Source organism: Emydura macquarii, unplaced genomic scaffold (assembly GCF_026122565.2).
Source record: "Emydura macquarii macquarii isolate MOO-44397 ecotype Brisbane River unplaced genomic scaffold, CSIRO-AGI_Emac_v2 contig_719, whole genome shotgun sequence".
In the NCBI taxonomy this organism is placed as follows: Eukaryota; Metazoa; Chordata; order Testudines; family Chelidae; genus Emydura; species Emydura macquarii.
The window spans coordinates 17,722,086-17,861,707 of NW_027130856.1; the positions used below are offsets into that span (position 1 = coordinate 17,722,086).

At 41.6% G+C, this 139,622-nt stretch overlaps 1 protein-coding gene across 2 annotated transcripts; it reads right to left on the minus strand.

Annotated features, from left to right (window-relative positions):
• Positions 1 to 8,432: 8,432 nt before the first annotated feature.
• On the minus strand, positions 8,433 to 115,560 carry LOC137149320 (sodium channel protein type 5 subunit alpha-like). Of its 2 annotated transcripts, XM_067542806.1 has the most exons (28): positions 115,318 to 115,560; positions 113,569 to 113,687; positions 111,214 to 111,318; positions 103,546 to 103,674; positions 101,424 to 101,515; positions 100,449 to 100,670; positions 93,770 to 93,833; positions 91,981 to 92,122; positions 84,598 to 84,795; positions 83,415 to 83,597; positions 82,484 to 82,885; positions 80,888 to 81,017; positions 76,974 to 77,212; positions 76,450 to 76,638; positions 74,932 to 75,285; positions 68,126 to 68,569; positions 68,036 to 68,044; positions 65,738 to 65,860; positions 64,166 to 64,286; positions 48,915 to 49,069; positions 44,356 to 44,529; positions 43,715 to 43,837; positions 26,567 to 26,845; positions 25,802 to 25,859; positions 18,459 to 18,596; positions 17,694 to 17,794; positions 15,988 to 16,258; positions 8,433 to 9,785 (listed from the first exon to the last, which is right to left on the minus strand). In XM_067542806.1, exons 1-28 carry the CDS (start codon positions 115,558 to 115,560, stop codon positions 8,554 to 8,556), a joined length of 6,039 nt encoding a protein of 2,012 aa, XP_067398907.1. In that variant the 3' UTR covers positions 8,433 to 8,553. The 2 variants fall into 2 exon arrangements, with proteins under 2 accessions (XP_067398907.1, XP_067398906.1); XM_067542805.1 differs by lacking the exon at positions 68,036 to 68,044 and having other exon boundaries at positions 65,738 to 65,881.
• Positions 115,561 to 139,622: the final 24,062 nt, after the last annotated feature.

The following is a 139,622-nucleotide window of genomic DNA, read 5'->3' on the forward strand; positions in this document are numbered from 1 at the left end:
TCTTCCCTGCTATGATAGGCTTTAAGCCTCTTTACATATACCATCTGCGGGGCAGTTTTACTGTGAGGTATTTTAACATGGTATGTTTATTCATTCACCCTTTCTACCACTTCAAAAGGTGCCTCTCATGAGATTTGCATTTTGTATCTTTTCACAGGGATTAGCACTAACACCATGTCCCTTACTTCAAAAGAGTTTTTCACAAGTATGTTTATCATACCATGCTTTTTATTTGGTCATGCTGTTAGTGAGGTTGGTTTGAACCACAACCAGCATATCTCTTAACTCTTTTCTGAACCTTAGTACATACTGAGTCACCTTCTGTCTCAGTGTCCCTTTTCCAGGTGACTCTGATGAGGGCCAAAGGACCCCTCACTTTCCTTCTGAATAGAAGATCAAAAGGGGCAAACCCTGTAGAAGTTTGCAGCACTTCCCTATAAGCAAATAACAGATATGGTAACATTTCATTCCAGCCTGGGCCCTTTTGATTACATACATTGCCAACATATATTTCTTTGAACCTCTCAAGCAAACCATTTGTCTCTGGGTGACATGGGACAGCTTTTAGTTGTTCAAGTGCACACAACTTCCATAATTCACAGAATAGCTGGGACATAACATTTAACCCACAATATGATAAAATCTCTCCAAGAAAAACCCACTCTGCTGAAAACAGGGAACAAGGGATTTTTGCCATCCCATCAGCTTCCATGTTTGACAGAGCCATTGCCTCTGGCTAGCTAATGGCAAATTCTGCTATGACCAAGATATGCCTTCTTCCTTTGGGTAGGATGTGGCACAGGGTCCACAATGTTAAATGTTACCTTAAACTGCCTCTTTTATCACAGGCAAGAGGTATAAAGGAACTTTTGGGGGTCCTGCAGTTCTCTTTCTCTTCTGGCATAAGTCACAAGATCTGCAATAGTCTCTTACATTAGCCTATATCCCTGGCTAATGACAATTCTTTTTAACGTATCATAGGTCCTCTGTGCCCCTGAGTGACCAACAAAAGGCTGGGCTAGCAACATTGAACCCCCATAGTGCTGGGCAGGCCCAACTAGTTGCTTGGAAGGTTTCCCAGGGCTTTTATCTTTCTCCATGGGAGCTTTTCTGTACATCATTCCTTCAAAAAAATCTTTCCCTGTTCCCCCTCACTGGAGTGCCGTCTAGAATGTGTTCCCTTTTTCTTTCTAGCATAGGGTCTGCCCTGTGCTCATCTGCAAAATGCTGGCAGCTGACACCTGCTTCAGTTACAGAAGTTAATTCCTCCCAAGTCCCAAAGGCATGCTGCTTTCCTCTGCCACACAGGAGGTAGTATTGACCCCTCCCTCACCTGAAAGCACACTGCTTCCTTCTGCTGAACTGGAGCTGGGCATGTCCTCTTGATACCAAAGAAATTCCCCAGATTCCATTTTGTATCCCTGGCTTCCATTTTAAATAGTCAAGAGTCACCCCATCATTCGAAACTGCAAGCCACATAGCACTAAAAATAAAATTGGTGGGAAAACCAAAGTAGGGGAAAGGTCAGCAAATCATAAGGCTGAGGTAAACAAGGGTTGCAAGCTAAAAATAGAACTGACAGTTTGAACCGGTTGGAATCTTGGCAGTTGGCATGCATCCAAGAAAGATCTGACCAGACGATATTAGTGGATGGGTCTAGAAAGTTCTGACAGGCCAGTATGAATTTGTGTTAACTGTAAAAGGAATGTATATATGTAAGATTTAGGAAACATTTAAAAGCTGTCAGCGTCCTGTGGAAGATAGGCCATCTGAAGCAGGGCGCAGCCACTTAGAATCATCTCAACTGTGTGCGATTGCAGTTTGAGTGCTTTTTAACTTGCAAGGCATTTGTGATTTGGGTTGTTATTGTGTTTGGGATTGTTATTTGCACCAGTAAAAAGGTGCCTTGTTTTGGAAAGAATACTGTTTTGTGTCAATTATTTATTGGAAGGCTGTATCTGTGTCCTCCAGGTATTTCCTTAGCCACCTTAGGAGAACAGATTTGTTAATAAGTGGGCTGTTTTGAGGGAACCCTTGGTAAACCTGGGAGGGGACAATAGGTGAGCTAATCTGTGGGTAGTCTAAATCTGTTTGGGGGTAACACTTCCATCCCCTCCACAGAACTTTCTTTTTCTTTACCATTTCCTTCTGAGATTACAGAACAATATTCCTTTTTACTATGGGTTACAATATTAACTACTTTTGACATGTTCAAAGTATCATTTCCCACCACCGTTTCCATTGGAATACAATCCAACACCCTTACTTTTAAGGCACCTTCAAAATCTTCCTAATCCCAATGCACGTTAGCCAAAGGCAAAGTAATTTTATACATTCCCAGTGCCAGGATTTCTACACTTTCACCTAGCAGCACATCAGACTCCTTACCATATTTTCCCTGACCAGAGAAATCTGAGCACTAGCCATTTACCTTGGCAACTTTGATAAATTCTATGTCCACCTCCAATGGTCAGACCTCATAAAATTAATCAGGGATCCCTCAGCCTCCTCTGTGATAATGACAGCTGCATTAAAATGGGCTGGATGTGGTATGGGCTTAGTTTCTTTTAGCTTAGATCAGGTGTTTCTCTTGCTCAATTGAATCAAACAGGTAACACTTTCTTGGACCATTCGCTTGTACAGAGGGTCTGCGAGTGAGATTTCCCAAGAGGGGATCTATTTTGGGGAGATGGGTGCTTTTTGGGTAAAACAGGCTCCCCTATTTACACAGGGCTTCTGCCCTCCCTTTGTACTCACTGGATGCTCTAGCTTGCACATAGGCATCAGCAAGATCTGCTGCTTTTTGGACAGAATCCAGGGGTTTATCCCAAATATCTTGTCTTATATCTTCAGAGCATAAGTGCAGGAACTGTTCCTGTGTGAAATATCTGTCTGCTGGTCCTAATTCTCTGCCCCTTTCTCCTTGGCCCATTTTCTCATCAAATCACACAATTTATACACATTCATTTAATATTTTACCCATGAGCTTAGTAATCAAAGTTGGGACTTTCTTGTCCTCTGGAATTTGATAGTGATTGTGTCCACCCCACACAGGACTGGAGGGTTAAGGTGGCCAGATAGGCCCAATTAACTCCAAAGGTTGCACCTGGAGGAGGAGCTTGGGGGAGGGGAGGGAAGTGACTGGAAGCAGGCTCAGCTGGAGCCTGTATAAAGCCCAGGAGCTGAGATCAGAATGGGGGCTGTAGTCATGCCTTGGAAGGGAGGACAGGTCTGCGCCTCAGTTACTCCCTGAGAGGCTGGTGAACCCAGAAATGGGGAAACTATGAAGGTAGGAAAAGGTTCAGGTGGAAAGCAGCAAGGTAGGACAGTGCAGGCCTCAGCTGTTGATTAGAGGGCTCCTGAGATGGAACCTGGAGTAGAAGGTGGGCTTGGATTCCCCTACCAGCCACTGGAAGAGTGACATGGTTGGAGCAGAAAAAGGAAGATTGCCATTTTGTATGGAGGAAGTTTTGATACCCCACCCCCAGAAGGGGATTACATATGTGACCCCGCTAGAGGGCAGAGTCATGAAGAGGAGGCTGCAGTTCCTGGAGTGAGAGCAGTCCCAGGGTGAGACAGGATGTGTGAAGACACTGCCAGAGAAGGGAGCAATGCCTAGCAAAACTAATCACCAGGATGGCCAGAAGGAGGTATCACCTGCAGTAAGTGGACCCCACAACAATTGGTGGAGAATGTGAACATGCAGTTTCCTTAATACAAGGGCAGTTTAAAAGACTCTGGTGGACTGTAAAGGACTGCATAAAATGGCCACCTCGATACAAGGGGAGCGTGGAGCACCATAATAGAAAAGAGACAAGGGAGCTGCAGTATGCAGAAGCCTTTTTTTCATCCTCCCAGGCTGGACTCCAGAGTTGGCACCCTGGCAGAAGGGACTGACAAACAGCAGGGACAGCTCCATGCCCTGCTGTGGCAGGTGTTGGAGAACCAGCAGAGACAGTGGGAGGCACATTGGTACCTGAATTATTTGGCACAGCTGGCTGAACAACAGCTGACTCTAGTTGAGCTCCTGATGGAAGAAACTAGGAAAGGCTGCAGAGAGCGAGATAGGAGGTACCAGGGCTAGAGACCAGAGGCTAGGGTGGCCAGATGTTCTGATTTTATAGGGGCAGTTCCAATATTTGGAATTTTTTCTTATATAGGTGCCTATTACCTATCACTCCCATCCTGATATTTTATACTTGCTATCTGGTCATCCTACGGGATGCCCAGCCAAAGCAGTGTTATACCTATGAGTGATGGGGACACTTGAGAAAAGAATGCCCCAACTGGAATGGGGGAGACAGGATGGGTGAAGACCCTGCCAGAGGAGGGTGCAACGCAGAGCTAATCCCCAGAATTGCCAGGAGGAGGCACCAGTTGTGGTGAATGGACCCCATCACGTTTATGTACTTCAGAGCCTTTCAAAAGTGATAAAATACTCCTCAATACAGCCTGTTTCTTTATATGTAGGGCACAGCTTATCCCAGATGGGTGCTTCTTAGGGAGAGAGCATAAATGTTGGCTGCAGGATCTGTCCATGGTTTTCCATCATGTTCAGGTTATATAGCCTTTTTTTCTTGGGCTTCCTTCTCTTGCATCTATATGGGTCATTGGGAGACAACTGCTTCTTCCATCTCTTTCTGCCTCTCAGCTTCCAGGGCCTTTTTTCCCCTTTTTCCCCAATCTAACCAACTCTAACTTTGTGGTTGCTTCACTGTTGCTCATTTGCTGTTCTATTTCCTCATCCAAAATAAATAAACAAACAAAATAATAAAACTGTTACCTTTCTTTGACTGTTCCCTGGATGGTTGTGTAATAAAACAAGATTAAGGTTATTAACAAAAAACTGATATTTAAGCGATACCAAGTAGAAGGACTTGAGACAGAAATGGTTACAAACAATAAAAGTAAAAATACTCTTCTATGATTAAAATCTAATTTAACAAACTAGAGCCTTTTATTCAAAGTAGATTTCTCACCACAGTTGTTTTTCTGGCATGGCTGGCCGGATCTTAGCCAGGATCCAATACAGAGCTTAAAGCGTTTTTGTTTCTTTGTCCTTTCAGATGAAGGATGCCAAAATGTCTTTCTCTTTGCTCTAGCCTTAACATTTTATCTTTCTTTTCAAAGTCAGGCTGCCTTCCAGGCTCATGTTGTTAGGTTAATTTTGTTAATTTTTGCAATCTCCTCCCTAGTTGTGATAGTTAAGTGACTATCTCCCCCAACTGCTGGTTTGATGGCTTTGTTTACCTTTTATGTAAATGTACTTTTGATGTCTTTCTTTGTTCAATTTACACTGGAGACACATTCTGGCAGGTGGGAATACATTCTTTTCTCTAGGGTAGGGTGACTTAAGCTGTATCTGCCAAACACATTTTAACATTTCCAGCATATTTATATTTTTTCATATGTCACCCATACAGACACACACCACAAATTAATATTAATGACCAGTGTGTTACCAGCTCACAGATGATATCTCACATATCACCTTTTAGATTCAGATTATGACAACAGTGAATTGGGATAGACTGAGATGGTCAGGCCAGGTGAGACTCACTGCTACGTACCAGGGAGCCTCTTGCCTGCTGGCACTGGGATCCTATTAGGATCACAGCAACATTCTTAGCTGATATAAATCAACATAGTACCATGGAAGTCAATGCATATTTACACTACTAGCTGATGACTTGGCCTCTTATGTACAATCAGTATATAACTCAATAGCATAGATTGGTTAATATACATACAGATCCTAGTTTGAAAAGTTTTGAATAAAATTCATTGACAAAAAGATCTTTTCCAATCTGAGAAACATGTCTGGGGTAGTGTCTTTTAGCTGGAACCAAATCCCTATTAATTCAAAGAAACAGAAATAGCCTCACAATAGGTGGCAAACCACTACCAAATCAGAAGTGACTACTACTACTAAATGGACACAGAGTGCAGAAGGCTAACCTAGATGGATACTTGATTGTACTAGATATTAACTTTGTCAATTCTGCTCATGCCTAGAGCATTTTACTGAATAGAAAAAACTTAGGAAGAAAGGTCCCATGGTTTATGCCCTATGGACAAGACCAATGGGACAGGAAATACAAACCCCCATTTTGATGCCTGAAACTGTGCTCTCTCAATAAGGAGAATACATTAAATATACATAACTATGTAAAATTAAAATAGAACTAACTCAATTTTCTATACACAAATTAGTCATATGATGACTTCATTGTAAAAATGTCTTGTTGAATCTCTTTAGACATGATAATCTCATCAAAACACCCATATGGACCCAACATGGATTTAACTTTCCATTAACCACCCAAATGTCTTAAACTGTAATTGTGATCATTCAGTGATTTCTTTTCCATACAGTGCAATGGCTTTAACAGACTCCTCAAGCTAAATCATTTTTCAAGAACCACCAGAATCAACCTGTTATGCAGATCCAGTCTATGGGTTACAAATAGGATAAGCATTTTTAAATTCTGTAATAACAAAAACTACATAAAAAGGAAGTATTTTATTAAGTCATTTTTCCAGATCTTGAGCTGGTGTAAATAGAATATTAGAGTTGGAAGGGACCTCAGAAGGTCATCTAGTCCAACCTCCTGCTCAATGCAGGACTAACCTCACCTAATCATCCCAGCCAGGGCTTTGTCAAGCCGCAGCTTAAAATCAGCATAGCTCAATTGATTTCAATGGTACAGAGTCACTGAGTTCAATGAAACTATGCTGATTCACACTGACGAAGGATCTAGCCCATTGTGTCTAGCTTCAAACTATAGGAAGAAAATAAAAATATGGTCCTGAAATTCCATTGTGAGAGACCATGTAGACCAGGTGACGCAGGGGGAATACAATAGAGAGAAAGAAAGTTAAAAGGCATTACAAATACTATTTATTATTTCTTGTATTCCAGTAGTACCTAGAAGCTCCAGCTCAGATTGCAGGCCCATTGTGCAAGGCACTGTACTTATACATAGTCAGAGACAGCCTCTGCTCAGAGACTTCACTTTTTAAATAGAGAGACAGACAAAAGTGGAAGAGAGGGAGAAAAGAAGTATCATTATTATTTCCATTTTATAGGTGGGGCACTGACTGAAAGAGATATTAAGGGTATGTCTACACTGCAATCAGAGGTGACTTGCCTATGGTTACATGGGAAGTCTGTGACCAGCTAAGGAACTGAACCCAGATCAGAGTCCCAGTCCAATGCCTCAGCCATAAGACCAAGCTTCCTCTCAGTCCAAAATCACAGTGCCTCCCTTGGACCAGCTGCCCTTGATAGTCACATGAATCTTGCAACTTTAAAAAATCTTATCTTGAAAATTGACCTACATATAAAGCTGAGTGCTATTTAAATAAATGGAGTGGAAGTAAGGGGCTTGGCAACATCAATGCTGGAATAGGGGTGCTGCTGCACCCCCCTGGCTTGAAGTGAAACACACAAGGTTTACAGTTTGGTTCAATGGCTCTCAGCACCCCCACTATAAAAATTGTTTCATTGCTAGGCAATGTTGTGACTATGACTACCTGAAAATTTGATCCAAAGGAATACAAATCAGCCACTGAAAAATGAAATGATCCCTACAATCAGATATATATCCAGTAAGTATTTATGTGCATGGGAGAAAAGACTGAAACCAGGTCCAGGAGTAGGGGCTTTTGTGGGATTTTTGTGAAAGCATGGGCCACAAGAGTAGCAAAGACCTTTAGAAAGAAAACATCGTGAAGATAACAAGGTTAATGGCATAATTCCAAAGGAAAACATGTCAGTTATTTTTAAATCAAGTTTTTACTTAGTTCATTACTGTTTCTGGAATGTTAAATGTTACATTTATTGTTTCATTATACTGCAGTAACATGACTACAATAGTATATACACCATGGCTATTCTGTTAAATTAATTGTATTGGAGGATTTCCAGTATAGTCTGACATATCAATAAGTCATGCAATGGCTATGTCTGTGATAAATGGATCACAGGACTGAACAGATTGTGAGCCATTAATCTACCAGGTTTATAATCAAAATGTTAATTAGGTATGAATTAAGGCTACGTTTCAACCCCGTCCCTACTTCAAAAACCCCCAAACCTTAAACTTTCTACCAGCACATCCCTACCCCAGTGAGATATTTATTTCCAGACACCATGAAACTTATCTTCCACTCCTTGAACTTGCTCCCCAATAAAACAAACCTAACCTGACACCTGCTTCTTTAGATTGCAGAAGTAAATGGAGTACAGCTCAATCAATACTGCGTCTGGGTCATGGTAACCACATACTAAGGATTCTGCCTTACTATGGGACAGTCACTGATATAAGAGCTGTAACCCTGCACAGATTCTTCCTGTGAATATATAAATATGAACATTAAGCAAAGTTGAATTTAGCAGGGCCAAAGGTTAAACTTTATCAACTCCTGTAAGTTAAGGGTAAAATCACTACTGTTTCTTTTGCAAGTTTTTTTTAAGAAGGTTGCTTCAGTTGCTGTATATTACATCATTACATGCTGTGAACAATATTTTAAAGCATTCTTGACAAAAATTTAAACAATGGTTTCTTTTTCTCTCTCTGCAGATAGTGGACAATCTATAGTTTGATCACTTTGGGGAGAGTCTGCCTTCTTCACCTCGAGGTTGTCATTAGTGGCCCCAGTGACACTGTCATAGGACGGAGGAAAAGATGCTGAGGACACAGTTTCTGACTTGTCTAAATTTCTACCATAATTTTCATTCACCATATGTGCAATGAAGCCTTCTTTCTCTGGAGCATCTTCTTCAAGGATGTCACAATCACAGGTTCTATGATGGTATAAAAAAGAGGCTTGTCTCATGGAACGTTGAATCAAATGACTCCTGTAAACCTTCTGAATAATAATAGCAGAAACTTCCTCTTGTTTGTGTCTGATTGTGGTTGTGATTGGTTCATAAGAAAGTTTGGATGGATTGGCAGCCATAAACTTTTCCTCCATCTGTACTTTTAGTTTGTCCATCTCCCCAGATTCTCCTAGCACCCGTTTGGTGAAAGCAAACAAAATATCCAAGCAGTGGATCCTATCTCCACTGACCATGGGAAGATCCATTGCTATGAGCTCAATTTTGTTCGGTTTGGCTACACGTAAAGGTTCTGCCAAAGCATCTGCAAAGTCTGAAAGCGCAGAATACTCAATAAACTGACTTGCCTTAGGATCAAACTTCTCCCAGACTTCATAAAACATATCAAAGTCATCTTCACCTAGAGGATCTGTACTTTCCTCAGTGGCAACATTGAAGTTCTCTAAAATAACAGCTATATACATATTTACAACAATGAGAAATGATATAATGATATAACTTACAAAGAACACAATACCTATAACAGGTTTACCACATTCTCCCACAGTTCCTTGTATGTTTGGATCACAAAATGGAGGTCCAGTGTTTAAAATAGGACTGAGAAGACCATCCCAACCGGCGGATGTTGTGATTTGGAAGAGACAGAGCATGCTGTTAGCAAAGGTTTGGAAGTTGAACATGTCATCAATCCCACTCTCCCACTGAACATAAGCAAAGTTAGCCATGCCAAAAATGGCATAAATAAACATGACCAGAAAAAGTAAGAGGCCAATGTTGAACAGAGCAGGAAGGGACATCATTAAGGCAAAAAGAAGAGTTCTAATTCCTTTGGCAGCTCGGATGAGTCTTAGTATTCGTCCAATCCGAGCCAAGCGAATGACTCTGAAGAGTGTAGGTGAGAAATAATTTTCAAATGCTTTAGCAATGCCAGAGAGCACAGTGCCTAAAAACAAAAATGAATAATCAGTTAGAATTTCTAATTTTTGCTAATTAGTAACTCAAAGTATCAGTAAAAATGTGCTAGCACTGATGGATCTTGATTCTTAAAGGAAATGTTAAAGATTTCTTTAAAAGTTAAATGGCTTATCTATAAAAGTTTCTAAATTAAAATAACAGATCCCTAATAGACTATATTTTTCAAACATTGGAGTTGTATGTATGTTGTGTCCACAAACTCTGTATTTGTGCTATTGCACATGGAAAATATAAAGTAGGTATTTTCTATGCATGTGCATTTTTGTAGATGTAGGTTATGTGAGTGTATTTTAACATTTGGTCCTAAATGTTGAAAAAACAAAGCTCAAATAAAAGAACAAAACATGACACCAGAGTCATAGGCATTCAGACACTTAGATACTGTGGTTATGAGAGCCATTTAAACTAGACAGAAAAAGAGTGAATAAAAGTGTAATCCATGCTAACAGTGTGGTTTTTGGTCCCTTTTTAGTCTCTTGACCACACATATAGGTTTATTAGTCTCGTACTGCCTCTAAACTAATGGACAAGGTCTGTTTGCATTAGCCGTAGAGTCGATCCTTTTAGATCCAGGGGTCCAAGGTTCAGTAACTGCATATAGTCCAGAGGTGGTGGTAAATTCATTCATGACTTCCTAAAGTGTTCCAGGGCAGTCTAAATAAGACTGTCAAATAAAATGATACATTTATAGCAATGTATTACAAACATGAAGACAAAAATCAATGAGTTTGATGATGAGATGAAGGATTTCTCTATATAGAAGGACAGCATTAATGCTCTAACAAGAGAAATTATCAAAGATAATATGCTTGCTCACAAGAACTGTTGGAAAATTGCATGACATCTACAAATATTAGGATTTTGGGTATTCACAAATCTAATGTTATTCAGGATTTATCAGTTAAAGATGCTATATTTTAATTTCAATTTTTGCAACTGATTCTACTTTACAATGTGAATGTATTGTATGTACTTTAAAATATTTGGCAAAATATTTCTTCATGAACCAAATTTATTAGAGCCATGACATTATATGATAAAGATTGTATAATCACGGAGGTTTGAAAAAATAATCTGCAGTTTAGTAAAAATTAAAATGTTTCACATCACTAAAATAATCCCTAATTAATGCAGAAAATTATTAATTTTATCATCTGAACAGTAGACTCAAAAACTTTAAGGTCAGAAGGGACCAATATGATCATCTAGTCTGACCTCCTGCACAATGCAGGCCACAGAACCTTACCCATCCATTCCTGTAATAGACCCCCAACCTATGACTGAGTTATCGAAGTCCTCAAATCATGGTTTAAAGACTTCAAGGTACAGAGAATCCACCAGTAAGTGGCCCATGTCCCATGCTACAGTGGAAGGCAAAAAAATCCCAGGGCCTCTACCAATTTGCCCTGGGGGGGATTTCCTTACCAATGCCAAATACAGCGATCAGCTAAACCCTGAGCATGCCAGCAAGACTCACCAGCTAGACACCCAAGAAAAAATTATCTGTAGTAACTCAGAACCCACCGCATCAAACGTCCCATCACAGGCCATAGGCATGTTTACCACTAGTAGTCAAAGATCAGTTAATTGCCAAATGAGACTGGCCCATTATACCATCCCCTCCATAAATTTAGCAAACAGTTTTCAAGTCAATTAGGCTTTTTGCCCCCACTGCTCCCCTTGGAAGGCTATTCCAGAACTTCACTCCTCTGATGGTTAGAAACCTACATCTAATTTCAAGTCTAAACTTCCTGATGGCCAGTTTATATCCATTTGTTCTTGTGTCCACATTGGTGTTGAACTTAAATAATTCTTTTCCCTCCCTAGTGTTTATCCCTCTGATGTATTTATAAAGAGCAATCCTATCTCTTCTCAATCTTCTTTTGGTTACGCTAAACAAGGCAAGCTCTTTGAGTCTCCTCTTGTAAGTCAGGTTTTCCATTCCATGAATCATCCTGTTAGCCCTTCTCTGCACCTATTCCAGTTTGAATTGATCTTTCGTAAACATGGGAGACCAGAACTGCACACAATATTCCAGATGAGGTCTCACCAATGCCTTGCATAATGGTACTATCACCTCCTTATCGCTACTGGAAATATCTCATCTCATGCATCCTAGGACCGCATTAGCATTTTTCACAGCCACATTACATTGGTGGCTCATAGTCATCCTGTGATCAACCAATACACCCAGGTCCTTCTCCTCCTCTGTCACTTCCAACTGATGAGTCACTCAGCTTATAGCAAAAATTATTATTAGTCCTTAAATGCATCGCTTTGCACTTTCAACTATCAAATTTCATCCTATTTCTATTACTCCAGTTTACAAGGTCATCCAGATTTTCTTGTATGATATCCCATTCCTTCTCTATATTGGCAATACCGCCCAATTTTGTGTCATCCACAAACTTTATTAGAACATTCCCACTTTTTGTACAAAAGTCGGTAATAAAAAGGTTAAATAAGATCGGTCCTAAGACTGAACCCTGAGGAACTCCACTAGTAACCTCCCTCCAGCCTGACAGCTCATCTTTCAGTATGACCCATTGAAGTCTCCCCTTTAACCAGTTCCTTATCCGCCTTTCAATTTTCATATTAATCCCCATCTTTTCCAATTTAACTAATAATTCTCCATGTGGAACTTTATCAAATGCCTTACTGAAGTCTAAGTAAATTAGATCCAATGCATTTCCTTTGTTTAAAAAATATGTTAGCTTCTCAAAAACGGAGATCAGGTTGGTCTGTCACGATCTACCTTTTGTAAAACCAAGTTGTATTTTGTCCCAGTTACCGTTAACCTTGATGTCCTTAACTGCTTTCTCTTTCAAAAATATTTCCAATACCTTGCATGCTACTGAGGTCAAACTAACAGGCTTCTAATTACCCTGATTGTTTGTTTTTTTTCACCCTTTCTCAAAAATAGGAATTAATTAGCAATTCTTCAGACATATGGTACAACCCCATCCTCAGTGCTTAGCTGTCACACTTCTTTCTTTGTTTTCTTCCTATTTATATGACTATGAAACCTCTTACTATTACTTTTAATTCCCTTTGCAAGGTCCAACTCTACTTGGGTTTTGGCATTTCTCACTTTATCCCTACATGTTCTGACTTCCAAGAGGTAGCTTTCCTTGCTGATCCCTACCATCTTCCACTCCTTGTAGGGTTTCTGGTTTTTCTTAATCACCTATCTGAGATGCTTACTTATCCAGCTTGGTCTACAACTCTTGCCTATTAATTTTTTCCCCTTCCCAGGGACGTAGGCTTCATATAGTTTCGGCAACTATGACTTGAAGTAATTCCAAGCCTCCTCCGCCTTTAGATCCATGAGTTCTTCAATCCAGTCCATGTCCCCAACTAATTCCCTTAATTTGTTAAAGTTAGCCCTTTTGAAGCCAAAGACCCTAGTCACAGTTCTGTTTTTGTTTATCCTTCCATTTAGTTTGAACTGAATTAGTTCATGATCGCTCGAACCAAGGTTGTCCCCTACAACCTGTTCTTCTATGAGGTCCTCACTACTCACCAATACCAAATCTAAAATGGCATCCCCTCTTGTTGTTCAGTAACTATTTGGTGAAGAAATATGTCAGATATCACATCCAGGAAAATCAGGGCCCTATTATATTACTACTAGCGCTTGTCCTCCAGTCTATATCTTGGAAGTTAAAGTCTCCCATAATTACACAATTCCCAGTAGTATTTATTTCATTAAAAGCATTAAAGAGGTCTCTATCCATATCCAAATCAGATCCTGGTGGTCTGTGGCACACCCTAAGCACTATCCCAGGGAAGCCCTAGGAGCTTTCTTCCCCAATGTGATTTTTCCCCCAGACAGACTCTGTCTTATCCATTCCATCACTTCTAATTTCTTTACAGTCTATCTCATCATTGATATACAATGCTACTCCACCACCTTTGTCTTTATTTCTGTCTTTCCTAAAATTCACATACCCTTCAATACCTGTACTCCACTCATGACTATTCCACCATGTTTCTGTTATCCTATAATATCTGGTTTCCCTTTCTCCACCAGTAGCTCTAGTTCCTCCATTTTGTTATCCAGGCTCCTCACATTGGTGTACAAACATCTTAATTTTTTCTGCTTGGCTTCACTCACATTCCTTTCCAGATTTGGCACAATCATTCTATTGCCAGTATTGCCTATTATACTGCCCTTCCTCTTAATGTCCATTCTGCTCCCCACTTCTGTGTCCTTTCTTACTTCATTTCCCTCCCTCTCAATGTTAAAATCAGGCATGGCAATTACCCAGGCATCTACCAACCATCTCCCCCAAATCTCTAGTTTAAAGCTCTCTTAATCAGTTGTGCCAGCCTCCATCCTAGAAGTCCATTTCCCTCCCTTCTGAGGTGAAGTCCATCCCAGGAGAACAGTCCTCTGTCCAAGAATGCCTCCCAGTGACCATACATCCCAAAGCCCTCCTTATAGCACCACTGCCTGAGCCATCTGTTGATCATCAGAATCTTGTCACGCCTTTGTTGTCCTCCTCTAGGGACAGGCAGAATCCCACTGAAGATCACCTGGGCCTCAATTTCCTTAAGAGTCTTCCCTCAACCTGACATAGTCTCCTTTGATACGTTCCAGCAAGAATCTAGCTATATCATTTGTGCCCACATGAAGGACAATCAGTGGATACTTTCCCACTCCTATTAGGATCCTCTTCAGCCTCAGGTCTACATCCTGTATCTGATAACCCGGCAGACAGCATACTCTTCTGTTCTCTGGATCAGTTCTGGTTACAGGCCTGTCTGTCTCAGTAGGAAGTCCCCAATCATGCAGACGTGCCTTTTCCTGGTGACAGTGCGATTCTCCAGCCTATCCCCTGTTCTTTCTGGCTGCAAATCATTTTGTCTACTATTCTCCCTTGCAATCCTCTGCAGCCCTTCCTGTATCTTCTTGGGGCTCTTATTGGTGGTATCTCCATTGGTTCATTCACGCTTTGTATAGAACTAGCTGCTCTTCTCTTCTTCCTTGCCCTCCCACTTGCAGTTACCATCTGCTGTGCCCCTTCTTCATTTTCCAAGTCTGCAAACTTGTTCCTGAGCTCTATTTCTGCTTCACTAGCCCATCTTTTTGCTTTGCCTGGTTCTCACAGTCACATGCTTCCACTGGCCACTTTCCTCACCCTGCAGTCTCCCCTCAGAGTTTTTTGGTCCTGCTTCTATCTGCAGGTCTGGGTTTTTCCCTTTAGCCTCTTCATGCCTTTGCTCCATCATCTGCTCAAATCCCCTTCTAAATTCAACCAGAGTTTCCACCTGCATCTTCAAACCTTGAATCTTCTCTCCCATCAGCTCTATCAGGTGGCACTTCATACAAACAAAGCTCTTTTGTGGTACTCCCTTCAGGATCATGTACATCCTGCAGCGTTCACATCCAATCATCTGCATTGTCTCTTCCACTACTTGTGTCACTACCACTGCTGCCCCTGTATCTGTCATAGCCTTTCCCCTTTCATCTCACTGCCCCTAAGGACGAGGGGCTTGCCTCTTCCCTTCTCCTCCAACAGAACTCTCACTCAAACTCCCCTGTTTACAGCTCTGTTTGCTGGCTCCTGTGCCCCTGCAGCTGTGCTGCTGCCAGATTCAGTGGCTGCCTTTACAGGCCCCCTAATTAGGGAAGCCCCGCCCCCTAATCAGGTTCAGCTGCTCTCAGTACACCACCCTATATCAGCCCCTGCAAACTGGAAAAAACAAAACACAAAAAACAAAACTATACAAAAACACACAACTCCACAAAATTCACTCACTGCCCCTAAGGACCAGGGGCTTGCTTCCTCCCTTCTCCTCCAATAGAACTCCCATTCCAACTTCCCTGTTTACAGCTCTGTTTGCTGGCTCCTGTGCCACTGCAGGACAATAGGAAAAGTTTATAAATAGGAAATAGGACAAGAAGACAACAATAGGAAAAATTTATAAATTCCTGTTCTGTGCTATTTTGAATATATTTGTTGGTATTTATTCTTCTGACCTTTCTTTTCTCTCTCTCTTTTTTTAGTAAAAACTATTTTGACTACTTTCCCCAACACTTTGTTTCAAGCATGCTGGTTCCTGTTTCAGCAACAGTTTATGGCCAACCAGCCAATTGCAACTCACTTTCTTTTATGAAAACTAAATTTGCACCAGTGAAGAAATTGTTTGTGTATTTTACCTACCAACAATGGACATGATGACAACACTTAAATCAAATATGTTCCAGCCATTGATGAAATAGTAGTGTCTCAGGGCCAACAATTTCATGATACACTCTGCAGTAAAGATGGCAACAAAGAGCTTGTTGATATTGTTAAGAATTTTAGTCTTCCTTTTACTTTGATCATCAGTTTCTACCATCATAGTGATCATATTAAGGCAGATGAGAATCATGATGATTACATCAAAAGCTTGGCTCGTTACAATGTCAAAAAGAAAACCTTGGTATTTGTTCTGTTGAAAGAAAAAAAAAGTTTTTAGTATTCATTATGAGAATGTAGGCATGCATAGAACAATAGAAATGTAGGGCTGCAAGGGACCTCAAAAAGTCATCCAGTCCAGAATTTAATTAGCCTGATAGTTAGAGAGTTTTTCCTAATATCTCACCTAAATCTCCTTTGCCACAGATTAAGCTGATTATTTCTTTGTCTGGCTTTCTGTGGACATTGAGAACATTTGATCACAGTCCTCTTTATAACAGCATTTAACATTTGAAAACTGTTATCAGGTCCCACCTTCTCTTCTTTTCTCATGACTAAACATACCCAGTTTTTTAAATCTTTCTTCATAAGTCAGTTTTCTAAACCTTTTACCATTTTTGTTGCTCTAGTCTAGACTCCAATTTGTCTATATATTTCTTAAAGTATGGCATCCAAAACTGGATACTATACTCCTGTTAAGGCCTCCCCAGTGCCAAGTAAAGTAGAACAATTACAACCTGGATATGAGCCTTTTTCACAACAGCATCACACTGTTGATTCATATTCTATTTGTGATTCACTGTCATCTGCAGAGCCTTTTCTGCAGCTTTACTTCCTAGCCAGTTATTCCCAGTTTTGTATTTGTGCATTTCATTTTTCTTTCCTAATTGTAGTACTTTGAACTTTACTTACTGAATTTCATCTTGTTGACTTCAGACAAATTTACCAATTTATTAAGCCATTCTGAATTCTATTCCTGTCCTCCAAAGTACTTGCAATTCTGCCCAGATTGATATCATCCACAAATTTTATAAGTGCTCTCCACTCCATTATTCAAGTCATTGATGAAAATGTTGAATAGTACCAGACTCAGGACAGAACCTTCTGGGATCCCACTAGATACGTCCATCCAGATTGACAGCAAACCATTGATAATCACTCTCTCAGTATGGTTTTTCAATCGGTTTTGCACTCACTTTATAGTAATTTCATCTACACCATATTTCCCAAGTTTTCTTACGAGAATATATGAGGGACTGTGTCAAAAGCCTTACCAAAATCAAAATATCACATCTACTACTTCTCCCTGCCCCCAATCATCCCTAGACCAGTAACCCTGTAAAAAAATGTATATACTTACTAGTGGATAGCTACAATATTTATGTTACAATGTTATTTAATTCCATTATAGGTATATATTTATATCCAAGTATACTAATCCTGAAGGATAATCAATTTCAGGATAAATATATAAAAATATTTCTATATTGAACATCATAAACATTTAGTCTGTATAATCTTTATAATCAGTGACAATTTCTTGGTGCAGAGTTGACTATGAACACTGTACACTAATGGAAACATATACCATATAGGCAGTAATATTTATTTCAGTGGATTAAGTTAATTTTACTATGGATTTTCACTGATTAGAAATATTTTCGTTGGAAGAACTCAGGGCATCTCACCAATGGCCTTGGGATAGGTTTTTGTGGTTTCTTGGATCCCAGTTTTTTCATTGCATTATAATATTTTCTCTGTTCTTCTGTCATAAAGATGTCTTGTCCACCTAAGTATATGGAGATAGTGTTACTGTTATTGTGGATGAGAAAGAAACAGTGCAGGGTGTGAAACCCTGCAGTGCAAAAGTCTAAAATATTGGAATCCAACATTTCTTTTTTTTTCTGTCCTTTCATCTCTTGCTGAAACTAACCCTTCTCCGATACCTAATTAGACCCAAAACAATACAGCAAGTTAAAAAAGATCTCCTAGAGCAGCAGTTCTGTGGTGGCACTCCAGAGGTTCAGAAAGCAGGTTGCTAAGAACCCAGACATCTGAGGGAAGGAGCAACTTGCTTACTGCAACTCCAACCCTCTTGCTATTTCCACCATCTAAGGCCCACTGCCCAGTCCCAGAGCTTGCTCTCAAACCCTGTCCCACAGTGCTCAGCTCCAGGGCAGGGGGAGTAGCATTTATGGGACAGTGTAGCTGACTACATAGATTCTTCAGAATCAGTGCTGTCCCTGGAGCTAAGAGTTACATGGTTAGGATATAGGGGAATAAAATAGAGAAGAGGAAGCACTTCACTTGTAATGCTGCCTCTATTAATTTTAATGCTGATGCTGCTCCATGTAATAAATGTACATAGATGTTTCAGTGTACAGCTGACATCCTGTAGTCTGAAGACAACATGTAAGGGATATATCAGGGGCCTGGGAACATATCTAGTATACTTATCTTTTTCTTTTGTTGGTTAAAATTGTCAATAATGACACCGACAAAGAGATTCAGTGTGAAGAATGCTCCAAAGACGATGAAAATCACGAAATAGACATACATGTATAGATTTTTTTCCCTTTGTGGCTGATCTTCTTTCTGCAAAAATGAAAAGCAAGATGAAAAATGATTGAGAACAACATGGCTCTGGTCCTGGAATGAGCTTTGTATGAGTGCAGGAGTCCTTCCACACAGAGATCCTTGCAGGATATCTAAATTGAGACACCACTGGAAATGCAAAAAAACCTGTCTGCAATGCACAAGAATACAGGCTTATCTACCCAGTGAGTTAGTACGCAGCAAGCTAGGGTGGGAATCTACAGCCCACCAGCTTGCTGCAGCCAAGCCACACTCTGGGACTTTCAGTGTGCTGTAGTAGTGAACACATGATGAGCTAGTGCACAGTAAACTGATGCACTTTAGTTTTACTCCCTGGCTTGCTGTGCGCTAGCTCACTGTGTAAACAAGCCCTAAGTCTTACATTTCTGTGGTGGCGGGAAGAGAGGGAAGCAGAGACAAAATCTGTAGTGTGATTACTGGTTAAATTTAATCCAAGGACACCACAGACAATGTATTCTATAATCCATTTTGAAAGTGTATTAAATTCATCGTGAATCCAGTTAGAGAGGATTAATGTTTGTGTGCATATACCACTCATTCACACTAGCTTTGTAGCCTGCCAATTGCTGCTGCTTTGCACGACATCAAAACCAACCTTGCTGTTTATCTTTGTGCCCTCCACTGCTCTGGGCCCCCCCCCAGTGATGGCACACTAGATGCGGAGGGCTCTGAATTACTACAGCGTATTCTTTCACAGGTGTCTGGCTGCTGGGTCTTGCCTACATGCTCAGGGTTCAACTGATTGCCATATTTGGGATTGGGAAGACATTTTTCCCTGGTTAGATTGGCAGAAACCCTGTGGATGGAAGGTTCGCCTTCCTCTGCAACACTGGGCACAGGTCTCTTGCAGGTTTAAACTACTGTAAATGGCAGATTCTTTATAACTTGAAGTCTTTAAATCATAATTTGAAGACTTCAGTAACTCAGCCAGAGGTTATGGGTTTATTACAGAAGTGGATGGATGAGGCTTTGTGTCCTGCAATGTGCAGGAGCTCAGATTAGATGATCATGAGTCTATGAGTCCTCCAGTCTGAAGGGGAAGACTGAGACTGAAGAGCCTAGAGTAACAGCAGGTGACAGAATCAGAATCTTTTGAATTACAGTATTGAACTTTAATTTAATAGAATCATAGAAGGTTAGAGTTGGAAGGGACCTCAGGAGGTCATCTAGTCCAACCCCTTGCTCAGAGCAGGACTAACCTCAGCTAAATCATCCCAGCCAGGGCTTTCTCAAGCCACAGTGTAGGCCGGGGTCCTGTCCGGCCTGGTCGTCATGGCCCTTCCTCGGGCCCAGGCTCTGAGGAAGGCCACTGCACCTACCTAAAAGGGGAATGATAGCGTCTCCGTAGGAGTCGTAGTCCAGGCCCTCAGGCAGGGCGGACTGCCAAGTAGTCTATTGCCCAGCCCTCAGAGAGGGCGGGTGAGCAAGCAGTCTATCGCCCTGGCCCTTAGGCAAGGGAGGCGAGCAGTGGGTCCGCTGTCGGTAGCGGCAGGGGGGAACAGGTGCTCCCGGGGTGGCTAAGGAAGGGGGGAGGGGGACACAGGCCCACCCGTCTCCACTGTGTCCCAGCCCAGGGACCTATCAGTGGCAAAGACGTTTGCCACTGCATCAGCGGGGCTCCCGCCAAAACACGCTGACAGTGGGGTTTTGCCCCATCTCAGCCACTGGCTATGGCTGTCCCTGGGCCACTTCCTCCCCATATCCCCAGGTACCTGTATCGTTAGGGTCCTTGGGGTTGCTGGAGTACACGGCCCGTGGCAGGCTCACCAGTCCTTCCTCGTCGACTGGTAGCAAGGCGGGACGCTCCTCTGTGGAGGGCAGCTCCTCTAGGTCACAGGGTTCCTGGGGTTCCTCTGTAGAGGGCAACTCCTCCAGGTCACAGGGCTCCGGGGTGTCCGCGTCAGGCAGCTCCTCCAGGTCAGGGCTGGCCTCTGAGGATATCTCCCAGTCCTCTGTCTCAGGGGGCTCGGTCCAGTCGCTGGAGCCCAGAGGCCCTATCCAGTCCTTGGGGCCTGGAGGCCTGATCCAGTCTGTAGGGCCTGGTCACTTGGGCTGTTCCCAGTGCCTCTGCTCCAGGAGGCTCTTGCTCGGGGCAGCGGCCCAGCTGGGGTCAGGCCTATGCAGGAGCCAGCGGGACGGTACATCTGCCTCCGGCGGCAGTCTGTCCCACACTTAGCTGCGGGGCCTGTCTTTTATACCTCCTGCCCCGGCGGAAGCTCCGCCCCTCTGCTGCTGGATAGGCTGTTCAGGTAAACCTATCCCTGTCCGACTCCCTGGTTGCTGGGCAGACTGGTCTGCTGGCCCTTTCACTGTCCGACCTGGTCATTGCGGCCCTTCCTCGAGCCCAGGCTCTGAGGAAGGCCACTGCACCGCCCTACACGCAGCTTAAAAACCTCCACGGATGGAGATTCCACCACCTCCCTAGGTAACCCATTCCAGTGCTTCACCACCCTCCTAGTGAAAAACGTCTTCCTAATATCCAACCTAGACCTACTACCACTGCAACTTGAAACCATTGCTCCTTGTTCTGTCATCTACTACCATTAAGAACAGCCTAGCTCCATCCTCACTGGAACCCCCTTTCAGATAGTTAAAGGCTGCTATCAAATCCTCCCTCATTCTTCTCTTTTGCAGACTAAACAAGCCTAGTTCCCTCAGCCTCTCTACATAAGTCTTGTGCTCCAGACCCCTAATCATTTTTGTTGCCTTCCGCTGGACTCTGTCCAACTTGTCTACATCCTTTTTGTAGTGGGGGGCCCCCAAAACTGCACACAATACTCCAAATGCGGCCTAACCAATGTCAAATAGAGGGGAATAATCACTTCCCTCAATCTGCTGGCAATGCTCCTACTAATGCAGCCCAATATGTATTAGACTTCTTTGTAACCAGGGCACACTGCTGACTCATATGCAGCTTCTTATCCACTGTAATCCCCAGCTCCTTTTCTGCAGAACTGCTGCCTAGCTTGTCGGTCCCCAGTCTGTAGCTGTGCATGGGATTCTTCCATCCTAAGTGGAGGACTCTGCACTTGTCCTTGTTGAATCTCATCAGATTCCTTTTGGCCCAATCCTCCAGTTTGTCTAGTTCACTCTGTATCCTATCCTTACCTTCCAGGGTATCTACCACTCCCCCTAGCTTAGTGTCATCTGCAAACTTGCTGGGGGTGCAATCTACCCCATCCTCCAGATCATTAATGAAGGTGTTGAACAAAACTTGTCAGGACCAACCTTTAGGGCACTCTGCTTGTTACTGGCTGCCAGCTAGACATCAAGCCATTGATCACTACCCATTGAGCCTAATGATCAAGCCAGCTCTCTATCCATTTTATAGTCCATTCATCCAACCCATACTTCTTTAACTTGCTGATAAGAATACTGTGGGAGGCTGTATCAAAAGCTTTGCTAAAGTCAAGGTATATCACGTCCACCGCTTTCCCCACATCCACAGAGCCAGTCATCTCATCATAGAAGGCAATCAGAAGTGGTCAGAAGTGACTTGCCCTTGGTGAATTCATGTTGACTGTTCCTGATCACCTTCCTCTCTTCCAAGTGCCTTAAAATCGATTCCTTGAGGACTTGCTCCATGATTTTTCCGGGGATTGAGGTGAGGCTTACCAGTCTGTAGTTCCCTGGATCCTCTTTCTTCCCTTTCTTGAAGATGGGTACTATATTTGTCTTTTTCCAACCATCAGGGATCTCCCCCAATTGCCATGAGTTTTCAAAGATAATAGCCAAAGGCACACATCAATCACATCAGCCAACTCCCTCAGCACCCTTGGATGCATTGCATCTGGCCCCATGGACTTGTGAATGTCCAATCCTTCTAAATAGTCCTGAACCTGTTCCTTCACACTGAGGGATGTTCACCTCCTCCCCATTCTGTGCTGCCCAGTGCAGTAGTCTGGGAGCTTACCTTGTCTGTGAAGACAGAGGCAAAAAAGGCATTGAGTACCTCAGCTTTCTCCACATTCTCTGTCACTAGGTTGCCTACCCCATTCTGTAAGGGGCCCACACTTTCCCTAAACTTCCTCTTGTTGGTAACATACCTGTAGAAACTCTTCTTGTTCCCCTTCACGTCCCTTGCTAGCTGGAACTCCAATTGCGCTTTGGCCTTCCTGATTTCATTCCTGCATGTTCGAGCAATATTTTTATAATCCTCCCTAGTCATCTGACCAAGCCTCCACATCTTGTAAGCTTACTTTTTGTGTTTAAGCTCACCAAAGACTTCTTTGTTAAGCCAAGCTGGGCGCCTACCATATTTGCTATTCTTTCTGCATATCGGGATGGTTTGTTCCTGCACTCTCAATAAGGTTTCTTTAAAATAAAGCCAGTGCTCTTGAATTTCTTTCCCCCTCATATTAATCTCCCAGGGGATCCTGCCCATCAGCTCTCTGAGGGAATCAAAGTCTGCTTTTCTAAAGTCCATGGTACATATCCTGCTGTTCTCCTTTCTTCCTTTTGTCAGGATCCTGAACTCTACCATCTTATGATCACTGCTGCTTAGGTTACCACCCACTTCTACTTCCCCTACCAAATCTTCCCTGTTTGTGAGCAGCAGGTCAAGAGAAGCACAGCCCCTAGTTGGTTGCTCCAGCTCTTGCACCAGGAAGTTGTCTGCAACACTCTCCAAAAACTTCCTGGATTGTCTGTGTTCTGCTGTATTGCTCTTCCAGCAGATGTCAGGGTGATTGAATTCCCCAATGAGAACGAGGTCCTGTGAACTGGAAACTTTCCCTAGTTGACTGAAGTTGACCTCATCTACCTGTAATTTGATATGTCTATATTAATAAATTAACCTGTTGAATATTCCAATCTGTGTTGGAGAAGTGTTCTTGAGATGCCCTGAGAAAGGGAAACTGAGGGTGAGATACCTGCAGGACCACCCCATGCTGGAAGAGGGTGCTTCAAGATGATGACCCTATGACAATTGTAGTAGAGAGAGAGAGAGCCTGGAGTCTGGTGCAAGACCTGAAGCCTGAACCACAGTCAACAAAGCCATGACATGCTATGAACAAAAGTCATAAAGCAGATGCTTGCTTACAGGAACTTGGCAAAGATACAGCTAGCATTGCTCAAATATAGGTACTCCTAAGTAGTACTAGGTACCGAGCATTCATGTCAACACATTCCTAGAAAATGGTACAAGAACACACTGACCCAGAGTAAGATAAGGATAGGGTGACAGAATAATGAATGCAGATGTTCTGTCTGAGACATCAAGAGCAAGGTAGAAGGGGAGATAAAAGACAGTTGTCATGAAGCATGGAAGGTGATATGTAAGTAGTTTGTCTCAGTCTATAAATGTTGGAGTACCTTGCCTTAGCCCTTTGTGTGGCCGAGGGAAGAGGAGAAATTCCCACTGCTGACTGAGCTGCTCCTTACCACAGGGCACTCATATATTAGTGTACCTGTAGCTCTTATGAGATTCTAGTACTGTGTCTGTACAGCAATAAACCTGGCCAAGTGCTTTTATCATCAAAGCATGCCTGTGGGCTTTCTTTATGAGTAACATCTGCTGAATTAGCAGGCTGCACTATCTGCTAGTGCTGATAACACTGGAGCTCCAAGAATAGCAGCACTGAGCAGCTGTAACAGCTTAGCAGCCTGGACAGTGTTAACACGGTGATGACATTCCACCCTTCTACACTTAACAACAACAGTGATCAACCAAGACTAGTAACATTATGTTGAAATATCCCTTTCTGTTTATGAACTCCAAGGTGTGTTTCAGCAGGCAAAAAATAGGGACATGAGTACAATAAATTGCCTCAATACAGTTTGCAAACCCCAAACATTCAAACCCATCAATAACCTCCTAAGCATTGCTATGCTTTATGAGCCACAACATCAATACATTCTTGATAGCAGTGCACAACTCCACCATAACAGCCCCAACTGTGGATCTGCCTATGCCAAATTGGTTAGCTACTAACTAGTAGCAATCAGGGTTTGTGAGCTTGCAGATGGTGATGGCCACACACTTCTGAATGCTTAGGGGAGATCTCACGTATGCGTGCTGCCATACAAATCTTGAAAAAAGTGACTTTTGTCCTCTTGAAATTCTGGCAGCACAGTCAAAGCTTGTTTGTCAAGCCAAGGAACAGTGCTGCACTGAATGCAGATGCTCCAAGAAAAGCTAATCCACAAGCAGCTGCTCAAAAACCTCATCCTCCTCATCCTTCTGCTGGTTGTGCTACAGCTTCTGTTGCAGCTGCCAAAACTGCTGGGTGGCACAGGGGCTGATTTCCAAAGCCATCCTATAATGAGATCTCAAATAAATCTCCACTTCCCTCTGTGTATTGATAATTGTTAGCACCACAGCTCAGAACACTGTCCTGTCCATGACAGTAGACAGAAAATGCTGGCCATTTGAAAATGGTGTTGGCTCATCCACAAGGGATGAATCATGAGATGACAATAGAAGAATCATGGAATTGTTGAGTTTGACCCCAAGTATCAGAATTCCAGTCACATCTGACTGACTTATGTTATGTATCCCAAAATGCACAGAAAGAAATGTCCCAGAATGCATAGAGCCCAGCAGTGAAGCAAAGCCCCCTGGGATACCCACCCAGAATGCCGCCTGCTTACTCCACACAAAGTCCCAACTATTTGCACGCATATACATATTGAATCAGAAAAAAATTGACAGTCTGTATGCCATCAATGTGTACTATCTAATATGCACCACGTAATGCTCAAAAATTCAATGTGAATTAATTGCCTTTCCATTTCTTATGTAGACAAGACTTCTGTGTTCATACAGTACCTAACATAATAGAGTCTTGATTCTGATTTGGGTCTCTAGATGTCACAATAATATAAATATGAAATAAAATAATAATGTTTGACTATTTTAAATGGTTGTTCATCCACTTTAACTCAACCCTGAATTGCCCCTACTTATGATTTTGTAGGCTTTGAATTGGACAGTAAGCAGTTTCCCTCTAAAACATGCACTGTAGCAATTGACTATCATTACGATACTGCAAGTGAAATGTGCATATCAGATGCTGGAAATAAAGATCAGGGAGCTTTATCGTAAGTGGACAGCACTAATAAAACAATTAACAGAAAAGACATAACATTTTGTCACTTAACAATAACAAGTATGAAAATTACCAAACACAACTAAAAACTGGAGAGATGGTTGCCAGAGAGACTATTTAATTTTTGTAACCTACCCCTCGTGAATCTACTGCTGCATACATAATGTCCATCCAACCTTTAAATGTTGCCTAGAATAAAAGACAAAATATTAGAATCATATTCAACTTTCAGAGAGAGAGATACTTTAGCCTGTTTACAACATCTTTGTGCCACTGAGTTGGTGCAAAAGGGAAAGTAGTTTGTCCATAAATGACCAGCAGACATACTTCTGGTGAAGGGGCATGTCTGTGACACAGATGGGGCCCAAGGCCTCTGCACCCAGCCCATCTTCTTGTATGGGGGCTTATCAGTGGAGGGAGGAAGCATACTGCAGTGATATTCCACCAAAGTAGTCCTCTGCTTGTGTATGGCCCATTAAGGACCTTAATTCAGTGGTAGAATAAAACTGCCTGACAACAGGTTTAAATTGTGTTGGGGCAGGAGTTGATCCCAATAATCAAGGAATTGGAACTAACCCACTGATGCTGTCTCCCCCTTCCCATTTATGTCAGTGAGAGAATTTTGCCTTCAGTTTCATGACATTAAAATAAACATACGACCTTCCCGGGATATAGCTGCAAATCAGAGTAGCACATGTTCAAATGATTACATCACCAGTTTGTAGATCACCACTAGGCCCTACATGTCTGTACACTGCAGTAAGAGGCCCCACATGGGTTGGAGGGGGAAAGAAGTATTTGCAGGGTCACTACTCCGCACCCTGCATAGAGGTGGGTGAGAAATTAGCAGAACCCTGACACCAGTGTGCCAGCCAGCAAAAGAAAACAGAACTTACCACCTGAAGAAGAGCCAGATAACCAGAACCAACATTATCGAAGTTGACTTTAACATTTGTCCAATATATTTTGTGTGTCTCATTATAGATTAAACAATCACTTTTGTTCTTAATAAGTGAAGTCAATTCTGATTTTTCTTCGGTCAAGTTAACACATTTTCCAAATTTTCCTGCAAATAGGTTCACGCCCATGATACTAAAAATGAGCCAGAAAATGAGGCAGACAAGCAGAACGTTCATGATGGAAGGTATGGCACCTAACAAGGCATTTATGACCACCTGAAGTGAAATGAAAGAAAAGCATAGTTACTATAGACATTCACATGAGCATGGCCCTAAATAGCTATTAATTACATTAAACTGTTTGGAAAATCTAAGCAATCCTTTGAATGCAGTCTTGTTTTCTTGTCAATCCCAGAATATTAGAGACTAGAACTCATAAAAACCATCCTCAAACCACATACCACCCAAACGGCCAGCTTCCTCCAAGACACAACAAACTTCCTTCGCAAACTTCACAACACTAACAACCTCCTTCAGAACACCTTACTCACCATGATGGATAGCACTTTCCTGTACACCAACATTCTTCACAATGACGGAATATTTACAAGACAATGGACAACCGTCAGATATCCACCCAATCACATGTCAAACTCCTCTATTTCATCCTCACTAATAACAATTTTACATTCAACAGCAAATATTTTGCCCAAAATATGGGAACAGCCATGGGAACTAGGATGGCTACACAATATGCCAACCTGTTCATGGGCTACCTTGAAGAAGAATTTATGGACAAATGCACTATGAAACCAATTATATACCCAAGGTATATCAATGATATTTTCATCCTCTGAAGAGACGACTTAATCTCTTTCATAGATTTCCACCACAACTTCAACAACCAGTACCTGTCCATTAAACTTTCTCTGGAAAACTCCTACACTAGCACCAACTTCTTGGACACCACAATCATCTTCAACAGTGGAATCCTACAGATAACTATATACAAGAAACTCAGAAATCACCACACCTACCTTCATAAATCCAGTAACCACCCCAAACACACCAAAAAATAGGTTTATCTACAGCCAGGCACTCAGATATCACAAAATATGCTCTGAGGAGAAAGTCTGAGATATACACTTTAACACACTCAAAACCTCCATCACCCAACAAGGACATTCTGACAAAGAAGCAGACTGCATCATGGAACGGTCCACACAAGAACCTGAGAGAACCTGCTTCAATACAGAAATAAACCCCCCTTCAGCCACATACCACTAGTTGTTACCTACCATCCCTTCCTGGAACCCACAGGGGGTATCATCAGATAACTACAGGCCAGGCTTGATGAGGACTCCATCCTGAAAGTAATCTTTCATGAACCCCCTCTTCTGGCCTTCAAACAATTACCCAAACTCTCCAAGCTCATCATCAGAAGCAAGCCCCCCACAGACCAGCACACAACAATTCAAAGTGGCACCAGACTCTGCCAGAACAACAGATGCAAAACCTGCAGATAAATCTTCACTGCTACAATGATCAACACTCCTCGCAACACACATTTCAAGATTCATAGGTCCTACCCATGCCCAACACAACATGCAGTGTACCTCATGAATGTCCAAATATCAACTATGTGGGTGAACAGACAATCACTACACTCTTGAATGAACTCACACTGGAAAATGATAAAATATAAAAATACCTTATTACCTGTGGATGAACACTTTTCACAAAGTGATCATTCTGTATCTGACCTATTAGTCCTCATCTTCAAAGGAAACCTGCACAACACTTTCAAACATGAACCTGGGAGCTTAAATTCATAACTTTGCTAGACACTAAAAATCATGTGTGAGTAACTTTACTCACATAAATACTCTCACTGAGCTCCCTCCTGTTGGCACAGAGCAGCAACACGTGTTATCTAGTAGCTCTGTGTTCTTGGGGAACCAGGGTGCAAAACCCCTACTCTCTCTCTGGCTCACCTAAATCCCCCCCACAGCCCCTGCTTGAACCAGAAACCAAAGGCTGCTTGAACCAGAAACCAAAGGCATCTCAATATGAAAAGGCAGTAGACACAACTAAAACCCTCCCATCAAGGGTGATACAACTCCCCATGCCTCATCTACATCAAAGATGTAAAACGGAGGCATCTCAATTAGCACATCACTGGAGAACAGAAGCCTCATCTACATCGAAGATGGAACACGCACTGAACTCTGGGATTGGTAAAGCAGGGACCGCACTGAACTCTGGGATTGCCAAAGCAGGGACGCACTGCATGTTGGGAGCTCATTGCTCTTGATGTAAATAAACTCACATCTGTACACATCGAGCTCCACAATTATCAGACCATTCTAGTTATTGATATGTAAAACACTGTATCTTGGTTGCATTGTGAGCTCTCTCTCAAGGAAAACTGCCCATAGCCAGGAATGATCAGCTCCTTTTGTCCAGACATTGTTTATCCATAAACAAACCTGGTGTCTACAAAAACCCCTATCAAAGTTCAAACCCCTGTTCTGATGCTTGGATCCAAAATGCTACATCAGTTCCACTGGAACTTCCCCTCTTCCTGACTGATCGTGCTGGGGACTCTGCCTGACTAAAGCGCTCCAGACCCTAAGCTGACCAGCCTGTGTCCTAAGAACCTCTGAGCTGCACAGAGTGGTGAGACCCCCCCATTTCCCCTCCCCCCAACATTCTCTCTCTCTCTCTCTCTTAGTCCAGGTATAACTTTCTACTTTTGTAATCAAACCTGGAATAGCTTTGTCCAGTACCCCAAGTGTAATTGTGTAGTATTATAAGCATTTGATTGTTTTTCTCTCCTTGTATGGTATTACTATTACTATCATAAGTTTTATATACCTAGCAATAAAATAACTATTATAATCAAGCTGGTTGCCACTCTCTCTCTCTCTCCAAACTTTATTTTACTCCTTTGTGTTCTTGGTCCCTATCTTGCTCTGCAGTAACGCTTCTTTTACCTAAGCCAAAGATTCTGGAGTGCCCAAAAATCCTATGGGGTTTGCTCATCAAGGGGGTTACTGCTAGAACAATTGTGGTGTAAAAGGGCATATGAAGGGGACAGCTGAGAAGTGCTGCTCTGCCTAGCCTACGGAGTCCAGGGGCAAATAAGGGTGGCAGCCAAAAAGTGCTGTTTGGACCCAGCCTCTCAAGAAGTGTGCTCTATTCTGGTGTGTTGCAAAGGGGCATATAAGGGTGGCCACTGAAAGTGTGGTGTCACCCAGCCTGCTGAATTCAGGGACATATAAGAGATCAGCTGAGAGTGCTGATAGCCCGGTCCACTCAGACGCACTCGGTTAATCTGGAATGTGTGTGTGTGTGTGTATCTGTGGGGGGTTTATTTGAATCTGGTGCTGGAGGAACCCAGCCCTGAAAACCTTAGGTCCTGCAGGATAGCTCTATTGGGAGGGGACTTGTAGCCATACGAACGCAAGTAACACAAGCAGTACATTAATAGAATCACACCCTGTAAGGAGCGGAAGAATATTGTGACGCGAGGGTAGCATGAGTGATAAGACTAGGCCTGAGTTAGCATAAGTAACAATAGCTAGGCCCAAAATGACCTAGACATAACCTCGGGATGAAAGCAGAAGTAGGCTGATCGCAGAACCAGTTTAAACCAGCTAAGGGCTAGCTACAGCAGTAAACAAATGACCACAGCTTATAGTGGATTGGTCCCCAAGAAATCACCAATAGTAAAAAGAATAACAAGTGTTAAGAACCAATCCCCAAGTGGATTGAAATGTAGCCAATAAGCTTATTGATAGGATTGGGGGTATTTTAGGACCCCCAGGCGCGCCCTGCCCTGAGGCTCTCCGTGGATCCATTGAAGCGCTAGCGGATGCCCCGGGTGGATTGGTTCCCTGGTTGCAACTCGCTTCATAGGGTGGAGAATGGGCCTCCCCATCCTCTTTGTGGTAAGTGCCTGACTCCCAACTGTAAACAGCTTGCAATAGTTTAAAATTTGTAATTTTCATAGCTTAAAGTGCCGCTTGAATAAACTGGTTGTGTGGGCACTTTCTCATCCGGCTGCTCTTTTCTCATCACCGAGATCTCAAATTACGAACCCTCCACCTTGGCGGAGCACACACCCCTTGAATCACAACCCCTTCCAGGAAGGTAACCCTAATCACACCCCTAGAATCACACCCCCTTTCCAGGAAGGAAACCCTAATAAATGAGCATACCCCAAGGTGATGGGTAAATCTGGTAACACACAGGAGACCTTACAGCGATGCAGCTGCAGTGATACTGCTGTGCCACTGTAAGGTCTGTACTGTAGGCATAGTCTTAGTACATCAGATATCCAATAAGACTGCATCATCTTTGCTAGGAACATGATAGAAATTGTGATCAATTTACACAATTTACATGTTCTGACTCATACTTGATGAAGATTTTAACTTCCATTGCGATCTTATTGTATCTGGCTGGGTGATTCAAGGAGTAATCTCTATAATGATCTAGAGACAACAGATGCAAAGCTGCAGTTACTGATTAGGACAGAGAACTTCTACTCATTGCTGGTCCCAGTTTTGATCTCCATTAAAGGGCAGGGAGGAACTGCAGCAGCAGGTCCAGGTGGTTGAAACCACCATGTTACTGTTTACCTGATCCAGAAGAGGAGAAGGAGGAGGAGGAGGGTCAGAAGAAACTGAACAGCCAACTTATTCCATGGTCAGAGTTAGAAAATCTGGTGGTCTGAGATGCAGAGTGGAGATTAGTCCTGGAGCCTCCAGCAATGATACTGAACCATCTTCTCAATTCCACAGCTGGGGGGCTGTGACACACTGCACCCCCATATACACCCTTATGGTGTAATTGTGCATCAACAATGTTCACACTTATAGTGTTATTGTGTATTGTTTAATGCAAAGTATGTCATGTAAGATGTTTTTCGAATGCTCATGGCATACTGAACATTATTGTTATAGTAACATTCAATGTCATGTGTATGGTTAAGAGGCTTCACTATGTAATATTCCCAGATATGTGTCTCATGGCTTGAGACAGATCTAGGCTAAACTCTACAGAGCTGAAGGGCAGTTCACACCTCATTAGGACTTGTATGACGCCCCCAGCTCAGCATTCCAGGGAAAAAAGGCTAGCCCAGATGTCGACAAACAAACCCACAAAGAATCACAATGACTCAGAGCATCGAGGGAACCAGGGATGGATACTGTTTGTCACCTGACCCTGAAAGGGAGGGCGAGGCCCCAGAAGGGGCGAAGGAACATGTTAAAAAGGAGAGACATTTTGCACTCTCTCTCTTCCCCCTCCATCTACAAACACCACCAAGCAACTGAAATGTTGACCTGGAGGGATCCTGGCTGGGAAGGAGACCCGCCAGCCTGTGGTGAGAATCATCTGAATATGTAAAGTTGCTGAAAGTTTAGAATGCATTTGGCTTTTGTTTCATCTTGATCAAATCTTACTTATTTTCTTCGGACTTATAATCACTTAAAATCTTTCTGTACTTAATAAATTTGTTTGTTTTATCTAAAGCAGTACATTTAATTTAAAGTGTGTTAGGGATCCTATTTGAAGTGACAAGGATGGTTCATATACATTTTTTTGATACATTGATGAACATATGAGCTTTGTAAAATAGCAATTCCTATGGTTGCATCTGGACTATGGGTGTTGACTGGTGTCATACCAGTGCATAATCCCAAGGGTGGCTGGCTAGAAGCACTCACTCACTTAGTTGGGATCACCTTGCTTGCAGTAGGCTGTGCATAGGCTGACCCAGGAGTGAGGGTTCACACAGCAGAGCAGAGTAAGACGTACTCCAAGAGTGAGGGATTGGGGTGACAAAGCAATACACCAGTCCAGGTTGCAGAGGGGAACATCACAGGGGCATTAACTAATTAGTAATGAGTGAGGAGAGAAGACCTCAATCATTACTAATTACTGATGCAAACTGCTTAGCTGGTCTGCACAAGTATTCAGAAGGCCTGGTAAATGAACTGCTTTCTGGGACACCTGATGTATACACCATTCCCAAAGAAGAAAAGTTATTCACCTAGTGCAGTAATTGATGTTCTTCAAGATGTGTGTCCCTGTTGGTGCTACACTTTAGGTGTTATTGCGTCCTGAATTCTTGATCAGAGATTTTCTCAGCAGTATTCACCAGTGTTGCGCGTGCACAGCTCCCATCTTGCAGTGCCGTTGGTGCGTCTTCTAGCGCACACACAACCTGACCCCCTCAGTTCCTTCTCTACCATAGAGTCCACAGATAGAACTCTGAAGTAGAGGGGAGGAGGGTGGGTAGTGGAGCACCCACAGGGGGACACATCTCGAAGAATGTCAGTTACTGCACTAGGTGAGTAACCTTTTCTTCTTCTTCTTCGAGTGATGTCCCCATGGGTGCTCAGCTTTAGGTGACTATAGAGAAGTGCCCTGTATTGGAGGAGGGACTTCAGTGTTAATGTTTTGTATGGATGACAGTACAGTTAGGCCTAGTGAATAGTCAATAGCATAATGTTTTACAAAAATATGTGCTGATGCCCATGTTGTGGCTTTGCATATGTCCATTACAGGAACATTGTTCAGGAACACTATGGAAGTGGATATTTCTCTTAGAATGAGCTCTGGTTCCTGAGGGAGCTTGTAAACCTTTCTGTTCATAACATATGTGAATACATGTTGATATCCATTTGGATAGTCTTTGCCTGGAGATGGCTTTGCCTCTCGTGCATTCTATTACTGATATGAAAAGTTTTATCTGATTTTCTAAATGTTTTTGTTCTTTTACGTAAAAGGCTATGGCCTGTCTGATGTCCAGAGCGTGGAGTGCTGCTTTCTGTGGATTTGTATGTGATTTTGGGTAAAAGGTAGGTAAATGGATAGGTTGATTAATATGGAAGTCCGACACTACCTTTGGTAAGAACTTAGGGTGTGGCCTAAGGGTTATTTTATCTTTGTGAAAAATCATGTAAGGAGGATAGGCCATGAATGCACAAATCTCTCCTATCCTCCAGGCTGATGTAATGGCAACCAAAATGATACTTTCATAAACATGTGGAGGAGTGAACATGTTCCTAAAGGCTCGAATGGTGCTTTAGTAATGGGTCTGAGTACTACATTTAGATCCCATGATGGTGTGGGGGCACGTACAGTTGGAAATACTCTCTGTAAACCCGCTAAGAATCTTCTTACTATCAGGTGAGAGTATATGGTTATATCATTTATTTTGTCATGGAAGACAATGATAGGTGTACTTTTAAGGAACTAATTGATAAACCTGATTTCTTTAATTCCAATATGTACTCAAGGATTATCAGGATAGAAGAAGATGTTGCCTCAATTTGTCTGTCTTTGCACCAAGATTCGAATCTGTGCCACTTCTGCAGGTAAGTGTTGGTTTTTATTGTTGGTTTTCTGCTGTTTAGTAATGTTTGTCTAACCTGTTCTGAGCATTCTAACTCATCGGGACAGAAACAATTAATAAACCACGCTGTGAGATGGAGTTTTTGTATTTCTTGGTGATAAAATTGACCAGAATCCTGGTAAAGAAGATAGTGTCTCAGGGAAAGTGGAATATTATTAATGAATTGTAACAATTTTTTGTAAATGTTATGGTCATAATTAGACAGTGGTGCTGCATAGTTAGATACCCTCATTAGTAAAGTGGATAATGAGTAGATTTTCCTGCCTAATAAATCAAGTCTTTTCCAATCCTCATCGTGTGGTGTAGTTTAATAATTTGTCTGTTTTCCTCTTTGGTTGGCAGCATCCACGACTAGCGAATTTGGAGGTGGATGAGTAAATAAGAATCCCATCCCTTTGGGATATAATATTTCCTATCATTCCTCTTGTTGGTAGGAGGAATGGTAGCTGGTGTCAGTCATATGTTATTGGTGGGTTCCATTACAGCCTCACCCATCGGGAGTGTGATTTTTGATGATGTTGCTGTATGCAATATTTTCAGCAACTTGTGGTGTGATTCTGTCACTTCCTCTAGAGGGATCTCTAAATCTTGAGCTACCCTCTTAAAGAGATCATTAAACTGTTTAGGGTCATCTACACAGTAGGTGCAGGGGGGAATCACAGCTTCATCTGGTGAAGAAGTTGATTCATTTGTGGGAGGAGATGTATCCTGCTCCATTGTGGAGTCTTCTGTTTTAATTTCCTTCCCCACTTCAACCAATGTATTCAAAGTTGATGGTCTCACCAATTTCATCCTACTAATATGGGAACTGATAGGCCTGTCACATGCCCTAGAATGAGAGGACCATGCATCCCAGTTATGCCATTGCATGTGGTATGGCATAAGAGGAGCAAACTATGGTGGGCCATAATATGGATATGGTTTGTGTCCTCTATGATGGTCATATTCAATCAGTTCTAGTGAAGGTCTGGTGGGTGAGGAGCACTCAGATGAAAATTGAGCTTCTTCTGCATCATTATCATCAGCACTGAGGAATCATACTGGTGAAAACGTCTCATCATGTGCAAAATGTACCGGGGACTCCGCGGTCCCTTCTGATTGTAGTGATGAAGTCTGGATGGGCTGTGTATGATGTTGTTTGCACCTTCTTTTGCCTGATGGTGCCAAAGTTGGTGCCGTGCTTCCTATTGGATCCATAATGGTGGTCGGTGCCGAGTATAGGAAGCTGGTGCCGCAGGTGGTGTGTCACTAGCAATCGGTGCCGCTGTCGGCACCTTATCAGTCATTGGTGCCATGATCGACCTTTTTTCAATTGTCAGTGCTGCAATAGGTTTCGGTCTCAGCGTGGGTGCCCTGGTTTCTCTTGGCACTGTACTTTTCTTCGGTGCCGCTGAGTCTAGCAATGCCGTAGTTGCCGTTGACCATTGGTCAGGTGGTTTCTGCACTGTATTTTTATGCTGTGCCATGCTGGAAGAGAACGTTTTTTGTAAGTCACTCGACTCCTCACCTGGACGTTTCAGGTCTTTTGGTGGCACTGACCGTGTTGTACCTGAGGATCCTTTTGCCTCTTAGGTGAACACTTTCTCTTTGTCGCAGTACTAGGAGTAGGAGATAAGGCTCTTTTATTTGGTGTGTGTTCTGAGTCAGGCTTGTCTGGTCCCAGGTCAGATGAAGGTCTGAGGGATCTTTCCATTAAAATTAGCTTCAACCTCACATCTCTGTCCTTCCTAGCCCTTGCCTTGAAATTTTTACAGTGTTCACTTTTGTGGTACATAAGTTTCAACCAAGCACCGTACACAGAGGGAGTGTCTGTCCGACACTGGCATAGCCTCTCTACAAGAGGTACATGTCTTAAAACCAGGAGAGCCTGGCATGTCTTATGCCTATGAACTCCACTATTTGGAGAAAATAATTTTTTTTTGAACACGTAAGTATCTAACTGACTAAAAGAGACTTAACTATGACTAAACTAAACTAATAACTAACTCAAAAACTGCTAAATACGAGTGAAGTTTAACTGCTGGTAATACTCCGTCTTAGACCATGGACGGTTAAGAAGGAACTGAGGGGGTTGGGTCGCATGTGCACTAGAAGATGTGCCAATGGTGCCGCGAGACAGGAGCTGCGCATGCATGACCTGAGTGAATATTGCTGAGAAGATCTCTGATCACGAATGCAGTACACAACAACACCTAAAGTGGAGCCCACAGGGACATCACTCAAAGAAGTTGTACTTTTTGACATAAGGGTTTTGATCTTGTTCCCCTGATTTGTTTATGTAAAACATGGTGAAGATATCATCCATCATAACTTGAACAACCTTGCCCTGGATCAGATCAAGGCAGGATATACAGGCCAGATGAATTGCTAAAAATTCCAACATTTATATGTAGAAGAGACACCTACTGAGACCATAATGCATGAATCTGTTGATTTTGGAGGTACACATCTCAACCCAGTTTGGAGGCATTAGAGTTGGTTGAAGAGACACAAATGGAAGGCCCTTGCAAACTTCAGAAGGGTTTAACCACCAATGAAGGGGCATTAGAACTCATTGGGGAACTCCGACAGTCATATATATGCCTTAAATAAAGATCCATGAGTCTAGAAGAAAAGGTTATTCACACTGTGCAATAACTGTAGTTCTTCAAGATGTGTGTCCCTATAGGTGCTCCACTTCAGGTGCACAAGTGCCCCAGGCACCTTCAAGTAGAGATTTTCATTAGCAGTCTCCATTTAACCTGCTCCTATGCCCAACACATCCTTGTGGCCCATGCTGAGGCTATATAGAGCTGTGCATGTGAACGCCCTTCCTTCTCTACCACAAAGTCCCACCAAGAAAACTCCAAAGCAGAGGGGAAGGAGGGTGGATAGTGGAGCACCCAATATGGATACACATCTTGAAGAACTACAGCTACTGCACAGGGAGGGTTCCTTCTTCTTTGAGTAGTGTCCCTATGTTCGTGCCACTTCAGGTGACTTCTGAGCAGTCTGCCCAGGAAAAGGCAGATTTGGAACAGAATCTAGTACAGAAGAAAGCACTATACTGCCCACTTCCACATCAGATTTAGAGGCATGACATAGTGTTTGGAAAACGTATGCATTGAAGACCATGTAGCGGCCCTGCACATTTCAAGTACTGGAACATCCTTAAGAAAGGCCACAGATGTTGATTGTGACCCAGTACAGTGGGCTAGAACCCAAGCAGGAAGCTGGGCATTGGCAACTTCATAGCAAGCAATAATACATCCCAAAAATCTACCTTTATAGTATCTGTGTAAAAATAGTGGAACCATTAGATGTGTCTGCAATGGAGAAAAATAGTCTAGGAGACTTCTTAAATGGCTTGATCCCATCAAGATAGAAAGCCAGTACTCTTTTGATATCTGAGGTATGAAAAGAAGCTTCCTAACCCGAGTTATGTGGTTTTAGGGAAAAAATGGTAAATGCATGGTCTGATACAGATGAAACTCAGATGACACTTCCGGAAGGAATTTGGGATGTGGACATAAGGAAACTATCCTTGAAGAATACTGTAAAGGGAGCATCTGCCATTAAGGCCATGATTTCCCCGACTCTTTGAGCCAATGCAATGGCTATCAAAAAGGCCATCTTCATGGAAGGTATAGTAATGAGCAGGTCACCATAGATTCAAAAGGAGGCCCTATGAGACCTCTGAGAACTAGATTAAGATCCCAGACTGGAGCAGGGAGTTTAACTTGAGGGAAGAGGTTCTCCAGTCTTTAATGAACCTTACAGCTGTGGAGTGAGAGAATACCGAGAACCATTCCATTAGTGAATAGAAGACTGATAGTGCATCTAGAATACAGGCATAGACTGGAACTTGCTAAAAGGTCCAAAAGGAGTGGACTAGGCCTCAAGATTACTACACGAATTAGCCATGGAACTGAGAAGCTCCTGAAGTGGGTGTTGGAAAGCCAGTACCAACAGGCGGCACAAGTGCAGCAACAGCGAGCCCAGCTAGTGTAGCAGATTACCAGCCAACACCAGCTCCAAATGATGCAGCAGCAGGAGTGGCAGCAGCAGCTGATGTAGGAATGGGCCGCCCAGCACCACACCGAATAAGAACGCCTGATCAAACAGATAGCGACGGTCTTACAGCCAGCAGGGCCACCCAGACTAGCCCTCAAAGGGGGCAGGCCGGGGGACGTCCTGGGTGGACTACCAGTGACCCTTACCAAGATGGGGCTCATAGATGAACCCGAGGCATTCCTTGCCACCTTTGAACAGGTCACCATGGGGGCCCGCTGGCCCCCAGAACGTTGGGCCACCTTACTAGCACCCTATTTGACTGGCCTCGCTCAGACTGCCTACCATAACCTGGACCTTTGTGAAGCACTGGACTACGCCCGAGTGAAAGTCAATATATTAGACTAGACAGGCATCATCCTGGAGACCTATCAACAGCAGTTCCAGAAAGAATGGCACCCACCAGAGCCTGGCAAATGGGCCATGGCCCAATGCTTGTGGGACTACTGTTGGAGATGGTTAGCCCTACCAGGACTTAACAGGCCCCCAGATGGCAGAGGCTGTGGTCCTTGAACAATTCACACAGATACTTTCCGCTGGGGGGAAAGAATGTGTGCAGCGCCACCGCCCCTCAACCTTGTCTGAGGTGGTCTCACTGATGGAAGACTACAAGGCTGTGGTGGACCCAGAGCAGCCCAATCCCAGACTTGGGAGTACGGCAGGGCGGAGCCAGAATCCCAATCGCAGGATTTTGAAGCTGAAGTAGAGAGATTCCGGAACCCCCCCAACACCAATGGGTTCCCACCAGCCGCACGGGAGCAGAACGACACAGCCAACCCTCCAAGCGGGCGGGGTTCTACTGCCCACAACTGGTACCCCCATATCCAGCCGATGGATGAGAGCACCAAAGGGCTGCTGCTGTGACTGTGGGAAAGAGGGGCACTTTTGGACAGACTGCCCCTTAATGGATTGCGCCTATGGGCAAGTGTGGATGGCGGACCATCAAGCACAAAGAGAGGATCCAGCTAAGCTACTAGTATCGGTACAGGTAGATGGTGCCTCACAGACCATCCTCTTCGACTCCAGGTACAGCCAGATGTTGGTCCAGGCCAACCTGGTAGGCTCACCAGATCCCGCAGGGAAACCCATCTATTTGCAATGCATCCACGAGGAGGTACACCCGTATCCCACAGCCAGAGTCCGGTCAAGAGCCATGAGGAGGAGTGTCGGATGGGTCTAGCTCTGGCCTTAGCATACCCTGTGATATCAGGATGGGACTGGTCCTGGTTCCAGGAAATTTTGCAGGACTGGAGCCATCCACATAGAGAAGGGGAGACCCCAGGACCGGTACAGAGGGAACTCCTGGGCTATGAGCAACTAGACGACCCAGGTGAGGCTCTCTCCAGGCAAGCCGACAGCCCTTCAAAACCTTGGGCGGGGGTTGGCCCCAAGGAAAATGATGACCAAGAAGGGATGTCAGTAGATGGGGACATCCTCTGAGAGCAGAGAGAAGACCTGTACTTTAGCAGAGCACGGGATCAGATTCAGAGAGAGGAATCACCAGGCAACCCCGGAACAAGATGCTTCCAGGGGCCTTATTTCGAGGTCCACCATGACTGCCTTTACCGGATGACCCAGCTTCCCCAGACAAGAGAGGAGCTCTACCTGCTTTTGGTTCCCCGCCACTTCCGATGGGATCTGTTGTGACTAGCCCAGTCCATACCTTGGGCATATGGGACATGAGAAGACAATGCAACGAGTGGCATTGAGGTTCTTCTGGCTGGGCATACACCAAGAAGTGCGAGACTTTTGCTCCACTTGCTCCAAATGGGTCAGCTCGAAGACGATACAGAAGGCACCTCTCATCCCACTCCCAGTAGTCAGGGGTCCATTTGAAAGGATTAGCCTAGACCTGATAGGACCCTTGAAGAAGAGTGAGACAGGGTTCCAGTACATCCTGGTGGTTGTCAACTATGTGACTCACTACCCAGAAGCAGTTCTGCTACGAAACACCATGGCAGCCACCATAGCTGCAGAGCTTCTCAAGATTTTCACCAGGGTAGGCATACCCAGAGAAATCTTGACTGACCAAGGGACATCTCATCCAAAATGATGGACAAATTATGCCGGCTATTAGACAGCTGGGCCCTCAGGGACTCGGTTTATCACCCACAGACCAATGGGCTAATTGAAAGGTTCAACAGCACCCTGAAGACCATGCTCCGGAAGTTCGTGGAGGATGGCCCCGCCATTGGCACAAGCTACTACCAGCACTACTGCTTATAATATGTGAAGTGCCCCAAGCCTCCATGGGGTTCTTCCCTTTTGAGATCTTTTATGGGAGACAACCTAGAGGACTCCTGGACCTGCTCCTCAAAACCTGGGAGGAACAGGAGTCCAGGGTCATGGGATCTGTCCCCTACATTCTACAACTGTGGGAACGTCTCCAGAAACTGGGGGAGTTCACACAAGAAAATCAGAGGCACATACAATGCAAGAAAGCTGTGGACATTTGAACCCGGTGATCACGTCTCACTCTTATTACCATCTTCGGAGTCAAAGCTGCTTGCTTAGTGGCAGGGGCAGTTTGAAATTGTGCAACATGTGGGGCCCATGGACTACAAAATACATCTCCCTGGCCAGCGAAAAGACCTCCGGCTCCACCATGTAAACCTCTTAAAAGTGTGGAAGGCACGGGAGAGTCTGCTGATCGCCCCCTACCCTCCAGAACCCAAATTGGGACCCATTGGCCAGGGACCCCCGACTGGACACTGGTTAAGGATGGAGCAGGACTTGGGCTCCTAACAGCAAGCCAGGTTGCAGCAGTTGGTCCAAGACTTCCCCTCTTTTTTTCAGCCCACCCTGGAAGGATGAATGTTACGAGTCATCATATAGAAACTATTCCCGGGCAAAGGGTCCACAACCAACACTGTCCCCCTTCCTGGAAGATGTGGGACATGGTCCAGAAACAACTTGAGGCGATGTGGGTCCTGGGGTGGTGGAAGAATCCAAGAGTGACTGGCAAAGTCCCATCATCCTGGTCCCAAAGCTTGATGAATCATGAGGTTCTGTATAGACTTTAGGGGCATCAGTGCCATCTCCTGCTTTGATGCCTACACAAGCCCATGCATCAACAAACTGCTGGAACAGCTGGGGAGTATCAAATTCCTGTCAGCCCTCGACCTGACAAAGGGATATTGGCAAATACCTCTTACCCTGTCATCCAGGGAGGAGACAGCCTTTCCTATGCCGTTCAGCCTATATTAGTTCATCACTATGCCCTTCGGGCTACATGGGGCCATGGCTACGTTTCAGTGGTTGATGGATCAACTACTGCAACCGCACTGACAATATGTGGCCACATATATTGACAATATATTGGTCTATAGTGTAACTTGGGAGGGATACCTACACACCTCACTGAAATACTGCGAGCCCTGAAGGAAGCGGAACTTACCTCCAACCCTACCAAATGCCACCTCAGGCATCAGGAGGTGACTTATTTGGAGTACACTGTGGGGACAGAATGACTCCGCCCCCTGGTAGATAAGGTACAGGCCCTGAGAGACTATCTTGCTCCAACGACAAAAAGGAAGGTGAGGCAGTTCCTTGACTTAGCTGGATACTATTGGCGATTCATGCCAAACTTCACCAAGATCGCTGCCCCTTAACCAACTTCATGAAGAACTTGCAACCATTGAAAGTTTAGTGGTTGGCAGAGTGTGAACAGGCCTTCCAGACTCTGAAAGAACGACTGTCCCAGGAACCATCCTAATTCAACCTGACTTCTTAAAGGAATTTATTTTACAGACAGATGCCTCAGAAGTGGGGCTGGAGACTGTGCTGTTGCAAGAATGGGAAAGGGAGGCGCACCCAGTGCTTTATCTCAGTCAGAAGTTATTTCCCATGAGGTCAAGTACTCCATGATCAAGAAGAGAAACTAGCCAGTTAAATGGGCAATAGAGGCCCTCAGATACTACCTATTAGGGAGCCCTTTTGAGCTCATTACAGACTATGCACCCCTACGATAGATCCACACAATGAAGGAGTCCATTGCCCGGATCATGCGATGGTACCTTTCACTCAAACCATACGAGTTTAGCATGTTGCATCATCCTGGGACAGTTCATGCTAGTGCAGACTTCTTCTAGCAATCATGGGAGGAGGAAGGTAAGGAAGAACCCATGCGAGGTCCTATCTTGAGGGGTAGGGTGTGTGACGTGGTGTACCAGTCCCACTCTGGCCTACAAAGGGTTAAGGACACATTGTGGGCAGAAGAGGACATGCCCCCTCATCTCTGCTGGGCATGCTCAGCCTGGAAGGCAGATATAAAAGGGACCAACATAGCTCAGTCAGAGTGGGCTGCTGAAGGGGAAGGTTGTAGACATTGTCTCTCTCCAGGGAGTTGCTTCAGACTCCGATTCTAGAGCCAAGCCACATTGAGCTCCGAGCGGATTCTAGGCCGCCAGACAAACCCCGAGAAGGGACCGAGCTGCCAGAGGCCATGCTGGCTGGGGACCCCAGAAGCCCTAGGAAATCGTGGAATATTGCCACCCAAGACAGAGTAGGAAGTAGCCCAGGGGACTTGAAGGGTGATACGGTGGGTGAATCGGGGTACCATTCAGCATATTTCAGGAGGACCCCCATTGATTTGTGAAGTGTACCCTCCTCCACCAACAGGGCCCTGGGCTACGGCTTGGAGGAACAGGAAGGGCCTGAGCCCCCGACCCTGGGTGCTGCACCCACCTAGACAGTGTCCCACTGCCCCAAAGTGCAATTAGGCCATGCTGTGCTAACTGGAGGGCTACTTTACTAACTCTGGCTATTAGGCCACACTGCCCCAACTAATGGACTGCTTTACTGACTCTGGCTACTAGGCCACGCTGCCCAGATGGGAGTGCCGCTCTGTTGACCCTGACTCGATGGCCTTCCCCGCCTTCCCAGCCCAAGTGACCCAACGCATGTCATGTGACATACCAGCCCATGAGAATGCCACTTATCTAAACAGTAAAGACACTTTTCATGAGTGTGTATTGCTGGTATAGCAACATTACATGAGAGGCATGTTTTGAAACTGGGAGATCTAGGTGCCAGCATAGCTGCTTATCACCCAGTACCAATACCTAACTAAATGTTAAAACTAACACTAAACTATTAACAAAATAATGACTCTAAAGCTAACTGACAAAAAAACTATTTACAAAAGACTAAAACTACCCAAGTTTAAAACAGAGATAAGTGTGCTTAAATTTGCCACTGTGGCTAAAAAGTTATTAAATACTCCATTAACAAACACTCCTGATGTATTTTAATGGTCAGCACATGAGGAGCAACAATGTGGGCAAAGGAAAGATCCCAGAGTGTTGTAGATTTCTTGCTAAAAGGAGTTCAAAGAAAAGTGAGAGAATCTGGTGAAAAATTGCCAAAAGGGATGTTTTAAAAACTCTTATTATTCTCTGTGTATCAATTCATTTTTCATCAATCCACCACAAAAAATTCAAATTCTGCTCATAGTTTATATTCTATATTTCATTGTTCCATTTCAATGAGACTTTTACAAAATAGGTATTTAAAGCTCCTGTTAAAACTGAACTCTTAAATGTAACCTTAACTATGGTGCTGCTACTTGTGCAACATAATGAAAACAAAACCATATAAAATATTGTCACTTTATATGCTTGATATTCACAGTAATGGGCTTCAGTGGTTGCTTTATTTACTCTTACCCTCATCCCTTCAAACCGTGCCAATGCTCTTAATGGTCTCAAAGCTCGGAGAGTCCTAAGGGATTTCATGGGTCCCATTTCGGAGCATTCAAGTGAGTTAGCTATGAGGCTTACTACAGAGACCTGAATGAAGACACAAAGTAAAAGTCCAAAATATTAGCAAATCCTACCATCTGTTCCTCCTCTTTTTTTAAAAATTTTTTTACTCTTTCTTAAAATATCTTACCAATGGAAGTGTGAATCAGCAGCCTGTATAGCACTAGTAAAAATGCATCTTAAAGGGACACTGACAAGTAAAAAATAATGGGTGAAATCCTGATCCCACTGAAGTTAATAGTAAAATACCCATTGTGTTTATTTGGTGTCAAAGATCTCACCCAATATATTTTAAAAAAACAAATGTACTTACCTGTGTTACCAAATGCTACCTAAGATTATTAAAGTTGAAGGAGTCCAAAATTTTAACAGACTAATGATTTTCATTGCCCAAATTGAGACAACTTGAAGGGTCCTGATTTTCAGATGATGGGTTCTCAACATTTTTTTAAAATTCAGTCCCCCTTCAAAGTACATCCAAAAAAAGAAGAATGAACATTTTGTTGCTGTATCCAGCCCACAGAACTATTCAAATGAATACTTACACCCACAATTAGGAAGTCAAGCCAACACCAGGCATTGGTGAAATACTTCTTGAAGCCATAAGCCACCCATTTCAGAAACATTTCCAGGATAAAGATGTAAGTGAAGATTTTATCAAGAAATTCTAACATGCTTTTAATGTTTTTTCTTTCTTCAAGATGAATATCTTCAAATGCCTGGAATAATAAATCTTAAATATAATCCCATTCTACAGAGTTTCAGTGGAATATTTTGATGTGCTGAAATTAGAGATGCATTCACCTTTCATTATGAAACTTCAAACCACATGAAATTTGGACTCTCATTCTGCAAACAGTTACATGTCAGCTGAACTTTACAAATGTGAATAGTCCCAATGAAGGTGATAATTAGAACTGGCTGAAAAAACAGAATTCATTTTCCCAGGATTTTGGATAAGTTTTCATCATGTTTCACAGAATGGAATCAAGAAAAAAATTCATTTGGGAAAATGCCAAAATGCTTTGTTTAGACTTTTTTTGATCCAGAACAGCAAATGTCCTATTTGGTCATGTTTATTCAAATTTTCACTGCATCATTCACGGAAGGCAGGGGAAAATCTCTGTCTTTGTCAAAAGAAGCCCAAAACCTTAATAAAATCAATAATGGGGGATGGAGTGGAGGAGGGTAAGATGGGGAGGGTGAGTGGAAGAGAGAAGGATCTCCTCAGCATTCTCAAAGGTGCTGCCAACCCTCTGTCATACTGGAGCACTTCATTGTGATGGCAAGGCAACTGGATGTGACTGCCTATCACCACTGTGACAGTGACTCCCTAGGAGGGAGGGAGGGAAAAAGGGACCATCTCTGTGGTCCCACCTGAAGTGGCAGCACCCAGAGTTTCTGCCCATCCCAACATCAGGCCAGCTCCATAGCACTCACTCTCACACAAGTGCAGCCTACACCACCTTAACCTGCTCCTACTTTGGAAGATGGTACCAAACATAGTATTCCTGTGAGCAGTAGCTCCGAAGAAACAGCAGTTTAGGCTGCGGTTAGGGTGCTTAGGGACTGGGACCATGCACTTGCAGCCAGGAGCCACCAATGGAGGCCTGGGAGCACCTCCATGCTCTGCTGAGGAGCAGAGGGAGAAATTCCTTTGAGGGCAAGCTGAGTCCACAACCCTGATTCTGGGTAAAATGTTATAAACATTTTTGGGTTCCCTAAAACATCGCAAACAAATTTCGACCAGCTCTAGTGATAATAATGAAAAGAACATATTAGATACTGTGGAAGAACTACAAAATATTCCTATATGCAAGGAACAATCTTTTGCCCCACATATAGTCAACCTTCATTAAAGTTGTATTTTATGGCACAACAATCTATTTATGGCAGTCAAACTGGTGATAAGTGGTGAGATGAAGGATGAAAAGATGTAAAGATGTATGGTGGAAATGCCAATTCTGGTATCTGTTATGCTTCCCCAAATCGTGCATCAACATCAGTGACTCCTCCAGGTACCAAAGCCAAAAGGACATGGTGTGTGGTCATTGTTTTAATGAAGAAATAATCTTATAAACAATTATTTGCTTGTTTCAGGAAGTGAACAGCAGGTTCTTAATGAGACTTGTGTGATCACTTCAGCTCTAGGAACACCCCTGGAGAGCTGACATGGTACTTCACATAGGGAAGAACATCAAAGAAATCAAGATCTTGGAAGCAGAATTTTGAGAGGGATCAGCAGCATATGTGAAGTTCCTCAGCTGCTGTACATGTTACACATGGAAGTTTGGGAGTTGCATCACCTGTCTCTGTGAAAATCCTAATACAAGTGTAAACGGGTGTCCCTATTACAAATATAGACTTAATCAAATACAGTCCTAAATGACTATCACAAAGTCTCATTACAGGCCTAGAAATTTCCTAGACACAATCTGTGAAACAAACAGCAAAATTCAGAGGTGAGTCTAAGAAAATGTTAATCCTAGAGTGAAACTAAGTTAATTAAACCTAGTTAAGGTCCCTCAGTAAGTAAGTTACACAAATTTAGAATCCCACTAGACTCATTCAGACTCATATTTACCAACTTGTAGCTTACAGTTATACTTACACACACACACGCACACACACCAGTTCTGTCCTCAGGAATTTTATTTTTAGTGGATTCTAGCGGAAGAGTATATTTTCAGATATGCACAAAAATTGGCAGTGTTGTTGTAGCCATGTTCGCCTCAGGATATTAAAGAGACAAGGTGGATGAGGTAATATCGTTTATTGGACCAATGTCCGTTGATGAGAGACTGTCACAGAATCTGGTCTATCTCCTGGCATGTCACAGTCTCCTGAGAGTGACCCCTTTCGTGTGCCAGGACCCACACAGTTCCACAGTGGCAGGCCCATAGTCTCCAAGACTGGGCCTTTGGTACCAGTGTCTCCTGTCTTTCTCCATGGATCCCTGCAGAGAATCCAGCCAAATCAGAGTCCTGTGGGAGGCCTGTACTGTGCCCCTTCAGGAAACATTGCTCTCAGTGAGTATTTACAGGCACAGGCAGCCTTTTCAAAACAAGATAACCATTTATTATTCACTTGGTTATACAATCTGAAAATCCTTAGATGAGCACAGAGAGGTAGAAGTTAAGCCATAGTCTATCCTGGCCAAGCCAGTGCCCTGATGAGCCAGCCAAGCTGTGATGGACTCCATTTCTGGCTCTCTCCCCTCTTTGTCCTGCAGGCAGGGCCGTCCTTAGGGTAAGGTGGATTGGGGTGACCACCGCACTTTGGGGGGCCCCACTCCAGACCAGGCAGGTGGCTGTAGCGTGCCTCCTGGCTGCATGCCAGACTGGGTGGGAGAAGGGCAGTCACATACCGAGGGGGCCAGTACTTCATGATGTGCAGTGGGGGCAGGAGGGCACAGTCAGCTGTCCAGTGGAGCCTCCTGCGCCCCCCCTTCCCTGCTGTGCATTGTGAAGGGCCTGCCCAGCGGGCTGGGGACGAGGCTCCCCCATCTGAGCTGGCCCTGGGCTGTGGGGCTGGAGCAGGAGAGCCAAGCACCATGGGGGGAGGGGAGGTCGGTGGAGCCCAGCCAGAGCCGGGCACCATGTGGTGGGTAAGTGGGAGGGGGCAGATCCGGGCTCCACCAACCCACACAGGAAGAGGTAAACAGCATGTCCCACTCCCCCTCCCCCGCAGGTACAGATCCTCCCCTCCCTGGGGCAGCTGGGGGGCAGCACCGCCTTGTGGGAGCCAGGAACCCCTCCTGCCCTGCGTGGGGGGTGGTGCGTGAGGGTTGGGGGGACCCTGAATGCAGGCTTGGCCCCCGGGTGCCAGAGACCCAGGGTATGCCAGTGGAGCCGGGTGGGGGCCCACACAGTCTGGTTTGCCCTGGCCCCGCACCCCCACTAGGAACAGCCCTGCATGCAGGTACTCCTCCTGAGTCCCTCCAAAAACCCCCTTCTTCCAGTCACCTGACATCTTGTTTTACAGCTCAGCTCACAAGACCTATCTGCTGTGGTTTCTTTCTGTTAGGTGTTGATTATTCAGTTGTTGGGGCATCTCTTTATCTTGCTGGACCCTCTGTTGATTTGGGTCAGTTTGGTCTAGTTTTTAATGACTGTATTCATTCCTCCCTAAACAGAAAATGGACACACATACATACACCTCTTGCACCATTCCAGGAGCACCCACTTGTTAGCAATGGAACATACAGAGGGAAACTCAGGCATGCCTAGGATTCATAAAAATATTACAGAAAATTTCCACTTTGTCACAGCTCTTCCCCCTTTGAGACTGAACGAAGCAGGGACACTTTAACCAGTGACCTGGGGAAGTTCAAACTCAGAAATGTTATTCATAGATGCCACAGAATATTTCTCATCACCTTGGCAGCTGTCCAATCAGGCACTTTCAAATTCTTACAGCAGTTTCTGATCAATCAAACTTATATTTTTCCCATGCACAGTTCAAAACAGTTTCACATTTTCCCTTTGGTCTTGTCTTTTAGATGACACTAGCAAGGTGCACATGAGGAGTTTTCATGTGGCCTGTGCCCTTTTGCCATCTCAAACCCCTATGGTTTGAAACTGGGATGGGGTACTGCCACTGCCTCCTTCCATTGTCTTCCAGATAGTGAGGAGGGCAGTGAACCCACATTCCTCTGTGTCAGCTATCTTGGATGCAGACTGGGAGCTCTGTGTAAGCTTGAAAACTTGTTTCTCTCACCAACAGAAGTTGGTCCAATAAAAGATACTACATAATCTGCTTTGTCTCTTTATTTCAAGTAGTTTCGCTTCTTATTCCAAGACAATTAACACACCAGGTAAGAACATTTGATCTTAATGAAACACCTAAAAATGATAATCTATGTATGTGAAATAACTGCCAGAAAAAGTCATAGATAAAGCAATATACAAGCAGAATGGAAATCATCTGTCATGTGACTTACAGCACTTTACAGTTAAAGTTACCCCTACGCTAAGTAATTTTTCCCTCTTTTCCCAAGCACTTTGAAAATACACCCTTATGCCCTGTGCAAAAAAGTCACAGCTGTGTAACACCTCTACATACAATTATAATTCAACCTGAGACGAGATTAAGTAAAATTTACCAGGGCACCGCTGCTCAACAGAATCATGAATATGATAAAGCTTTCAAACCAGTTGTGTTCAACAACTTTGTAGCAGATTTTCCTCAGGTTCCACCATGTTTTGCCTGGAAACTTTGTGGTATTCACCACACAACAAGGGAAATGTCGAACACAACCTGAAAGAGGGACACATGTTACATGAATATGCAGGGCAGCCATGGAAATTTCTGGGTTCAGGGGAAAGTCCTTAGTCTCTTAAACTTGTCTGTCTCCTGTTTCCTCTTTCTCAGTCCTTCATTATTTGAAAGCAAACTACAAAATTATTTGTAAGCAATTAGAAATATCTTGCACCCATTAATGAGCTACCTTCCAGCTCACTGGAAATTGCTAAGAACACTGGTAATGGTCTCAGAATGCTGATGACCAGGTTTACAGAACAAAGGTAACACACAGAAGGCTGGACTTCATGGCATTGGAAATTTACCCAGCGTTCTAAACGTCATGGCTAGCACTGAGAGCTGGAAGAATAATACAACTGGCACAAGGAGTCAGTATATCTTGGAAATTAGAGATAAAGATAACCTGTAGGATCATATAGTCCATCCCCTTTGACTGCAGAATTGTTCCCTACCTTTTAATTTCTAGTCCTTTATCCATTCTAGATTCAAATTAACAAACTGACTGGATTTCCACTACACACCCTCTAAGAACACTCAACTGTCTAGTTGATCTTACTATTTAAGAAAACTGAGGTTGAAAATCAGGAAAAGTTTCCTTTCAATCTCAGCACATCATTCATATACTTTTTAGTACTTACTTTATTATAGATGGGGCAGGCAGAAGAGAAGGTTACTCACCTGTGCCGTAACTGAGGTTCTTCGAGATGTGTCCCCCTGTGGGTGCTCTGCTTCAGGTGTCTGGCGCGCCTATGCATCCAGATCAGAGATCTTCGTCAGTAGGGCCCAGTCAAGTCGCGCATGCACGGCCTGTCTCACAGCACCGTTGGCACCACATGCACACAACCTCAGTCCCTCCGTTCCTTCTCCACCGTGGAGCAATAATGGGTCAGGCTCTGAAGTAGAGGGGAGGGAGGGTAGTGGAGCACCCACAGGGACACACATCTTGAAGAACCTCAGTTATTGAACAGGTGAGTAACCTTCACTTCATCGAGTGGTCTGACCCTGGGGGCGCTCTACTTCAGGTGACTATGGAGCAGTATCCCTCATTTGGCAGAGGGAACTTCGGAGTTATTGTGGTCTACAGATGATAGAACATTTACACCTATAGTTGCATCTGACCTGGAAGCTTGGTCAAGGGCATAATGTTTGGTATGTAGCCGCTCTACATATGTCTGTTATAGGAACATTCTTAAGGAAGGCTGTGGATGCTGCCATTTCCCTTGTGGAGTGTGCTCTGATCCGTTGAAGGGGTTGCACATTCTTTAGGGTGTATCAGAAGTGGATACAGTCTTTTATCCACTTAGAGATTCTCTGTTTAGATATGGTTCCCCCTTTAGAGCATTCCGAAATGGACACAAAGAGACTTGATTTTTGCTTGAAGGATTTAGTCCTGTCCAAGTAGAAAGCTAACGTTCATCTGACATCTAACATGTGTAGCGAAGCATTCTGCACATTCTCATGTGGTTTCGGATAGAATGTAGGTAGGTGTATTTGTTGGTTAATGTGGAACGATGAATTGACCTTTGGCAGAAATTTTGGGTGGGGATGTAGTATGACTTTGTCTTTGTAGAAGATTGTGTAGGGTGGGTGTTCCATAAGTGTCCCGATTTCCCCTACACGTCGTGCAGATGATTTAGCCACAAAAAAAGATACTTTCATAGACATGTGTATGAGACAGCATTTCACTACCGGTTCAAAAGGATATTCAGTTAAAGTGTGTAATACTAAGTTCCGGTTCCATGGGATAGTGGACCTGCGGATCTCCGGGTATGTGTTTTGTATGCCACTAAGGAATCATTTGACTAAAGGGTAAGTAAAAATAGTCTTGTCTGCTGTTTTCAGGTGAAAGGCAGCTATAGCGGCCAAGTGGACTTTGAGAGAGCTGAGTGACAGGCCTGAGTTTTTGAGTTCGAGCATGTTCTCCAGTACATTTGGGATTGAAGTCGATACAGATAAATTATGTCTGTTTTTACACCATTCATTGAACCTGGTCCATTTTTGGAGATAAGCTTTGTGAGTTGTTGATTTTCTGCTGTTCAATAACACTTTTTTGACCTGTGTTGAACATTCTAACTCTTCTCCTTGAAACCATGTAGGAGCCATGCCATGCAAGGCTCCCATAAGGGGTGTGGGGGGAGGAAAGGGTACACTTTTCTGGGGCCCGTAGACCCTGGGGGGGCCGGCCCAGGCTGCAACTCTCATTACCATGAGGACAAAATTGAGCCTAATTGTCGATCATGGCTCAGGATATTATTAGAAATTTATTTCCTTGTATCTATGTATCTATTGTCCAGATATTGTGAGATTTGCTAGAGCCAATCAGAAGCAGTGTTTGAGCAGTCTCAAGCAACATTCTGAACAGTGAGTTGCTGGACCTACTGGCCCAGCCCAGGCCCTTCTGTAGAATAGAGAGTGTGTGCTTGTGCAGTTAAACTAGGACTTATAGTTTGACACTGAGACACAGAAAGTTTTGTGCTCCTCTCTGTGACATGGTCTATCATATCAAGGTCAAGAACTACCAGTCCCAGAGTTTCTTGTGCATAGGCAGAAGGGAGGGACAGCTGATGGGAGGGGCAAAGCAAAGCACCATAAGACAGTGGGAGCCAGTGCTGCTGCTTCTTCTGGTAGGATTTGCAGACCCACAATATATGTGAGTAAGTGTCTAATTCACTCACAGTCATACACACACCCCATACTGCCATGTCTGGTGGTGGCTATAAATACAAATCAAGCAGCCAGAAATGTAAGGAGGTAAAAGAAAGGGAACTAAAAGAAGCTATAGGACACTAATCTATCCTCCAATTTTTCAAATCAGACAAGGCCTTTCTGCAGTCAGGCAATATACTAACTAGGGAAGCAGATGACCAAAATCAAGATGAAAATGATTTCAGTACAGAGACAGTGTCTGTGGCACTGGCAATTGATGATAAAGAAAGCTAATGCTTGAAGATAGCCAGGTAGTATCACCATTAGCAAAACCACATTCAGGATGTTTACAAGAAGCAGGAGAGAGTAGTGCTACACTATCTGATTCTTGTCTTTTCAAAGATCCAGGCTTGTGGCGTGAAAACATAACAGATTCTATCTGGTGTCCTGACTTTTGAAGAAATGTGGAAGCTAGCAAAGTCAATGACAAAAGATGTTGATGGGCATAATTTTCCTGAATTTCTTCTCAAATGTAAGACTTCCAACAAGAGAGAAAAGATACCAAGAGACTGGCTTGTTTGGAGTGCTACAAACCAGCACTGTATTGTTTTCCATGTCGGCCGTTTCCTAAAGTGAGGCTTAAACAACGCGGTATGCTGCCAAAAAATGAAGGGTATTCACCAATTGTGAAGAAATGGCGTAAGCTATATACTAAACTTCCTGAACATGAAAGAGCATAGAACATAAAACTTGCTACTGCCAGTGGAAGCAATTACAGCAGTCACTGTCAGGTGGACATGGAGTGGACAGTGAGATTCAAAAACAAATATTAACAGAAGTTACAAGATGGAAAGAAATACTGGAAAGATTGTTGGATGTTACCTTATTTCTTATTTCACGAGGTTTAGCATTCCAAGGAGATAATAATCTGATGGGTGACCCACACAATGGTAACTTTCTTGGAACTCTTAAGATTATAGCTCATTATGACAGCATGACTTGTGACCATTTGGCTAAAGTCAAACAGAAGCAAACAGAGAGCAGAACAATGAAAGGACAGGCTCATTATCTCTCATGGGAGCATCAGAATGAGTTTATTGAATTATGTGGTAAGAGTGTGCAGAAGACCATCCTTGCAGAGAGAGAAAAGGCCATTTATTATTCCATCATATGTGATGCTACTCCTGATGCCTCTCACCATGAACAACATGTGTTGATATAGCAATTTGTAGTTCACAACAAAGACAGCGGTACGTTTAACATTAAAGAAAGGTTGCTTGAGTTTATCAACCTTGATTTTAAAAAAGGAGACAAGATAGCTGAAATGCTAATTGGCAGCTTGAAATGTTATAACATTCCTCTGGATGACTGTAGAGGTCAAGGATTTGATAATGGCTATAATATGTCAGGGAAAATAAAAGGTGTTCAGGCCTGCATTATGTCCAAAAATGAACTTGCTATGTATTCTCCTTGTGGTTCCCATTCACTAAATATTGTAGGGATTAATGCTGCTGCAGCCTGTACTGAAACATTAACATTTTTTGGTTGTGTTCAGCAACTTTTTGTGTTTTTCAGTGTTCGCCCAGTGAGGTGGAAGATTATAACAGATAGGATACACTGCTCACTCCACTCTCACTCAGCTACACACTGGAGTGTACGTGCTGATGCTGTCCATCCACTCACAAAGCATCTTCCAGGTATTCTGAAAGCACTGGAATGTGCTCTTGAATTAAACTTGACACATGAAGCTCAATCACAAGTAGGATGTGTAGGTACTTCAGCTCATTTTTAGGCCTTTTGATGGCTAGCTTCTGGTACAAAGTTCTTTCAAGTATTGAGGACAGAAACAAGATTTTACAAGCCAGAGGAATCTCTCTTGAATCAGAGGTAGCTCTCATTGCTGATATTATTGAAGAAATAAAACAACTTAGAGATCAGTGGCGCAAAATTCTACAGGAAGCATGTCTTGTAGCAGAAGGCATGGTAATTTTGGCACAATTGCCAAAGAAGAGAGGAATGAAATGGAAAAGATTTCATGATGAGATCTGAGCCTGAGGAATCATGTTCTACCATCTCTGAAAATGAATCAGTCTTTATTCAGAAGGAATGTTTTCGATGCAAATTTGGACAAAGTCATCTGCGAATTATAGGACAGATTCAAAGCAACCAATAACATTTGTTTGACATTCCGTTCAGTCCTAAAATATGTGACACTAGAGCCTGGGAACTAGAAGAAGCTTCTAAATGTCTACTTCACAAGTATCCTACAGATCTCTCTAAGAATTTTCCTTGCGAAACGTTGCACCTGAAAAAAATCTTCAAGTCTACTTTTGGAAAAGAATATGAACTACCCACGCTTATCTTACTAAATGAGATTTACAAAAAACAACTGCAACTAATTTTCAGTAAAGTGTGCATAGCCCTATGGATTTTTTGCACACTGCCAGTGACTGGCAGAAGCTGAAAGAAGTTTCAGCAAGCTAGCACTCATCAAAAACTGCAAGCGTTCTACAATGGGGGAAGAACTGTTAAGCCACCTAGCTATCTTGCAAAAGAAATTGACTTTGGGGGGCTAATCCACGATTTTGCAATGAAAAAGGCCAGAAAAATAAAGCTTTAAAGTTAATTGACCTAATTATAAAATGTTTGCAGTCACATTGGTCCATTAGAATAAAAAAATCAAGACATTGACCGGATATAATACCTTTATAAAGACCAAAAAGTTACAAAATAGTAAGCAAACTTGAAGGACTCTCAGGCTGGGTATTATGTTAAACAAAAATAACAAAGGGGGGCATTTTTCAGAAATGTAGAATATGTAACAGTAATTTCAAAATTCAAACTTTTTTCATGGCTCATGAGATTGTATGTATGGGATGAGGGATTGTGGTATGTGTGTGGGAGGAGGTCCATGTTACAAGTTTGTACTGGGCCTAAAAATATTATGCTTGGGCCCTGATGCCATGAGGTGGAGTTTGTCTAAGTGCAGATGCAGAGTTTGGCCATTGTCCTGATGTAGTAGGTCTCTGTGTGTTGGAAGGACTACTGGTGTGCATGTCAATATCTGGAGCAGGTAAGAATACCACATTTGTCTCGGCCATGCAGGAGCTATGAAGATCACTCTCGTTCTGTCCGAGCGTATTTTGTATAGGACTTTTAGAATCATTGGTATGGGGGGAAACTCGTAGAGTAGACCTCTGTTCCACCTGATAAGGTAGGTGCCACCCCTGGATCTGGCACCCAACCCTCCTCTGGAACAGAATAGTGGGCATTTCTGTTTCTGTGGGATTGCAAAGAGGTCAGTGGTTGGACAGCCCCATTGCCAAAAAATGTTTTGCAGCACTGTGTCGTTTAGTTCCCATTCGTGTTTCTGTGTGAAGTTTCTGCTGAGGGCATACCCCGTTATATTCTGGCGCCTCAGGAGACATGGAGCTGAGATACTGATGCCATGATGGACGCACCGTATCCATAGTTTCATTGTCTCTCTGCATAGCGAGTATGACGGGCTCCCCCTTTATGGTTTATATAGTACATGCATGCAGCGTTGTCCGTTGTGACTTTTATTGTTTTGTTCCTTATAAGAGGGAGAAAGTGTAAGCATGTGTTGCATATTGCCCGAAGTTCTAGCAGGTTTATGTGTAGGAATATTTCCAGTAGAAATCACCTGCCCTGTATAGTGTGGTGTAATAGATATGCTCCCCATCTGATAAGGGATGTGTCTGTTGTGAGTATAATCAAGGGCGGTTCCTGGTAAAATGGGAAGCTGGCCAGCATGTTTGAAGGGTAAATCCACCACAGTAGTGAGTCCTTGACGTAGTTGGGCATTATTAACACTTTGAGTAGGCAGTGTGTGCAAGGTTTGTACATGGTGGTTAGCCATGCTTGTAGGCAGTGCATCTGCAGACGCGCGTGCCTTACTACATACGTCGTGGCTTCCACGTGGCCTAGAAGTTGGAGGCATGTGTGGGCCGTGAGAGTAAGACTGTTTCTTATAAAAGAAATTAGATTCCTGATAACATCGGATCTCTTCTCTGGTAGTGATGCCTTTGCTGAAATTGAATTGAGTGTGCACCTATAAATTCTAGCTGTTGTACTGAACCAGTGTAGATTTTTGGTGATTTATCATGAGTCCCAGTGCTTAGAATAGCGGTTGTTTGCCGGGTGGCTGTTAACGCTCCTATTTGAGTACTTGTTTTTAATAGGCAATCGTTCAGGTATGGAAATATAATTATTCCCCCCCTGTGGAGGTATGCGGTCACCACAGCTAGTATCTTTGAGAATACCCTTGGCGTTGTGGAGAGGCCAAATGGAAGTACTCTGTACTTGTAGTATCTGTCTCCCAGGATGAACCTGAGAAATCGTCTGTATGCATGGAGTATGGTCATGCGAAAATAGGTGTCCTGAAGGTCAAGGGCTGAAAACCAGTCCCTTTGTTCCAGTGCTGGTATGATGGTTGATAGCGTGACCATTTTGAACCTTTGTACTCTTACAAACTTGTTTAGCCTTCTGAGGTCTAATATAGGTCTCCATCCTCCATTTTTCTTCTGGGTTAAAAAGTACCGAGAATAGAAACCCTTCCCCATGTACAGTTGTGCTACCTGTTCTATTGCACCGAGGGGTACTAGACAATTTACTTCTTGTTGAAGCAGTTGCTCATTTCCCTGAAGAGGGATGGGGAAGGGTATTGGGTGGTAGATATGTGGGTGAAGGGGATAGAGTACCCTGAGCGTATAATTTCTAGTACCCATTTGTCCGATGTTATGGATACCCAAATAGTTTGGAATGGACGGAGATGATGACTGAATATTGTGATGGGTAATCTTTGCACTGGAACTTGAGGGAGGTCGTTTAGGCCCTCGACCAAACTTTCAAAATTGTTGTTTCGATGAAGGCGGCTGAGATGTTGATTGCTTCTGTTGCTGGCTATTTTGCCATCTTCTCTGAGGTCTTTGCCTTGCTCAAATTGTGTCATATTGTCTCTGTTCATATGGATATTGAGGATATCTCCTTTGCTAAGGCTGATATCTGTTTTGTCTCCTTCTCATTGCAGGAGTGTATGTGCTGAAGGTCCGCAACCTCGCTTGTGAATCCTTCATTGTATGGAGGACTTCATCTTTTTTCTTGCTGAATAATTTGACTTTGTCAAATGGAGATCTTTGATGGTGGATTGTAGATCCCTGGTTAGGGCCGCCGAATGAAGCCAGGAAGCTCTCCGCATGGCCATGGTTCTTGCAGCTGTGTGTGCTGCGTCAAAAGCAGCCTGCAGGGCTGTTCTAGATATAAGCTGACCCTCTGTGACAAGAACTGGAATTGCTCTCTTCTTGCCTGTGGGATGACATCAATAAAATCCATGAATTTCAAATATGTGTCATGGTCACAGTTTGAAAGTAGCACGGCATAGTTGGCTACACATAAACTGTAGAGTGGCGGAGGAGTAGACTTTCCATCCGAATAGATTGACTTTCTTCCAGTTTTTGTCTTGGGGTGTGGATTTTTGCTGAGTCTGTTTGCCCCTTTGTTGAGCTGCTTCCACTACCAGAGAATTGGGAGGGTGTGGCAGAGTAGAGGGTGACAAGCCCATCCGTGCCTCTGCCACTCCCAACCCAGCTGCCTGGGCTCGGGTAAAGTTGGTCAGCAGGCCCCAGACTGCAAGCAAGGAAGCCAAGCTGAAGGTGCTGATGAGAGCATGCCAGAGCCATGCCTAATGAGGCTATGGGGAACAGCTGTTTCCCTAGCTGGAGGAGTATATAAGCCAGCGAGGGAGAAACCAACGGAGAGACATGGCCAAGCAGGGCAGGGAGGACTGTGAGTCAGTCTGCCTGCTGGTCAAGAGGGACAAGCAACCCTGAGCCTCTGAGCCCCTACAGTGCCTGGGGCAGGGACTGGGGAACTGACTGTGTGCACTGTAAATAAATGAACATGGGTGACTGTGACGCAGACAGCTGTGAGTCCTTCATACAATGGGGGAACCCCGAGGGCCAGGAGGGACCGGCCAAGTGGCATGGTACAGAGTGGGATGGGTGAACAGGAACTCAGCTCCCTTTGAGTGGACGTAATATTTGTTATCGGCTCTTTTGCACGTGGGTGTGATGGTGGCTGGAGTTTGCCACGTGGAATCTGTTGGTTCCATTAGTGCTTCATCCATTGGCAAATCTATCTTAGATGGTGCAGTGGTGTGCAAGATCTTCAAGAGCTTTTGATGTTTCTCTGATACCTCTTCCAGGGGTATCTCCAAACCCTGTGCCACTCTTTTGAACAGCTCTTGAAACTGTCTGAAGTCGTCCGCACTAGTATGTGGGGGCAGCATTATGGTATTGTCCAGTGAAGAGGAAGAGTTATGTGGTGTTGGTGATGCTTGTGGTTCTAATGCATCATCTACCTATGCAGTGGCTTCTGATGGAGGGATTATGGCCGACTGCATTGATTGCTGTGGGGACGTTTCTGTCCCTATGGGAAGTAGAGGGTCTGCTGTAGTCCCTGCATAGTGAGACCATGCTTCCCAGTTATGCCACTGCATGGGGTATGTCACTGGTGGGGCAAACCATGGAGGTGCATACCATGGTTGTCCTGGGTAACCTCCATATCTCCTATGACCAGGGGGAAAAGATGTGGGTCTACGTTGTGAGGAATGTTGATATTGTCATCTTCTCTGCTGGATGATAGTATTGGGGACATTGGTGGTGATGTGTTTGTGCCATATAATGGAGAATCCTCTTGTTCCTGGTGTTTTTTCTTAGATTTGTGTTTTCTACTCGGTACTGGACAAGTGCCATGGAGTTGGTCAGTGTCAACATCTGAGGCGGTGTCGATGGAGTGGCCAGTGTCGTTGTGTGCGTGGCTGTCTCTCTTGGTGCCATAGTTGCATGCAGTGCCAGGACTGCAGTCCACACCATTGTGCAAGTTGGTGCCAAGGTTATGGTTGGGTCCGCTTTAGCAGTCAGAGCCCTTTTTGGTGCTGTGGCTGCCGGTGCCCATAGGGATTTCGTCAGAGCTGGATCGGAGGAGATCTTTACTGTTTTGACTCTCAATTCCATGCCATTGCTATGACGCTCCTTCGGTGCCATTGAGGCTGCAGGCAGCAAAGGGGTCTGCGTGACTGTTATTTTAGTCGGTGCTGGCCTTTTTTTTGGCAGGCTTTTAGATGGCATTGAAGCCCTCTTTCTGCCTTGTCTGTCGGATGGTAGCGGTGAAGGGTCTCACCCAGTGTCTGAGGCAGGTCTCAGGGAATTCTCCATTAGAATTAATTTTAACCTGAGTTCTCTGTCCTTCTTGGCCCATGCCTTGAGGTTCTTACAGTGGGGGCATTTTTGCATGAGATGCCCCTCACCGAGGCATCTAATACATTGGGCATGTCCATCAGACGCTGCATGGCATCTCTGCACGAAGTGCATCTTTTGAAGCCTGGGGAACCAGGCATGGTAACTGAATAACTACTATCTACACAAAAGAATAGAGTAAAAGAGTTTAAAGAAAACAATTTTTCAATTTTTTTTTTGTTTTTTGAAAGGGGTAAGGAAAGGAAGTAAGTAACTAAACTAATTAACTTAACTTATTTTCTAATCAAACTTTTCTGTCAGAACAAGCAGTTGAAAGGAACTGCTGCAGCTCTGTCTTGGACCATGGATGGTTGAGAAGGAACTGCGGGATTCAGGTTGCACGTGCACGGCTCGCGGTGCCAACAGCACCACCAGAAAGGCCGCTCAGGCACGACTCGAGAAGATGATGCTGATGAAGATCTCCGATACGGACATGGGGGCATGCCAGATACCTGAAGTGGAGCACCCACAGGGACACCACTCAGTGTAGTGTTATTCACTCTGTTTTATGTTTTGAGGAGCCACCTAGACTAGACAGAGCAGGTGTATGTGTAGCTAGGCCTTGCGTGTTTATAAGTATTTAAGAAACATGGGTGTTTGGGACTGAATTGCACCAGTATAGGTACTTCATATTATTTTTGTTGTGTAAATAGCAAAAGAAAAAAAACACCACCTTATTTGGTGGTTTGATAAACACAGTTTAAAATCTTGCCTTATAAAGTCATCCCTGCAGACCCTTAACCATGTTCTTCTCCTCTGAATTCTGTCCAGTTTGTCAACAAGGAATGAAAGCAGTGTTCTAAGAACAGTTTCACCATAAAGAGAGGGACTATTACTTTCCCTGATCTACAGCAAGTTACATCTGTATATATAGTTCAAAAGTTCATTAGACATTCATTGTGCTTGATACAGGGTCTGAGCCAAATCCCACCAAAAGCAATTGGAATCTTTCCCTTGGCTTTGGATGGGCTTTGGATCACGCTTATGTTGCATTACAAGTTATACGTCATTTTTGTGCAATACCCTGCTTCATTCTCTTTTGAAATTACTGCTTCCAAAATTACTACTTATCTTTGTTTTGGATTATTTTTTCCCAAATAACTCAGTTTGTATTTTCTAAGCTGAATTTCATTGTATTATTTGCCTATGTGTTTTAGGTTTCCTTCTTATTATTACTTTGTCAGCATTTGTGTTTCCAACAGTCCAGTTTATTTTCATATGCAAATTTAATTGACATGATGTTTTCCCTCATTTCCAAATCATTAGTGAACGTGTTAAATAGCATCAGACCCAAAGCTAATCTCTGCAATATCGCCCAATTTATGAATTGTCCACAAGCAGCTTCCAGTTTTTGTAAATGTATTTGCTATTCAAAACCATTAGCTGAATCACTTAGAGCAGTGGTTCCCAACCTGTGGCCCACAGGCCAAAAGTGGCCTGCGGGCTCTTTCAAAGTGGCCTGCTGCTCTCCTCCTGCTGGCTGCAGAAGAGAGCCACTGCCTAAGGACCCAGGCAGAGCACGTTGCCGCGGGGCTACAAAATCAGTGCAGCTAAGGGGATGGGAGATCAGAACTCCCCTCCCGCTGGCTGTAGCAGGGAGCATGGCAAAACACTCCACCTGGTTCCATAGGCGCTGGGGTCAGAGGAAGGGGAGATCAGCATTCCCCACCACCAGCTCCAGCAGAGAGCAAAGTGGTCTGCCTGAGTCCCTAAGTACTGGGGTCCCTACTAGAGTCAGAACAACGGGATCACTGATTTCCCATCCCCCTGGTTGCAGAAGGGAGCCACTGCCAAGGGACCCAGGTGGGGCACACCAGGCTACAGAATGCGTGTGATTTCCCTGCTGCAGCCAAGGGGATGGGAGATCAGCGAAGAGGCAGCCTCCTCACTGAATACCTTCCATCAGGCTGCAGTTGCGGGGGAGCTGCTGGCAGAAAGTGGTGGCCCTTCAGGGATCTAAAAATGATATCTGTGGCCCTTGAGCCAAAAAGTTTGGGAACCATTGACTTAGAGGAATAATTTTTGGTCTACAGACTGTTTGTAAGCAGTTTGTTGTGAGTATTCATATTCACTATTCAAAACTCAAATTATATTGGCTTCATGAGGCACATAAATCCTTGGTTGAATGAATGCAAGTATTTGAAACATTTGCTATATCTGGTATAATTACTCCCATTTATGAATTCAATGTTTTATTTCTGCTAACATTTTCTATTTTTCACTTAAAGGTTCAACAAACCTTCCTGCCATTAAACTCATCCTCCAGGATATTTGTTACAAAATGAAACAATCGAATGGATGTCATATAAAATTAATAAATAAATTAGTTTTTAGTTTGACTCTATCCTTCTCTTTGACAACCTTTGTATGCTGCTTTGGCCCCGATCCTGCAAACACCTTCATACATGCTTAACAGCAAGCAGGTGAGTAAGCTTTAAGGGAGCTACTCCCCTGCTTCAAATTAAACTCATGCATAAGTGCTTAGGGCAGGGGTTCCCAAACTTTTTGTCATCATGACCCCATTTTAATGAAGTATCTCTTTCCAGGACCCCAGACAGCCTGGAGGACACTATTTTGCTTTTTGCACAGTGTGACCTCGCAAACCCCATACATGCAAGGTCATGCTGTGTGGAGCAAAATGGCATCCTCCACATACTAGGGATTGCTGCGACCCCATCTGCTGATGACACGACCCCATTCAGGGTCACAACCCACAGTTTGGGAACCGCTGGCTTAGGGTCCTAGAATGTAAACTTTGCAGTGCCTACATCTGCCTTTGTGTGTATAAAGTATCTAGCACATTGTTGGCATGACCAGAATACAAATCAATAATGAATAATCATAATATTCACTGGATTTTTTTGTGTGTGATCAGTGAATTTAGCTGTTATGGTGATCAGTGAACTTGTTTATGATTCTTCAGCAAGTTTTTAATCCATGTGATCTCATATCCTGCGGCATTTAAATTAATATTCCAAATAGGTTTTTCATGCGTACTATATCAATTCCTTAGGAATTCCTTGTAATAACATTATTGATGACAGATTGTTGTAGATTTATGTAATTCTTCTGGAATTTAGCATGCTATTTATAGCATGAACTAATTCAACAGAAGCTGTATCCCCCATATCTAAACAATTTCAGCTTGAAAACAGAAAACTATTACAAACTAGATCCTCAGGTCCAGCCAAATTACTCTCAGCATAGGACCTGAGATGAGGAAGAAAAGGTGACTATCCTGGTGGAAGCCAGGGGCCAGTTCTACCCTGACGTAAATTAGAACAGTCTCTAATTTGTTCTAATCTGTGAACTGTTCTAATCTATGCCAGCAGCAATGGCCTCCAAGGAGGTGTTCTGCTGTCTGGAGATTACTGGAGTGCAACACACTTCTCCCACTCCTGATACTTGCACCAAGTAATGAGGGCAGGATGCAGTGGTGCAGACCTGGCTATGTCACTTCTGCAGGAGATAGGGATGCCTCTTTTCTGGGGAAATCCCCAGTTTCCCTGCTAGAGATCTACACAAAGGGATCTGACCAGAGCTAAAGATCTGGCTGTACATTTGTAATTCATAGCCAAACAAGATGTATCAGTTCCCATTTAAAGCAGCATTGAAAGTAGAAATATTTCCAAATATATCAGACTAGCACATCAATCCATTTACTTTGTGTAAAGATTGTATTATCTTTCTTGTTTTCAGCTATTCCAGTGTAAATATTTCCTTTTAATAGCTTCAATGTTCATATATCATGGATTTTTCATGTACAATCTCATTTCCCTTGCCTATTCTGCAGCCAGTGTCTCCGCTACAGATATTTCATCTATATTACAATTAATATATTAATTTACAGCCTAAAGCATAAGCATGGCACCACAAGGGCATCAGCTTCACTTGTATCTACACCAGGGCTAGTTTATAGAGCCTTTGTTAAAAGCCACAGTAATTTAGTACTAGCAGATACAATGAATCTGCCTCATTCTGAATTTTTGGTCAAAATTCAGGAATAGAAGAGTGGGAGGAATCAGAAGCAATTGGCAAGGAAATAAAGGTGGGTTGCAGGGGAAGAGGGCTAGGTGGAATGATAGAAGGGGCCCTGAACAGTGAGAGTAAGAAAAAGTGTGGAGAAGTAGATGGCAAGAGAGATTATGGTAAAGAGGGGCTGTAGGTATCTAGAGGGTAGTTATAATGAGAGAGGTAGCAGGAATGGGGAGCAGGACAAAATCAGGAGCAGGGTAGCTGGGGCAGTGAGGAACAGTAAGGAAGAGGCAGCTGGACAAGGTTACTAAGTGAAGGAAGACTCTGGATGGCAGATGCAGAGCTGCAGCAGATAACTGAGGTCACAAGGTGGATGGCTACAACAGAGAAAGGGAACACTGAGAGGAAGCTCAGCCACTCAAACTGTAACTACTAATTGCTGGCGGAGGGGCAGAAGGGAGGAGCCTTTGTGTCTTGTGAGCCAGCTGGAAAGAGGAAAGAGCATGTCAGATGATGAGAGTGGCATTGTGGGAAGGGATCTGAGTAGTTGGTCTTTCTAAAATCAGTTAGTTCTCCAGGAATATTGGTCCTTTATAGTCAAAAGGAATCATAACTCAGGAGGAAATGAATCTAACTCGGAACTGACTTTCATGACATATTATACCCTGTTACATCTACTACAGACAGTTCAGGGAGACTACCATTTGCTTTGTGTAATAACTAATATAAAGTAGGGGTTTGGAGGAAATGTCAATAAATTTATATTTTTCTCTAGTGAAAACCTCAACATTCTTAGTTTTGGCTAGGAGCCAGCTGTGAAAATTTAAATGAACATTGAGCACAAATATTGGCATGAAGAAAACTTGTAAAGCCATAGAACAATTTAAAGTTGGCTTCTGGACTTACCATCCTACAGAAATTCAGCTGAATTCTAACAAGTTCTCTCTGCCTGTTTCACATCCGTTTTGGCTATTTCAGAGATTGATGGATGAAAAGTGCTATGGAACTACTCAGAAATTATATTATTATTAAATATTCTGCAAGTAGACAGAGTGCCTTTGTGTTGAGTGCCTGAGTGTCTCAACATTAACTGGAACAGACTATTTTGGATTGTTCTTCTCACTTCCTAGTCATAGTGAAATTAACAGATCCTTACTTTCTGAAAAACAGTTATCAGGTTCTTTTAAGTCTTCTGCCAGCTCAGAGATCTGTTTCAAAAGTTCTTCTGAATTTGTCAAATCCACTGTGCTGCCTTCAGAACAGCTGATGTCATCAAGCTGCTACATAAGAGAAGACAATGTATCAATTTTTGCTTAATGCAGTCACTGTGCTTAAAAATAAACTAAGTACCTACATTGGTGAATAGTTCTAATTTAGGAAAATATTCAAAAATTAAAGCTTAGTTGGGTACTGAAACTTATAAATAACATGGAAATTTTGCAATGTGGTTTCTGCTTTACAAGTATATCATACATATAAATTCACAAAGAAGCCAAAGCTACATTTAAAGGTACCATATTAATCACTCTAATAAAACTCGCAAATGGTAATGATTCCAATTTTTCTTGAATTAAGTGCACATAGTTCTTAAACATGGACCGGCTTTAAAACATTGCACTAGTTAGGGCTGAAAACACTTAAAACCAGAGCACCCCACTTTGGGAGAAAGAGAAAGAGAGAGAGATGAAAATATAGTTTCATCAGAGTCTCATTTGGAATGAAAGTACTGTAAAATGCCCTTGATAATTTGCATGAAGTAGAACATGTAATCTCATAAAATATAATGTATTCTCCACTGGCATAAACTTCTTTCTATTCCAACATATTTCACACTTCCCAGCACTAAAGGTGTGTGAATAATTCATAACAAATTATTTATTCAATTCTGCCTCTTTTCCTGTTTCCAAATTGCTGATGAGCAATTTGTGATTTTCTTGAATATGTTCCTTATTCAAAATTATTCTCCAAAGACTTCTGTAAATAATCATAGGATTTTAGTTTTTTTGTAGGCAATTCATTTAAAATATTCAGTATTTAAAATCTGAGCTGTTTTGATTGGACACACAGACAATATTGTATGTTTCCACTCCCTGATTGGAGAAGTATATAACCCTTAGACACAATATTTCAATATCCAACTTTACATATACAAAATTCACTTACTGGGTTCCAAACTGTATAGAAAAAAAACACTGGACATAACAGAATAGTCCCAGAAACCATTTTCTGGGAGAAAACATTTTTTGTTAATTCAGATGTCAAGAGATGTAAAATAGGCAATGTTAATTTTATAGGTAATCTTTCTGAATCAAAGGCAATTCAGAACCCAGTTTCTTTTCCTAATAACATTTTTAATCAATACTTACAAACACAGCATTGTGCCATTTCCATTCACAGACATCGACTACTCCACCCTTAAGCAATGAGACAGAATACTTCAAGCTAAATATAACTGATGTAACTAAATTTGTCAGTCGTTATGATGCAAGATTAATCAAAAATAGAACTATGATGAACACCTGTATGGCTAAGATATCTGAGGCCTCCCAAATACTTGATGAAAGAGCTCTTGTGCTTTAAACACAAAATAGATTAATAAAGATAACATTTAATGTATAACATTATATTTAGAGTCATTATCTTTATTAGATTCTAAAAAACTGAAACAGAAACATATAGAGATTGGCCAATGTTGGTGATTTTATGTTAGGGAAGAACACTGTGTTACCTCTTTTTGTCCTTGTGATGATTCAGCCTTCCATTGTTTACATATGTTAAACTCACTTAAGTCTTCAGAGAAAACATCAGATCCTTTACTCCAAACTCCTGGGCTTTTACATTGCTCTCCCCCCTGTCTCAAGTGGTTTTCCTGCTGAAGATAATCTTAGATGGTTTATTTTATTTTCTCTTTTCCTTTTTGTGTCAGAGGGATGGCACACTTAATTTTAAAGTAGAACACGCCAAATGGAACACAAAATACCTTGAACTGCTCACTTATAGTATTGATCTTTATGGAAAGAAACAAAGTGGGAAAAGTTTTCCTTTGTTACCTAAAATAAATTAAGGAGTTTATGGTTCAGCCAGCTGGTTAATGGCCTGATCCAAAGACAACTGAAGTCAATGGGAATCTTTGCATCAAGTGAAGAGCTCAGTATAACTATGTAGCAGCATTCATGACCAGCAGGGGAGATTTTAGAGTCACAGTCAGCCATGACTCCTGCAATACTTCCCACGGATACCCAGGATTCTGAGGCACTTTGCTACCACATGCCCTTAGCAAGGGGAAATCTTGTCAGTGCCTGCTGTGGGTCACCTCCCCAACCTCACCGGGCACAGGCAACACAAGCCATGTCCTCTACACCTACACAGGCACCATACTTTCTCTCTAGCTTAGAAATAGGCATCTGCCAAACCCCGCATCCTCTCGCTGTCTCCCTGGAATGTCCAGCCCCTGGTCCACTGGACACTCACTGTATTCATAGAAATTCACCAGTTATACCTCAGATCTCTGCTCCATTTAACACTCAGCACTTAGATACATTTATAGTGAAAACAGGTAAAAGTTTATTCAATAAACTATAGGGCTTCCAGTGATAGCAAGCTACAGTATTGGAAACAAATGGTTATATATCAAATAAAATTATTACCTGCATTCTAGAACCTAGACTTACTGTATTAGATACTTTCATGTTTTATAAAGCAATGCTCATCCAAAATCCTTCAAGCACTTTACTGCCAGACCTGGCTGTGATCTTCTGTTCATGAGACAAGTCATATTATCAGCTTGCCTCCTAGGTGAAAGATGCAGGGTACACCTCCAAATATACCCCACCATCCATTGTTTTTACTCATAAACAGGATTCCCTCCTACTGTTTATTTTTCCCCTGTAAATTCTGTTTTTGAAGATTTTGCAATCTTTTCATTAACATTTGACTCAATATACAAACAGGCACCCATTGTGAGACATACAATGCCTAATACACACATGATCAGACAGAGAAATAAACCCTAATACTTGCTGCTTGAAAGGAACATTCCTGAGGTATGTCACCTCTGGGTTACCTGCCTTGAGAATCTAATTTTCAGTATAGACACACATCTTTTTAAATATTATCAGTACACACATTTTACAGTGATTATGATGTCCAGAGACCTCACATGCCACCGTTTAGTGAATTATTATGCATATAATTGACCCAGGGGATCCCTGTAAAACTATATGAACCCTCACGTCATGTGCCGGTTGGCATCCAGAGGTCCCTATGGATCACAATTCCATAGTTAAAAGGGAGCTGCAAAATTCAGACAAACATAAAAATGTGATTCTCTGAACTATAATATAGGTTTGAAAGAGCCAGTCCATTCTTAACCCATCCATATTTTTGCTGAGGTGGCAGAACAGAAAGAGAGGTCTCCTTGTTAAGAATTCACAGCTTGAGCTGTTGACACTATTTCCACTCCACCAGGTTACTGATGCTAAACATAGGCTACGGCTACAAAAATTCGCCGCCATCAGATCAATTTATCTGGATCAATTGAGCAGTCAGTGCAGACCCTCTCAGCTGATCCAGAAATCGAGGTACTAAGACCACCAATACAAGTAGCATAGCACTGCGTCGACGGGAACAGTGCAGTGAAGATGGAGCGCAGAAGAAAAGCTCAGCAGTCGACGGGAGTTACATACGTTTTTTGCATACTTTTCGTAATTCCCATTGACTGCCACCAAATCTCGCAGGTAAGTGCAGACAGGGAGTTAGATTAATAGATTTCAAGGTCAGAAGGAACCACTGTGATCAGCTAGTATAAACTCATCCATAACTCAGGCCATTGAATTTCACCAAGTAATTCCTGTATCAAGCCCAACAACCTGTGATCTGTATTAGAGAAAAACATGCAATCTTGATTTAAAGTTTCCAAAGGATGGAGAATTTACCCAACCTCTTGGTAAGTTCTTCTAATGGTTAACCACCCTCACTTTTAAAAAATCTAAACCTTATTTTCAATTGGAACTTTTTAAACTTCAACTTTCTGCAGCTGGATCATCCTTTGCCTCTGTCTTCTAAAATAAAAAAAAACGTTAGTATCAAACATATTCTCCCTGTATAGGCTTCTTACCTGTTTACTGTACTCAGTGTCTGAGAATATGCTCGGCTTATTATCATCTTCATAATCCTCACTGTCAGAATCTGCTTCAGCAATAGGGACACAGACAAGTGTGGTAGGGTTGGTAATAATATCTTCAAGATTGCTAACTGGGCATTTGTCCCCATTTTCCTCAGTCCCATTGTTACCATGATTCGCTTTAAAATTCTTCCCTTCTTTCCCAGTCTCCACACAGATGCTCTTGGCAGCCAATTTCATTTTCTTTTTGGCGGCTTTTTTGGGATGCCTGAACTGTCCACAACAATAATCCCATGTTGCATGTTTCACCAGGTGAAGTCCCCTGTGGATCCGAGCAAACGCAATCCGAAGATTGTTCATCTCTCCATCATCTTCTGCCGCTTGAAGATTGTCAGCACTGAAGGAGTTCAGCAGTAGTGCAATGAACAGATTGAGAACCTGAAAATAATTTAAATTAAGAAAATCAATGGCAATATAATTTTGACATGTAAATAGTGTACTAGCAGATTACAGTGACTTTCTAAACCATTTGTTTTCAATGCACCAGTCTTAACAAGACAAAATGAAAGTATTGTTTAGCAAATTATTTTTCGTGCACCATATATGGCTCTCACAAAGGCATAAGTTTCCAAGATCCTCCAAAAAAAAAAAAAAGGTATGTTTTGTGTAGCATAAAATTATGACCTTTTCACCAATCCAGGGCTGTGTATAAAAGTCACACAATATCACTGAAACACAAACAAAATTATTTAAAAAAATTGGTGTATCACAGTATTCCATCAATCCCCACAAGGAGCAGACAAATACCTATTTCTATATTCATTTTAAGATAAAAGAGAATGAAATGGTTACTTACCTTACAGTAAATGTGGTTCTTTGAGATGTGTTGTCTATTTACATTCCACGAATGTGTGTATATACCCTGTGCACTCACATCTGGATTCTTCGGGCCAGCAGTGTCCACTGAGGACTTCAACTGTGCTCTGAGTGTTCTCATGCATCCAACTGAGGGCACAAAGTGTGAGGCGACCTCAACTGCCCCTCAATTACTTCACTGATACATAATCTGAATGCTATAAGACTTTGTTGTATCAAGGAAGATGGGTGGGCCATGGACTGTATACAGACAACACATCTCAAAGAAATAGTTACTGTAAAATAAGTAACCATCCCTCTTTGAGTGCTTGTCCATATACATTCCAGTTGCCATTCAGCAATCAGTAATTTAAATTCTTCTCTGCAGTTCTGCATGATTTTTTCAGTAAATTTTAACATTATCATAATCATAATTCAAATACTTGTATTTTGCCAATAAAAATTTGTAGTTGGTAATTCTCAAAAACCTTGCAGATGAGTAAATTTAACACCCAAACAGATCTAACTTTTTGGGCTCCTTGTCCTGTGGGGTTGATTTTGGAGGAGCCTGATGTTTTGATCTTTTGTGAACTGCAGATATTATGAGAGATACCAGAGTTGGATGTGTATAAAACTGCTCAAACCCAAAATACAGAACATGGTATTGACATTCTGCATGTTTACATTTAGGGGCTATCGTGCTGGTATCTTCAAGAGCAATATCTAGGAGGCCTTGATTAATAGCATCACTAGATGACCTGGCTTAGTGGTGTGCAAAATATCCAGGAGTTTGTGTGACCTCTCCTGGATCACTTCTATAATTCTCTCTAGCACGTCTTCCATCCTCCTGAGAAGTGCCTGAAAGGATTTGTAGTTATCTAGTTGGTAGGATAACACTGATGGGAAGACAAACTCACGCTGCAGAAAAGGACCTGGGAGTAACAGTGGATAAGAAGCTGGATATGAGTCAGCAGTGTGCCCTGGTTGCCAAGAAGGCTAATAGCATATTGGGCTGCATTAGTAGGAGCATTGCCAGCAGATCGCGGAAAGTGATCACTCCCCTCTATTCGGCATTGGTGAGGCCGCATTTGGAGTATTGTGTCCAGTTTTGGGCCCCCCACTACAAAAAGGATGTGGACAAGTTGGAGAGAGTCCAGCGGAGGGCAACAAAAATGATTAGGGGGCTGGAGCACAAGACTTATGAGGAGAGGCTGAGGGAACTAAGTTTGTTTAGTCTGCAGAAGAGAAGAATGAGGGGGGATTTGATAGCAGCCTTTAACTACCTGAAAGGGGGTTCCAGGGAGGATGGAGCTAGGCTGTTCTCAGTGGTGGCAGATGACAGAACAAGGAGCAATCGTCTCAAGTTGCAGTGGGGGAGGTCTAGATTGGACATTAGGAAAAAGTTTTTCACTAGGAGGGTGGTGAAGCACTGGAATGGGTTACCTAGGGAGGTGGTGGAATCTCCATCTTTAGAGGTTTTTAAGCTGTGGCTTGACAAAACGCTCACTTGGATTATTTAGCTGAGGTTAGTCCTGCTTTGAGCAGGGGGTTGGACTAGATGACCTCCTGAGGTCCCTTCCAACTCTATGATTCTATGATTCTATGATGAGAACATGGGAGCTGGAAAATTGTGATCCTCTGATTGTAGCTCTTCCTCAGAGTCTTGATACAGAAACTCATCAGTTGGGCAGATTCTCGAATAAATCTTGGTGCTACTCTGCATTTGTGGAGGTGGAGATTTACGTCTCAATCTTGTTGCAGAAGCTGATCTCCCTGCAGAGTGAACACTCCATGGAGTCAAGTAGGGCCAGCGGTGCTGATAATCATAAGAAGCTGCAGACCATGGAGGTGGATAGCACAGATTTAGGTCCCTGTGTCTTCTACCACTAGAGTAATGGTAGTGAATCCTAGAATCTGTTCCAGAGGTATATGCTATAGACCTTAGCCGAGGGAATGAGAGAGAAAAGGCTCTCTTCCTCCTCAGCATCTGATGATAGTAAAGGAGGACTGTTTCTTAAGAAGTGGAACTGATGAGGCAGAGGTGGGAAGCATATGTTTAGTGTTACTTACTGTCAGTGCTTGAGAGGGCACTTTAAGTGACAACTGGGAGTGGTGAGTCTGGTATCATTAAGACATATAGCTCTCCCAGTATCATATAACTCCTCGGTACTGAAAACTGACAACCATTAAGTAGGACGTGAGAATGGATGATCAAAGCAATTTACCATTAGGCCTCAAGTACCCAGCTTTTATCTACCTCCCCCATTGTTCTCTATGCACTGTATATGTATATGATGCCTCTATGTTACCTATTTGCTGTATCATTTATACCTACTGCATCTGAAGAAGTGAGCTGAGACTCACAAAAGCTTATGCCTGCTGAAATTAAATTTGTTAGTCTTTAAAGTGCCACAGAACTCTCATTGTTTTTGCTGTATACAGACTAACACGGCTACCCCCTTCAATTCAACAGGTGTCTTTCCATTGATTTCAGTGGGCTTTGGATCAGATTTTAAAGAAGTCTGAGCAAATCCAGAGAACAGAGAATTTAAATTCCTTTAAAGTCATTTGGTAAGCCCTGAACTGCAGCTCTGGCAGAATGTTTTGAGTTAAAATCCTGGTGCAGATCTGGTGCTGCCAATATTTTAAGAGGAAGCTCCCACAAACATTTTCTTCCTTGGTCTTGCATATACCTCATGTCCAGGCATATGTGTGCGGGGCTAAGAGAGAAGGGGTAATTGACTGGTCGATCTATTCATTTGGACAAATGTGTTTTTTTCATAACCAGGCATTCATCCTGTGGGCCAAAGGATGTTATTATCCTCATTTTACAGATGGGGAAATTGAGGTGCAGAGATGGAGTAACTTTGTCAAGTTCGCACAGTGAGAAAATGGGAGAGTTAAGAACAGAACCCAAAAGTCCTGTCTTCTAGTCCTATCTGCTCTAACCACATGTTCTTGTGAAACATCACTTCTAAAATGGTTAAGAAGACAGGAACAATTTGGAAAATCAGGAGACACTCAACCTGTGGGAGTGGGAGAGGACAATCACCTTCCCTCTGCTAGGTCTGGTGGTTACCTAGTGAAACTGTATGAGATTTTGACCTCAAAGTGAACTGTCCCCAACAGTGCCTCCCCAGTAAATATATTCAGCAATGGGAGGATGGAGACTTTAGAAGACCAGACTGAGAAACTTCCCCAAGGGCAGGACAGAGGCAGCAAGGAATAGAAGAGAATTCCTTGGGGAAACATGTCCACCAGATCCTGACATCTTTGGGGGGAACCTTTCCTGCAGTGTCAGACTGCAAAGATAAGAGGTTGTGGAAGGTGAGATGCTATTCACTAGGAAGGGACAAAGAGCGTGATTAGTTTATGATGTTAGTGAATTCCCAGGTGACCTTTTGTAAGTTAAAAGTGCTATGTATATAGGGACTGATTTTTTAAAATTCTGCACTATGAAGACCATGACAACTTAAAATTTCACAGCGGCTCCAGGGATCCTTTTACTCTACAGCAATGGTCCCCAAACTGTGGGGTGTGCCCCCCCACAGAGCCATGGAGAAATGTTCGGTGGCATGGGACAGGACCTGGGCCAGCCACCATGGGGGGCAGAGAGGGAGCGCCACTCAGCCCCGCTCTGCTCCCAGTTCTGACCCCAGCCTTGGCCCCCAGCTCCCAGCCCCATTCCTGGCTGTGGCTCCCTGCCTGTGGCTGGGGTAAGAGGAGGCGCACACCAAAAAACCACAACCACAGGTCCATGCCACTGAAGTTAAAGCAGAATCTCTGTGATCAGTAAGGGACCAATGATGCACAGATGAGCACTTCTTGATTTCATTCAGTAAATACACATCAGCCTGTTCATTATAGTAGTGCCCGTCTATAGCACCTTTCATCTAAGGATCTCAAAGCACTTGAAACACATTAATTCATCTTCCAACATCCCAGTGAGCTGTAGGGACAGTAAATATCATTCCCATTTTACCGTTAGGGAAACCAAGGGAGAAAGAGATTAGGTGACACTGGGCAAGATACAATGTGAATCAGTGATACGGCTAGAAATAGAATCCAAATTTCCGGTCTCCTTGGCTTCTATAACCATTAGATCACAATCACAGGATGCATTGGGTAGGGTGGTGGCAGTGGGATAGGGATTAGGAGTAGCAGGGTATGCTGGGGGACAGATTGGGGATACAATGGGAGGGTTCAGTGTTTTGTGCAGCAAGAAGGGAACACCCATAACTGGAACATCTGGGGATGCAGCAGGTCTAGTTTAGTTTAATATCACTAGCTTTCTCTATGTGAATATTCATTTCACATCAAGCTAGGGTGTAAATTTGTTCCACATTAGCCTGCTGCTCATTAAATGTGTGGACCATGTAACTGTCCACTAAATGTGTGGTCCTTGTGGACCATGTGACTGCGCACTAAAAGTTCCATAGTGAGCTTTGATCAATCTGGTTTGAAATGGACTAAATTTTCTTGTGGACAAGTCCATTGACTCTACTTCTGGGGCTTTCCTCAAACTCTCCCCTGACAAAATGCCCGTTCTGGGTGAAACTTTGATTCAGGAAACCCAGTGGCAGAAAAATAGCAACAAGACTCAGGGGAAAACCCTCTCTCAAAGTGGTTGGCAGGTTCAGGCCAGCTAGTCTCCAAGGGTGGTTGTCCCATTTTCCAGCTACCTCACTGTATGTGGACTGTTCAGCTCCTTTGTGATCAGATCAAGTTATTTGGCGTCTATGATCATTTTTGATACTTCTCACTGGAAGAGACAGTTATCCCTAGATGGTTACCTCGTCTCCTGCCACACAAAGTTTTTGACAGCTTTACATTTTTTTGTTTCATTGCTACAAGAGATCACTGCCAGCTCCAATCTACTATTTTCAAATAACATATATGATGAGAATCTTTGATCCTGAGCCTTCTATCATTTACACCAGTGTAACTCCAATTGAGGTACTCCTGATTTACACTGGTGTAAGCAAGAGAAGAATTGAGTCCTGTACCCTATGAGTCTTTGGCTGCATATATTTAATTTTGCATTGTGTTTTGAAATATGAGACTGCGTTGGAGAGGATGCCATGTGAACATCACAGGCTGATGTTTTTGATTAACTCTGAAAGTCCTGGGTTTGTAATGTTTGTTTTAGGAATAACTACAACATGCCCATAATGTTTGTTATTAACTTTAAGTTATTGTTATGTGCTTTCAACCTTAATTCCAAAATAACATAGTTTTTTGTGGGGGAATAATAAAAATATTCACATGTTAATATTTGTTTTTAAAAAACAAACGAGATTCCACTGATTCACAGAAAGCAACTTAAAGCCATTCAAAGCCACTTTGGAAATGAAAACATCATCTCAGAGTTAATGGGCCAGCATCTCCTTTTATGTACACTAGTTTAGAGGAGTGTAATTACATTGATTTCAGTGTAGTTGCTCCTGATTTAGGCTAGTGTGAAAGAGAGAAGCAGATCCAATGTCTTGCATCTATAGAAATCTGAACTATGAGCCTGCTTTGAGCTGTGTACTGGCAGAATCCTGATTTCAGTGGTGCTAAATGTTCGTCCAGGGGCTGGCTGCAAAGAACTCAGTGCAGAAACAAGTTTTGATATGCAAACACTTAGTGACAATTTACACCAAAGTCCTGACAAGAAAAAAAATTGTTGCCAGTATTTTTTTCTGTTGTAAAATTATTCTTCCCTGGAATGAACATTGTCATGTGAAAAGGTTCATTTATACATTTCTGAAAGTGTCTTATTCTAAATATTAACAGGAGTTCTAAAGGTCAAAGACAGACAGGGTATTTCCCAGAGCACAACAGACAACGGGTGGCCTCTTTACCATCATATCTAGGGGATTTACCATTTATTGATAAAAAGACAAGTAAGTATATTGTATACTATATATGAAATAAGAAGAGAAAAATATCTGGAAACTCACCACTAGGTTTCCTATCACCATAGCCAGCAAGAAGAAAATAAGGCATAATGGTTGTCCAGCTACTACCATACAATCCCACATGGTCTCAATCCATTCTCCACACAGAATTCGGAATATAATCAGGAATGAGTGGAAAAAATCCATCATATGCCAACGTGGCATGCAATCCTTACATTTTTTATTGTAATGCTCTCTGTAACATTTTCCAAAAAGTTGCATTCCTACTACAGCAAAAATAAAGATTATGATTGCCAGAACCAGGGTGAGGTTATTCAGGGCATCCAGTGCATTACCAATTATTTTAATGAGGGTATTTAAAGTTGGCCAAGACTTTGCCAGTTTGAAGATCCTCATCTGTGTAAAAAATAAAACATAACATTTGACAACAGAAGATTAGATATTCCTCATATTGCACTTTAAAGACATTATACAGACATTTTAAACTACTCAAACACTGTGAAATGTAGGGTATTTTTAAGTCAGTATATGATCAATGCACTATAGCCATATTGATTTGCATGTGTATTATATCCCTGTCCCCTGCGCTTTATCTGTTTGTATCTTTTCGCTCTCAGGCCCTCAAGGGCAATGACTGTTTCTTATCTATGTTTATACAGAGTCCAGCACAATAAGCCCCCAATCCTGGTTGCAGGCACACTTCCATAACATAAATGTTTACTACTACCCCTACTAGTAATTTATTACCAACTTGCATTTTGAATTTCTCAGGAGAAAATCTTGCACGATAGCACGTTGGCAGATTTCATTCCTCCTATATTTCTGTCTCTTAGAAACAGAACTTTAATAAACTTTCTGATTAGCCTAATTTGTACTTGATTTGCATTTACAAAATCAAACTTTTATATGCAAATTGTCTGAATTTTGGACCCACAACTTTCATTGATATAAGTAGGAGTTATGGGTGGTCAGCATTTTTTGTAATCAGGCCAAGTACCTATCTTGAGTTTTTATAGCATCCATCACCATAGTGTACAAGGCAATGAACCAGCAAAACACTTTGAGCACATACTTAATTTTGACAATTTAGTACTATTGACTCCAATGTTTCTAGATAAAAGAAGACTGTGATATATTATATGGATAGATAACCAACCACCTCCCTAAAACAGGCTCGCAGAAGTATCTGGTGATTATACAATGTAAATAATGCCTATTTTTATTAGAATTTTCCCCCATCTCCAGCTCTTCTTTCTCAGTCTCTCTGCTTTTGCTTTTCATTCTGTTCATTCTCAGATCCAGCTTTCACTATATCTTAACACTGGATTATTTTCCTACTTCTTTCACTCCATGTACTTTTATCCATCTCAAAATGAAATACAAATGCTGTATTCATTTCAGTCAAATCCAAATGGGTTTGAAATAAGGCAAAATGTTTTTCCCATTTCTAGTACTGAGAGTTTACAAATTTATTTTCCTTGCACTGAATGGGGCACTGAAATCCTCTCTAGTCTATTCATGCAAAAGGTTTTATGAGACTGAATCAGTATGAGACATTACCAGTCTGAAAGAACGTAAAACAGATAGGATTCCTCCACTTCTTATTTTACTTCTGGGCAAACTCAGTTCAATTATGCTAAGGGTGACGATTAAGCTGTCAAAAATATTCCAGCGCTGCTGAAAATAGTAATAGGGATCTAGAGCAATGATTTTCAAGATCATTTCTGCAGTAAAAATTCCAGTAAAGACCTGTGACAAAGAAACAGTAAATGATGTCAGCCAAAACAGTACCATAAGCACATCTTCTCTCTAGGCTACCTTCCCCTAAATTATAGTAGTATAGCTATAGATAGGTCAATAAAATCTGAACAGCAGACCTACTTTTATGCATTATCAATAAAAACTCTAAGTTTTTCTGCTGCCTTATAAAGGATATTTAAAATGTCTGCAAACCAAAAGTAACATCTGAGAATCCCATATCCTTGTAGTTCAAAGAAAGAAAGAAAGAAAGAAAGCTTTCTTTGTATTCCAGGTAGAAATATCCATAAATTCATTCTTGATATAGAATGTCAGAATTCACTTACCATGTTGCCTATGCGAAGCATGAATTTAAATTTGCCTGTCATGTTATTGTGCTCTAGTGCCATGAAGATAGTATTCATCACAATGCAAAGAGTGATAGTGAGGTCAGTAAATGGATCCATTACTAAAATTTTTACTTTGTTCTTGATTGTCACCCACAATGGACAACAGTCCCAAATAAGATACTTCAGGGCAAAATCTTTCAAGCAAGGAGGGCATTTCTGTTGTGATTCTTCAAGTTCTAAATGACAAAGAAAATAAAGCAATAACCAGGTAATCAGTGCTGAGCCATGTGGCTAGAGAAGAATTGTAACTAATGAAATCACAGGAAAAAAAAACCCCAAGCCCCATCACTTCACAAGCAATCAGGGAACTCTTCTTGATACTTTCTCAAATCATATCACTCATTTTTTACAGAAGGCACTCCCTCACTCAGCCATTCATTTTAAAGACATTTCCCAGATCAGTGAATTAGTATTTAAACTCATTCTCTTCAGATAAGGCCTGATTCAAAACCCACTGAACTTCAGTAGGCTTTGGATCAGGCTTTTGTTCATCTTAGACATATTGTCTACACCATTAGAAAATATGACTGTGGTAAAACCTTGATTCCAGATGCACCAACAAATATAAAACTTAAGACTATTTTTGTGCTTTCTCCCCCATTTGAATGTCATAAATCTTGTGTGCAGAATCACCAATAACTATGCTGCATGCAATAGCTCTGAGATTGATTAATGCCAGTGTGAAACACCTGAATTACAATTACATTTTGACTAGATCCACTTCTCATGATATCAAATCTGAATGTTATGAAAGTTTCAGGTTCACTTAAAGCCAAGATACTAGAGGCAAAACTCAGTACATATACATAGGTAACATTTATTAGGCTCCAAATTGTCAGTGGATCTGGACTGGGCTGGTTGAAACTGGAAGGTTAACAGCTATTTTTGAGCATCTGAGAGTGATGAAAAAAGGGGTGTCATTCTTCCATCTGGTGTATAGTATTCATTTGACTAAAAAGATGTAATTTACACTATTTTGAGGAAAGATGGACAGCAAGTGTATTACATCTGCAGCAAATGATCATTCTGGATTCTGGTATACTATTTACACTAATAGCTGACAGCCCGTGCTGTTGCATTGGTGTAATTTGTAAATTCATGTGTGTAAAAAAGACAAAAAGGCTGAGAACTTAAAAACTGGAAAGCAACAGACTGCAAATCCCCATGATGATTGAACATGGTGATATTCCAAACAAAAAGAACTCTCAACATACTTTTACCTGTTTGCATCGCTTCACACTGATTCCACAGGCATTGTAGATTTCAAAATGATGTTTAGGGTGATTGTGTATGCTGGTTGTTTTGTTGTGTGTTGTCTGTTGATTTGTGTGTGTTGTGATGTGCTGGGAGAGTTTTGTGGATTTGTGTGGGTGGCAGTCAGGCACACAGCTTTGGAGGTGGGCCAAGTAATCCACTATCTGTGCAGTCTCCCTCATAGCATCAATGAAATGGATCAATGCAAACTAATTGTAAAGTAAGGGTGGTGATTGGTTGATTTAGGTCTGATATCACAATGGTCTAGAACTACTGGAATGGCATAGATACATGCCTTACTGTAACCATATACCACATGGGTATAATTCATAAAGTGAAAATGGCTGAGAACAAACCCAGTGATGATTCAACCTGGTGATATTCTCACCAAAAATAGCACTCAGCCATGCTTGTTGCTGTTTGCATAGTTTCACACTGACTTTATAGACATTCTAAACTTCAGAGTGACATACTTTCCTGAAATTTTATTATAGAGATTACACACACCAGCTAAAACAAATAAAAAACAATCAAAACCCTATGTTAAAAGAACATTATTAAAGTTGCAATGTGAAGCACTCAAAAGATAGGAAATGTCAGAATTAAAGTCATCTGTGGAACTTTAATTTGGACTCTCTCTACATATGCACTGTAATAAAGTCTTTAATTCCATGATTACACACATTTTTTTCCATAGCACCCCTGCCTCATTCAGTGCACAGGATCGATGTTTCTCACTCAATAAGCAACTATTTAATATTTTGTTTTCTTCTCATTGACCAAAGAGTGGTCCCACGCCTTATTTACTGCACACAATCTAACCCTGCTCTGAAGACAAAATTATTACATTCCTTGTGGGCTTTTCTATGGCTCTCATCAATATAGTATCTGAGTGCTTCACAAACAATTGATTTTCACAAGATATGGGGATATTATTATCCACATTTTACAGGTGGGACAAAGACCAAAAAGCACATATGCTGTTGGGCATATGGAGACATAGAGGCTTGGACTTCTGGATGGAAGCTCCTTCCATTTGGAACTTTACGGGAGTTGAATTTGAAGGATGTTCAGTTGGCTCCTGAGGACAGAAGGAGCAGGATCACAGTGGAGGTCACAGAGTTAGAGTGTGTTCAGGAAATGAAGCACAGCCAATCTCCTATAAGATTAGGTTTTCCCTAGTGGAGTAAGAAGCAGAATGGTTCTGAAAGCTATTGTTATGTTTAGTCTGATGAAATAAAAATTTAGTGATTTTTCAAACCCAGAAGTTGAAGGTGTAGTCAACTGGAAGATTTTGAAAGGACCTACAGGTCGCCTGAAATAGAGTTAAGAGGAAATAACCAGTATTTACAGGCAAATGTCTGAGAGAGAGATTAGAGGAGTAAAAGGCTGTACTGGCAATCTAGAGACACTGGTGTTGAACAAGGTGTGTGCCCAGGATGGGGCAGTTGCTTTGCAGGTACTGCTTCAAATTTTCATTTCTCCCAATGCTTTTGTTAATGCTATTTATTTACTATTTCCATTACCCTATGAAAAAGTGATTTAGAAGACTGGCAGAACAATGGAGGTATCATAATGCCTCATGTATTTCAAGCTCTTACGAATGCTACAGCATGACAACTAACAAAGAACGGATACAAAATGTTTACAAACACAAACATGCATGCAACCCTGTCAGTTGATTTCAACCAGTTGTTAAAGTTACTTCTAAAATCCAAGCCACCTCTCTTATCCCCACACCTGTTCTTTTTTTTTCATATATAGCATATATATCCCTAACACAAAAGTCACTCTGCCAAATTCAAAATCTCTGTTCAAAGAATGGGGGCACTAGAGCTTTTCAAATAAAAGGTCACCAGAATTTTTTAACATGGGCAAAACAAAAGTTTTTTTCCCTAGCCTTTTTTCATAAATGGCTAAACTGTTTCAGCTGAAATTTTCCCAAAATGATCAGCCTGACCTAGACACCCAGCATATAAGATTTCAGACCAAAAGGTTAACACTTGGCAAAGTTTTAAGCAGATGAAAGAAAATCTTATAATGAGACATGTCAGATAACCTTAATAATAGGTGACGCTAGCAGCCCCATCTATAATTATGTATAAAAAACTACATTAAAATAATTTTTATATGGCAAAATCAAGCACTGAAAAGTCTGGAACTGACAGAATTAATTTTGCCAGTGCAATCTTTATTTGGCTCCCTTGTGCATATGCCTATGATAGTCTTTCCCAACATCACAAACTGTGACAAAATCAAGACTAGAACTCAGCTCTCCAGAGTCCAGATCCAGTGCCTTAAACACAAGACAACACCTGCTTCATTTACCATCCATCCTGTGCACTGAATGAGGAGAGGGGCCTACAGAATAAAAAGTGTGATCATGTAATTAAAGATTGTCTCATAACACATATTCACAAGGGTGCAAAATTAAGACTGCTTGGGCAACATTAATTCTGGAATTTCCCAACTATAACATCTACCAAGGTTCTATTAACCATTTTATATTTGTTATTGTTGACCTTTCAATGACATTTTGATCTTTCACATAAACATCTGCTTAGGTTTGAATTAAAAAATGATGAGAAGTGACTTACCCTCAAGGACACTGGTAATGATACTGACCGCACTTGTTGCTCTTTGTCTTTGAAGTGGCTCATTAAAATAGTCCACTGATAGACGAGGGGGCAAATACATCTTGTTCGCCTCATCACATGAAGGGCTCTGCTTAAAGAAGTAAACATGGTTAGTAAAATACCACATGACAAAGTCAAGTTTAACAGGCAGACAGGGAGATTAATATGAATGATGACATGCAGTGAAATAAATGGGCCTCTTCTGCAGGAAATAGCCATTTAGAATGAGATGTAAAATGAAGACCCTAATCCCGTGTAATAATTCAAGTTCCATTGGTATTTGCATTCCAGTGTTCTGCACAAATTTCTGTTTGATTAAAGAGATTCTGCCTATTTACAATTCCTTTATTATGGAGGTTTCTACATTCCTTATCCTGAATTTATCTTTATTGTTTCTGCACATCATTAAACACCTGGCATGTTGCACACATGTGCTGAAGCAGATAATCTATGCCATAATATTCTATTAATTTTGTTATCCTGAGCTCCTTCCCCTCTCTCCAGTTCAAGGATTTGAGTTGGAATCAAATACAAATGTAGGGAGTTTGTATGCTTTCAACTAGGGCTGAATAAATGTAATGACCACCCATAATTCCTACAATTTTGCACATCTTTCCCATTCCCTATATTCTCAACACTTATTTTAGAGCAAGATCAACAGGTTGCAGATCTCCCATTGTGCTTATGCAATTTTCCTTTTACAATGCCAGCTCTCCTTGGCTTCTTTTATTGCTTCTCCCTATGTCCTGCCTATTCACCTCAACCCCAGTGGGAAAATTTGCACACTCTCCAAAACTTCTGAAATCCCACATAAATCTTTTTCAAAAGATTCAAAATCTAACACACACACACGCAGCTCTTTCATTTAGTACACTGAGAGATTATTTAAAATGGTTATATTACAGGTAGAGTACAGTTTTCAAATCATTATAAATTGTCCAAACAAATCTGGATTTCACAGGGATACCAAAAATCACTTATCTTCATTAAGGAGTATTTTCATGCCAAACTGAATCTTTCTATTGCAAATCATTTTAGCACAAGAGTTGCTCAAAAAGAGTCACAATAATTATTTTTTCATTTTCAAAAACGGCTGACCTAATTTTGCTCAAATTTTCACCACTGGGTAGAGCCCAGACCTAGAATCTTATAGCTCACCAAAAAGTAAGTTTGATAGAGTTATAAACAGCTAAAAAAGGCAGTTTAGAATGGAAATACTTTGACAACTTTAACAACAGTTGTCAGTAGCATGTTAAAGTCATGTGCCCAGTTTCACTGCTGGTGTAAACAAATGCAATTCCATTGACATCAGTGAAGTTGTATCATCTTATTATTAAAGTGATTAATTTGTTCCACAATGCTCATGCTGGTCCAGGTTCAACTTCAATGGAGTTATTCCAGATTTAAAATAGTGTAGCAGAGAGTAGATTTTCCCCTACTATGTTTTAGTGGATATTTGATAGTATTAAAGAATGTAAAGAAACCATAGAAAACTTTATGCTTCTGGAGGAAAACATAATATGAAGTATATATTTTTTTAAATTTTACTTTTCTTACCAAATCACCTATTCTTGGGTTTTCCATAACTGGGGGTAGCGATAACCCTTCAGGAGAAGATGGTTCTAAATTGTATGCCCTTGTGCTTCCTCCTCCCATAAATGAAACCACGCCATTGTAACCATCTGTGCTGTTCCATTTGCCATTCTGCATGTAGTTTGGAGTAGCAGGGTAAGAACTATGGCTTATTTGACTTTGCACACTTGGTCGTCTTCCCGTCCGTGCAACCAACAGTGACCCATACTGGATTTCATTTTGCCTAGCACTGGTGATCTCATCATCACCAAAATCAGCTTTGGATCCAGTGTCTCTGCCAGATATGTGAAAATTGAATATGCTTCCGTGACTGAGCCTGCGCTTCATTTGGTTTGCATTGGCACCATAAGTAAGATTAAGAAGAGCCTAAAAGTCCCAAAAAAACGAAAAAGGAGGGAATGGTGCATCAAGCAATACATCTCTTGGGAATGATAAAGATTTTGAGTTCACCCATCAACCATGGAAGATCCATAAGTCCCACTTTATTTAAAGTTACTCAGAAAGAATTTATTTAGATTTTAAATGACAATTATTGAAATCCTACCAGCTGAAGCAGGTAATCCTTTGTACCATCTTTGGTAATCCTTGTATCTTCATTTCTCTAAATATTAATTTAATTTTTGAAGAAAAACTGTTTATGGAATGTTAATTAAATTCGAGTTCCAATGCAGTTTTGTTTCATTTCCCAATACTGCAGGAAATGCTTTTTTTTATTTATCTTTTTTAGATGTTCATGAAACTACTTCTCTTTCAGATAATTCCGCAGTGAAGGTTGATACCCTCACTTTCATTATACTCTCTCTTTCACATATAACTGTCAAAAGTTTAACTACTCTTTCTTAATGGGATTTTATTTCCGCTTTTGAGCAATTCCTGGATTTACACAATGAATTACCAGCTTTCGTTGATCATCACTGGACTGTGATTTGGGAACTTTTTGATCTTCTCCATAATCTTCTATCTCGAAGGACTTATTTTTCTTTCTCCTGTTGCTTCTATCTTTGACGTCTTTTGAGGGTAAAGGTGAGATTTCAAGAGAGCACAGTGACATTGTATCCTTTCCTTTAGCAGCCAATGCCTAAAATTAAACAAACAAAAACATAGCTGATATTCTAGTTGCACAATTAGGATTTCAGTAAGGGAAAAGATTGCTGTGTTCTATAATGCTTTCTTGTTAACAATTATTTCATTTAGATGTTTAAAATACTCCTGAAACACTCCTTACTTTTGGTGCAAGCTGATCACTGCAGGAATTAGGAAGGATTTCCCACTCCATATAGAACACTGAACAATTAGTTACATGCAATGTGTTTATGTGCAAAAGGTACTGGTCCCTATCAGAGACAAAATATAAAAGTATGGACCAGTCATACCCTTCAATTTCCATTTTTGTCTACCCATTATAGATTTGCTTACTGTAAAAATACTAAATTTCTAAACTGATTTTGTATAATCTATCCACTTCCCAATATGAGGGATTAAACACTGAAATTCACACCCTCTCTGTTGGTTATGCAGTCACACAACAGTCTGCTGTTATCCCTTCAATTTGTGAGTTTTCAGTGACAATTTTCTATACAAGAATCCTGTTCTGTAGGAGCCTTATCCACTGAAGTCATCTGGAGTCTTTTCATTGACTCCAATGGGCTTTGGAACAAACTCTAAAGCAGTGAAAGAACAGAATTATTGTATATTTCAAAACCCAGCCTACTCACAAGCATGGTCCAGCACAGCAGAGGAATACAAGAAATGTTCATGTGTCTCTGTAGAAACTATAGGTTGGTGGAATTTTAGACATACTTTACAATACCACTTTGCTTACAGTTCCATGGACTAATGTTATGTTCTGTCACTGCTCACAGCTACAATTTACCAACAAATAAGGAATCATTCCTATTGCTCTGGACAGCAACCTGATAACTTTGAATAAGATAGTAGCTGACACCTGTCCTCATCAGTGACTATAGTGTCATTGTTTATACACACCCAAAGAAAAGGCGTGACTTATAAAGTTCAGTACAATTTTACATATTGTAAGTGGAGATTGCCAGATTTTAACAAGGGAATAGTTCATGGACCTCTTGCTCTTTTTTTAACAGTTCCATGGCTTCCTGAAATTTCCTTTCCTTTGCCTCAGTTTCAGCAATAGTAGCTTTGTTCTGCTCTTCATATGCCATTGTTACTACAGCCAGGATCAAGTTGACCAGATAAAATGAGCCCAGAAAGATGACCAGCATAAAAAAGAGCATGTAGATCTTCCCAGAAGCTCTAAGAGTCTGTAAGCACAAAGTACACACTAAAGTTAGAAGTCTAACATTTGAAGTCTAATTAGATTAGTTAATATTGTAAAACACATTGAAGAGGTAAAGCATTATATGAAAGTAGTAAATATTATTCTAAAATGTTTTTAAAAGCTTGATCACATGTCCACATTCCTGAATACAATGCTTTGAAAGAATCCTAAAAGAACTCTGTCCTACGTGGGCATCCTGTCCCACTTCCGCTACCATCCCAAATGAACCCTAATGATCTTCCTGATGGTGGCCAGTAAAGATGTGTTTGGGTAAACAGAAAGGAAATCTGAGGGGAAGGCTCTATTGTGCGATTATCCCCTTCTGCTGCTCTGCACTCCCTGAGGCTGCAGGGCATTTGGGTTAGTTTCAAGGGCTATGACAGAATTTTGTTTCCCCCTTGCAGAACGTCAGGCAAACACAACAGTACAAAGAGTCTATGCTTTTGCCAAACAGCCATCAACTAGGGAGAGGTTTTAGTCAGACTCAGAGGTGCAAGACTGCTATGTGACCAATCTCGGTCCCTTGTGCTCACCCTTTTTGTGACTCTTTCCTCTAGGCTAGTAAAATCTTCTACTTTGTCATTATTAACCCTCAGACAACAATCTAGGAAGTGTTTTTCATAATCTGTTTAATTTCCCTGTCAAAATTCTTAACTGAAAGCTCAGTATAGTGAATGAGCTGTAGTTTTTCCACCATACTGATGTGCACAACACAGTCACTTATTCTGTGACTTGCCCTCATCATTTCATTTTAAAATGGTTTCTTATCTGTACAATAACTGTTGTTCTTTGAGATATGTTGTGAATATATACAGTCCACTCTAGGTATGAGTGTGCTAAAGTCGGAGACTTTTGCCAGCAGTACCACTAGGTGGTGCATGCGCCCCTGCTCTCAGGTGATGGCATAAAACTGCTGCCTCCCTTTCTGTTCCTTCACACCACCATAAGTAAAGTCCGAAGGCAAAAGGAAGGTGGGAGGGTTGTGGAAAGTATACCTGTGCAACACATCTCAAAGAACAACTACTGTAGTGATAAGTTACTATTTTTTCTCCTTTGGGTGATTGTGCACATATACTTTCAACTGTAGGCGACTGATCAGTCCCTTACAAGTGGAGGGACTTTGAATCATCTGAAGTGAGACTAGCACCGACTGGCCAAAGTTGGCATTGTCACAAGAGGCTTGAGTGATGGCATAATGAGTACAGAAGGTGTGCACAGAGACAAACACATTACATACATCAGCTATGGAAACATTGCTCATGAAAGCTGAAGTGGTGGAGAGAGCCGTTAGGGTGAGGGACTTCAGCAAGCTCATATCAGAGTTTGATACAGTCAGAAAACTAATGTGGGATTTGCTGAGATAACACCGATTAACCCTAATCTCTTTCAGCATAGGCCACAAAGAGTCTGGGGGAAGATCAGAGAGGCTTAGCGTGGTCAAAGTAAAATGCCAGGGCTCTACAAAACTCCATGTTATGGAGTGCTTCTTCAGCCACAGAGAAATGAGGTTTTCGGAAAAACACTGGAAGGTTAATTGTTTGGTTAAGATGGAAGGATGACACTACATTAGGCATAAACTTAGGATGTGGCCTAAGGGACACTTTGTCCTTATGAAAGACTGAAAGGAGATTTGGCTAGGAGAGCATGAAGTTCTGAAACCCTCCTTGAGAAAGTGATTGCAACCAAAAATGCCATCTTCATAGACAAGAAAGATAATGAAGTAATTGTCATAGATTCAAAAGGCACTCCCATGAGTTTAAATCCCATACAGATACAGGAGCAGGCACAGGAGAGTAAGTGTTGGGTCAGCTTTTCAAAACCAAGAAACGAGAGAGTAAGAAAAGATGAAAAAAATCTATTGTTGGAGGTAACGCCAAAATAGAGGCCAGGTGAACTCTGACAGATCTATTGAGAAGCCTGATGATTTCAGTTGCAGAACATAGTCCAGAACATGTATAACTTCTGTGTGATGGGGTGATAAACTGTGAGAATGAGCCCAAATGGAAAACCTCTTCCAGTTTGATGCATATGTAGCTCTCGTGGACTCCTTTGTGCTGCTCACCAAGATGGCCTGAACCTCTTGGAAGCACAATTTCTCATGAGTGTTCAACCAGAGATAATCCACAATATAAAGTGGAAATATTCAAGGTTTAGCTGTAGGGACTTGCCATGGTTTTGGGACAGAAGCTCCTTGAGTAGCGGTAAAGTTGTTGACAACCAGATGAACAGTCAATGTAGAAATGTGAACCAATATTGCCTCGTCCAAACTGGTGCAATAAAGATTAATAATGTTTTGTCTCATTTCAGCTTCTTCTCAAAATGAGAGGAATTTGAAGGGAATGAATACAGTATATGGCAGGATCAGGAAAGGAGACACACATCTGTGATGGAACCTGGGCTGCAGCCCATCCTGGAACAAAATCTTTTCCATTTGTTATTTGTCATTTTTGCATTCGTTATTTTGCATTTGTCACAAGAACATAAGAATGGACATACTGGTTCAGAACAATGCTTTATATAGACCAGTATCCTGTTTTCTGACAGTCGCTGGTGCCAGATTCATCAGAGGGAATGAACAGAACAGGGCAATTTATCGAGTGATTCATCCCCTGTCATCCAGTCCCAGCTTCTCGCAGTAAAAGGTTTAAGGACACTCAGAGCATGGGGTTGCATCCCTGACCATTTTGGCTAATAGCCATTGGTGGACCTATCTTCCAGGAACTTATCTAATTCTTTTTTGAACCCAATTATATTTTTGGCCTTTACAACATTCCATGACAACAAGTTCCACAGATTGACTGTGCACTGTTTGAAGAAGTACTTCCTTATGTTTATTTTGAACATGCTTCCTATTAATTTCATTGGATGACCCCAGGTTCTTCGGTTATGTGAAAGTGTAAATAACACTCATTCACTTTCTCAACACCACTCATGATTTTTTAGACCTCTATCATATACCCCCTTAGTCATCTCTTTTTATCAGTCCTAGTCTTTTTAATCTCTCCCCATATGGAAGCTGTTCCACACCCTTAATAATTTTTGTTCCCCTTCTCTATACTTTTTCCAAGTCTAATATATTTTTTTTGAGATGGGGTGACCAGAATTGCACACAGTATTCAAGGTTTTTAACAGGCGGTAGAAAGAGTGAGGGGTCAGTATGGGTTAACCGTCTCTGGAGGGAAAAAATGGAACCCATTTGTGGATGCCCAAAGGCCAAAACAACAATGTCCTGCTTAGGGACTTGCAGTGTTCTGAATCAAGAAACCATCCTCATCTGTGCAATCACACACACTTTAAAAAACTTTCTTGGTTGGGTACTGTAAATGTGCGCCATCTTCCCTAGGTAACCATGAGTGATATCAGCTGCTGAGAGTCACACAGGTGGAAAGGGAGGATTTGCTGCAAGCATCTGACTTATAGGCCTGGCCCTTATTCTGCTATGCTGTGTTCCACGATGATGCCTGCGATGATGTGGCGGGGGAAAGTATCTTATTACGGTGGAAGAAATAAGGCTGCCCTCCCAAGAAACCTTCTGCAAAGGATTACAGAGTACCTGCATGAAAGCTTCCGGGAGATATTCACGGAGGATTCTCAGAGCATCTCTGTGCACATAAATAATCTTTTCCAGGGTGAACCCAATGCTTAAGCACACCAAGTACAAGGAAGCACAGCCCCACTGCCACACACAACACTTTTTCCCGCTGGCACAAGATTCTGGACAGTGGATATAACCAAAGACATGCTATTTGCAGTGCATACTCATCAGATGTGCCTTCTCTGACATCCTGGTCAGCCATGATTTCCTGCATCTGGGCGGGCTGCTCCTGTGTTGCAAACAAGTCCTGGTTTTCAGGGAGAAGAGATACCACACTCATCTGCTCCCTGTTCACCTCATCATCATCCTCTTCCTCATCCATGGACTCGTCCTCATTCATCCTGGCCTCATATTCCCTCGAGGTATCAATCGCATGCAGGTCCTTGTAAAAGCAGCATGTTTTGGTTGAGGAGCCAAAACAGCTTTTAGCTTCCCTAGTTTTCTGATAAGCCTGCCTCATCTCTTTGATCTTAATGCGGCACTGCTGCAAGTCCCTGTTGTGTCCCTTCTCCAACATGCCACGAGATATCTTCTCGTAGATATCCAAATTTCTTTTGCTTGCTTGGAGCTGAGCCAGAACACCCTCCTCTCCCCACAGACTGATGAGATCTAAGACTTCAGGTTGACTCCAGGCTGGAGCGCATTTGGGGCATGCAGTTGTCATAATCAGTTGTGCTGGAAAGCTCTCCCCACACTGACCAAACAGGAAATGGGAATTCAAAATTTCCCAGGATTTGCAGAGGAGCCATTTCCTGTTTATGTGGCCACTGTGCAGCAGACTGCAAATGTGCAGAGCGGTCAGAACAGAGCATTATGGGATACCTCCCGGAGGCCAATCATGTCGATTTACGTTGCGCTCTGCCTACACTGACGTTCATTCGACCCACAGAATTCAACTTCAGCACTACGCCACTTGCAGAGGTGGTTTTATTAAGTCGAATTTTACCGTGATTTAGGCTGGCAGAACTGACATGCCAGTGGAGATGCATGCTTTAGGTGGTCAACATAAGCTGCGTTATGTCAACCTCCATTGTCAGTGTAGACCAGGCCTAATTTCTTATCATTTGGAGTAGCTTAGATTGGGATTGATGAGATCATTCATTAGCTGTTGCAAACACCAAGGAATCAGGAGATGTGTGGATGAAGAAATAATCAAAATCTTATTGAGGGAGTTGATCTCTTCTGTCTAATATCTTAGCAATAGGGGATATAGAGGCTAAAGTCTACAAAAACTTCTGTGGGTTTAATAGACTTCACTGATAGGAAAGAAGACTCTTCTTACAACACGAGTCTGTAAAATGTCCAGGAGAGTCTCCACCTGGACCCTGAAAGAGGTAGCCATGCTCCTCATGAGGTCCTGAAAAATGTTGAAGTCTTCTCGGGGGTGGGAAGAGAAGTTGACTCCAGAGTTACCACTTCATCTGGCAAAGATGAAGAAATGGAGAACCCCCCATTCTTCCCCCGCCTCCACAGGATCCAGTACAGCAGGTTTTGGGATGGTAGCAGGATGCTCAGAAGAAGATGCCTGCACTACAGAGGTGTTGCTGGACGAATTCCTGCACATGGCCTCCCCTCGCACTCCTCCCCATCCATTCGGGCTAACAGTCAACCCACGACCTGACCTTATTAGGGCATTACCATGGAATCGGCTGCACCTTTGGCTCCCATGTCATATAAGAGGAATGTAACTGACCATGGGAAACTCCCCAGCAACCAGGAAAACTGCAAGTGTCCCCCAGCCAATCCAGTGCTGGCACGAAGCCCATATCATATTCCTTGACCAATCAGTTAACCCTTCATGTCCCATTTAGTCCATAAAGAGGGGTCTTTCCCAAGCCCCCGCTGAGAGCCTCATCGAAACCAGCCTGATCATCTGATCCCCGACTCTCCCGCTCACGTGTCTCCCCCCCGAGCGCGAAACGTGTTTTTGCCGGCCGAATCGAATAATGCTGTGGATATTAGTCTGGTGAGGAGTTAACTATCAGTCTGTATTTTACAGCTACGTTGTCTGTTTAACTGCCCGTTTGTGTCTTGCAGTTAACTGTCTGTGTGAAATCTCTGTGTCTGTGTAAAATCCTTCTGTCTTGCAGTTAACTGCCTCCTGTGCCTTGTAGTTAACCGTCTGTGTGACCCCTCTTCTGTGCCCTATAATTAACTAATTGTCTGTGTAGCATAGTGGTAAGTGTCCCTGTCTGCTATGTGGGACACCAGGGTTTGATTCCCAGGCAGGGAACCACTGTCTGTTTAATATTAGTTTAGGTCTTTATAGTTAGCTGGCTGTTTAATACTTTCTTATATCAGTTTATGTTTTGTGCTTAATTGTTTTTATATCCTTTTATATTAGTCTATATTTTATAGTTAATTGTTTGTTTAGATGAGTATAACTACTTAAAAATCTATATTATTCCTGTGTTTATAATAAAACTCATTTATTCCCTAACTGACTCATTATTGACTCTGGGGGATCACTAACCTGTCGGAACAAGAGGGAGAAGACTTTGCATGAGATGGAGGTCTAGAATGTTTTGGGGTATCCCAAACCAATAAGGCCAAGGAGGAAGATTCAGCTGCTCAAAGGAAATTCCTTGTCGACAAAAAACCCTGTGAAGTCTATGGCACTACAGGTAAGAGTATCTATGCCAACAGTGCCGATGGTAATGAAATACACTAGAACAGTCAAGGAGAGGAAAAAGGACCCAGCATGGGTGAAGACACCAGTTTTGATGGCCATGACAGAGCCAGAGTCCAGGGTATCTCCTCAGACAGTACTGTGGAGTGCTTAGATTTGTACAGTCTGGGACCAGTACTGGAGGACTTTAAAGAGTTTTTAACAAAGTCAGAGAGTCTGGAATGCTTCAAATCTGATAAATAAGACAAAGTGTTTGTGCTTTGAGTGAGAGTGGTTGGAGGGGCACTGGAGGTTCAATCAGAAGCCCGTGTCATGCTCAGGGCCCAGTTCAGATGCATGCTGCATTGCCTCCTTCATAAGGTGAATCTTCAAACTGTTTCTTTGTTTTTAGTCCTAGTGGGGAAGGAGGTGCGAATGGAGCATTTGTCATTCACATGTCCTTCACCTAAACAGATCAGACAACTGGCGTGCCTACCCATGACAGGGAAAATAGCCTACACATTGCACACTGTTTAAATTCTGAAGACTTTTTCATAATAAATCTCACAGGAACTTGTAAAATTGCAATGACTAACTAAACTAGTAAAACGCTAACTATATATACTAAGACTACGAAAGCTGGCTAACTGAAGACAAAGCATTGGGAAGCTCCAACTGTCACTATGGGCAGTTAGAAGGAACTGAGAGAGAAGTGGTAATAAGATCCTTTATGTTTTGCCAGACAGCATAAGGAGAGCAGGACTGCATGTGCCATCTAATGGTATTGCTGGCAACAGTCTCCAACTCAAGGGCATTGAGTGCACACACACCTACAGTGGCATGTATATGTATGTGCACAATCACTTGAAGAACTTCTTTTTCTCTCTTTAAATTTTAGATACTTTAGACATTTATCCAGTTAGATTACTGCTTTAATTAGTGTTTGAAATAAGTAAATCTAATACCTGTTGATAGAGACGCTCCCAGTAATCCTGTGTCATCAGGCGGAACAAGGAAAGAAAGGCCCAGCCAAACGTATCAAAGCTCGTGTAGCCATAATCAGGATTTTCCCCAACTTTCAGACATACATATTTATCTGGACAAGAACTACAGATGATAACAAAAAAGTGATGAAAGTTTCAAATGTGCACATTTAAAGGCAACAGCTTCAATTCAGAATATATTCAACTATATTAAAACTCAAATATAGGCACTCACTTCTTCTGTGAGACCAGCAAATACTAACCCACGCTATGCAAATATACTCACACTCTTGCAATATTTTGGTGGGGAAGAGGGATGTAGAGTGAAAGAGTAGAGGGAGTAACACAAACAACAGATGCACAAATGTGCTTTTTTAATTATATATGAATGTATACATTTGTGTATTATATATATTTCCTATTCTAAGCCAACACTTTATCTGAGTCTTCCAGTGCATCTTGTCTTAAACACAGGCCTAAATCTTGCGAAGAGTTACTCCTGTACATAGTCTGTTTGAAATCAAAGGGAATATGGGTGAAGAAGTAACTGTTTGGAGGATCGATCTCTACGTTTAACTTTGGCACTGTGAGCTAAAGTGATCTTTAGACTGAACTACAAAACCTTCAGGACAGAGGCTGACTTTTCTGTGTCTTGCACAGAGCAGAGCACTTGTCAGACTGGCCCAGGCTTGTGCAGCCACACAAGAATATAAGTGGAATTAAGACCCTCACTCTCTAAATTTTCCCACACAGTCTCCCCATAACTCAGCTGCAGGCACAGAGCGCTGGGTGGAGAAGGAAGTAGGGGCTACAGACTTAGTGCTTTCCCTCTGCCATGCCCAGACCATGAAAAGAGGCAGGGAATAGATCGAGTCTGGGCTCCATGATCCCACCCCAATCTGAAATAGATAAGAGCCATAATCAAATTATTTTTCCCCAGGAATTCCTTCCTTGGGCTCCTCCAGGACAGGGGCAGCTATGTGCTACCCTTTACATGGGACTGTGCATACAGCCTATACTAAATAACTGTATATATATCCACAAGCATAGAGTACACACAGTAAAACCTTCACAACTATTAATTTCTTCAGGAAGGTGTCTCTAAATATTGATATTTTTAAAGGAATAGCAATATAATTGTTTTGCCTTTTGCTTTCCTATGTACTCATAAAAATTTGGTAACATCAAATATTCTGAGAAAATTCAAGTTAATTCTTTCTAAACTAATGCTCATGAACCTTGGGGGAGAGAGATGTGATGTTATCTTGTCCCAGACCCTTTAAATCCTGGCTGCTGTCTTAGGTAGAGGAGAGGAAATGCAGCTGCGTCTTCCAGTCTTTTTCTCAATCTTCTCTTTCTCCACCATTGGGGAGAGGAAAGTTTGGGTTACATTTTTTTTGTCTGAAATGATGCACTCACCATTATTAGAAACACTGAAATTGAATCCTACTTCCTTTTCCACTCCTCATTCTTTTAAAATATAATTCACTAAATGGAAATGTGTATTAAGTGCATTCCAAAAAAGAAAGTTAAAGTAATTGCAAAAACCTCTGCCAGAAGGCCTGGAAAGAATTTAGACCTGAGTAAGGAAACCACAGGGTTGAGCTTTATCCCCTATCCTTCATTTAAACTGTCTTATTTGTTAATTATTATTCTTGTCATTAAGAACTTGAAATTTGTTCTTCACATTAGTCACTGGTGGACTGAGTTAAGCCAAAATATATGAAGCAAAGAAAGAAAAGAACCAAGAAAGACTGTAAATTGCACTTACCCAGCATCTGAGCCATTGCCACACAACAAGAAATCCTTGGTGCCATTCTTCTTGAGAAAATTTTCTACAAAAATTGAAAGCATAGTAAATAAAAATACTTTTTAACATGGACCTGCTAGGTTAATATGAATTGTGATATATGTATATAAACGCGCACACACACACATAAAGGTAAAATTGGCATTTGATGATTTTAAAAAGCAACACATCTCGAAGAATTCCAATTACTGTACCAGTAAGAAAGTTTTCTTTCTTTGAGTTGTTCTCTATATCTATATTCATTCCACTCTTGATGACTCTCAAGCAGTGATCAACTATTGCAGCACTCTGCCAAAAGAAGCGTCCAACTTTGATGCTTCCATTATGGAAAAATGCTTGGTAATAGCATATACTGAATCCCAAGCAGTGGCTTTAAACATACCCAAAATGGGATTGGTTTGCAAGGAAACCTATTTAGATAATCTCTCTCAGAAAATGATTGACCCTTCATTGTCTCAGCAAGTGCTTAGTCCTTTGCAGATAAAAGGCTAAGGACCTGCAAACATCAAGGTTATGCAATCTGGATTCTCTCTGATTAGGATGTGGTTTGAGAAAGAATATTGGTAAATGACTAATATTATTCATTTAAATGGAAGTCCAAAGCTATCCTGGACAGGGACTTGGCATGTGACCAAAGAGACACCTTATAAATATGGAAAACTGTATATGGATGTCCTGCTATTAATCCCTGTATTTCTCCAATTCTCCTAGCTGATGTAATTGCTACCATAAAGGAGGTTTTCATAGGTAAGTGTAATAGAGAGCATGTTGCTAGGGATTCAAACAGAGGGTCCCTCAGACCAGCAAACACCATGTTGAGATCCAGGGAGAGGGAGTTCTCTTTTTAACAGAAAAACCCTAGTTAGCTCACTGAGGAATTAAGATATAGTGGGGTGGGAAGAAACTGCACAGCCTTCAGTAGAAGGGTGATATACAGTGGTGGCTGCCAGGTGTACTTTAACAGAACTATCTGAAAAGTCCAGATTTCTTTAGAGTTAGTAAATAGTTCAAGATAGTAGATATCTATGTGTCAACAGGGTATAACTGGGTATTGTATGTACCTAGTAGTAAATGTTTCAACTTAGCAGTATAGATTTCTCTGGTGGAATCCTTCCTACTTTTTTATCACAATGTTTCTGGACATCTGAAAAATAGATCAGACTGTTCATCCCTGGACAGTGAAATGGAGGGAGGATGGGTTCAGATGAAGAATGTTCCCATTGTCCTGAGATATCAAGTCTGGTGTTATGGGTAAGGGTCTTAGAGTAATAAAGCTGTGTTGGCCTACTGGTAGCTATCAAGATGATCCTGGCAGCATCTTGCTTGATTTTACTGTGTACTCTGAGAATCAGAGGAAATGGTAAGTTAGCATACATCAGTGTCAAGGATCATTGAATGAGAAATGTATCAGGGATACTGGGCTCTGAACCCTGATGGAACAAAAAGTCAGATACTCTTTTTTTTCTGTCACAAACAAATGTACTGAAGGATGATCCCATTCCTGGAAAACTGCACAAATCAAAGAGTCTTTGTCTACTCATGATCTGATGAGAAATGTCTACTCAAATTATCTGCCAGATTATTCTGCAAATCTGGAAGGTGAACTGCTGTGAGAGATACCTGGTGCTGAATGCACCAATTCTGTAATGAAGCCATCTCTTAGCATGGCAGGGACGATCATACCCACCACAAATCAGTTTATATAAAATATGGTAATCGTGTCAGTACACCAGAGGCAAGAATTCCATACAGACCTTGGAACCTCCTTTGAGTTCCAATATGTTTTTATATAAGCGAGTCTCCTCACAAGTCCACTTGCCCTGTGCTTGATGGTGGTCCAGATGTACTCCGCATCCCAAAAGTGAGGAGACTATTACTAAACTTTTAGGTGGAAGGGGTGACAAAAAGGCTACTCTTCTGCACTTTATTGGGGTCTTTCCAACAATTCAGAGAAGAAAGAAGATCTTAGGGAATCAATAGAGGCAATTGATTGTGTCTGCTCAATGCAAATACTACTTTTAGCCAACCCTGCGTACAACCTAGGTGTAGTCTGGCATGCTGTGTAATGACCATGCAGGAGACCAGGTGTCTGAGTCAATTTAGACAAATCCCTACAATAGTCTATGGATTTGTATAAAGCTAAATGATAAGACTGCACATGGTTTCGAATATGTCTTGAGGCAAACAAGTTCTGGTGTTGTAGAGTCTACAGCTTCCCCTATGAACTCTATTTGTTTTGTTGATGTTAAAATGGACTTTTCCCTGACTTTTAGGCTAAGGATCATGAAAAGTTGAAGAATCCAATGGATGGAGCTTTCCATCTGTAGAGACTTTCCTTGGACGAGCCAGTCTTTCAGGTAGGCATAATCTTTTATCCTTTGTCTTCTATAATAGGAAGTAACTACTGCTAAGACCTTGGTGAACACACCAAGTCCTAAAGAGAGCCCAAGGGTAGAACACTGATAATGGTTTCATCCCATCTGGAAACTTTAATGTTTTCTATGTGCTGGATGAATGCAAATATCAAAGTAGGCATCCTGCAGATCACAAATTGCAAACCAGTTTTGTGGATCTAGAAATGGAATTATGGAGGATAATATGGCTATTCTGAATTTGAAATACTGTATGAAGGTGTTGAGTCCTCTTAAATCCAGACTTGTACACCATCCCCCCTCCTTCTACAGTGTGAAGAAATAATTGGAGTAGAAACCTTTCCCTCTGTATTGGGGTAGAACCTCTTCTATTGTTCTGAGAGACAGAAGTATTACTAGTTTCTGCTTTCATGAGCGGGATCCCTGAAAATGTATGGAAAAAGGGGGTGAGGGGTAGATGCACAATGGAACTGTATGAAGTAACCTACTCAGACAATCTCCAGTACCTAGCAGTGTGTTTTTCTAGAGACTCATGGCTCATGGAAGAACTGTAGACGGTTTCCAAATGGAGAGGAAGAAGGGTCTAGATCTATCAAAATGGTGATGGCGCAAATCCTGACCAACATGTCAAAATGATTGATTGCTCATAGATCCAGGGTAGGGTGTAGGGTGATAGTCACAGATGTTTGCCAAATATTTTTACATGGTCCAATAAACACTCATTAATGGGGAGTGTCACACATCCTAGCATTGTGGGCATGGAGAATGTCTAGCAATTTTGTGAGGATCCTACATCTCCATTAATGGACTCTGAAGGAACTCAGGTATCTGCTTTAGCAGTTCTTGGAAGCTCTTGCAATCATCTGGATCAGACAATGTAGAGGAAATCACTGCCTCATCTGGAGATGAGAATTAAATAGTTATAGGCACTTGTGAATCTTTAGTCTGAGGATGTTTCTCCTCCTCAGAAATTTCCTGTATTAGCTGAGGATCATGTGGCATCATCTGAGGCATTGTAGATTTTCACCTCTGAACATGGAGGGGAGATCTTCATAAGATGAGGTGCATGGGAAGCATGCCTTGCACAACAAGGACTTCAGGAGTTCTGACATGCCATGCTAGTGCATTAGAGGGATAAGCAGAGCCCAGTGTTTTTTGCAAATGCAACGGGAAATAAAACAAAAAACTAAATAAAATGAAAAACAAAAATAAAATGAAAAGACCCTAATTGTCCAGTATCAACACCACTCAGGTTTGGCCAGGTTCCCCCTTCATCATGATGATGGAAAGGCAGCCAAGTGAAATTTCAGTGCATTGTGTTGGGACCTGGTGCTGCTAGATCTATATGAAGTCATAAATCTCATAAGAATTAACTGAATAAGTAGGTGATCCCTCCCCACTGTGCTGGGACTCACAGGATGAGTATGAATGTTCCAACTCTAAGGAAGGGGCTGCTGAAGGTGAAATGTTAGTTGTGAAGTAAGTCAAGCAGTCAATGATATGAGGGAGACTGCACATAGAATCATAGAATATTAGAGTTGGAAGGGACCTCAGGAGGTCATCTAGTCCAACCCCCTGCTCAAAGCAGGACTAACTTCAGCTATATCATCCCAGCCAGGGCTTTGTCAAGCCTCAGCTTAAAAACCTCTAAAGATGGAGATTCCACCACCTCTCTAGGTAACCCATTCCAGTGCTTCACCACCCTCCTAGTGAAAAACTTTTTCCTAATGTCCAACCTAGACCTCCCGCCCTGCAACTTGAGACCGTTGCTCCTAGTTCTGTCATCTGCCACCACCGAGAACAGCCTAGCCCCATCCTCCCTGGAACCCTCTTTCAGGTAGTTAAAGGCCGCTATCAAATCCCCCTCATTCTTCTCTTTTGCAGACTAAACAAGCCCAGTTCCCTCAGCCTCTCCTCATAAGTCCTGTGCTCCAGCCCCCTAATCATTTTGGTTGCCCTCCGCTGTACTCTCTCCAACTTGTCCACATCCTTTTTGTAGTATATAAAGAGTTCTCAGTGGTAGATTACATGGCTCAGTTGTAACTGCTGCTTGAAAATTCTGGCATGGGCATCAGAGCTTGCAAGGCACTGCAAACTGAACAGTTAACTCAGAACCAACCCTAGACAACATAGTTCCGGGTCCAGAGGCATCAACCAGAATTGTTAGAGGCAGCTGTAAAATTAACAGAGAAGTATGTGGAAGCAGACTTTCCACAGAAAGCGCTCTCTCTTCCTTCAATCAGGGGAAGGAGGAAAGAAGGTGGACTTAATTCATTGAAACCCAGGAGCTGGAAGCAAGAAACTAACAAGGGTGCCTCATCTGCATGCTTAGTGGTTTGTTATCAGTGTAGGGGAAAGGGCACATAAAGATGGACTGCACCTCTAGGGACTGCAGGTTTGCAGAGTTCTGTGGCCAGACAGGTGTAAAAGGGGGACCTGGGATAAGGACAATTCCTATCAAAGTAGGACAAAGAACAACAAGGGATGTTGTGGATTCAGCAACAGCATGTTCCCTTCTATGGATCACCTTGATTAGGCTGCAGTAGTGGCAAGAGCCGGGAACAATAACAATTCATTTGATACAGGGGAGAACAGCATTTATGCTGTGGTGGTTGTTCCCTTAAAAGGGAAGTGTAAATGGCAGAGAATGGAGGTAATAAAGTTATTGTCTTACTTGATAATGCTAGGAACTGACTGGACCCCATTTCCCTTAAATAAACAGGGGAGACAATGGAGGGCAAGACTCTAACTGGTGGGTCTGAGTGAAGTAGACATGTGTAAATCTCCAAGATAGTCCTCCAGGTTTAGTGTGTAATAACCCTAGATCTAGTGTAACAAGCTTGAAGAAAACCAAGCCACTGGAGGACTTGGGGACAGGAGGAAAATTTGAGAAAAAGGACATGAAACAGGGAATACTAGACCAGGGACACCTAGAGGAGAAGGAGGGTGGAGGCTTTGCTGACTCCCAGGAGGAACAACCCCTGGGCCAAGCACAGGATGAAGAACAAGCCAAAGAAAAAGAGGTGTCCTGACAAGGAGCCTTGGTGGGCAAAGGTACCCCAACAGTCTCAAACTAGGGGCAAGATAAGCCAGGGGAAGAGGATTCCAAGATTGTAGCTCTAGAGGGAAAATTCACATGGGCAGACGCAAGCCAGAAGGAAAATAAACTGTAGGGAAGATCCCTGGGATGTATTGATCCATTGGTGTAATGACCAATGGGCCGAGATGGAGCTGTGGTTTTCTTCCTTTTGCAGGGGGAAGGAAGGTAACCCTCACCAGTGGTCAATGGAAGGCCAGTCTCAAAGAGCAAAGGCACCCTCAGTAAAAGTCTAACCCCATAAACAGGGTAGAGTATTGGGCAGTAAAGAAGATCTATTCTAGAGCCAAGAAAGGGTCTCTGAAATAAGGGGGGGAAGTGTGTGACAGGATACTATTCGTAGCACCTTGGAGCAACTGGATCCATAATGGCATCCTTATCTTTGGTGGACTCTGATGTATTTTAACCTTTCCTTTAGTAGTGCATATACAGTGCGTATTGATAGGCAAAACTATGTCTGAATTCTCTGGTATATTTGGAGATCTCCCCTAGTGGTAAAACTTTCCCCACATTTAGTGCATGCAAACAGTTTTTCTGGTGTGGTTCCTCTGGTATATTTTGGGATATATTTGGGGATATATTTGGGGATATTTCTTCTTTCTTCCCTTGATGCATCTAACTGGTGCCTCTCCTCTGAGAATGCTTTGGTGTGTTTTCACATACCTCTGTTCTCATCCATATTTTCAGCAAACATATAGAATAAAGAGATACACAACTTATTTCAAGGGAAAAAGCAAGCAATTTAGCTGAATTGTTAGTAAAACTGTTCACCATCCACATCAAAACACATAAATCTGCAGACGACTTAACTGTACAGCAAACTGTATGTATATTACTGTTTATCACATTGTACAAGGCAGAACTTCTGGAAATTACATCACAGAATGAACCAATGTGCATTTCAGTTACTATGGTATCTTTCTGGGAAATGCAGATGAATATTATTGGAAACACTGGTTCCAATATTTTTGATGATGGCGGGGGAAGTGTGAGACAGAGAATTGTACCACCAATAGCTGAAATCATCCCTGGACATTTGCAAGCCACACTGGCATTTTGATGACTAACGTGTTGTGGTAGCAGTTCATTGGTATTTTCAACATCATTTGCAGTGCAGGGGTCTATATATATATAAACAATCATTTAAAAAGGAAATAATAGGACAGTTTACCTGAATCATTAATAAACAGATCAAAGGAGTTCCATGTCGTATCACCTGAAGTAACAGTTCCGTTGGTGGAGTTAAAATTCCTGACACACTTATGTCTCAAATTGCCCTTAAAGAGCTGGAGGCCTACGAGGGCAAAGACACTCAAGCAGAAAACAGTGAGGATCATCACATCTGCAAGTTTCTTAACAGACTGGATAAGTGCACCGACAATAACTTTCAGTCCTAGGGAGATAAAATTTAACAGTGTATAGACTGAAAAAATGAAATACATGTACCTTTCTTATTGAGATTTAAAACAGTATACAGCAGCCACAGTTTCATAATTACAGGGCTGCTGTTACATGCATCTTTGCAATACTAACATAGCACAAAGGAGATAGAAGTGATCAATGTGAGAAATGTAGTTTTTCCCCCTGCACTTTTATCTCTAGCACTTTTGCAGGGAATGCAGAGTGTGTGGAGGGGAGAAGGTTCCTTATGTCCTTCCCCCATGTATTACACCCTCATCTGTGCAAGGATTAGGGATAATATGTCTTTCATAACCTAGAAAGAGGAATAAACATCATGATAATAAAATTTACAGTTATGCTACTTAGGGAAGACCTGAACGCTACAGACAGAGAAAATAATACAAAGGGACCAGAAAGAGACCAATGGACGAAATCCATTGACCTTATTCAAGTTTTATTCAACCTTCCTTAAGCAGACAATACCTAATGGTCTTTCCTGATTAAGGAATAAGTAAAAACTGAATAGGATTTGATCCAATAATAATATATATTAATTATAAAGCACAAGTCTGCTGATGTATTGACAATGCACAGTCAAAACAAGGATAAACAAGAACAATTAGATGAGTTCTATATAATAATAATATATATATATAAAAGACCTGCAAAAAAACAATGGTGAAGAAGTTGGAGAAGAAAATCACTTGTAGTTAGTAGAAAATATTCAGAGATCAGGGTTTCTTACCTGGGAGTATTGAAATAGTTTTTAAAGCTCTCAGGACCCTGAATGTGCGAAGGACTGAAACATTGCTTAGATCACTAAACTCCGCTGCATATCTGTAAAATCAAGACATGACACAACATGCTATTAAATTGAATGAACAGATCAACTATTTTACATGCCTTTTCCTAATTGTGAACCCTTCTGAATATATAATATCTTGAGTATTAACAAATCATGTATCAAGGGTTTCTTCTTAAGCATTATGTATTAGAAATCCATTTCTTGGTTACTTCAGGTAGTACCTTCTTATAGGATAACATTTGGTTATGCCTGCCACCAACTTCCTACAATACCATACACTTTTAAATTTAAACTAAAGTAACACAGAAATTATTCAAAATTATATGTTTCAACCAGACAAAGAAGAGAATAATTTCTTTTTGACTAGATCCCCAAGTAAAACTTCAAAATATGCCTCCTCCCCATAAATCTATTAATTCCCCCTGCAACACAGTCCTATCTCCTAAAAAAAAATCCATCTATTTTCCTCATCAAAACAAAATAAATCAATTTGATCCTCTAGCACTGTGTCCTCTATTCCCACTGTGCAGGGCAATCAATTCTCCCCCAAACAGCCCCATTCTACAAAAGAAGCCTGACAACCTCCCATCACACAGTATCCCCAGTACCTGTCAACTGCACCCTTTGCTTTTCTCTGCTACTTTCTCTGCTCTACCAGCTTACCCCTGCTCCTTGTTGTCTCCCCCAGTCCCACTCCCACGCTGTTCTTTTGGCCAAGCAGGAGGTAAAGCTTGAGACTTTCAAGTCAGTCATGACTTCATGGGCAGAGATATTCATGAAAGGGTGATTCAGAATGTTTCTCCTAGTTTATTTGATATGCAATCCAATTTGTTTGGTGCAAAGATGGGAAAGACAAAAGTAAAGCTTCATTTTTTACACACACACACAGAAACATGTAGCTCCACATTTGTCTTTTCCTTTAATGGTATAATTTTGATATTCTTTCCCTTAGAATTGTAGTCAATAGCGCCATGTGAACTAGTAACAAAAAGGGACTTATGGATATAATGGAACTATAAAGTCCCATGACTGTATTTGTGTGTGAGGTCAGAAGCTCTTTGCTGACTGGGCTGCAGTCAGTATGCTGTCACTAGGATCACAGTGAGTGAGAAGCTGTCCATGCAGAAAGCTCAGAGGAACTCTGCAGGATGTAGCTCCAGCCACTGTTGGCATGGATTACACTTCATACCATGTACAATGAAATAATTGGAAACACTATGGATGACAGAATTGTCTGTTTATTGCCTTATTGTGATAAAAAGAAACCAAGACAGAAGGGACTGAAAGACCCAGTTTCTTTGGAATACTCTGGAATGTTTGGAGTAATCAAACTGGATTAACATGTTCTTCCTCTATTTGGTACTTATGTTTGAAAGGAAACAGACATAAAAAATTGGCATCCCCTATGGGTCTTGAACTGTGGATTGGAAATATTCCTGACAAGGTTGTGTAATAATAGGGAGAGCCTATAATAGGTTTGATTTTATTTCCCTCTTGTGGCTGATCCCAGCCACTGTAATAGCTTTCTAACTTCAGTTAGTTCAAGGTCAAACTGTGTTTTTGGTGATGAAGATCCCAGATTTGATCCACTGACCACCACGGTGTCTGTACATATGTGGCCATAGTGTCTTCACATGCATTTACACACGTGTGCACTCACATACACTTCATGACACTACAGATATTACATCTCACTCCCTGTCAGGGTCAGAACTTTTCCTATCTCAAATAAAGGGGGTGCTGGTTTCTATGCAAGGGAATAGAGTGTATCATATGTTGCTGTTTTTGTCCTCTGTACAATCCCTTTTATTTTTATTGTGTGTGTGTGTGATTGGTATGCTGTTGCTATCCTGGGTACCATACAATGAAGGGGATACAGGAGCACTAGATAGCTTTCCCAGATACAGTTTTCACTCCTTAAAATGTTTTTGTGTCTTGAGTGCACAGTACAGCACTTTAGCCACTTCAGTGAAAAGTTCTAGAGAAAATCAACACAAGCAAAAGTAATTTAACTGAATGATATCTCTTAATCTATATATATAATATGTGCACTCTTACTTACGCCAGAACAATAACACTGAAATCCAACCAATTCCATGGATCTCGAAGGAAAGTGAATTCATTCAGACAGAATCCTCTTGCCAATACTTTTATCAATACTTCAAAAGTGTAAATGCCAGTGAAAGTGTACCTGGGGAGTAAAGTGTCCAAGAAATGCAAAAGCATTAGCAACTAATGGAGGAGACACATTTAGCTTGCTCACTCTGTGAGCTTCCTCAGAGCCCAAAGGAGCTCATCCAACATCCCCATTGAAGATAATGGAAAAGCTCCATTGATTTCAATGGATATTGGATCAGGACCTAACTCACAGGCAATCTGAGATATTAGCTGACAGCAGTCTGGATGCAGTTATCAACATCCATGTCAGCACTATACTTACTTGCCTATGACAATTTTCTTTGATAAAATCTTAAGAGATCTCAGGTTGGACACACCAAATTTCAGGCACAGAAAATCACAGGCCATTTAAAAATAACTGTTCAATGCACTGTATGTTGTTCACTTTGTGAATCTGATATCCATTTCTTCAAAGAACATTGAAAAATCTTACAGAAATACAAACTTACAGGATCTTCATTTTAAAGGTAGCATTGTTTTAAATGGAAATTATCAAGAAATGCTTTGCTGGCTTTTCTGTCACTTCATCAAGACCAAGGTCTCCTGAGGGAATTCTAAAGGCATTTGATACTCAGAAAATATGTTCAGGAATCATTTAACAGAAATGTAGCCCTTTTCACTGAGAAAAAATGTTCTGAAAATACTGTCTGAATTAATTCAAACAGCATTTTCAGTTCATAACAGCATATACTATTCTTTCTAAATTCTGACTCTCTTACATAGAAATGTAGGGAGGCACACCAGTTACAAATGGAGATGTATATTAAAATCATGTCACGGTTTTATTCAGATATTAAAGTTAGTAAAGTGGATGAGCTGATAGGCTGAAAGTTGTTAATTTAGACACTGATCCTGCAACATGCTCCACAAAGGCAGGAGATGCACTGATTGATGTTAATGGAATTCATACAGGTGCAGGGATCCAGTTACATAGCACTGCAAGACATAACGTAGCCAGCAGCAAGTGTTCAGAACTCATGAGCCAGGCCCAAAAACATCATGTGATTGGCTTAAAAATAATGACATTTTAAAAATAATACTTTTGGGTTCTTTTTCTTTGCCTTCTATTGTTGAAGCCATTAGGGGTCACATTTTCAAGCTTTCCGCGACAACTGGGAGGGCTAGAATTTTACCTTTTTTCTTTTTTTCTGTAATCTGAGATTTTCAGGTTTTCACATTACTCCAGGAGCTGGAGCTGGGGCTTTAAGACAAAACACTAAATATTGTGATATTTAGTGAAAGTGATAAAATTGTGAGAATTGGCAATGCTGAAGACAAGGGCCTTACTTACTAACACAGTTCCATAGGCAAGAAACTTCTGACAGAATATTTTACTATAGCAAATAGTGCACAAATCAACATTACTCAAATGAATTTAAAAAGACAAAGGATCACTTCTTGAAATCCTTATTCAATAGTGACATTGGTGGAAGACTTGTTTGGGTAAGGAATGAGTAAAAAATGAGGAAGGACTTCAGGGCTTAGAGCAATGAAAGATGGAGGAAAGATAACCAGGAAAAGAATTTAGCACTTTTTTGTGCTTAGTGGCTCAGATTCTGCTTTCACTTACCCCAGTGTAAATCCAGAGTGACTCCAATTATTACCAGAGAAATTATCCTTTGTATTTCTAAACTCTAGTCTGAATAAGCAAAAGTCACTCCACCCTGAGATGAATGCTGCAGACCCTGAGGCCTGGTCTATGCTGCCAAGTTAGATTGATGGAAGCCACCTTCCATCGACCACATAATGTATGCACCTCTACTGCCAGGTCCGTTCCACTGACCTAACTCACCAGAAACATCACCTTAATAAATCCACCTCTGCGAGAGGCATAGTACTAAAATCGAAGAGAATGGGTCGAATGAGAGGCAGTGTAGGTGGAGCATTGTGTAAACCAATATCATTGGCCTCTTGGCGGTGTCCCACAATGATCCACTGTGACCTCTCTGGACATTTGTTTTTAACTCCACTGATCCACGGCAAAGTACACAGGAAAAAGCCCCTCCCCTGGTCAAGCCTCGGAAAATTTTGAATTCCCATTTCCTGTTTGGTCAGTGTGGAGAGCTTGCCAGCATAAGTGATCATGACAACTGAGCGCCCCAAATGTGCTCAAGTCTAGAGTAGCCTTGAGGTGTTGGATCTCATTGGTCTGTGGGGAGCAGAATCTGTTCAGACACAGCTCTGATCCAGCAGAAGAAATGTCGATATCTACAAAAAGAGACCCTGGGGCATGTTGGAGAAGGGGCACAACAGGGACATGCAGCAGTTCCATGTTAAAATCAAAGAACTCAGGCAGGCGTATCAAAAGACAAGGAAGGCGAATAGTGGTTATGGTTTGTCACCAAAGACATGGTGCATCTACGATGAACTGCATGCGATTCTCGGTGATGACCCCACCACTGCCACCAGATGCACTGTTGATACCTCGGGGGAATCTGAGTCCTGGGCCAATGATGATGAGACTGTGGACGAGGAAGAGGAGGAGAACAGGGGACAGGCAAGTGGGATATCCATTCTACCCGACAACCAGGAGCTGTTTTTAACCCTAGAGCAACCCAGCCGGATGCAGGACAGTACCTTGGTTAACTGAGATGCCGGGGAAGGCACCTCTGGTGAGTAAGGAATTTCAATATTTGTGTTGGGGTTACATCCTCTGATGTGTTCTGTTTAATATGAAAAAAATTATTAGGTGTAGTGGAGATGGGCGTCCCTGTAGGTGCTCCAGATATGCAAAGGGTTGCCCTCAGAATGTTTATTTGCACAGTGATGGCCCAAGAACCCTCCATGGATATCTCCAGGAAAATTTCATGGAGTTACTCTGCAATCCTTTGCAGAAAGTTTCTTGGGAAGGTAGCCTGATTTCTTCCAACACAATAGGACATTTTCCCACGCCACTCCATTATTAAATCAGCTGGCATCACCAGACGTGTGCCGCAACTGCTCCCTTTCCACCTGTGTTACTCTCAGGAGACTAATGTCACATAGAGTCACCTAGGGGAGATGGTGCAAATTTACAATACATATGCTCATCCCAAAAACAACAGTGCGTGTGATCCCCCACCCACGACCTTTTCTGGGTCCCTCAACCACAGTTTCCCTAACATGAGGTTGTTTGGATGGCAGGGATCTGGGAATGAGTGTTCATGTGTTTTCTCCTGGGTGATTCCCCCCAACCCTCCTAGGGCTGCCTCCTACAAAAAACTAATTTTGGGAGGCTAAACTTCAGTGCATACTCCACCTCTGCGGAGAGGCTGTTGCAGATTAGAAGGCTGAAAAAGAGAGTTCAGGATGACCTGTTCAACAAGATAATAAACATTTCTGGGGCAGCTGACACGGAGCTAAGAGCCTGGAGGATTTCATTGTCCAAAAAACTGGACATGGACACGGAGAGCACCCCAAGAGCATGAGCATGTCACACAGGACAAGATGTTGCAAATAATGAGGGACCAATCAAACATGTTGAGGCATCTAGTTGAGCTTCAGGAACAGCAGCGTCAGATAGATTCCCTCTGCAGCCCCTGCAGAACTGTAGCAATAATCACCCTCTGTCCAATCCCCTCCCAAGTGTTCCAGGAGAAGGATGGGCAGGGTGCAGTATGTACTCCACTCAACACTAGGGGAGGGGAGCAGGAAGAGAAGATGGCCATTCTAAGAACTTTAAATGTGCAGGCTTTGTTGTTTTCAGAGACAAGAAGCATTTGTTTCTTCCCTGCCACTTCCATTAGAATGGTTGCTAACAGTTAAATTATTTTCCTTTCCCTCTGCTGTTACATATGTGCAATAAAAGTCAACTTCTTTCTAATTAAGTATTATTTATTTAATAATGGAAGTGGAGGGTGAAGGGAGGTGCAGGGACAATGCTGCAACGGAGGGAATGTGATGGGAAGATACAGCACAGATAAGTGATGCACCCTACTGTGGCTCATTATAAAAACAGGTTTTCAATGCCTCCCTGAGAAGCAGAGCTCCTCATTGGGCTCTCAGCGTTGCACTGGTATCTAGCTGCTCAAAGTTTGCATCTGGCTGATCTGCCTTCACGACCCAACCCAGCGGACACTTCTCTCCCTTTGTCTCGCAGACATTATAGAGCACACAGCAGGCAGAGGTAACTATGGGAATATTGCTTTCACTGAGGTCTAACCTAGTGAACAAACTGCACCAGTGAGCCTTTAAACATCCATAGGTACATTCCACCACCATTCTGCACTTGCTCAGCCTATTATTGAACTGCTCTTTATTGCTGTCCGGGTGTCTGGTGTATGAATTCATGAGCTATGGGAGCAAGGGGTTGGCTGAGTCTCCCAGGATCATTATTGGCATTTCAACATCATCGATATTTATTTTTTGGTCTGGAAAAAAGTCCCTGCTTGCATCTTTCTGAACAGACCTGAGTTCCTAAAGATACACTCATCATGCACCTTTCCAGACCACCCCACGTTGAGGTTGATGAAATACCCCCTGTGATCCACCAGTGTTCACAACACCATGGAAAAGTATCCCTTTTGGTTTATGTACGCTGCGGCAAAGTGGTTTGGTGCTAAGATAGGGATGTGAGTGCTATCAATAGCCCCATCACAGTTAGGGAACCCCATCGTGGCAAACCATTATGTCCTGCATGTTTCCCAAACTCACTACCCTTCTTAATAGAAGTCTATTAATGGCCCTCCAGACTTGTATCACAGCAGCTCCCACAGTGGATTTACAGACTCCGTCTTGATTCCCAACTAACTGGTAGCCTTCTGGCATTGCTAGCTTCCATAGATCAGTGGCCACTCACTTCTCCACTGTCAGAGGAGGCCTCAAGTTAGTATTCCTGCATTTCAGGGCTGGGGACAGTTTTGTGCAAAGTTCCAGGAAAGTGGCCTTATGTATCTGAAAGTTCTGCAGACACTGCTTGTCAACCCACACCTTCATAACGATGTGATCCCACCAGTCATTGCTTGTTTCCTGGGACCAGAAATGGTGTTCCACTGAATTCATGTCATGACAGCCAGCAGCAACCAGGAATTGTTTCATTCTATGGTTTGCAGCAGTGCAGCTTGAGTAACATCACAATTTTCTGCGCTGTGGCTCTTCTCTCGGCCTTGGAAATACTGCAGGATAAGTTACAGGGTGTTTGTGATACTCACAATGATAATGCAGAGCTGAGCGGGCTTAATGCTTCTCGAGCAATGGTGTATGTGCAGCTGAGCCAGGGTTTCGAAAAGTGGTGCGAAAAAGTGCTAGTTTGTTTGCTATTGACATCAGTGGAGGGAGGGAGGGAGGACATTGCATCATAGGAGGCCAAAGACCTTCCCAAAAGCCCCTGCGCCTAATTGCACTGTAGGATGGGTACCCACAGTGCACTGCTCATCAATACAATCGTGGCTGGTGGGGATGCACATCCCCGATATAATGAGGTGGTATGATATACACATAGATATAGATATATATAAAGAGGGCTACAATGTAGCATAAAAGACCAGCTGCCAGCAACAGTTTCAGACTCCAGAGTCTGCATCAGAGAAGAAGAGAAGAGTGTGAAAAGAATAGGAAAGCCATCAAGGGAAATCAGAAAAGTGGCTGCAAAGAGAGAGAAAAACTGGAGTTGCGTAGAGCTGACTGATCAGAAACTGAACAGCAGCAGCGATTTTTAAAATGAAACCTCAATGGACTTATAGAGTAAGCTTAATATTCTTTTAATCATAGTTTAGTATAAGTATAGTATAAAAATAGCATAGTATTTAATACGTGTATTCTTGAAGTGTTTGTGTGTTATTAATTGCAAGATATCTATGTAAACTATAAGATCTGCTGTTAGGAATTTGTTGCAAATTGGCCACTTGCAACAAATTGATCCGCTTAGAATAATCTAAAATATATGCTATTGTAGTTTAAGTGCTCTTTAACTTGCAAGGGATTTGTGTCTTAGGGATTTTGTTCCTTGTTTAGGTTTTTTTAGATCATCTTGTAGTAGGGTATAATGCCTGCATCCCCATGTTCATCCCTATACTATGATTGTGCATTATGTAATGCAAAGTATGTCACGTTAGATGTCTTTGGAATGCTCATGATATACTGATCATTATTGTTATAGTAGTATGGTGGTTGCAATTTAATGTGTATAGTTATGAGGCTGCACTATATAATATTCCCAAAGATGTGTCCTCATGGTTTAAACATGTCCAGGCAAAACTCTCCAGAAGCAGAGGGTTAGTTCACAACTCATCAAGGCATGTATAGCACAAACCCAGATCAGCCTTCCAGGAACAAAGAACTGGCCTGGGCATCAATGGATGATCAACTGGACTCTCAAGTAAGTTTTCTCCTTCCCTTGGTCAGTTTGGAACCAGGGTGAGGTAATGCTCACTAATTCAGGAGTGAATGATTCCATATAAGGTATTGTTCAGCACCTCACCCTGAAGGGGAGGGCAAAGCCCAAGAGAGAAGAAGGAATATTATAAATAGGGGAGACATTTGCCATGCTCTTCCTCTCTCTTCCACCTCCATCTACAAAACACGATCAAGCAACTGAAGTACTGACCAAAGGGGAGAGCTTGGCTGAAGGGAAACAGGCCAGCCTGTGTTGAGAATCACCTAAATTTGTAAAGTTGTTGAAAGTGTTAAGCTTAGCTTAGAATATATTTTTGCTTTTATTTCTGTTGACCAAATCTGACTTCTTATGCTTTGATTTATTCTTTGATTTATAATCACCTAAAATTCTTCCATAGTTAATACATTTGTCTGTTTTCTTTACCTAAAGCAGTGTGTTTGGTTTGAAGTGTGTTGAAGACTCCACTTGAAATAACAAGGCTGGTGCATATCAATTTCTTTCTTAAATTAATGAACTTATATGAGCTTACATTATTAAGTGAGCACAACTGGACGTTGCAAGACGGAGGTTCCTAGGGTTGTATCTGGGACTGGTGATATTAACTAGTGTCATTCTGCTGTATAATCCCAGGAGTGGCTGGCTAACATCACTCACCCACTTAGTTAGGAGCAGCTTACATGCTGGAGGTCAGGGAGTGGGGGTGAACAGCCAGGGAGTGGGGGTTCTCACAGTAGAGCAGAGTAAAATGGGATCCTGGGATGTGGGATTGGGTGCCACAGCAATTCACCAGTCCAGATTGCACCAGGGGAACCTCACATAGGGATTATCAGTTATATCAGTAAAAAGATACTTTGTTTTGGAAAGAATACTTTGACTGCCCATGTCAATTATTTTATCGGAAAGTTATATCTGTGTCCTTTTAGTGTTTCCTTAACAATCCTGGGAATTTTTACCTCAGGAAGAACAGACTAAGGAGGCGATCAGCAGGTTAGTACATTGGTACCCTAAAACTCATTTTTGGGATTACACAACGAGTTATTCTGGATTTACATTGGAGCAAATGAAAGTAGATGATGGCCCTATATCCACAAAGCAGTAGTCCTGAAGTTCTAACACAAGCAAAATTCCTACTGACTCCATTATGAGGTTGCCTTTTGTGAGGACTACAAGATGAGGCCAATTAACTAATTAACTAAAACAAGAGAATTAGGAAAAATAAACTCCTACAAAAATACTTACTCAATATACTTGTTCAATGAACGAGACCTATTCGTCTTAGAAGACTCATATGCCATGAAGAAACAATTGGTTAAAATAGTGCACATAATAAACATAGTGAACAATGTGAACAACAGGAGTTAAGGCAAAGAACATTATAGTAATCAGAAAATTTCCCCAATATACAAAGTATTTTAACAGTTGTAGATTTAATATATGACTTCAAATTTTGACATGCATCACAATTTTATTTTGATGGTATTCATTTTAATTAATGCCACATCATAATATACTAATATTTACATTATTTATAATACAGTAGCACCTAAGCAACTAAGATTGGGACTTCACTGCACTAGGCATCATATGTAAAACTTAATAAGAGACTGCCTCTACCTCAAAGGGTTCACAGTCTAAATAAGTAATGACAAACATTGGGAAAAGGGATGTATTTTTATCCTCATTTTACAAATGGGAAACTGATATGCAAAGAGAAAAGGCCCCAGATCCACAAAAGTATTTAGATTTCAATGGAAGTTAAGGAGCCTAAGTAACTTTTTGGAACTAGGCCTATCTGACTTGTCCAGGGTGACACAAATAGTTGTGACAGTTTGGAATTGAAACCAGTTCTCAGTGTCCCAGGTCAGTGTCTTAGCCACAAGACCATCCTTCTGCACACAAAAACAGTTTGTTCAAAAAGATATGTATGAAAAATATGTCACTGCTTGGCACTACTCTCCTTCTACCCTTCCTTTTCCCTAATGTAATTTGTTACACTCATTTGTAGAGTCTCCATCTTAAATTATATTGTAAGCTCTCTAGGGCAGGAACCATGACTTTGTATGCGTTTGTACTACTTCTGTCTGGTGCCATTGGGCACTAGTGCAATAGAAGTCAAGGTAATAACAGTGAATTCCGCATGAAACTCTGAAGTTAGTATTGTATTATGCCCTTCTTACAGCTGAACAAACAGAGAGGTTAAGTAATTTATCCAAGATCACAAAGAAAGAGCCAGGAACGTAATCCAGGGGACTGATTCTGATATCACTGATTTTATAATGACTATGGGTGTGATCTTGGTAGTGGTGTAAGGGGTTTGCACTACCACAGACAGGGGATCTGCAAAAGTACTGAACACAGATCAGTGGCCTCACTGGCACACATACCCACTTGCAACTGGTGCAGAAAGCTAGGCACATACAGTCACCACATAGCAGATGTGATCCACATGCACCAAGCTCCGGAGGAGTGTGCAGAAGGCAGAAAGGGTGGGAAACCATACCCACTGTGGACATGCAATTCAGGAAGCAGGGGTGTGTGCAGAAGATGCCTCACCTCAAATTCCCGTATGCCTACCAGCTGCAAGTTTAGGAGCCATCCTCTCATACAGGGACCTCCAGAGACCCAACAGCTGCACCATAAGCACCATGGACCTGAACACAGGCAGCCCAGCTGGAGAAGTGGCATGTCTGAATTAGGCTGGCCAGCCCATGCGACCCCACCTCATTATGTTGGAGATGAGACTGGTGGCACTCTGAGAGCCATACTGTGGCAGGATCATGCCCTATCTTCAGTCTGAATCATCACTGTGTACTCCAGTGTAATTTAGCAGTGTAAAACTGGTGTGTAGCAGGTCCACGCAGCCCCCCCCCCGCTGCTCAGATCCTCTGCACCCACAAATCAGGCCCAGATGTCAGCTTCGTGCTCCCACCAGTGCTCTTTATTTATAAACTTAACCCACCACCATCTACTAATATACACTCCAACCTACAGCCCCAGGGGCCTCACTCCTCCAGCCACAGGTCAAGGGAAGCTCACCCTCTGCTGCAACTTCTCCCCCTGCTGGCGGTTTGCCCTCACCCACCCTTCCTGCCAACTTTCTTCCTGGGAGCCTGGCCTAACAAGCCCAGCAGCTGCTCCTCATTAACCCATCCATTGCAGGGTTTACTCAGGCTCTTCCCATTCCTTCTAATTAGGGCATCAGTGGCAGGGGGCTGAATCAGCCTGGTTGCTCCCAGCACCCTGTCACATGGTGAAACACTGTAGTGAACCAAGCTCACTAACTTTAATGACATTACTCCTGATTTACACAAGTATAAGTGAGATCAGAATTGGGCCCTCTTTTTCCTGGTTTCCAAGGCCATCCTTCTTCTGTATAGATCTATCCCTGTACTTTCCGGTTTCATATCCTAATAATAGTCATTTCTAAAATAATTCAAAATTACCTGTGAGATATCTGGAGCACATGCATTATTGCTTTTAGAAAAACGATAGAGCCATGATATGTTCTAAAATATGACAAGTTCAGTTTAACACACATATTATCTTGCACCTATTATAAAAAAGAAAAGTGAGTAAAGCAAACTGAAAGGATATGAATGTACCAAAATTTTAATCACTGCTCTTCTGATTGGATGAAAAGGGCTTAGTATACACAAGGCAGGCGTGGCAGTAAATCGGAAGATTGTTTTTCCTTTGTTCAGTACCATAAATGTCTTTAAGGAAAAGAAAAACATGAAAGAGAATATTAAATAAATTATGCTTTTCCAGAAATTTAACTAAGGATGTTAATGGTTTGCATTTATGGCTAGAGCTGCAGATTATAGGTAAGAGTTTGATGTTTGACTTGCATTTTATTTGTTTGTTTAAATTGAAAGTCTTTTTTTTTTAAATTGTCTATTCCTTTTGAGTTGTTATACATTTAAACCACACATTTTTCAAAAAATCAGGAAGAAATATTGTGTACTATGGAGAACATATTCCATGTTTTTTCCCCCCAAGCAAAATTTAGGCTATTAAGTAATCAGTTGGAAGTTCTCAGTATGAAACTCCCTCAGTTTGCTCCAATCCTAAAAAGAGCGTGCACATAAGTCATTCTACTCATGTCTGTATTCCTGTTAACATAAATGGTATTACTCATGTGAGAATCAAGTTACATATGTCTGTAAGCATTTGCAGGATCAGGGGCCTTTATTTGCGGAACCATTTTCTCAGAATTCACTAATATCGATAGTACTACTACTCCAGATTTTTTCAACAGTTTTTCACTGAAAAATACTGATTTGTCAAACCTGAAACTTTTCCCATGAAAGGGGTGGTTTTGCTGAAATTTTAATTGGGAAGGTTTCTCAGATCCAGGGTGGAATTTCTGAAAAACCAGGGAACCTGAAATTTCTGCTAAAAACTGGAAAAAGGGAGTGGGGAGTGTTCTAACACCTGGGATATACAGTTAGTCACTCTCTTTCCTCTGCTCAGTTTCTCCTATTGGAGCTGTTCCTCTTTGAATAAATAACTAAATATTCCTTGGACCAGAGAGAAACCAACTCTATTGCTCAGTTTTTATGGCACTCACCTGGGATGCAGGAGACCTGTGCTAGAGTCCCTGTTCCAATGAATATCTAATTACTTATACAAAGTGTAACAACTGCAACAGGGATGACTGAGAAAAATTCACCCTGTTAGCTTGGGGGTTTGGGCCCTAACCTGGACTGTGAGAGATGTGGGTTCAAGTCTCAGAATTTCATATATATTTTAATGGCTAAAGTATATTCTATAGAAAATATTGTTGATGAACTGGTGGTTCTGTAAAAATATATGTATTTATGTGCCATAATTCCTTATTAAAATTTGTAACTGGAAACCAGACTGTATTAAGTGGTTCTGACCATTAGCAGCCTTTAGAGAGAAGTTGCATGTAATGTAGTGGCTTTGGTCAGCCTACACATTGTGCAGAGGCTTTGTACTACCAAAGACCCTATTGATCCTATTAAGCCCTAGATGGAGGGCTGAAGCAGCAAGTAAATTGTGCACATGACTCATGCTGATGAATTTCATTTGCTTTGATTAGTAGAGTATAAAATTAAGGTTTTATTACATTATCACTTAATGTTCAAAGTATGTTAGGTACCTGTTTTATAATAAACTGATTTAATACAACTGTCTTAATGTAATCATTCAAAGGAAGCGCTGCCAAATGTAGCTTTTTGATGCCTAAACCAGAAAAGGCTCTCTACTGATAACTTGCTCAAGGAAGCATTAAAATCAGATCTGTCAGCAGAAGCCTTTCCTTGCTGAACTTCTTAATGAAGCAAAGGTAAAACAACTAACTTTTTTGATGGCTCTAACCTTGTGACAGCTATAGTAAGGGTCAAGATCCTCGAGTGGTTCCCCAATGAGCTCCTGAGGAGGATTCCCATAGAGAGCAGGCAGCTTCTTGAAAGCCTGCAAGTCAAGCTGGGGACGAGGTTTCTCTTCAGGCTGCTGATCTATGTATTCCTTCTTGGCAGCAATTCGCTTCTCAATAGCAGCCAAGGATTCAGGTGTGAACTTGCGGAAATTGTGAGAACAGGATAGTGAGAAGTCAGCCATCTTTTCATCCTTTTCCTCCTGTGATAGATTTTATCCCTAGTAGTGGAAACAGCTAACAAGAGGTATCAAGATAAGTGACCACCAAAAATCTGTCAAATACAACCAAACACAGTTGACTTTCCAGTTGCCTTATAACTGCACCTGCTTTTGTAGCCATCAATCTCTTAGGGAAACAAAACAAAACAAAGCAAACAACAACAAAACAACAACCACAACTTGTATTAATTCTTAAATGAGATGTATATGAGGTTCACATTTAGATTACATGTAATGATAGGGCCTACATAGATTTTACGGATTTAGTGTCTGACTTTCCATTGACTTCAAGTGGAGTTGCAGGTGACTGGCACTTTTGAAAAGCTCCTTGACAGAATTATTTGGTCCTCATAATTTCTCTCTTCCTTTACTCCCCCACCATATCACAGAGGCCTTGAATCTGAGACACTGTCCTTCCAGCCAAGGAGGACTAAAGAGAATTTTTCTCATTGACTGTCAACTACATTGTTCAGAGTCATTACTGTCAAGCACTAGAAAGAGCTCCCAGTCATGATTAAGGGCACTGACTCCATGAGACTTGTGATTCCTGCCCCCTTGAGGAGTAAGAGACTAGGAAAAGAAAGGATGCTTTACACATCTAACCCAAAAGTACATGGATACTTCTAAAATATAAAATACACTACACCTATGATTTTACAATGATTTTAGCATACAAATGTACTAAGTGAATTAAAATGTTATTTTACTATTCACATTTACTCATTATTTATATACTTACACATTATACAATGCAGATATCAGCATGTCTGGCAAGTACAATATCAATATTTTAAAGCACATATTAAAAATAATCAAACAACATTCTGCTCAACAACAATTCTACACACATCCAGTTCTTCAAAAATAGAGACCCTCTCCACTCTGCCCAGACCCACAAAGTAACCCTGGATGAATAGTTATACTTGGCAATGTGCCCTGAAAAGCAATGTGTCCTAAAGATATACAACATGGGGAACTAATAGTTTTCCTTGAAGTGCTATAGGTACAAAGGTTACCAATAAAAGAAAAGGACATTTGCAAACACTTAAGACACTAGGACAATGTTTGAAATAGTGCAACATCTCAGATATATCATCACTGTGTAGTAACTAAAGCAAGACCAATTATCCAAAAAAAAGCAAAAACAAACCCAATCCTGATTAAATAAATAATTCAATAAAAGATGTCCAAGTTCCTAGGTGAGAAAATAAATGTTAATAATTGCAAGTACTGGAAAGTTAACAGATTTATTTTCCAGCTACAGAGGCCAGGTAAGAATATGAGATTAACAAACTAAGAGTGCTCTCTTATGAAATATGTACTAAACAGACAAAAACATTTTCATTGTTGTTAAAAATTATATCATTGTTCAATGCCATTTTCTAGTTAGAATCCCCCACTCCAAAAGATAGACTGTCCCGTCAAGGGACAAGCAGTCTCACGTTTATGGTTTGAACAACTGAGTCCCAGCTTGCTGGGTCCCACAACCTCCTGCTGAACTTTATCACAAATACTATATGGAAATTTCTCAAACATACTTATTCTGGTGTAGGTTATGACCTCTAGGATGATATTAATGTTCTGATGCAAAGTCAGAAAGCTGCAGGACTAATAGCGTGAAGATCTTGGACTGTCAGATGATCCCCTGCTGGAGTTTAGTCCTACACTGTACGGAATGTCTTGCTTTGTAAATTATTGTCTTTTTTCAGTTTCTCTACACCTTTTTTGTTTCCTTTCCTTCAGAGCCTCTTGTTTCATCTCTCCGATACTGGTACCAATCAGACCCATTCTGTATGCCCTGTTTGTCTGTACTTATTGGATCAGGTTCAGTCCTGATGTAAGCAGATGTAACTTCTACTAAAGTCAGTTTGAATTTATGCCAGGTTGAATTCATCCCCTATTCCAAGCCTGCATATTTGTCTACTCTACACTGTTTTATTTCCTTGTAAGACAAAGTCAGGCTGGACTGCTATAAGAGAGTGGTGGAAGGCAGATATTTTAGCCCTAGAATAATAAAAGCCCTTTTCCCTAAAAACTGACAAGCGGTTATCTCAGGTCAACTAGGGACACCTGAGTCCAATTAAAAAATCCTCTTCCGAGGAGAGAGGAGAAGGAGAGACAAGCTGCTGCAGGACTAGTAGCAGCAGGGAGATAGGCTTGTCCAGGGTGAGATGCTGCTCTCCTCCCTACAGGGGAAACAAGCTCACTAACTACCTGTTTAGAGAAAGGACTGGCACCCCAGGACCAATAACAAGGCAGCACCCTCCCTCAGAGAAGGGGTAGGAAAACGTATCCCTCTTTACGCTGTGTTTGGAATTTGTTTCTTTTTGTATGGTTGAAGAGTACTCATTGGACCTTGAAAATATTAATAGATAAACCCAGCAGGAGAAAACAAACCCTATGCGGAGTGGGGCTGATTTACTGCAGACCTCCCCCTGCCTCCCAGACTGCAAGAGGGGGAAGTGCTAAGCCTGGTGAGATGGAGGTGGTGCCCTGCCACACTTGTTTCTTTCTCTTCATTAATTCCATCAAGGAGTAGTAAATCTGCTTTCTTGAAAAGGAGATAACAAGTTCCTTCCTAGTAGCCTAGAAGTTCCCTTTTGCTGTCCCCTCCCTCCAATCAAGAAGACGATACTTGCCCCCAAATGGGTGGACAGCAGGGGTCCGGAATTCTAAGAACTAACAGTTGGGGCCCAGCTGCCAAGCTCCAACTGCCATGGAACCAGTTGATGCCAGTGTTCTATCTCCATCTCCTGTTAAAGGGGCATACAAAGCAAAAATGTAAAAGCTACCTAAGCTGCCTGTCCAGAATAGGAGCCCTGCTGAATGATTGCTTCTTGGAGTAGCTAGTCCTGGAAAACCAAAAGGGGAGAGGCAATTCTTGATTTAGTTCTAAGTGTTGCACAGGATCCAGTCCAAGAGGTGAATAAAGCTGAACCACATAGTCATTGCAACCATAATGACATTAAATTTAGCATCCTTGTAGGGAGAAAAATACTGAAGAAACCCACCATAGTAGCCTTTAACTTAAAAAAGGGGGCTGTGATGGGTGTTCACCCCACATTAGACTGTAAATGGTTCATGAGGCTGAGTAGGGGCCAGTTAAGTAGATGGGACACACCTGAGGGGAATTCAGTGGCCTAATAACCCCTGATTGATAATGGAGTTCAGCTGAAAAAGGAATAATGGGGCTAGTATAAAGCTAAGTAGATGACAGCAGAAAAGGGCTGCAGTGAGGAAGCCTGCAATGACTCTCTAGGCATTAGACAGGAAAAGGAGGAAACCCACTGGCAGAAAGTAAAAACCCCAGGGATCCAGGACCTGAAGGAAGAGTTTAGCCTGGAGGGGTGGAAGCCTTAGAAAGAGCATAGGACAAGTGTCAGGGAAATGGCAGCAGGGTGGGACATTGCAGACCTTGGCCTCTAATCCTGGACTGGAATGCAGAGTAAAGGGTAGGCCCAGGTTGCCCTCCCAGACATTGGGAAAGTCAGGGAAGTCAATTTGAAGACTTTCTGGGATGGTTTATCTTGCAGGACTTTACCATCACAAGAAGGGGAAAATATATAGTGACCTGGCCAGAGGGCCAAGCCACAAAGAGGGAGCAGCTGAGTCACAAAGAAGGAACACTGCACATGCGGAGAATGAAAGGGGATGTGGTGTGAGCATGGGTGGAAGTGAGGGTGTCAGACTTCAATGGAGCTAATCACCAGATATGGCCACCAGGAAAAACCGAGCAGTGAGTGAAACCTGTTTCAGGGAACTACACAAAAACAAGAAGGCTAGCTAAATGGAAATTAAAAGGAACAGTCACAAGAATGAAATGCCTGCAAGCTGCATGGAAACTTTTTAAAAACATTATAACAGAGGCTCAAACTACATGCATATCCCAAATAAAGAAAAAACAGTAAGAGGACTAAAAAATATCACAATAGTAAACAACAGAGTAAAAAGCATAGGTAGAAGTGTCTGAATTCACCCTAGTCTCTGTTTGTCAGAAGCTGGGAATGTGTGACAGTGGATGAATCACTTGATGATTATCTGTTCTGTTCATTCCCTCTGAAGCACCTGGCACTGGCCACTGTCAGAAGACAGGATACTGGTCTAGATGGACCATTAGTCTGAACCAGTATGGCCATTCTTATGTAGAGAAAAAAAGACATTCTTTAAAAATTGAAAATCAAATCATACAGAGGGAAATAGAAAGAAACAAACTCTGATAAGTCAAATGTAAAACTATAATTAAGCAGATAAAAAAAATAATTTGAGATCAACTGGCAAAAGACACAAAAACTAACAGCATTTTTTAAAAGTATATTAGAAGCAGAAAGCCTGCCCCACAATTATAGGGGTCACTGGATGACTGAGGTGCTAAAAGAACACTCAGGGAGATGTGACTATTGTGGAGAAGCTAAATGAATTCTTTGCGTCAGTCTTCACTACAGAGAATGTGGTGGAGATTTCTACAACTAAGCCATTCTTTTTAGGTGACAAATCGAAGGAACTGTCCCAGACTGAGGTGTCAATAGAAAAGGTTTTAGAACAAACTGAAAATTTAACACTAATAAGTCACCAGGACCAGTTGGTATTCACCCAAGAGTTCTGAAGGAACTCAAATATGAAATTGCAGAACTGCAAATTGGTATGTAACCTATCACTTAAATTTGCCTCTGTACCAAATGGCTGGCAGATAGCTAACATAATACCAATTTTTAAAAAAGGCTCCAGATGTGATCCTGGCAATTACAGGCCAGTAAGCCTAACTTCAGTAGCAGGCAAATTGGTTGTAACTATAGTAAAGAACAGAATTGTCAGCCACAAAGGTAAACAAGATATGTTGGTGAAGAGTTAACACTGCTTTTATAAAGGGAAATCATGCATCACCCATCTATTAAAACTCTTTGAGGATGTCAACAAGCATTTGAACAAGTGTGATCTAGTGATGATATAGTGTACTTGAATTTTCAGAAAGCCTTTGACAAGGTCCTTCATCAAAAACTCTTAAGCAAAATAGGCAATCATGGAATAAGAGGGAAGGTCCTCTCCTGGATCAATAACTGGTTAAAATATAGGAAACAAGAGGTAGGAATAAACTGTCAGTTTCCACAGTGGAGAGAGGTAAATAGCAGGGTCCCCCAACGAACTGTACTTAGACAAATGCTGTTCAACATATTCATAAATGAACTGGAAAAAGGGGAAAATAGTGATGTGGCAAAATTTGCAGATGATACAAAATTACTCAAAATAGTTAAATCCAAAGCGGACTGCAAGCAGTGACAGAGAGATCTCACAAAACTGGATGACTAGGCAACAAAATGGCAGATGAAATTCAATGTTGATAAATGCAAAGTAATGCACACAGGAAATAATCCCAACTATACATACAAAATGATGGGGTCTGCATAAGGTGTTGCTACTCATCTGATCTGAGGAGTGATTAAAAAGACAGGGGCTATTCAGCTTAGAAAAGAGATGACTAAGGGGGGATATGATAGAGGTAAAAAAAATCATGAATGGTGTGGAGAAAGTGAATAAGGAAGTGTTATTTACCCATTGAAATAACACAAGACCCAGGGGTCATTCAATGAAATGAATAGGCTGCAAGTTTAAAACAAACATAAGGTGTTTGTAACTTCCTCACACAGTGCACTGTCAACTTGTGGAACTCATTGCAAGGGGATGCCGTGAAGGTGAAAAGTAAAACTTAGTTCAAAAAAGAATTAGATAAGTTCATGGAGGATAAATTCAGCAATGGTTATTAACCAATATGGTCAGGGATGCAACCCTATGCTCTGGGTGTCCCTAAACCTGTGACTGTGACTAATATGAGGGGGAAAGGAATCCAAGAGAGCTGACTGTATTTTAAAGAAACCTTATTGAGGGTGCAGGAACAAACCATCACGTGAAAGGGGAAAAAAAGGGTTTCTACAGGTAAGTTACCAACAATAGGAAGATTAGGGAGCGTGTGGGCCCCTTTCAGAATGAGGGAGGCAACCTAGTGACAGAGGATGTGGAGAAAGCTGAGGTACTCAATGCCTTTTTTGCCTCTGTTTTCACAGACAAGGTCAGCTCCCAGACTACTGCACCGGGGGGCACAGAATGGGGAGGAGATGAACATCCCTCAGTGATGAAGGAACAGGTCCAGGACTATTTAGAAAGATTGGACATAAACAAGTCTATGGGGACAGATGCAATGCATCCGAGGGTGCTGACGGAGTTGGCTGATGTGATTTCAGAGCCATTGGCTATTATCTTGAAAGCTTGTGGCAATTGGGGGAGGTCAATGATGATTGGAAAAAGGCAAATCTAGTGCCCATCTTCAAGAAAGGGAAAAAGAGGATCCAGGGAACTACAGACCAGTCAGCCTCACCTCAATCCCTGGAAAAATCATGGAGCAGGTCCTCAAGAAATCCATTTTAAGGCACTTGGAAGAGAGGAAGGTGATCAAGAACAGTCAACATGGATTCACCAAGGGAAAGTCATGCCTGACCAACCTGATTGCCTTCTATGAAGAGCTGACTGGCTCTGTGGATGTGGGGAAAGCGATGAACGTGATATACCTTGACTTTAGCAAAGCTTTTGATACAGTCTCCCACAGTATTCTTATCAGCAAGTTAAAGAAGTATAGGTTGGATGAACGGACTATAAAATGGATAGAGAACTGGCTAGAACATAGAGCTCAATGAGTAGTGATCAATGGTTTCACGTCTAGCTGGCAGCTGGTCACAAGCGGAGTGCCCCAGGAGTCGGTGATGGGGCCGGTTTTGTTCAACATCTTCATTAACGATCTGGAGGATGGGGTAGATTGCACCCTCAGCAAGTTTGCAGATGACACTAAGCGAAGGGGAAGTGGTAGATACCCTGGAAGGTAAGAATAGGATATAGAGTGACTTAGACACATTGGAGGATTGGGACAAAAGAAATCTGATGAGATTCAACAAGGACAAGTGCAGAGTCCTCCACTTAGGACGGAAGAATCCCATGCACAGATACAGACTGGGGACCGATGAACTAGGCAGCAGTTGTGCAGAAAAGGACCTGGGGGTTACAATGGATAAGAAGCTGGATATGAATCAACAGTGTGCCCTTAATGCCAAGAAGGCTAATAGCATATTGGGCTGCATTAGTAGGAGCATTGCCAGCAGATTGAGGGAAGTGATTATTTCCCTCTATTCGGCATTAGTGAGGCTGCATTTGGAGTATTGTGTCCAGTTTTGGGCTCCCCCAATACAAAAAGGATGTGGACAAGTTGGAGAGAGTCCAGTGGAGGGCAACAAAAATGATTAGGGGGCTGGAGCACAAGACTTATGAGGAGAGGCTGAAGGAACTAGGCTTGTTCAGTCTACAGAAGAGAAGAATGAGGGGAGATTTGATAGCAGCCTTTAACTATCTGAAAGGGGGTTCCAGGGAGGATGGTGCTAGGATGTTCTCAATGGTAGCAGATGACAGAACTAGGAGCAATGATCTCAAGTTGCAGTGGGGGAGGTCTTGGTTGGATATTAGTAAAAACTTTGTCACTAGGAGGGTGGTGAAGCACTGGAATGGGTTACCTAGGGAGGTAGTGGAATCTCCATCTTCAGAGGTTTTTAAGCTGTGGCTTGACAAAGCCCTGGCTGGGATGATTTAGCTGAGATTAGTCCTGCTTTGAGCAGGGGGTTGGAGTAGATGACCTCCTGAGATCCATTCCAACTCTAATATTCTATGAGATGGCAGTCATAGAATCTGCCAGAATCTGAGACTGGACAGCAGGGGACTTGATAATTGGCCTGTTCTGTTAATTCCCTCTGAAGCATCTGGCACTGGCTACCTTTGGAAGACAGGATACTGGACCAGATGGACCATTGATCAGACCCAGTATGGCCATTCTAATGGAGGGAAAAGGGGTGGGCTTAAAGGGGAAAAGAGGGCATTTTCAGCTTCACTCCATACTGCCAGCTATCCTCTCAGCATCAATGTTAACCTTTCAGGCACTTAAAACAAAACAACAACAACAACTACGAAACCAATCACAAACCATGTAGTAACTAAGAAAAAGATGTAACAGAAAATACATTAAAACTAGACCAAAAACGTTTAATACAAAATACCATACACACATCGTCTATCAATACAGGTCATACACATCTGGAGGCACTCTCAGGTATTACTTTTTATAATAAAAGCTAAATTGGAAGCTGTTTAACTCACTGTGCCTCTCAAGTATGAACGAATAGGAGGACAATACACATATTTTACGGCTTTTTGCTTAATTAGATTATGTGAGCAAAGAGTCAATGGAGCTACTATACACAGAAGGTAAAATTTTCAAAAGCATCTAAGTGACTTCCGAAACTAAGTCTCATTTTCAAAAGTGTTTTAGGCACCTAGGAACCTAATTGCCATTGACTTTCAATGTTTTGTGGTCTCTTATTATATAAATAACGTTTGAAATTGGGACTTAGGTTCCTAAATCACTTACATACTTTTGAAATTTTCACCCACAGTGACTGAACATATTTTAAGATTAGAGTACTATAGAAATATTTGGAGGAATATGATTCAAGACATATTAAATGTATGAAATGGACAGAAGGGAGTTTTGTACTCTTACAGTTTACTATAGCTCCAGACTAGTCAACGTATTAATGAGGGAGAAAGGTAGCCTTCTTACTTATTTATTTCTTTTCTCAACCCTTGTTGTAGGGTTGCATTCTGGCTCATAAGAATATGGGAACAATTAGAGAGAGCGCTATCACTCAGAAAACAAGAGTGAAATGAATTATATTGTAACAAAATAAGCAGTAGTCAAGGTTTACTACTTGCCTTATTGCTATTAAGTGAAAGGTGGCAATATTCACCAGGGCACTCTGGCGGTGCTGCCAGATTGCTCTGGTCAAGAAATTGCAGAAGCTATCGAATGGAATGCAGAATAGTGCACATGGTTATTCTTAACTTTCCATTTCTTCTTTTCAATTTCTTTGAAATTTGACTGAATTATGTTCTAAAACTGTAGCCTGTAATACGAGGCTAAGAAGAAGAGATTGCACAGAGAGAGTCAGTATACCAAAACAAAAACAAAAGAGTGAGAGAAAAAATGAAATAATGAATCGTGAAATAGAATTTGTTTGGTAGTTGATTTAGTTTTTTTCTAGAGGAGGAGAAGTTTTGTGCTTTTGATCTCAGCTTAGGAAAACACTTAAGTACATGCTTCAATTTATCCCTATTCTGGAAAATATGTGCTTCAATATTTTCCTGAATCAGGGCCAATATATCTTTTCAATATTTTATTCTTTGCAACTTTATATTACATGTATGTGACTTTGAAATCAGTGCAGCTCATAATATTGTAGTGAAATTAAAATGAAACCTGCTCTAAAATATTAAAGTCCAAACAAATGTTTGGTTTTTTGTTGTTTGGGGTAATTCAGATGCTGTGGTATTGCTAATGAGAGCTGTAAATGATTGATGAAATGATACCATTTATGTGCAGTGCACAGAGGGAATACAATAATTGCTCTTCTGTGCTATTTGCCAAATGTTACATGGGTGTTCATCAGCAAAAATGCTTCCGTAAAAGTCTACAAGCCTCAAAAACTTGTTATTAAAAAAATAATTTAAAACACTTCTTCTCCCCCCAACCTCACCATTCATGCTGTTGTTTTGTTGAAGACTTTGTTACAGATTTCTCTCTCTTCCTGCAACAAAACGTCCTAAAAACTATAACATTTCTTCAAATTTAAATGAAAATTGTTATGGTATCCTCTCCTGAGGACTATTAGCAGCCAGTGCCTAAGTTACTCTAATATATGGGTAGGGACTGGGGCAGAGCCTGGCTGGCCCAAAATTGGGGGTAGGGTTCAAAAGACACTCTAGAATCTCTCTTGATTGTGGCTTGACCAAGCACTTCTTGGCCAGAGCTGGGAATCAGGGTGAGAGAGTGCTGTCTGGTCCAAATGTTTGTGCAAACATCTTTAACTGTGGGCAATGGTTAGGTGCCACACAACAAGAAAAGGCTTGATGCTTCTGTCACAGATGTCAAAGGCAAAATTCCCATTGACTTAAATGGGAGCACAAGTGTTTCTAAAATATACTTTTCAACTGCAGAGTGTTCTGAGGTACCTACATTTATGCTAACTAAAATTTTATTATTATTTAAAATACAGGATTCAAGAAGAATGTTCCTTGTTTGTTCAAAATTCTTCAATAATATCCCATAAAGAAATTTTTGTTACCTAAAAGTGCACTTCTGGTTATTTTTGGATTTGTATCCAATCAAGGCTAGATTTAGCAATTTGACCATCAATAGATTAAATTGTTAATCCAAAGCCATAAAGAGCTTTTCCCCCTGATGTTATGGAAGCAACAATAGCACATAGAAAATATTTTGGCCTTTCTTGGAATACTTTGAGGGTATTTAAAATGAGGGGTTTTCTTGTTGGAGACAGTTTCAAGTCCTGAACACTCAAGCTGAGATCAAGATGGAGTCAAAATAATAAGCAAACCACCAAAGATATCATTGATGAACTGAGATTTTAGTTTTTTTATATATGTTCGGTAAATTATTACCTGTCAGATGATTACCCAAATGTGTACTTAAACTATTAAAGTAAAGCTGTTTTCCCCCTAATCTGTTTTTTTTTTAATGGATGTTACTTCTGATGTTTAAGGAAATTAAATTATTATAGAAGAGATTTTCTATCTCTTTTTCCTGTAGTGACTGTAGTCTGAATTCTGTCTTCTGTTAAATCAGTGGAATTACACCCATTTAACGGAGGTTAGAACTGTGGTTTGAGACTTATTAAGATGATATTGGGAGTTGGGGGGAGAGACAGAGTGAATACTTACTCATAGTGACCACTTTTGTCACTAGTGTCACATTTCTTAACTCTTGGGTAATTTTCTCCTGATCCTTTTAAACTTTTCCTTTGATCAGTTAAGGACTTTTGTAAAATATGTTTATATGTTATATTGTAAGTAACTGGAATAAGTGTTGTTTAAAGATCTGAAGTGTCCTAGATCCACCGAAGTCAATTGCAGTTTGATCACTGACTTCCATGGGACCAGGATTTCATCCTTCTTTTCTCTTAGACATATTGATTTTATCCAGTCCAGCAAAGGTGGCTGCTCTAAATTCCATTGGCTTCTTAGGCCCCAAGAGTCATTCTAGTAGCCAGGATAGCTGAGGTATAGGACTACCTTAGTCATGCCCTGAGCTCTAACTGCAGGGGAGTCACTATGGTAGCTCTAAGACATCTGAGAGGGATTTTTTGGGAGCTGGGTAAGGCAGTATTGAGGCTGGTAGAAGAGTTCCAAGCTGCTATATATATGTTATATTCTATGAAACTGTGATCATCTTAAATGAACATATCAAACAGATATTATGATATTGGTGAATTTTAAAAATATATTTTAAAGAAAGTGCAATTTATAAAGATAAATTTTGAACTGCCATTTCTTAAAAAATAAAAGATTAACGCAAAATCATTTTTCAATAATTTGAATGGTGTAAAGTAAGATTGAAAAACAAAGAAACTAAGAGTTGAAAATATCATGCTCACCTCATTTTGCCTACCTATTTGTAGCAGTTTACAAGAAGCTTGCTTCTCATCTTATTTATACTAAAGTGTAAATCCAGTGCAACTTGATTATATTACCTATAGAGTTGCATCACCATCCTCCTCCTGAGTTGAGCTGTGCCAACCACTCCTTGGATGTTCAGAATCTTTCAAATATAACCACTTGCAGTAGCATTGCAGTGGTTCAAAGAATATTGCATTGAAGGGACTGGATGAGGAAGAGGTTGGTAATAGTATTTGGAACATTTTAGATATAGCAAAGCAGTTTTAATATACTCCAGGTTAGTAGTGACTAAAAGTTATCACCATCTGATGGCTGTTTAATGCTTTATTTGAAATTCATTGGTGGTCTGAGTCAAATTCCAAGTGGACTGCTGTCTAAATCACAAAGATACCATTACAATTTGGACCACTGTTGATAGTCATAGCAAAGAGACTAAGGACTGAATGTGTATGGAAGTGAATTACCCTTTTTCCTACTAGCAGTGCTCCCCTTAAGATGTGGGGAAGAACACTGGCAGATTGGTATGAGGATGCTTGAACCTCCAATGCTTCAGTGCCTATGCTGTAGTTTTAATGAGGACAGGACTTCAGTCTTCAGAGCTCTCAATTATTTATCATACAATTATTATTTTTAATGGAAACAAAAGAAAGAAACCTCTTTACTGACATTGTTTAAGGGTACACAAATCCTTTGGACCAGACAAAGGGGCTGAAATAATAAATTGTACAAGACGGTGGAGTGCAATTATTGCAACATTAAAGGCCATACTGGCAAATGGCCAGAAACCTTAGGGAGTGAAGTAAATTTGCATATACATTTGCATACATATACTTTAATTTTGTTTCAATCTGAACAACCAAAGAATAAATATTATCAAGCTAGAATGTAACCTTCTTTTTAGCTTAATTAGAAAATCACAAACTACTCCTAAAATTGTTCCTAAAAATGCTGATTCAATTTATAAGCAGTACATTTATCCAGGATAATGTTTTGCAAATTATAATTAAGATAAATATAAATTTATGTACGTGTTTCTAGCCCAAAAATTAGCAACATTTTAAATTAGAAACTGGTTATATTTCTATTGTATGTATAGAAGTTTTGGTTAAAACTAAACTAGATAAAAACCCCACTGAAACAAACATTTATGATGTGTTTTTTTATAAAATATGTACTGAAAATACCACAAATTTGCCACTTTTGAAGTGCTGAAAATTGTTCACAGATGGTATCTTCCCACATAAAAAAGGAGTTCACATCCAGAGTACAATGTTAAGAGTAACAAACTTCATGTATAATTTAAGGGAAAACATTTTTCCTACTGTCAATAGAATCTTAATTGTTACTTTTAAAATGATTCATACATTTCTTAGAATAAATGCAAAAAAAACCCTAATAAAACACGAGAAAATTTTAATCATATAAGAGTTCAATGCCCTGGTTTCAAATGAATAATCTTATTAACTTTGTTTGGACATTTATAAAAGGATTACTGAAAATCATCCAAAGGCTTAAAATTGTGACCTCCAAATCTAAAAAAATATCACAATTTGTATCAAATTCTAGCCTAAAAGTATTCAGTAATTTGGCTGTCTCAAAAAGAACCTGAAAACTCATATATGCAGAATGCACTCTGAAGATCCCATTTTTCTTCAAAGTCATCTGAAAAGGCTATCTAGACAATGAAAGTTCCCAGCTTGCTCTCATCTGCATTTCCACTTGCCCAGTTTATCCTAGCAAGAAGCCAAGATCAAAAAGTAAGCATTTTATCTTCCTCACTCAGAAAATAGTTTCAGTTCAAATTACAAAATTTCAAAAACAATTCAGAAGTACTGAACATTTAAACCTATGAAACATGCTACTGGAATGCATACCAGGACCACAGACAGCATTATAAAGACACTCAGAGCTGGGTACATCTATAGGCTTATTTATTGTGAGGATTGACAAAGTGTCATTGTACCATATACGGCTTCTATTCCATTTGATATAATCTTTCCAGAGATTTACCCCAAAAGCAATCTTTTGGATCAACCCTTCCTAACTGATCAAAGCAAACAAACTTCTGGCTGCCATTTATGTGTCTTTAAAAAGTTTATCTTCATTTCCTCAGCCAAATCCCCACAAAATATTCAATTCAATCTCAGACACTTTTCCCTGGGCTACATCATTCTTTAATTTATTTTCCCACCAATGCTCTCTCATTGGAGTCATTGCCCTGTCTTGATAAAATCATAATCACCAAATATCATCTTCCAAGTTTCCCATTGAATTGTTTTGGTTTCAAATACAAAAGAACAGACCTGATTAGGTCTCTGATTTAAAAAAATCCAGTTTAAAATAAGATCTATTATTTTCTTGCTCTCAGAATATAAAGGCTAGTCACATTCAGCATTTGGTGTTTGTAAGTAAAATAAACATTCATTTTCTCACAAAATAAGGAGGTTTTCACTTTAATTTATTGAAAATTCCTGATTCCAGGGGTCCCTTTGGTTTTGAAGAAAAAAATATAACTAAAGAATCTTTATATTTAACAGTCTTACCCTTCAGGCAACTCAACATCAGAGCACATAAAAATGTTACTGAACGATCTATTCTGTCTTTTAAATGTTATTTTGATCCTATCTGATATCCTAAAGATAGAATGTACTAAAATTGGAGTGAGAAAAACTCCTTTTTACTTCTTAGAGAAGTAAACATTCACATTTTCTTTAACTTTGCACACTTTTAATGTTCTGTTCAAACCACTCACCTAGAGGAAAGGTTTGGCTTATCTTCCTGAATGTCTTTTATGAAGGTAATATGTCACTTAAGCAAGTAAAAGTTCCCAGCTTTAATATTCCTATTCCCAACAAGAAAAAGAATGCATTAAGTACATAAAACTTACATTATTTTCCACTCCTTCTAAAGAAAGGCTCCAGAATTCATTTAATTAATTCAAAGAGAAACAAGTTTCAATCCAGCTATCTCCCAAGGGTTAAAAAATTCTCCTCGGTGTATCACCATCTGTATCTCCCCCTTAAGCAATTCCTCTCCATCCTGGCTAAGCTCTTATTCATGAGAGGGTGTTATTTGTATGCGGGGTGTGTATATGGAGGAAGGGGAGGGAGTAAAGGAAAATTTTTACATGGGAAAGTAACTGTGATTTTACAAAATCTCATGGGAAAGGCTGTAACTTGAGTAAGCAAAAACCGGGGAAGCTCCTAGCTAAGTATTCCTTTAAAATATTATTCTGTCCCTGCAGAAATAAGAGTATCTTTGACAAAAAAAAGAATACATTGTTTCCACTGAATCTGAACAAAGCAGATAGGAAATAAAAGGCAAAATCTGTTTTACAACCTCTTCTCTGCATGTAGTGGTCTTTCCTCCCTATCTGTATTGCAAACACTTTCACTATAAAAATGTCCATATTATTTAAATATTTTTCCATTTCCCTTCACTGGCAAAATAGTTCCAAACATATATGGTGCTGAGTCTGAAAACTATACTGAAAGAAAGAAAGAAAGAAAGAAATGTTAATTGAAAATATATGTATAGCTTTTGCAGTAGTGAAAGATTGTAATCCACCTTCACTGATGTTTTTGATATTCAGTTACTAGCTCAAAAATCATTAACAAATTCTAATTTTGAGGGCAAAGCTTTGTAGCAAATTCAGAATGAATGTTTGAAAGCACAGATTGATCAGATGAAACCAGTAAAGTGTGTGTGGCAGTGGTGGAGGGCTTCCCCTGCTCATGAAATCTCGCCAGTTCTCCAGTGACTGAACACAGCTGTTGAATAAGAATGGAGAGAGAATTGATCCTTGTGGAGCTCTACAAGTAAGTGGTCTGGTGGGAGAAGTATAGTTTTTTATCACTACCCTATGGAAATGTCCTTCCAGGAAGTATTTAAGCTATTTTAGTGCATTCCTTTGGGCCCCAATACTCCTCTCTCCTGTAATCAGCCATGTTGAATGCTGTGTAGAATATGCATGGACATGAAGCTGGAAATCTATCCATCATCAGCAAAGGAATGTCCATCAGTCTATCACAGTTTCCGTTGTGTCTTGGACTGAATTTGATTTGTGCAGGGTTTAGGATATTGGCTTTAGCTACATGAGCTTGTCACTACTTTTGATAAGTTTCTCAATAAGCTCGATCAGGAATGGAAGGTTTGATACTGGGCAATAGTTAACTAAGACAAATACATCCAGAATAATTTATTTCAGCATTGGTCAGACTATGACATGTTTTAAGGGGGAAGGAAGATTCCTTCTCCAAATGAAGCATTTTCAGTCTAAGTTAGAAGAGGCCCCAGTTGCTCATGACTCTCTTATACCAAAAATGGCAGGAAGGGGCCTTATTCACAGGTTTTGGGTTGTGTCTCCTTCATGGTGTCTGATTATATTGCTTCTGGTTAGGAAAGGCTGACCTCAAGGGATGAAAGCAATCTGGTAATTGGATATTATCATAAGGGACAATAGCTTCAAATACTGAGAAGCTTTTCCAAATGTGAGCAATATTTTTAACTGCAGAGGATGATAGCTGTTTGCAATGCTTGGTGCTAGGTTCTGCTGTGGACTACAGGCAGTCAGGGCTAATGACACAATTTATTTCAGTTTATTTCTCATAGTGCTGCTGAATTAGCCATATACACTGCATTTAGAGAGAAACAGCCAAAAGATTTGTCTATCCATTTAGTTTCATTTCCTTCACTATTATTTTAAATTTACAGCATAAAGTAGGAGCAGGTTGTACTGTTCAATCAAACACATTTCAGACTTCATGATATAAACTCAATTTGTATTACCTCTGTTCCTTTCAATGTATTATGCTATCTATTTAACTTAGTTCTTACATGGCCCTCATCATCATAGTATCTGACATATCTATCTGCTGAACTGTGATCTTGTTCTCTTAGGGTTAGATTGTAACTTGGATTAGATGCCCATGTCAGAGAGTAAAACTCTATTTTCCTCCCTGCATAGGCTACCTGGGCCTTGGGTACAGGACACACAGGAGTAAAAAAGCACTGTGGGCCAGATTTTTAAAGGTATTTACGTGCCTAATTATGCAGATAAGTGCTTGTTGGGATTTTCACGAGTGCATAACTCCCTTTGAAATAAATAGCATTTAGGCCATGTGCTGGGGGAATTACCCCACACTTGCCCTGAAAGGGTTAATGAAGACAAAGAAGGGGGCTAATTAATCCAACAGACCACAGCTGAGAGGAATCAGGTGGCTAAGTAATCCTCTGACTGAATAAGGGAGCCCATCTGAGGAGAAACGGAACTGGGTAGCGGCTATTAAAGCAGGAAATTGGCAACAGAAAGGGGTGGCTGAGAAATTCTGCATCACTCCCTGGGAGAAGGAAGGTGCATTTGGGCTAGCAAACACAGAGCGAGAGGAAGCCAAGAAGGTAGGACAGTGCTCAGGGAAAGGCAGTAAGGTCTAGAAGCAAACCGAGGTCCTTGAGCCATAACCCAGAGTAGAGGGTGGGCCCGGGTTCCCCTGCCAGTCACTGATGGAGTGGCACCATGGGGCAGTGAATGGGAAGACTGCCCAGGATTGCTGAAGGAAGACTTTGATACCCTGGAAGGGAACAACACAGATAGTGATTTGGCTGGAGGGCTGAGTCACAAAGAGGTGGCAGCAGCAGCTTGTGGAGCTAGATGGGGGCTGCAGAACCAGAGAGGGAGTCAGGGAGATGGTGATGCCGGAAGGAGTGTCGACCTCATAAGCTATTTCCTAGAGTGACCAGTAGGAGGCACCATCCTACTGGTGCATGGAACATCCCATCGCAGGCCACTAGAAACCTTTAAAAATCCCCTAGGCATCTTTCTGCATTTTTAGGTGCCTAAATACCTGTCCCTCTGTGCCCACTCTCATCCCCTTCAAGCTAATGGGTAAGAAGTGGACTGGAGAATGAGAAGTTACTTCTTGTATACAATAACTGAAGTTCTCCAAAATGTGTTGTCCATATGTACATTCCAGTAATAGGTGTGCATGCAACTCAAGTGCCACAGATTGGAATCTTTTTGGCCAGCAATACCCATAGGAAACACATGTGTTTGTCTGTCCTCATGCTCCATACTGATGGCACATATAGGTGAAAAGCATCAGCTGTCATTCAATTCCTTCTCATTGCGGAATCCCAAAGTAAGGGTAAAGAGAATGGAAGAGAAGGTTTACTGACCCTGTGCAGTAACTGAGGTTCTTCGAGATGGGTGTCCCTGTGGGTACTCCACTTCAGGTGAACATGAATCTCTACGCCTTTGAGTGGAGAATTTCAGCAGCAGTGCTCGTCTGGATTGTACATGCACTTTCCCCATCTTGCAGTGTTATGAGCACCTATCTAGTTCTGCACAACCAGACCTCCCTCCGTTCCTTCCCTATCACAGAGTCCGTAGTACTCCGAAGTACAGGGGAGGAGGGTGGGTAGTGGAGCACTCACAGGGACACACATCTTGAAGAACCTCAATTACTGCGCAGGGTGATTAATCTTCTCTTCTCCTTCGAGGACTGTCCCTGTGGGTGCTCCACTTCAGGTGGCTGAAGAGCAATGCCCTCGGTGGATGGAAGGGGCTTCAGAGTTGCATAAGTAACTGATGATAATACAGTATGTCCTAACAATGCGGCTGATCTTAAGCCCTAGTCAATCTCATAGTGTTCTGTGAATGTGTGTGCCAATGCCCAGGTGGCTGCTTTACATATGTTCATGATCAGTATATTGTTTAGAGAGGCTATTGAAGTAGATAAGGACATGGTGGAATGGGTTCGGATCCCCACTGGGGTTGCAGATACTTCTGGTGGTAACAAAGGTGGATGCACCCGAAAATCATTTAGATAGCCTCTATTTGGATATAGAGGAAGTAGAAATAAAGAACCTCGGTGACTTCCTGAAAGGATGAGGTCTTAGGATGATCTTGTCTATGAAAATGATGGTATATGGTGGGTGTGCCATGAGGGCCCCTATCTCTCCCACTCAGTGAGAAGATGTGATAGTGACTAGGAAGGCCACCTTCATTGAGAGATGTATCAGACAGCATGTTTCTAATGGTTCGAATAGAGGCCAAGTAAGACAGTGTAGTACCAGGATCAAGTCCCAAGGTGGGGTAGGAACTTGTATTTTCGAGATAGACATTTCCGATACCCTTAAAAAAGTGTTTGGTGATAGGATGGGCAAATACAGATACCCTGACCACTTTGTGGTGAAAACTGGTAATACCCATGAGGTGTACTCTGAGTGAGCTAAGCAATAGGCCAGATTTCTTCAGCTCAATGTAAAAAGCAGAGCAGAAAGCTGAACAATCCTAGTCCATCTCCAGGCAAACTCCTCTCTTCTGCAATATTTCCTGGTCTTTCTCTAACTCTTGGCAGCATTGCTCCCTCAAGAACTATTAGGCGATTTGCTCTCCCCACTGCATTTGTGCCCTATCTCCCTCTGTCTCACCCACCTTAGAAGTGTGGAGGAAGAGTTAATGCTACTTGGTGCAGAATTAATGTCAGTGCAGTTCCCTATTGGAAATCCACCATGTTTAGAGGAGAATATATTTTAGACAGCAACAGCTACTTGACTCAATCCTTTCTCACCTTAACTTGTTTTAGTCAACCTCATCTTCTGAATCCCCAACCATGGTATGAGAGGAGTTTGTCTATTTCTATGCTCCCCACTCTACTTCCACCTTGTTTTTCTCCACTCCATCACTGTAAAAAAGAGAAGACCTTTAGCTCTCAAATAAATAAGTTAATTGTGATGGTAAATGAAGGGAGAACGCATGGGCCACTGAACAAGGCTGGAGGAATTTTATGTTAGGGTTAAAGAAATATAAAAAAAGGGGGAAACTATAAATGCTGCTTTAATAAACTATCGTCCTTGGAAAAACAAGAAGTGGCAAAAAGAAATTCACAATGGAAAGAAATCACTTGGATGTGTTTTGCAAAATAATGAGTGCGAAGTGCAAATGCATAAAGGTGATTCAGAGGCGCTAAAAGGCTAAGCAATACACCTGAGAACGGATATAGTGTAGAAAATGGCTTAATTTAAATGGACAAAGTAAATATTGGATGGATCTTAATGGATATTTGAATCTAAGATAAATTAATACTTAAAGACAAGAGAAACATTTCAGTGTTATATATATTTGGTATCTGAAAAGAACAGCACTCATTAAATGTCAAATAACATCATTTGCAAGTAAGTTGCATGTTCAGTTGAAACTACTGCATTCAAAAGCCTCCTAATTATTGCCCTCCTTAGTGTAGAAAGAACCTTGAAGTACTAAACTGAGATTTTAAAAAGCATTTATTATTCTAGTATCAGGGAGTTTAAGTTTCTAGTTTTCTTTAAACAGATAACATAATTCCATATGTTTGCTGATGGTTGTATATACAGTTTATCTGTTGCATAATATTATTTTACACCATTTTACACATTTTGCATTATGGATAGAAAATCACAGTCCCTGCTATGAAGAATTTACAATTTAATTTTAGAAGTAACAAGGAGTGGGAATAACAAGGCAAGGGGGAATTACACATGTAATTGCAGCTATTCTATGCACTACCTATCTAGGTTTTTATATGGATATCATCACTACAGTAGCCATGTCTACCTGGTCATTTGCTCATGCAATTACCACAGTTGTGAATGCAGTTATGCTAACTGTGAGAGCAAATTAGACATGCACCTGACTGAATATCTGTTCATGTAGTTCTGAAAAGCTGTCATCATCATCAAAAATATAAACATCAGGTCTTTCCAGATAGTCTAGATGTTAGCCAGAAACATTACTGTAAATTCCATTCTCATTTCAATAAAATCTGTTTTTAATGATATAGAGTGGAATTGAAAGCATGAGCCATAGCTGGAAAGATCTGATCTCTCTGATCATGAAATAAAAATACCAAACCACAGTTATGTCATGTTCTGTCTCTGAAAAATGCAATGGTTATAATTAGTGAAATTAGAAATTGTGAAGGAGGGGATGTTGTAACATTTGAGAGATGAGATATATATGGAAAATTCTAGTAATATTTAATATGTAATAGTATTTAATATTTAGTATTTAGTAGTAGGGTTCAATTTCTAAAGTAACATTCACTCAGAAATGGGAGATTTTCAATATGATGTTCTTTTTCTTTTACGGTTAAGACCAACATTTCAACTTACAATTCTTTGACAGATTTCAAGCTTTTAATGTGGAATTATATAATCCTTAATCAAGAGAACTCTTTCATGCTGTAAAGGGTTAAACAAAATAAAAACAAATAGCTTCTTAATTGCAAACACAAGGATTTCTAATTTCTAAAGAGACATGTCCTGCAAAAGTAGGATTCTGCAACTGCTGTGGACATATATAGGACAGTAGTTTAAGAGAACTAGAAAGAACTTCAAACATTCACATTTTAAAAAAAGCAAATAAAGAACCAAACTGTCCCCCATGCAGGTTATTCCTCTGTAGGAAAAAGAAAACTCAGTGAGTTTGGTATCACAGAGGTTCCAACTTATTGTTCTATTGGATGTTGTTGTGGGATTTGCTCTCATTCCCATAGAAATAGATGTGGATTGCTCCTGAAACACAGTTTTCTCACATTGCAGGGATAAAGTATATCTGTACAAGGATCTAGTGACTCCACATAAGTTCTAGCCTCTTCACTGGCCACTGCTGACAATCAAACTCCATGGGAAAACAGGGCTACTGTACAGTGGGGAAACCCTCATAAATCAATGCTGATGCAGCGAACATTAACTTACATGGAGATTCCTCACTCAATTTAAAGGCTGGGGAATGACTTGAAGAAGTATTTAGTGATTTGCAGTCCTTTGTAATAACATGGAGATTAGAATAGCTTTTACACTATTATATTCAGTTTTCCTTTTAGAGGAAAACCCAAGCCATTTTCTAGTCTAAAGCATAGTACAGTCTAATTGTATAAAGTAGTTAATTGGCATCTTTGTCAAAATAAAGAGCTAATATAAAGGATTCCCATTTCCTTTTATTGGGGAATGAAATAAGAAATGACACTGATGTAAAATCCAAACTCTTTTAAATGGATAATTGGTGTTAAAGAATAAGAGGAAATGACTTTCATTTTAAGAACATATTGAAACCATTCTGTTGCATACAGTAATCTTCAGCTTTCTAAATGGTCTAATGCATATTTCAAACAGCAAGGAAATTTATTTAAGTACTTAAGTAGAGTACTATGCATTGCTCCATTTTTCTCCTCTTGGTGGTCTAACTACACAATGCTAAGTGTTACAGTAGTGATTCAAAGTCAAGTTAAAAAGTGAGCATCACTAATACTATTTATACCAACTAGGGTTAAGTATATCTAGGAGGTTGCCCTGACAATACCAAGCTCTTTATCACTCAAAAACACATACAGTAACAAGAAATCAGTTTGATAGCACCGTCAGAAAAATATAACCAAAGAGTAGAAACATTTTTATTATTAATCTCCTTGAAGAAGCAAAACACAGAAACATGATTCCTTTCTCACATGGATGGAAATCAGGAGTAACTTCAATTAAGTCAGGGGTCTTACTTGCCTCTATGATCTTTGGGAGAAGAGAACTGGCTCACAACACATAATATCTGACTTTCATAAAAATTTGTGTGGACTTTGATCTTTGTATGAAGTGAGGACAAGATGGGAAGAGGAAAAGACGGTTACTCACCTTGTAACTGTTGTTCTTTGAGATGTGTTGCTCATGTCCATTCCATTCTAGGTGTGTGTGCGCCTCCATGCACAGTTATCAGAAGTTTTTCCCTTCAACAGTACCGTGGGGCCGGATCCACAGACATAACGCCTCACTGCAAAGGGCTGAAGAGGGAGCCCCCTTGCCTGTTGATATAGTGCAAGGCCACGGTGTTGTCCATAAGCACCTGCACCACCTGCCCACCATGAAATGAAGGAACACCCCGCAGGCCAGACGTATCGCCTCACGTTTATGTGCATGTGCATGTGTCGCTCCTCCCACAAACAAACCCCTTGCATACTGTGGTTTGAGCTGATATGCGCCCCCACCCTATGTCAGAGGAGTCCAAATCCAATGCGACCGAGGGGGCTAGCTTCTCGAATGGCATGCCACGCAGCACTGAATGGGGGTCCTACCACCAATCCAGTGAGGACAGGACATGGGGAGGGACTGTGACCACTTGGTCCAATGAGTGCCTGCTCGGGGCGTACACTGAGGCCTGCCAGGACTGGAGTGACCTGAGCTCTAGACGTGCAAGCCTTACTATGTATGTGCAAGCCGCCATATGGCCCAGCAGCTGCAGACAAGTTCTGGCTGTTGTGATGGGGCACTCGTGCAGGCGAGTAAAAACATCTGACATGGCTTTGAAGCGAGGCTGGAGCAGAAATAATCTAGCCTGTGTGGAGTCCAGAACTGCTCCAATGAATTCTATCTGCTGTACATGTGTTAATGTTGATTTCTGTTAATTTATTAAGAGACCCAGATGGCAACAGGTGGTACATATGAGGACCAGACTGTTCCAGACCTGAGACTGAGACCTGTCCTTGATCAGCCAGCCGTCTAGGTACGGGTAAATTTGCACCCCCTGGCATCTTAGGTGTGCTGCCAGCACCGCCATGCATTTTGTAAACACTTTCAGGGCAGACGAGAGGCCAAAGGGTAACGCAGTAAATTGGTAGTGGGAACGGAGAAATTGCCTGTGGCCAGGAAAAATCGTGATGTGGAAGTACGTGTCCTTTAGGTCGAGGGCGGCATGCCAGTCTCCTGGATCCAGCAAGGGAATGATGGAGGCTAGGAAGACCATGTGGAACTTCAGTCTCTTGAGATATTTGTTAAGATGACACTGGTCTACAGTGGGCCTAAGACCCCCTTTCACCTTGGGAATAAAGAAGTACTGGGAGTAAAAACCTTTCTTCTTCATGTTCAGTGGTACCACCTCTACAGCCCCCAGGTTAATAGGGTTCTCCACCTCCCACACGAGGAGTTGCTCGTGAAAGGGGTCTCTGAAGAGGGATGGGAAGGGAGGGTTGTGAGGAGGAGGGGAAGAAAACTGCAGACCATATCCCGCCGAAATTATGCCCAGGACCCAATGGTCTGATGTTATTTTGGCCCATTTGGACAGGAAGGGAGCAAGGCTGTTGAGGAATGTACAGGAGGGAGGATCCTGTTCAGAGACTGGAATGCCGTCCTCAGGCGCACCCTCTAAAGGAATTGCTCTGGCCATTGGAGCACCTGGAAGGCCCCGACTGGGATGCTGGGGCAGACCCTGCATTTTTCTGCACCTACTAGGTCCCCTATCTCTGTCCCTTCATCTGTAGGGGGCAAAACGAGGAGGCTGGTATCTCTGTTGTTGCCTCGAGGTCTGGGACATATAGAGGCCCAAGGAGCGCAGAGTACCCCTTGAATCCTTCAGACTGTGTAACTTGGTGTCAGTCTGGTCTGAGAAGAGAGCAGACCCATCAAAGGGGAGGTCCTAAATGGACTGCTGCACCTCCTGTGACAGCTTG

Bases quoted from the DNA above. Each gene is read 5' to 3' on its own strand.
- LOC137149320 (XM_067542805.1), bottom strand. From the start codon at position 115,560: ATGGCTGACTTCTCACTATCCTGTTCTCACAATTTCCGCAAGTTCACA. The intron at 92,123-93,769 runs GTAAGTGCAATT...TATCATCTGTAG, and splicing joins GGCAATGGCTCAGATGCTGG to TTCTTGTCCAGATAAATATG. The intron at 76,639-76,973 runs GTAAGTGAATTC...TCTTTGTCACAG, and splicing joins TGCTTCGCATAGGCAACATG to GTCTTTACTGGAATTTTTAC.